Source organism: Lotus japonicus, chromosome 3, assembly GCF_012489685.1.
Source record: "Lotus japonicus ecotype B-129 chromosome 3, LjGifu_v1.2".
NCBI lineage: Eukaryota > Viridiplantae > Streptophyta > Magnoliopsida > Fabales > Fabaceae > Lotus > Lotus japonicus.
Genome location: NC_080043.1, coordinates 74,912,071 through 75,052,996, shown reverse-complemented (window position 1 = coordinate 75,052,996; position 140,926 = coordinate 74,912,071). Strand labels below are relative to the sequence as shown.

The window sequence follows — 140,926 nt, the reverse complement described above, 5'->3', positions numbered from 1 at the left end:
AAATCTTCTTGCGGACGCTGCCCATGGTCTCCAAGTACAGCTGTTACTAGTTCCATTGATATGCACATATGGTTTCTCTGTAAGAGAAGACAATAGATATGTTTATTTCTTGATCTTGAGCATGAACTTATACTTGAAAGTTAAGTGAACTAGCAATAGAATGCTACACCCATTCACAGCTACAGAAGGAATATAACTAATAGCCCTATTAAGTGAAAAGTGCATGTTGATAGGGGGAGAAATACATCAGTCAAAATGACAAACAAAATGCAAGTATGCCGAGTTCCATAAACAAGAAAAACAGAAAATCAAATGATCATAAATCACGTGCTGAAAGATTGACATTTTATTCACAAGCTAATTGTCCATACATTTCGATCATCAATCCTGAAAGTGATTTAAAAGAACAACCAAAAAAAAGTGGTAGAAATTTCAGCAAATAAAGATTAGCAATTAATAATAAATATTCAAATTAAGGAATTTTAAACCATTCTTCTAAAAACACTACAAATTGAACCAGACAACCAGGACATGCACCCGGAATTCTGCAGATAAAAAGAAAAGGTCTAAATATGCACATAGTGACCAAATGTTTGGGACAGAAAATATAACAATCTTTAACTAAATATATTAAGCAAGTCTGAGCATCTTAGTAGAACATTTTTAAACAAAATTTAAAACTTAGAAAAAATAGCCTGCACTCCCTTTTCTAATGCCATGCTCTAAATATAGTTATTGTTGCCAAACATATTTGTAGCTAAAACTGGTCCCATCATTGAAGATGTTTTTGCTCACATCACTGCAGAATCCTAGAGATGATATTGAATTTCATCCTTCTTTATATATAGTTTATATTTTTACCTCAAGAAAATTATTAAATTCAGCCTGTTTTTTCGAAGCTTCAGTTCCCCAAGCCTCACGAAACATCCGCCCAAGAACAAATACACCAACAGCAGTATATCTGTACAGAAAAAACGGTATGATAAATAAATAGCAAAAATTAGCCACACAATATGGGATAATAAAGTAAAAGTTGTTTGGAGAAAGGGGTGCACCACAACAATCATACTCCTAGAAAATCATTTATGTTAATTTCATGCTATTCACCATTTATATAATACTGCATGACCATTAGTCGTAACAAAGGAAAAACAAAGAAAACATCAAGCACAAAATAAATATAAAGGGAAAACATAAATAAAGAAATAATCTCTCATAAGAGCATACATATTTCCAAAACTGTTTTTTGCATAAGCTCCACCCTCATGGCCCGCATACATAAAAAGAGAACCAGAATGTTTAAGTGAAACCTGCACATGCAAGTCAATAAAATCAAGTCAACCACTGAAAATGAATAAAATCAAAGATTATCCAACTAGTCATTCACCAGAAGGAGAAAAAACTTTACATAAGGTCAACAACAATCACCATACCTCTAAGGTAGCCAAACCTTTTGATACCATCTCAATCATCCTTGTCCTGGTCTGTAGGCATATAGAAGACAGACAAGTAACAGTTTAAAAACAATAAATAGATAGGAAAATGCAGGTAAGAGAAAATTACCCTATCCATACAATCATCAATTATATAAGTTTGTAAAGAATAAAAAAAGAAGTATGGATTATCATGCATAACAACAAATCATGTGGCTGTTGGGACCATTCTCTTAGAGTCTAGTCTTAAAAACTGTGATTCTTTCATCCCTGAGAGAACTTAGGCTGCTAGCAAATGTGCAGGGATTTGGAGTGCTAGCACTGAGCAGAGTATTTTTAACTTTAAGAGACAAATTCCTTTATATTTTAGCTAACATCCTCCATATCAAACAGAAATCCTTCGAAGAGATAAGTGTATAATTCCCGAATCATTTATCCCATCCTCCCGACATCCTAACATCCTAAACTCCAGAAGGAAGAAATGTGCCACGTAAGGTTCCACAAGAATTATGTTTAATTGTCTAGACTAGTACTATCCCACTAGGCTGAAATTTAAACAAGCAATACATTTACAAAGAAAAAGCATATAAACTATGAAAATTCTTCAGAGTTTCACATAACACATTTCAAACATATAAGCTCAAATCAGAAAAACAAAACAGGAAAAAGAGCAATGGAAAGTTCATAATATACCTCTTGATCTGACTTTTCATTCTCAAATTTGGGGTAGAAAGTTGCTCTGATATGTGCTTGTGAGTAGGTAGAGTTGTCCACTTCGAATTTTTCCAACAGATTACCTTGAAATAACTTGCTCAAACCAGCACCACTAATACCACTCTTCTGAGTAGAAGCCACACCACCAGCATCAACCCTTGCACCATCAACCGCGACTTTACCCGCCGGTTTGTTGTCGACTTCAGGTGCAGCAGTAGTTCCATATGATTTATGTTTCCAAATTGCACCCTTATTAGCATGCCCTAACCCCGTTTGCTCACTGTTTTCACCAATATGCATTCCAGCAAGCTTGTTAGAAACAGTTTCAGCAGCAGTTGCAGAATCTCCCATAGCCGATGATAACGGCGCCTCATCCTTCGGTTTCTCCGTCCATTGCTGGCCACCGTGACCACCACTTCGCTGCAGCAAGATCACCATCAACCAATTAAACATCATCAACATCGCGTTTTCCACTAAAAAACTAGCACGATTCACAAAATTTCACAGTAAAACTAAGCAAATGCTATAATCGAAAATCAGTTATCGACGGTTATCTTGAACGCAACTAAAATCAGTTATCGGCGGTGATTTCTACGTGAAAAGCGAAAACCTAATTTGACGGTGCGGTGAGGGAATGGAGGGAGTACGTACCTGATTGCAAGGCATTGTTGAGGGAGGAAGGGTGCAGAAGAAGCGGTGGGAGGAGGGGAGGAAGAGGAAGGTTGTGGAAGTTGAGAGAGGAGGGAGGAGGAGGATGCGGTGTGAGAATGTGCAGAGAAACTTATGCGGTGCCGACATTCAAGAGAGAAACGACGAGTGAGTGAGTGAGTGAGCACTGACTCGGCGGTTTTTCCAGAAGCGGCGTTGCTGCGCCAGAGAGACCCGGCAAAAGGGTAGTAACTGTTTATTGGAGGTGATGGCAAACACAGAACACGTGTTTGCAGATTAATTACCCTGCACGCGCGATGTACATGATTATTATGAGACTGTAAAGTGATTATTAGGGATAGCAATTGGCCCGTGGTTAAAAGGACATAAAACCTTCTCTAAACACCGTGGTTAACAATGTTTCCGTAACAAAATCAACAAGGAAAACAACAAAAAAGTAAAATGTCATCTAACCCAAAAGAAAAAACACGAAATTCCTAGCTCTTCATGCGTGCTTAATCTTAAAAACCACATATATATATATATCACTCATCAGCAGGAAAATGAAAAGCTATCGCTGCACAAACATGTTGACCAAAAAGTACAAAGCAAAATTCAAACGTGCAACGCATGCAAAACTAACGAGCTGAAAAGCGAGTCATCGGAAATGATGATGAACAAGTGTTGACCAAACTTTGAAATTAGAGCAGGAATGATGATGATAAACCCTTTACCTTGATACTCGGTCCTGAATCCATGTCCTCCAACAATTCAGCACAAACAGAATAAGCAGCAGGTGGATAATGATAAATGATAATCAACGAGGGAAGAAGCTAGCTAGCACATGATAATCAGCGTGATCAGATCAGAAAAAGAAGAGAAATCAATCGAATTACGGAATTGGGAGTGAGGAGGAGAACCGTAATGAATTGATGTAGGGGAATTTGAGCTGGAATCAGGAATGAATCGAGAAGGTGGTGGTGATTAGGGTTAGAGGGCGGTGGAGGGTGGCGCACCGCCGATTGGGGGCGGAGGAGGAAGAAGAAGAAGAAATGGTTGCGTGTTGGTTTTGACCGAAAAGGCCCGAAACCAGAAACCAATCTCTCACTTTCTCCACTTGCAAAGTTCGGACCTGTCCACCATTATTCAATCCGGTTTTTCTGTGGCAACACGTCCGGGTTTGGTTTCGGTGCGCTCACGTGTAAAATACACGCTGCCATTTTTTTTATATATATGTTTGTCAATGTCAATTTTAGACAAACAAAATAAATAGGTTTTTTCAACCATGACGATGTCATGCTGTGTTTTTTTTTTATGGGGAGGGCTAGAAGCCCAAAAAACAACCTCAAGTGAGAAGAAAAAAGGAGGTCTATGAGACTAGCTTGCAAGATGATATGCGACTTGATTAGCTTCATTAGGGACTCAACGACATGCAATAATAACCTAAATTCTTCTGCAACCAAGGTTGAATATGATAAACCAAATAAGCAAAAGGATGATATTGCTCAGAGGTCACGTTCAAGAGCTTGATAGCTACTTGCATATCGCTCTCAAGAATAACGCGATGAAGGTCAATGTCCCAAGCCAAATCCGACATGGAGAGCATTGCCCAAAGTTCATATTAGAGAACATTACTTGCTCCAAGGTTGTGAGTGAACTTAAAGAGCCAATGATTGGATTCATGTCTATATACCCCACTGCCAAAACCTGCCAAATGCATAACGACTTTGATGAACCATCGACATTGCACTTTATCCAACCGGGAGGGGGGAAACCTCAACTGATTAGAATTTGCTTATAGATGGGAACCCAATTTGGTAACACCTTGCATAATCAAGAAGAATTGCTAGTAATCTCTGCCTTAATCTACGTTGTCCGGAATACAACACTTTGTAAATGGAAGGCTTGATGGTTAAATCACTCTGAGCCTTCCACACACCTCAGAGCATGGGGCCAAACAAGAAGGAGCTAAGGCCAACCAACACATCCGACAACTAGGCCATCGTGTCTTAGAGTGAAGAAATCAGTTGTACAACAATGGAAATCAATTGCAACCAAAACGAACTCACTTAGTGAGAACCGCGAAACAAGTGCAACACTAACTCTATTTGCAAATTTCACAAAGGGAACATGAGATTATTCGTAAATGCGGCTTCCCAACGACAGAGGTTGGTCAAGATATTGTTGTTGCGAATTCTCCAAAAAATGCTCGAATTGGTTGGGGTCCTAGCTATTGCCATAAACAAAGATTTGTTTTTACTAAGGTAGTAGTATATCATAGATACAACAAAGTTAAGTGTGTTTGGTTTGATTATAAACTTTGATATGGTTGAAGAGAATGTGAAAAAAAGAGAAAGTGAGAAATGAGAAGATGACTAGAGATAAATTAATGAGAAAAGAAGTAGATTTAGTAAGTTGTTTAGCATCATAGAAATATAGAAGAAAGAGGGGAGAAAGTATGAAGAATATATATTTTCTTTTATTTGGTTGAATAAAGAAAGAAAAAACGGTTTTTTTAAGTCAAATAACGATTTTACTCGATCATTAAAATTGTTTCATTGAACAAAGTAAATAAGACAAAGGGCATGCATGACAATTCTTTGAAAATTTGCCTCAAATTCATCACACCATTGACGAAACTCATAAAAGTTATGGGTCCCGCGTGTCAGAACGTGCGTCAACCTTCCGCACTCTGGCAACCAAATCTGGGTGGTATGGTTCTTGTCGCTAACTTTCTCGCATCTCATTATTTCTTCTCTGACTCTACACAAACAAACAGAGCACCAGAGTGTATTGAGATGCGAAATCTCACATTCCGATGATGAAAACCCAAGAAAAATAGAAGCTTTTACATTATATTCTAATACAACGTTAATTGAATTAGAGCCTAAATCTTTCATAGACTCGTAAGTACTTGGTTTTCTAAATGATGATACAAAATTATTTATTTTTTAAAAAAAATATATGTATTTTTCAAATTTTTAAATAAAGTAATAGAAATATTTTTATATTCCAATGAAGTTTTTTTTAAGAGACGTGTTTGGTTTGATTAAAAAACTTTATATGCTCTAAGAGAACATGAGAAAAGAGAAAAGAGAAGTTGGGTAGAGAGAAGTTAATAAAAACATAGTAGATTATTTTAGTATGGTAGAAATAGAGAAGAAAGAGGAGAAAAAGTATGAAGAATATTTCTTTTCTTTTTATTCGGTTAAATAAAGAAATAAAAGAGAAAGAGAAAATTGTTTTTTAAGTCAAATAACGCTTTCGCTCGATCATTAAAACGTTTTCATTGAACAAAAGAAATAAGACAGAGGGCATGCATGACAATCCTTTGAAAAATTGTCTCAATTTCATCACACCGTTGACGAAATTCATAAAATTTATGGGCCCTGCGTGTCAGAGCGTGCGGCATCCTTCCGCACCAGCAACCAAATCAGAGTGTCATGGTTCTCGTTGCTCGCCTCTCATTATATCTTCTATGACTCTACACAAGCAAACATAGCACCAAAGTGTATTGAGATGTCAAATCTCACATTCCGATGATATAAACGCAAGAAAAATGAAAGAGTTTACATTATATTCTAACACAACATCATTTAAATTAGAGCCTAAATCTTTCATAGACTCGTAAGTACTTGGTTTTTTAAATGATGATACAAAATTATTCAACAAATTTATTTATTTCAAAAAAAATATATGTATTTTTCAAATTTTTAAATAAAGTAATAGAATTTTTTTTATATTTCAATGAAGAATTTTTTTAAGAGATGTGTTTGGCTTGATTTAAAAACTTTGATATGCTCGAAGAGAAAATGGGAAAAGAGAAGTTGGGTAGAGAAAAGTTAATAAAAAAATAGTAGATTATTTTAGTATGATAGAAATAGAGAAGAAAGAGAAGAGAAAGTATGAGGAATATATCTTTTCTTTATATTTGGTTCAATAAATAAATAAAAGAGAAAGAGAAAGTTGTTTTTTTTTAAAGTCAAATAACACTTTTGCGCGATCATTAAAATTGTTGCAATGAACAAAGGAAATAAGACAAATGGCATGCATGGAAATTCTTGGAAAAATTGTCTTAATTTCATCACACCATTGACGAAACTCATAAAAGTTATGGGTCCCGCGTGTCAGAGCGTGCGTCATCTCTACGCACTGGCAACCAAATACGAGTGGCATGGTTCTCGTTGCTTGTCTCTCATTATTTCTTATTTGACTCTACACAAACAAACAGAGCACCATAGTGTATTGAGATGCCAAATCTCACAATCCAATGATGAAAACGCCAAAGAAAAAATAGAAGCGTTTACATTCTATTCTAACACAACGTTAATTGAATTAGATCATTTCCTAGACTCTTAAGTACTTGGTTTTTTAAATAATGATAAAAAATTATTCAAGCAAATTTATTTATTTTTAAATAATTATATGTATTTTTAAAAAAAATTAATTAAAGTAATAGAAATATTTTTATTTTCCAATGAAGAAAAAAAAAAGAGAGATGTGATCCTCTAATGTTCAATTTTTAGACATTTCACTCTTGTTAATATTCATAGAATCTCAAATATTTGATATATAAAAATGTTGGGGTTGATTGTCAATTCCCACATTGCCCAAGTTTCTAAAATAAAGAAGGAGGTTAAAAATTAGCTATTGGAGAAGTCCCACATCGCTTATTGTGGTGAAGCAAGGGGAAGACCAAGGCTATATATTGGACCTAGGTTCTTTGTTTTTAGATGCACCAGTCAGTAGCACTTTAAGCTTATATCTGACTTAGTTTAATATTTGCTTTGTGAGAGTGTGGTTGTACTGGGGCATTGGGGTGAGAGTGAGAGAAGTCTATGTGTTGTAACAATTTTCACATAGTGATATTTCTCTGGTTGTCGGTTTAGACAACGGTCGTGGTTTTTTCTCCGGTTTTGGAGTTTCCACGTAATTTTCTTGTGTTGTGATTGTGTTTTATTTTTCTTCAGCTGTGTTGTTTCCCAACAGTGGTATCAAGAGCTTCGGTTCGATGAGATATCACAATTCTTAGTATGCTCTGTGGTTGCAGAATTATCTGATCTTCCACACCAGAAAAGAAGTGTGATATTGTGGAGGTGCTGAAGAAGAAGTTTGCAGCTGCTATGTCTTACTCGAGCGCTATGAAGTTTGACATAGAGAAGTTTGATGGAAGAATCAACTTTGGCTTGTGGAAAGTACAAGTCAAGGATGTGCTGATACAATCAGGATTACACAAGGCGCTGAAAGGAAACACTTCCAACATGGAGGCCGACAAGTGGGAGGAACTAGATTTGAGGGCTGCAAGTGCAATTCGTCTGTGTTTGCAAAAGAATGTTCTTGCAAATGTGCAGAATTTGTCATCAGCCAAGGAGCTCTGGGAGAAGCTTGAAGGGTTATATCAAGCAAAGGGCATCTCAAATCGGTTGTTGCTGAAAGAGCAATTCCACAATCTACGCATGGATGAAGGTACGAAAATATCTGATCATCTGAGTACTTTGAATAATATTATCTCCGAGTTGGAATCTATCAAAGTAGAGATTGATGATGAAGATAAAGCGTTAAGGCTCATTTTGTCCCTTCCATCTTCCTATGTTCATCTTAAACCTGTTTTGATGTATGGGAGGAAAGTTTGAGTTTTGAAGAAGTTGCAACTAAAATTATTTCGGAAGAAAGGAGAATGAAAAATGATGAAAGCACTTCAACAAGCTCAATATTGCTAACTGGAGGTGGGGCTAATGGGAAGAAGATCCTTGCAAAGAATCTGGCCTGCTGGAAGTGTGGAAAGTCTGGGCATGTGAAGAGAAATTGTCCAGGTGGAGCAGTATCTGAAAAAGACTCTGAGGTAAGTGCTAGCACTGTCTCCCTTGTTTTGGGAGATGATGGTGATGATCTCATCTAGAAGATAAAGTTTGTCCTTATGGTATTTCCGCTATACCATGGAAAAGGACAAGTTATTGCTAGCGGATTCAGAAACAACACACAGGCATTGGTTGGCATTGATGCAAGGTGTGTGGTGAAAGGTGTCGATGGCTGAAGAACTTCCTAGAAGCCAACATGGGAGTTGCACCATAAAATTTCAGCAAGGTTTCGACATGTGGAAATTCTTGGAATGGTTTAGTTCCAAGTGAAGAAAATTCTTGGGATGGTTTGTTTCCAAGTAAAGTGTACTCTTTTATGGTGGAGTATGATTGTCGGTATAGACAATGCAAGCGGAAGATGTGTAACTCTTACAATCAAGGTGGAGATTGTTGGGGTTGATTGTCAAGTCCCACATTGCCCAAGTTTCTAAAATAAAGAAGGAGGTTAAAAATTAGCTATTGGAGAAGTCTCACATCGCTTATTGTGGTGAAGCAAGGGGAAGACCAAGGCTATATATTGGACCTAGGTTCTTTGTTTTTAGATGCACCAGTCAGTAGCACTTTAAGCTTATATCTGACTTAGTTTAATATTTGCTTTGTGAGAGTGTGGTTGTACTGGGGCATTGGGGTGAGAGTGAGAGAAGTCTATGTGTTGTAACAATTTTCACATAGTGATATTTCTCTGGTTGTCGGTTTAGACAACGGTCGTGGTTTTTTCTCCGGTTTTGGAGTTTCCACGTAATTTTCTTGTGTTGTGATTGTGTTTTATTTTTCTTCAGCTGTGTTGTTTCCCAACAAAAAAGACAAATTTTCAGGTTCAGCGGCACAACATCATATAAAATCTCAATCAGAGTATCCTCAGTCATATAAAATCTCAATCAGAGTATCCTCAGTCGATCTCTAAATATGTGTTTGATTATATAATTTCTCGAATTGAACTCAAAGACCTTAATTATTGCTTTAAAATTTCACGCTTTGGAAAACATGATTTGCCTCTGCAGAACATGTGAATGGAATGAAAATGGAAACATAAACATGTTATAAGAGGATACATTTGCATATATTAGCTAGTAGCTTGGTTGAAGCCATGAAGCTTGAATTAAATAATCATAGGGATGAGTAATTATTTGTTCCTAAAACTTCCTATATGTGTATGGTTATATGTTCTTGGAAGATAGGGATAATGAAAAGTGTGAAAGTTTTCATTTTTGGAAGGAGTAGAGAAAGTGGTTTTTGCGGTAGAACAACGTTGAGTGATGATGGACTACAGTACATAGTCTTGTATTATTTTGAAAAGTTTATTGGGTACATCCTACATAGTCTGTATTATTTCGAAAAGTATTTTTTTTTGTTTACCTAAAATTAATACAATGTTATTACAATTTATAGCTCATCCTCTTAAAATCAACTTGTTTTCAACAATCCTATCATTGAATTGCTTCATCATGAGATCATAACCCAAATCAGTGGGGGAAAGAGGAACAGGGGAAAGATATACTGGACTTTAATACAAAAAAATAAGCCAACGGGTAATGCTATTTTGAATATCCATTGACTTCATTGCAAACCAAACATCAACACTCACTTTGAGATAAAAAAGTGAACAGAAATCTCTATGAATTGGGAAAAATACTTTCGCTTTAGGTTTAACTAGTATCCAAATGCACTAAATCAGTGGAGAAAAACCAAAAAAAAAATCTTTCGAAATGTACTATTTGAAGACGGGTGCACAGTACTAGGCTACAATGCATTGGGTTTAGGAAGAGAGACAATAATCAAAAGAAAAATTAGGGGAAAGAAAATTAAAATCAATGACATTTTGCTTATCAATATCTAAATATGTAAATATTTACTGGTTGTAAATCCAGATAGTAGGTAAACCAGATCAAGTGTCCAGTTACTTAATAAAAATCATCAGGACTATCAGTGTATGAATCATCATCATCATCATCAACATCTTCATCTTCTTCCCACTCACTCTCATCGTCATCGGCCCAAAGTGGACAATCACATGTTGCTTTTTTGTCCTTCCACTCAGCTCCACACTGATAGCAAAATTCATTACCGCATCTGTAATCACAAGGAAAGCAAGTAATTAGCACGATAACTAGGATCAGAAGGGAAAGTAACAATGAGCCAAGATATCATTGCTTGCAGTTCCAACTAAAGATTGATGCGACTCAACATGTTGAGTTGTTTCTCCATACATGGATCTGTCAATACCCAAAATAATAATAAAAATTCAGAGTCACCCCAAGAATTATCTTCCAGTCTAATACGCCTATGTTAGGTTGGGCGTTTAAAGACCTCAAATGTGGATTTGAGAGTTGAGAACGGAAACCATGATTTTACACAAACATAAAAAAAAAGGTTTGGTTGTTTTAACTTTCTCAGTTTCTCCTAAAAGCAAATTTAACAAAACAAGATTTTTCTGAACATTTCCATTGATCAAGTGAATGTTAGTTCAACAAAGTATGGACATCTTTGAAACTGTGGGTGTATTTATATCCCGCAAGACTATCTCCGTGTTACCCATCCAACCTTTCTTTCTTCTAATATTATATGATTGGTGCAGAACAACTAGTTATCAATTATGTCCACTAAGAATTTATGCATGCTTACTGACTTTTTATAGCTAGTAAAAAAATTGAAAGGAATAATAGAAATGGTTAAGACAAAGCAAATGTTATTAGGGTACCTGCAAGTTATGTGATAGCAACCTTCAGCAAGTTCAATCATATGGTTACATTTCACACACTGCCGCCAAAAACTACTTGTTGCCAGAGACTTCAGCTTCAGGTCTTCAGCTGGAGGGTTAGGATTCAACATTTTGTACCTATAACATGACATATCAAAATGCCAAGGGACCTTGCACATGAAACAGAAAAAACGGCGACATTTTATACATCTCTTGCGTCCTGGTTCAGAACCAGTAAGATTTTTGGAGTACTCTAAAACCTCAGTTTTTGACATTAATGCAGAGCATCTAGGATAAGGACAATAAATTTTATCGGTAACGGGAATTGAAGCTTCCAATTTTCGTTGCTGCATGGTCTCAATTAGTTTATGAGGCAAGAATTTCCGGCAACTGTCAGCTAGAAGTTCATTATTACACCCCTCATGAGGGCATTTTGGTACCATTCCATGGAGTAGCTTCACTTCCACATGTCGTTTCATGCAAGAAAAGCAATACCGGTGCTGACATCCATCAACAGAAAAAAATTGATTGATATCAGAATCCTCCAAACAAATGACACAAGTTTGATTCAGACTCTTTGTACTACTGCCAGATTCTGCATGCCTTGTGGACTGAGAAACAATTGCATCTCTTGCCAGCTTAGATGCATACTTGAGATCATCTCTGGACACAAGCCTTGGATTGCAGTATGTAAATTCTCTTTGAAGTAGATGCACTTCATTAACTAGCATAGCAACCTTCTGGTGTTTCACAGGCCATTTTCCACTTACCTGACCAGCAAAACAAGATATTAAAAACCTCCATAAAAGTATGACATTGTCACATCCTCATCCATTCCCATCATCTTAATGTCATGCATCAAAACATTATTTAAGCCACATGGTGGACACACACACATAAACCTATAGATAGAGAGAATTTTGGCTGGAGAGGATCCAACTTGCACATAATCCTCGTTCAGTTGAAAAATTGAGTTTATTGTTAAGGTTTTTGTGTTTGGAAGAAGATTGATCTGTGAGTGTGCTGATAATTTATAATCCATAATTCAAACAGGTAACTATCACCAATATACCGGACAATTACTTCAATTAAATCCTAACTATCCATTATGATTGCACAACTAAGATTGACTAACTACTACTATCACTAAGAGGAGTCTGATACACTATATATAAATGTAGGATAAGGCTTAATTAACATGAGTTGGTTCTAAAATGAGCAAGTAAAAGATCCAACAATGATTTAATTTATCTTAACCCACAAAAATTTAAAGGATTGGTCATTTTAGAGGTAAGCATGCTTTTGACAAGCTTTTTCCTTTAACTGGGATGAACATACGGTTTTAACAACTTTTTCAGCACTCCTATATGTAGTACTGAGTACAAACCACTGAGTGCTCCATCTCTTTATATTTTCAGGAAAAACACTAATTATACACTTAGCAATATTATAAAGGGTGCAGTAATATCATTATAAGGGATTTAGCTCATCTAAAGTGAGAAAATCACTTCAGATGGTAAAGTAAGTTGTCATAAACTATGATTGGGATCATATACTTGTACTTGTATACCAAACTATGGTGTTATGTAAATCTCAACCATTCAGACTGTTTGGATATCTGTTGGCATCAGTGGAACTGCAAACAAACGTTAACCCTAACTTCGAGATAAAGAAGTGAATGAAACACTCATTTTAGATGAGGCAAAACCTATATAAGGGTGTGTGCTTCCTCAACAAGCAATAAAACAATGAGAGAGAGAGAGAGAGAAGGGACTCACAAATTGTAAGAGAGTGCAGTAATCACAAAAGTAGACGATACGCTTCAGCTCCAAAGAGTGGGCAGCATCTAAGGCTTCTATCAGAGCCTTAGCCTCTGCAATGACCCTACTGGTTTCAATTCCAAGGAGGAGGGGCTTGGATACCTCCAGCAACAAATTATCATCCTCATCGCAAACCGCAACACCAATCCCACCAAACACCACCTTCTGGCCCTTCACAATCTCCTCACTCACCAAACCCTTAAAATAAACCCTAAAAACCGAACCATCATCCCTAGAGCCGGAGCCGGAGGTGGAGCAACCCTCGCCCGACGCCACCTTCTCGAAACTCTTCAATTCAATGCGGGGCTCTTCCGGCCGCACTACGACCGAGGGCAATAATAGGTCCATGCCTTCATATTCAATTTTGTACCAATGATCCTGCAAACAGAAATTCTCTACCAATAGGAGACTAAGGTCTATCTCTACACAAACCCTAGCAACACAAACCCTACCCGAAAATCGACCATTAGTTATCCTAAGAGTGTTAGGGTCTACTTTAACAGGACAACCAGCACAAGAAGCCAGAGTAAAAAGAACACTCTCATCATGGAAAACGAAACTTAAACCCGGAAAACGAATCCAAATTAGGGTTCTATCAACCGCATTCTCCGACGACACAAACTCAGGACTCCATAACCTTACAGTCAAAAGCTGATTGAAAATAACCCATGGCCCATTTCCAATAACCTTATCTCGATCATCATCTTCATCGAATGTGATCGCGTAGAATCCATACCCAACATCAATCATCTCAAAACCAGCCCGGATTTTCCAAGTTTCTTTGAGTTTATCCTTCATCAAGAAATAACCAATCTCCTTCTCCTTCCCCTTCTTCTTCCCTAGTAATTTGAAAATCAGGGTTTTTCTCCAGGGTGCGCATAGCTTCTCGTAGAACTCGTCGCTGATGATGATTTTGGGTAAGAGCCTGTTACCGTTTTCGTACTCGATTGTGACGAAATTGTCCTTGAGAAGATCAATGTGCGAATGCGAATGCGAATTCGAATGAGTTGTGGTTGATTTCCCTTCAGCGGTATCAGGGGAACGTGAAGAGGATTCACCTTCCATTGCCAAGGTCCAGTGACTGCTGGAGCGGGAAGGGAACACACAGTGACACAGTTGAACGAACCCTTCTTCTTCTTCTCTTATATTGCTTCTGTTTCTGTCCCTAATTATAAAATTGCTTATTATAAAAACTTCTATCAGAAGTTTAATTAATTTATTGATTTTAAAATAGCTTATACAATCTTTCACATTTAGCATAAATTAATTAATTATTGACTTGTGAAGTTTCAGGAAGTAGCTAATTGGGAAGAATTTTTTTAGAGTTAAATAGGTTTTTACTCTCAAGAAAATTTTAAGAATTGGGAATTCGTCTTTATAAAATTTTGAAATTTTATAATTCAATTGTTAAAAGAAACATATATTCTAGTTATCAATGTTAATTAAATATGTGAAGTTAGTCTTTGTCATTAGGGTTTAGTAGTTAAGTTATGAGTTGACAACCTTTTCTAATCATGGCAAAGTGCAACTTGGCCTTTCCACCAAAACTACCTTATGTTGATAATTACTTTTGAAATTGCATTTTTAGGTGAATATTTTTTTGTTTGCATTATTTAAAAATATTAAACCCTAAGGTGGACTTCATTGTTTGTCAGGTAAGAAAAGAGAATAGAGAAAGGGAAATTACTAGACTCTTTATTTGACTGTTGAAGTAGGAGTGAAAATGAGAGAAAAGAATGTACTCCCTCCGTCTTTAATTATTAGCTAACATTGAGATCTATGTGGTGGTGTCACTAAATATAAACTACGATACAAAAACTAATATTTTTCCATATTTGTCCCTGCATTTATTGGTTTTTTAATTCCAAAATTTTGAAATTGAAACTCACTCTTATTATCTTTCCTCCTAATACTACCCACTTAAATATGGTAAATATGAAAGATTGTACCATATTTTAAAAAACCAATGCAATGAATTTTTAAGTTGTTTAGATTGAGGAAAAAGAGCATTTTACGATTTCTTTTTTTTCTTTTGAAAAGAGCAACTGAAATACGAATTATGATGAGGGAACATGGGATAATATGGTCCTTTTAACAAAATCATGTTTTCTATTCATGTTTCCTCGCTCGAATTAGGGGTGAACATGGACCGGGTCAATCCAATAAATCCATCCAACCCAATCTGATCCAATGGTAAAAATGCGGGTTGGATTGGGCCAACGGGTCCACCGGATGAATTTTATTACGATCCAATCATCTTTGGATCGGATATCGGATTCCATAATAATTAATCCAACCCAACCCGAAATCCAATCATGTAATAATAATATATTATTTAATATATTTTTTAATAATTTTAATTTTTACCTAACTTACTAATAGGGTATGTAATTTATGGAGACTTGGATCCTATTATTTGAGTGATTTTTAGGAGACTTGGAAACTAATTTATTTGTAATTACTTGTCATATTTAAAAACTTGAAGTACTTGTTTGGTTATGTGTTGTTGTATAGATGTGTGTAGACGGTAGTTATTAACTTATGATGTAATCGCATGTTAGAGACTTCAAATGCTTGTTTTTTAATATTTTTCAATATTTCAGATTTATTTTTATTTTAATATAGCGATCCAATCAAACCATCCAAACCAACCCGAAGATTGTCGGATTGGGTTGGTTCGGATTCGTTGGTGAAAATTCACAAAATCCAACCCAACCCAAACAGTTATGATCGGTTCGGGTCCTGATTAGTCAGAAAATCCATCCAACCCAACCCATGTGCAGCCCTAGCTTGGATGAGGGGAAAACTCAATTATTGAGTCCCACTAAAATTAATCTCCCCCCCCCCCCAAACATTTTCCTTGCTAACCAAACATAAGAGATTTGTTAACCCAAAAAATAAACCAATGGCCAAATCAGGGCGGGAAAGAAAACAAAAAACAATCACATTTTGCTTATCAATATGTGAATATTTACTGGTAGTAAATCCAGATTCCAGACAGTAGTAGCATCAAAAAACAGATTCCAGACAGTAGGTGAATCAGATCAGGTGGTCAGTTACTTAATAAAACTCATCATCATCTTCCTCCTCCCTTTCATGTCCCTCTAACCAAATATTCCTCGGCCCAAAGTGGACAAGAACATGTTGCTTTTTTGTCCTTCCACCCAGCTCCGCACTGATAGCAAAATTCATAACCGCATCTGTAATCACAAGGAAAGCAAGTAATTAGAGTTATGATATGTTGACACTCCCTTTTCTCTCCCAGCTCATTTTAACTTATTTTATCTTCTTGTGTCTCTTCTTTTGCTATCACATCACCTATCATATCTCTCAATTCTCTCTCTTCTCTTCCTTTCTCTCTCACCAAGTGGAGGTGGAGAGGTGTCAAAATAACATTTTTGATCAAAGATTGTTGAGACTCAACACTAATGACCTGTATCTCTATTCATGGATCTCTCAATACCAAACAGAATAATAAAAATTAAGTCACCCCCAGAATAATAATAAAACATATCTTCACGTCTAATAAGCCTATGTTTAGAACACGATTTTACACAAACAAACAAAAAAAGTTTGGTTGTTTCAACTTGCTCCTAAAAGCAAGTTTAACTAAAAAATAGAAAATTAACTTCTGCATTTGTTGGGTTAGATGTTGAGTTTAACTGCAAACTTGTATTTGAGATAAATATTTCCAAACAGAAAGCAATTTACTTTAACCCACATTTAATAAAGATCAATTTCATATAGTAAAGTTTGCAAGCACACACCCAAACATACACTAAATCTTTCTACCTTAACTTCCATTGGGCTCATATTGCACATATACATTTCAAAAGAAGATTTTTCTGAACATTGTCATAGTGAATGTTAATTCTACAAGTATGGACATCTTTAAAGACTATATGCGCGTGTGTATGTATATCCCCCATGACTATCTCCATTTTTCCATCCAACCTTTCCTCCTAATATTATATGACTCAGTGCCTAAGAACTTTTTAATAATTATGTCTACGAAGAATCATGAATGCTTACTGAGTTTTTTTGCTAGTGAAAAATTGAAAGAGATTATAGAAGGATGATGATAAATTGTTAAAACAAAGCAAGTGTTATTACTAGCGTACCTGCAAGTCATGTGATAGCAACCTTCAGCAAGTTCAATCATATGGTTACACTTCACACACTGCCGCCAAAGACTCCTTGTTGCCAGAGACTTCAGCTTCAGGTCTTCAGCAGGAGGGTTAGGATTCAACTTTTTATAAGCATGACATGTCATACCATTATGCCAAGGGACCTTGCAGATGAAACAGAAAAAACCACGACATTTTATACATTGCTTTTGAGCACCAATAACATTTTTGGAGTACTCTAAAACCTCAGTTTTTGACATTAATGCAGAGCATCTTGGATAAGGACAGTAGATTTTCTCAGTAACGGGAATTGAAGCTTCTACTTTTCGTTGCTGCATGGTCTCAATCAGTTTATGAGGCAAGAATTTCCGGCAGCTTTCAGCTAGAAGCTCATTTTTGCACCCCTCATGAGGGCATTTTGGCACCATTCCCTGGAGCAGCTTCACCTCCACATGTTGTTTCACACAAGAAAAGCAATACCGGTGTTGACATCCATCAACAGAAAAAAATTGATTGATATCAGTATCCTCCAAACAAATGACACAAGTTTCTTTCAGACTCTTTGTACTACTGCCAGCTTCTGCAGACCTTGTGGACTGAGAAACAATTGCATCTCTTGCCAGCTTAAATGCATACTTGAGATCATGTCTCGCCACAAGCCTTGGATTGCAGTATGTAAATTTTCTTTGAAGAAGATACACTTCATTAACTAGTCTAGCAAGCTTCTGCTGATTCACAGGCCACTTTCCACTTAACTGACCAGCAAAACAAGATATTAAAATCCTCCATAAAAGTGTGACATTATCATATCCTCATGCATCAAAACATAATTTAAGCCACATGGTGAACACACACATAAACCTATGGCTAGGATTTGGCATGAGATATATGGGGAGAATTTTGGCTGGAGAGGATCCAACTTGCACATAATCCTCGCTTGGCTATTGTGTTTGGATCTGGGAGAAGATTGTTCTGTGAGTGTGTCAATAATTTATAATGCATAATTCAAACCAGGTAAGTATCACATCAGACAGTAACTGTGAGTAGACCATACGATTACTTCAATTAAATCCTAACTATCCGTTATGATTGCACAACTAAGCTTGACTAACTAGTACTATCACAGAGAGGAGTCTGATTTTTTTTTGATACACTATATAAATGCAGGATAATGCTTATTTAACATGATTTGGTTCTAAAATGAGCAAGTAAAAGCATATCAAACAATGAATTAATTTATCTTAACCCACAAAAATCTAAAGGCTGATCATTTCAGAGATAAGCACACTTTTCACAAGCTTTTTCCTAATAACTGCTTTCACAGGAATGAACCTACTGTATTAACAACTTTTTCAGCACTCATGCATGCAGTACTAATCACTGAGTGCCCTATCTATTTTTTCAGCAAAAGAACTAATCATACGGTAACAATATTATAAAGGGTTCGAGAATCACGCAAGATACCATAACTTGTGATTGGGATCATATACTTGTACTTGTATCCCAAACTATAGTGTTGATTAAATCTCAACCATTCAGACTGTTCAGATATCGATTAGTATCAGCGCAAACGAACATTAGCCCTAACTATAAGGCAAAAGTTGAACAATCCTTGAATTGGGATGAAAGCTCAACCGCTATCTAAACACACACACACACACTCAACAGTTATGAACTTATGATAATCAACTTCACACTCTACAGTGACTATAAGGGTGTATGAAATGTATCACATGCATGCTCCCTAAAGCAGTGAAAGCGAGCGAGGGGACTCACATGTTGCAAGAGAGGGGGGTAATCACAATAGTAAACAACACGCTTCAGGTCCATGAAAATGGCAGCATTGAAAGCTTCAATCAGAGCCTTAGCCTCTGAAATTTTCTTACTGGTTTCAGTACCAAGAAGGGGCTTAGAAACTTCCAGCAACACATTATCAGCCTCATCACAAATCGCAATACCAATCCCACCCAAAACCACTCTCTCACTCTCACCATTCACAAAATCCTCACTCACCAAACCCTTGAAATAAACCCTAAACACCGCACCAGGGTCCCCGGAGGAGCAACCCTCGCCGAACGCCTTCTCGTAATTGTCACCCCACTCCTCCCAATCTCTCTCAGGGATCGCGAGAATCTCCGAGGCCATCTTCTGGTCGTGAATCCGACGGACGAGGTCTTCCCTCGCGTGCTGCATCTCCGCCTTGCTCTGCTCCAGGTCCTTCATCTCCTGCTCCATCCTCGCTAGCTCCTCTAACTGTAATGACGTGGCGTTCAGAACGGCGTCGTCGAAGGCGGGCTCTTCCGGGATGATGGCGGTGGAGGAGGAGGAAGAGGGGAGGGCGGCGACGGAGGCGGCGAGGGCTTCTTGTAACTGGATACGGTATGCAAAGTCGAGATCGGATTCCATGGCTTCCGCGGCGGTGAGTTCACGGCGGTGCTCCGATAGTAACCGCTGCAAGTCTTGGGTTTCGTCCATGTCGTCCATTTCACTGTAAGTCGTGAGAACTGAGAAGGCGCTTAAATAGGTTTGCTCAAATTTTCTCATTTTTCTAAATTTTATTCATTTTTTTTCTTTTTATCTTATTACATTACACATCATTTATTTGTTTCTATTCTTTCACTAATTAATGTAAATGAAGTGTTAAAAGATCTTTATCCAATGAGTTTATGGAAACGAGTTATTTTTGTAGAATTGGAATTTAAATATTAGCAAATGAATGAATTACTTGTGTTTTTAACTTATTTCAGTATGTCTCTGTGTGAGATTAATATGTGTGTGGTGTGTTGTCATTTTTGTACTTGAAAAAAATTATATAATTTAAAATCATCTTTATGATGTCATAAAGCTTATGTGATGGAAAATTTACTTGATCACTAATCCACATAGGTTTGCACATGTATTTTTGACTGTACCATCAAATTAATCATTTTTCCTTGTTCCTTTTTTTTCCCTTCAAAATTGACTAAATCCAACCAGCAAACATCATATGCATGTATTTGATGAGAAAATTGGATGGGCTTAAAAGTTCAAGTGCTATACTTACATGAGAGGAGTGAGAAAGTTAGTAAACCCTCTTTTATTAACACTCATTTTAACACTTTAATTAATGGGTCGAAATTCAAGAAGATTCCATTCAATTTGAAGTATGAACCATTTCTAGCGGATATCATATGATCTCATATGAATTTCAACTAATTAAATGTTAGAAAAAGTTAGGAAAAAAAAGTAAAGCCCTCTTTTGGACTTAGTAGTTAGTAGTTGGGGGCTGGTTTTTTTTTTTTTTTCAAAGGGGCTGGTTTGTTTTAAGCTTGCCTTGTGTTACTCTTTTTGGGCCTGGCCCGCATCAATGATATATTCTACTTTGACAAAAATAAAAGAATAAAATATACTTTTCAAAAAAGAAGTCAGGTTATAGGGTGGCTAACAATGCTGCGTCACAGTCCCTCATGGCCTCCTCTTCTTCTCACCCCTCCAAGTTCCTCTGGCAAACAATTTGGGGGGCAAGGATCCCACAAAAGATTAAGACTTTTGTATGGAAGACTTGTAGCGGAGCTCTCCCAGTGAAACTTAACCTGAAAAAACGAAATTTGGGTAGAGATGATTCTTGTTCAATTTGTGGGATTGGAATAGAAGACATAAACCATACCTTCTTAGGGTGTGATTGGACTAGGCCAGTTTGGTTTGGGAGTCCCCTATCTCTGATTTTTCAAAATTCACAAAATGTCCTCTTCTCTTCTTGGTTAGAGCAAAGTTTTAAAATTCTTTATGAACGTGATCCAGGAGCTGAACATTCTATTGCACTCTTGTGCATAATCCTTTGGGAAATATGGAAGATGAGGAATAAAGCTTGCTTTGAAGGGGTGAATCCCAATCCTGCAAGATGTCTACTCAATGCTTCTTCTCTTCACAGTGAATTTTTGACTGCATTCCACTCTGAAAACCACTCCCAACCGACTAATAGACAATCTGCAGCAGACAAAAATTGGAAAAAACCTCCACCACATTTTCTCAAATGCAATACTGATGCCGCTTTTTCACAACACACAAGGAAAGCTTTTGGAGCCTATGTTTTTAGAGATGAGCTTGGCTCAATTATTTGTGGTGCTTCAAAGAAATTGTATGCCAATAAACCCCTCTTGGCAGAAGCCATCATTTTAAGAGAGGCAGTCCAAATTGCACAAAATCTTGAGCTGCAAAAGGTCCATTTTGAATCTGATTGTTTATCCCTGATAGAAGCCTGCAATGGTCAAAGACAGATCAAAGAAATCTCAAATATTTTGCATGACATTTCTACTTGGAAGAGAAGATTTCCATTCTGGTTTTTTACCTGGACTCCCAGAGAGGGAAACGTTGTAGCCCACACTGTTGCCCAGCTTGCAGGATCTGCCAATCTCCCACCTTTATGGCTGTGGAATCCTCCTCCTGAATTACACCATTTGTTAAACAAGGATCAGAATTCTTAGTAGCTCTCTAGCCAAAGAACTGATTTTCCACTCAAGTTTATTTTCCCTCACGGGTTCTCCTTGAGTACCAGATGTTAGCTTTATGGATCTGGTTTCCTTGTGAACTTTCTTTGGTCTATTTCAAGAAAAGGAACACATGCTTTAGTTATTGTACTTAAGGTACCTGTCCCTAGAAACTATTAGGTGTTTCTCTCTTGCAGAGCCTTTTGCTTTTGACTCTATCTTTTGGCTTTTTACTCGGTGTATGTGTCTACCCGAGACAGCTAAGCGAGCTACGTGTTTTTTGTCATATTGTTTAGCTACGCCACATTAGCTGTTTGTTTTGGGCCTTGCCTTGTATTTGTTCTGGGTTCAACCCACATGGAATGAAAAATCTTCTATTGACCAAAAAAAAAAAAAAAAGAAAAAAAAACTTCGTAAGATTTTACTATATCTTGATTATTTTCATCAATAGTAATAACGTAATAATATTATTGATAATAATATTCTTCATTTTTAATATATTTTTTATGAGACGTGATCAAATAAATACTAAGTGTTACATTTTAAGTATAAACTTAGTTAAAAAAAAGTATAAACTTAATCAATCTAATTCTTTAACAAGATGATCATATTATCTTCATAATCATGTATATTAATTTTATACTATTGTAACACTCAAAATATCTTACATAATTAATAATATCAGATATTTACATTTTATTGACACGTTATTTGTTAAAATTATATAGTCTAAATGAAATATGACTTAGGTTTTTTTTAATAAATGACAGTGATTAATCTCTTCATTATGAGTGTTTGCACTAAGTAATAAATGATTGTTGGATACAAAATGTATTTCATCCGTTTGAGTAAAGGTTGGACCTGCACTTCATAGTTAAGAAACGTTGTAAGCTAATTATCACCATATATTATGGATTTGTGGTTAAATATGGCTTAGTTTTTTTTAACTTTTTATCATTTAGATGAAAATTTTCAATTTTTATCAAATTCATTTGAACTTTACCAACAACGGCAATAAGTTGTTGATCTAGTGAAAAAGAAATTAATCTCCCCGTCCCGTAAGGATAAAAACATAAGTTTGAATCTCGAGAAAAACATTTATTGTTAACCTTGTACTCGTGTGAACAAGTATTTAAAGGAAATTGTTATTCAGACCCCCAACAACTATTTAGACCCCTCAAAAAGTGCAAAAATACTAAACTACCCTTAATGAAAAAAAATATAAAAAAATTATAACCCCACTCTTCACATTCTCTCTCCTCTCTCCTTACCTCTTTCCTCTTTCTTTCACCAACCACCACCACCCACCACCTGCGCCCCCACCACCACCACCACCACCTCCACCGCCACCACCACCACCACCACAACCTTCATCTTATGTCATTTTTTACAATTTCAAACCTTAGGGAGTTGATTCTGTCGTTTTAAATTTTTTCTGCAATTAAACGCACTTTAGAAGTACCTGACTGCGTGACAAACTCACTTTTAAAGTGCGTGCACTTTTAAGGGGGGTTTGTCACGCACTTCTAAAGTGCGTTAACTACGCACTTCTAAAGTGCGTTTAATTGCAGAAAAAATTTAAAACGACAAAATCAACTTCATAATGTTTGAAATTTTAAAAAATGACATAAGATGGAGTTTGTGGTGGTGGTGGCGGCAGCGGTGGTGGCAGTGGTGGTGGTGTTGGTGGGTGGAAGAAATAGGAAAGAGGTAAGGAGGAGAGAGAATGTAAGGAGTGGGGTGATGATTTTTTTTATTAAGGATAGTTTAGTATTTTTGCACTTTTTGAGGGTCTAAATAGCTGTGATCCATTTCGTATTTAACAATTCCGTATTTAAATATGAGCCAAGATCCATTCACAGCTATTTATTTTCTATGATAAAAAGTTTGATGCACCGACGGTGTAAATTTTTTTTACACCGTCAACCAATCAGATTTCAAGGATGTGTCACGTCAATTAATGAAATTAAATAAAATTATATATTTTCTCACATCCTTGAAATCTGATTGATTGACAGTGTAAAAAAACTTTACACCATCGGTGCATAGAAATTAAACTCATTTTCTATTCCATTTCCATTTTTGCTTTCATTCTTTATCTATTTATGTTATTTCTTCGTTCAACTATATCACTCATCACATCTCAATTCTTTTTTTTTCTATAAAATGAAAATCTCTTTTCTTTCTTCTTATTTTTTCTCTCCATATATTTCAATTTTTAACAAGTGTAAATGAAACTTTATGCATCTAAATACAATCTTTATTTATTCAAAACACTACGAAGTAAGAACAAATCTGGCTTGGAGAATTATATTATATAATTATCTAGGCGAAAAGGCTGAAAAATTGATCATATTTTTTTCTAAGTTCCAGCTCAGATGAAGGCGCCAAATCATTATCGTGTCAAAACAAGTTACCTAACAGAATCATCATACATCTAACTAAATACAAAAATAATAGTAGAAAATAATGCACGAGGGAGTTTTGTTTTGATTATTTCACAATTTTAACAATTCTAAACTTTGATACCACAAATGACTAGTGTTTAGGTTGCTGCATGCATAATGCCTACTCACAATCTTACAAAAGTCATACAGACTAGGACTTTTTCACATTTTCATGATAATGATGTGTGGGTGGCTCAATTCGTTATATCAAGTACTTTTCTCTATTCTCTAATTTAATATAGTAATTGATGTAAAAGTGGATTATGTGCATGGTCACATATAGCTTAACACCACTTGTAATGTTACAAGTTTAAATTATGAAATTATCACTTAAAGAAGAAATTTACTTAATTAAATATGTTGTTGAATTTAAAAGTTATTAGGCGATTAAAACAGAAGAAGGTTTTCACTTCAGTGGGTTTTAAGTGCAGACATGTTCCCTTAAAAGAAGTACAGTTGTTTTCAATATGTTGCTTTAAATCATTAAGGAACGAGCTTTGCTTTCTAATCTCGGACAATATTGTTCAATCACATGGACTTTTGTATCTAAAAAATTAATAATTTGAAATATGAATTTCTTCAATCAGGCTTTTTATTCTATCTTTAATTGACTTTCAAACAAAGGGTTCTAATTCTAAGTTTTCCATGGAAATTTGAGAGACACTACCTATGTTTGACTCTGGAGTACTTCAAGACATTCTAGATGCGCAATGTTGTATGAAGAAAAGAAAAATACTGTGTTGACACTCATTTCACGTACCGACACATTTATAAATATATAAGAAGAGAAAATTGATAAATGAGAAATTTATTGAGTGATGCAATAAAAATAGAAGAAATAAATAAATAAAAAATATAATAAAAATGATTGTAAGAGAAGCTCAATGTGAATATATAAAAGTTGCTATCAGTATGAGAGATTTGCTCTTGGCCTTTGGATAAATATATCTTTTTACTTAAAAAAGAAATAAAGGTAGCAGAGAAAAGTAGAGTAGTCATTTGGACTTCGATTTAAAGAACCAAACTGATTAGTGAATCAATCGACACACCAATAGTTTAGTGCTAAGTTTAACGGTCCAATCAAGTGACTGAAATTACTAATTTTGCACCAAATTTTTAACCGTTCTGATCGATGCTCCAATTTTTTAAGTGACTGAATTGAATCGATCCTCAAACAAACAAGTTAAATCGATAAGTCTGATTTTCTAAACATTGGGTCGCCCTCGCTAGTTGATAGTGGTGACCAGTGAGGGAAACTTCGTCAATGGCTAATTAGTTATACTTATAATTTTTTTAAACCGATAACTTAATTATCTGGTTATCTCTTAATTGACGTTTTATTCCTTAATTCTTTGTTGTTGACAAGAACAAAATGACCACGACACTTTTTTTACAGAACAAGAATAAAGTACGTGTGGTTGGGTTGCTTGAGATCAAGTCACGTGGGAAGCACATGATTTGAAACGCGGAACCGCAAACGTGTTTGGTGTTGCTGGCTTGGAGTTTGAGGCGAGACACACGTGCCAGTGGTCCTTGTAATTCAGCAGAGGCACGTGCTTGGTTCCCCCTACATCATAATTTCCCATTGAGGAAGTGAGAAAGAGTGAAGAAAGCAAAAATTATAATAATTAATAAGCTTCTTTTAACTCCAAACTAGTTAAATGTGAAACTTAGAGCTGATTCGTTTACCATCTGAAAAATATAAAAATAGAAGAAAAATAACATATTTGAGAACTTTTTGTTGAAGTAATTTGTTGCTTGAAAAAAATGTATTAAATATACTTTAAATTTGTTCTTTTATATGTGAGTTTATTCCATTTTAGAAACATAAAAGTAATCTAAATTGAAATTATGTTAGTAATTTTTCTTAGAATGAACAAGTTAGTGAAATGAGTCTCGATATATCACTTGCATCATATACACAAGTGCCTTCTGAACCGTGCAATAAGATCACCATAACGTGGCTCTTCCACTTGAGTTATCTGAGCTCATACAAGCCATACTATTCAATGATATTGGAAAAAAGTAACTTACTTAATAGTATTATTGACTGATGGTCGCTTTTAGAGGGAGGGTAAAGTCTTTCAAGTTTCAATAGAAGCCTTATTACCCTCTTTGCGACTTTATCACTTCTAATACTACATTGCATGACATTTACATTTGTGGAAATTCATCTTCAATTTGGTTTTTTTTTTTTGCAAAATTTCATTCAAATGAAAAATTTGTAGGAAAATTTCTCAAAAATTTGTTCATAAAAATTCATAGAATAAGTCATAAGTAAGAATCACGAGAAAAGATTAACTTTTGTGATTATTTTTTACCATAATTAAGTTAACTGCCGCAAATATTTGTATTAGGTCATCTACGAAATATTTATATTGCGTGTTCAAAAATGTCCCAATTTTGGAGCTATTTTGTTATTTTCGCAGTTTAGGAAAACAATTTTTCTTTTGTAGTCCAACCATGGGTCCATGGCGCTGAACCACTAGGCACTATGGTGGACCAGGTCCATATTAGATCGCCTTACTTTTACACATCATTATTATATACTACAAATTTATATTTGAAATTCAATTATATCAAAATTAATTTTATCCAAATTTTATTAAAATAACAATTTTGTCCGACTATAAAACAAATCAGGTTGCCTAGTGCATTTAAAAAAAAAAAAGTTGCCTAGTGTTCCCTATTAATTGACAAGATATTCGGCTCATGGAATATTACGAATCCAAAGCCAAGAGATGGTCAAAAGCTAAAGCTAATACTTTGACAATGAAGTAGGCATTCAAAGAAAGGTTTTGTCTACCGTGCCTCATTTTCTAATTGAGGCACGGTGGTGCAGTTTAATTTCCACAATTGGATTTAATACTTAAATAATAAGTGGTCTAGATGTAATGTTAGGAATAATCGCAATAACTAAACTACCCTTCACTCACTTTCTTTCTTCTTGTTTCTCCCACTTCCGCCGGAGAACATAGCCACTGTAACACCAAACTCAGTACAGTCCAATTACAATATTATATGTGTGGGGTTTGGACCAATAAATTTCATCAAGAAATATGTGAACTCGTTTATGACTGTATATTCTTAAAGACAAAATTATAATTATTGTTTGTCTGAATTCAAATAGCAAACTCAGTAAAACAGGTCAGTAAACCTAGAAAGCTAAAGAGTATGAAAGTTTCCCAACATTCATCCATTACTGAAGCATTGAAAAAAACGGATTCATTGCGGTGTCCTTCAGAGGTGGTGATGGCGCGAACCCGGAAAGAAAGGAGATGGCGGCGACCGATTTGGGGCTAGGAAGGAGATGGTGGTGCGTGACAGATCTGAAGGGGAGCGTGGTGCTGCGCAACTAGGGAGTAAAAGGATAGCGGCAGCGTGGTTCTGGTTGAGGTCGGGAAGGAGATAGTGGTGCGATCATAAGGAAAACGAGATGGTGGCGGCGTGGCCATGGCAGCCATACGCAGGGATGTGTACTGTTTTCTCCTTGCTAATACCTATTGTCCTGTGGTTTTTTTTGCAGGTTTTGACACTACAAACGTTGCAGTGCTATAAGGTTTGTGCCATTTTAGGTTCTGGGACTGTTCTGGCATAATGGTTAAGGTAGGGAGGTGGTTTTTCCCTTATCCGAGTCTTCCTCTCTTGCCATGGAATGCTATTTTAATTGGCTCCTGAGATACTTTATTTCTGGTGCATATTTTATGCAGGTGCTGGTATGTGAGGACTTAATTGAAAGAGCAAAGTCAGTTTTCGTGGATGTCTCTCTCTGCCAACATTTGAAGGTGTTTTCTTGGATTAGTCCTATATTCTTACTTGGCTTATTTGGAAGGGCTCTGTTGCTTTGTGCTTTGAAAGTAGCAAATTGATACAAAGAGACCCCTCTATGTATAGTTTATGTAGTTAGCCTTTGGGCATTTGGTATTCCCTTATCTTTCTCTGTTCTGTTTTAGTCTTAGTTTAATCTTTCCTTCTCTTTCTCCTCTATTGTATTTCTCATCTATTTGGGTTGGGGCACCCCCTTTGCCCCTCTTAATACAACTCTTTGGCTCATAAAAAAAACTTTAATAATTACTTTGAAGAGCAAAAAGAGATGGAATGCAGGTTTTTCTCCTTTTATTAATGCTGTCATACTACTAAAGGAAAGGGAAATATTTTTCAGCAGTTGAATTTGTATTTTTATATTTTAAGTTATATTGTGTTTCCAACTATGTCACAAATAGAATAAGAAAGCCTTGGCAAGTAGAGAAATCTGATTTAGTATCAAAGAAGAAATATCTCATGTCATGTACCATTTAGTGTCATGTCTTTATGCAGGATTGTTAATTTAGAAAACTTAAGAAGCTATAACCAGATTAAGATATTGATTTCATTTGCTAAATATTCTGTTTAGCCTCGCTCATGTGGTTACTGAGGTGGACTTTAGGGAGGTTTGAAGGCTGAACTTTTATAGTAAAAAATATTAATTACAGAGTGAGAATAATGAAATGTTGGCAAAAATTCTGCACTTTCAGTTCCTTTCTGTTCCAAAACTGTCAAAGTAACTTTGGGGGTATGAACTTGAGCCCTTCATGTTGATTCTGCAAAAACTTTCTTTGTATCTGTTATTTCTTTCCATATTGTAGTTACTGAAATAAAAACTTTCTATAACTTTGCTTTCCTATATCATATAAGATTGATGTTTATGCTTTTGGATTGGTTTTAGTGGAACTCATTACTGGCTGAAAGCGAATTGAAGCGTGAAGGTCTCCAAGAAAGGAGAACTTGGTCTTATGGGTGAGTTAATGGCTTAATTATTGAGGAGTTACCTTAATTCCTGAGTATGAAATGGTAAAATTCATTACTTTTGTGTACTGTGGTTGAGAATAAACAGAACATTATTAGTATGAATCATAATCTACTCCTTTCTGATAGTGCAAAGCTTTGATGTCAATTTCACCTTAGCTTATTGCTTCTAGATCACAAAACTGTATGATGGCCTATTTGATTTCTCATGTTACAAGTTGCAAGGAAATTGAAAATTGTACATTTTATCTGGTTCAAAGATCATACTAGACTTAATAAAAAAAGATCAGACATAATCTAGCTTTAAAGTTTGACAGATGTTATCTTTCTTAGGTGTCTTATTGTGTTATAATAGTCTATTATATTGGTCAGATCTCTTAAATAGTAAAATTCTATGAAAATCAGTTTGAATAGGGAAGATTGAATTGTGTTTACCAATATTTTGAAATTAACCAAGTGCTTACTTTTTGAGTGGATAAATGTAAGTAATGCAAAGTTTTATTATGGCAATCATAAATGTAAGTAATGCAGAGTTTGAAATTACATTACTTTTATCTTGTGTGGTTTTGCGGGTGCATCGAATATGATATTCATTTGCACGCTAAACCTTTTATGAAGAAGGGGAAATGAGCGATTGATTAGTTGGTTGATCCTCAACTCAAGTGCAGTTTGAGATTCTCAAATTAAATGGGTAGAATGATTAAAGCAGCATGTGTTCCAAAGGAAGAATCTAGGAGCCATACAAGAGATTATTGAAAAACTAAGGTTAAGAAGAACCTACTCTCTGCAAAAGAAAGAACACCAGTTTTCTCGCCAAAGGCTGGTTGACTGATTGGTCATTGTGATGAAAAGTCACTTTGCTTTGGCAATGCGTGGAGTTTTAGAGTTAGAGGAGGGTTTATCTTCCTCATGTTCGTTGTTTAGAAAATCTTTACGATTGTTGTCAAAAGTTTCATACTTTTTTGTTTTACATTGGTCTTTTTTCAATCGTTATATTGGGATTGGATGCCCAAGTACTTATGTTGTCCTAGACCCAATTTTTAAAACTAAATTGAGACTTCCTTTTTTTTTGAAATTAAATTGAGACTTCCTTATCCTCAATGGATTTGTGTTTTTGGGCTCAATTATTAAACACTACAAAGGATACTTTCATTCCCAAAATTTTTTAAGATAGCAAAAATGAATTTGGCTCATCTCAAAAGAGAGACTCACTTTTTCAATAAGCTATCAAATGTTTATAAGAAATCAACGGCTGAGATTTAGAGTTGTTTGTTTCAGCTTTTGTCTTTTAAAAAAATCATATTTTAATTAATTAATTTTTTTTAACTTTTTAGGTGTTTGTTAAAGCTTTGAAAAAAATCATTATTTAAAAAAAATGAAATTAGATTATTTGGAAAGGCTATTTTTCGGTTATAAGAGGAAAATTGGAAAAACTACTTAGATTTTAATTATGCAAACAAATAAAAAATATATTAGAAATTAACTCACTTTAAATTTAACTTAACTACACAAATTAATTAGTTTAAGATGGTTTTTGACATTTGCTCAAATGTGATTTTTTTTCATCTATTTTAATTTTTTTCTCTTTAAATTTGACAAATGTACATAAATAAATTGTTGAGTAGAATAATATAGGTGGACTTCTAGAACTTCAGGTTTTAAAAGTGTAAAGTTATTACAGTTTATATGATTAAGTTCATGTTGTTCATAAGACAACCAATGTTGTTTATTCAAACAATTTATACGATCTATTAAAGTTATTATTATGATTAATTTAAACCTATATATTTGTAAAAACAACAATTAATAAAAGTATGATGTGTAACCCTATTAATGATTACTAAGATTTAACTTTAAATTATATTCCAACAATTTATATAATTAATTTGCAGGGTTAATGGTCGAATTAATCACTGATTTTGTAAGTGAGTTTAATTTTAGTCTTTTGATGAAAAAATGATGTTTAGTATGAGAGGAGTGTTCTCTCTCTAAATATACCACTTGACATGAATTTTTGTTTAAGTTTTACATGAAAGATTGCACTTGAGATCACATTTACATGCAAGATTGTGCCAAACAACACACACAGTGTGAAGCACAGTTGATCTTGGAAAACTATCCAATTAATCTCCACACTGAAAATGATATGTAAAAAACATCAATAGAAAATAATTACAATCAGTAAATACGCCATTGTAGTATTCCATATATATCAATACAGATCTATATTCTATCAAAATAATTAGTATGTTATTCGAATTAAAATCCCCCGTGCTATGCACGGGTAAACGGGCTAAATACTAGTATATGTAAACTAGTGGCTAGTAAGGAGTATTCATTGCAAGTTGCAACCCTATGAGTATGAGGCTTTCATCCACCGCCACCCTGAAAACCTTTCGCCAGATCTTCCGAAATGGCATGTCGCCGCCGAGCGTTAACATTTACAACTTCAGGATCCGCGGCTTCGCCGGCGCTGGAAACTTTGAATCAGAATCGGCATTGATAGTGGCGAGATGCAAGGAGAAGAAGGTGCGGGAAGCGTTTGGGTTGTGGAAAGCCATGACTGACAAGGGTGTGGAGCCAAATTTGGTTTCGTCCAATGCGGTTATTCAGGGGTTGTGCGAAGAAGAACGGATAGAAGAGGCTGAGGAGGTGGTTGAGGAGATGAATCGGAAGGGTTTGACCCCTGATGAGAACACTTACATGTCTCTGTTTCAGCTGCTCTGCGACCGGTGCGAAGCAGATAAGGCTTATAAGGTTTTGAGTGAAATGATTGTTAGAGGTTTGTCACCATCTGTCGTTATATACAACAAGCTTGTTAGTGCATATTGCGTCGGGGAGAGAGAGAGGGTTGAGAAGGCTGTGGGGATTTTGAGGGTCATGGCTAAGAGGGGTTTGTCCCCTGATGCTGTTAGTTATACCACTGTTATATCCGGGTTTTGTTATCTTGACGAGCCGGAGCTGCAGTGGCGGAGCTTGCAAGGGACTGGGAGAGGGCTCGGCCCTCCTATTGTTTTGAAATTTTTTTTTACCAGTACTACTATGTAATAGTATTATAATATGTTATGAAATGGAAAGTACATATAGGTAGCTAACTAGTAACTAGCCCCGTAGGATAGCTCAGGTGGTAGGAACTGAGGACATATGTGTTGGGTAGGGGGAGGTACATGGATCGATTCCTGACGGGTGCAATTTATCTTTTCGATTTACAAAAAAAAAGTAACTAGGTAATTGTGTGTGTCAAATATGTATGACTCTATAGGTGTATTTTAGGTCATTCAATTTAATTTCTTGTTATTCAACGGTTTGTACTTGTATAGGGGGACTGATTAATGCAATTTTAGCTGGCTGTAGTGGTTTGTTATTTCCATGGACTTGCTAGGTTTATACATATTAGATGCCTTCTCTTTTCAAAAAAATAAAAATCGGCCCTTCTATATATTTTGGTCAAGCTCCGCCACTGCGGAGCTGGACAAGGCGCTTGAAATGAAGGCGGAGATGCTTCACAAGGGCATCTTACCTGATGCTGTCACGTATGAGTTGCTTATACAGACCCTGTGCCTGGAGGGAAGCTTGTCCAAAGCATTTGATCTCTTCCTAGAGATGCTGCGCGGGGGTGTGTTGCCAGATAAGCTTACTTATTTTATATTGATGAATGCTTATTGTCTTGAAGGTAAATTCTGTAAGGCTTTTCATATGCATCATGAGATGACACACAAGGGTTTTTTGCCTGATTTTGTTTCTGGGTTTTCACCCTCTCTTGTTACATACAATGCGCTTATTCATGAACTTTGCCTTTTGGGGAGGGTTGAGGAGGCTTTGGGGATTTTGAGGGGCATGGCTGCGATGGGTTTGCCCCCTGATGCTGTATGTTATACCACTGTTATATCCGGGTTATGCAAAATCGGGGAGCCGAGGAAGGCATATGAATTGAAGTTGGAGATGGACGGAAAGAACTTCTGGTGGCTGGATCTAGACACATATGACTCGCTTATGGAAGACCTGTCGGATGAGGATATTTATTCTAATATGATGAATGATTATTTTGCTCAAGGTAACATGAAAAAGGTTTATAGATTGGATTATGATATGAAACACGATGGTTACTTAACTAGTGACGTTATCTTTCGTGTGTATCTGAATGCACTTAATAAGAAAGCCAGGACAATAGATGCTAAGAGGACCCTTCTGGATATGATTTATAAAAACTTGTGGACTAAGCCATCTTATTTTACATATGATACTCTGATAGAGAACTGCAGTAATAATGAATTTAAGAGTTTGGTAGGGCTTGTCAAAGATTTCAGCATGAGGGGTTTAGTGGGTGATGCCGGCAGAGCTCGTGACACAATGCTTCACGGGAATTATAAGCCAGAGGGATCAGTTTATAATTTATTAATATTTGATCATTGTAGATCTTATAATGTTAATAAGGCATATGATATGTACAAGGAGATGGTGCATTATGGCTTTGCTCCTCATATGTTCTCTATACTTGCTGTTATTAAGGCTCTACATTATGATAGAAGGTACAATGAGATGATGTGGGTAATTAAAAACACATTGAAGAGCTGCAATCTCAATGATTCTGAGCTACATAAAGTACTTAACAAAATTAATGTCAGGGAATGTGATATTGATGCTCTTTTGGATGTGCTAGCTGAAATAGCCATGGGTGGTCTGTTACTTGATGGTGGAAAGTGTTCATATGCTTCAGCAAGTACCTAATATCTTTGGTTCTGCTTGTTGAACTCTGTTATCATAAACCTTGAGTTGACCCTTCCACCTTGCATCTAGCATGATTTGGCTTGGAGGCTTGCAATATGGAAAGTTTTCCCTTGTTAGGAAAGCAATTTATCATCTTTTACTTGGAACTCTACAGCTATCAAAGACCTCCTTCTAGACCAGGTCGTTCAGATCTTTTTTTTTAATTGTCAAGTATGAAGTTACTTGCTTTCAGTCATAAGTAGAAATCAGTAGCTTGGTATTTTTTTAATCAAAAGGTCTTTCTAACTCTTGCTAAATTACTTTCAGGTTGGTGGGAATCATGTTTTATGATTTTATGAATTTCAATAATTTTGAATGAGGGTTGCTGAAATCAACAAAGTATTATCTGACATGATCTGTCATTTATTATTTCACATGAATGATAAAATTTAAATCTGTTCTCCCTAAACTCTCAAGGTCCCAAGCTCATAGGGTAAATCAGTAAGCTGGGGTCCGGGATTGAAGATGTTGGGGGGTTTCACTAACTCAAGTTCTTTCTGTCTTCTTGTAGACTCTTTCTTGTCCCTTGGTTTGTTGGGGGGTTTCACTAAAATTATGTGTCTTATTACATGTTAAATGCGGTAATAATTGCTCTTCAGAGGTTACGGGTGGCTATTTACCGTTGGGAGTTATTGCGCTCAGACCCTTGGGTTCCCAACGGTGAACCAACGGCTTCTAGGGCCAGAGTACTTCGAAGGATGGTTTTTAGGAGATGCTATGCATTTGGTCCCTTCTTTTCGACCGAATTGTCGCTATGCGAGAACTGGGGAGGGACACAACCCTCCAAGCCCTTAAGCGTGTGCGCTTAATGGACTTTAAGATAAGATTTCCTTTTTGATCCGGTTGTTTAGCTATCTGATAACTCGTGAGGGACACTGCTATCCAAGCCATTTAGCGTGTGCGCTTGATTGGCTTTAAGATAAAACTCATGCAAAAGCTAAAAACTTTATGACTGAACCACCAACTGTATAAAACTGACACCCAGATGGAGAACATTGCTCCAGAATCTGAGATAGTGCAGAGCTTGCTGCAGCTGAGAATTTGATGTTCATTGGTGTCATAGTTTTGTGATTTTCTAGAGTTTACTTCTCATCATATTATCAGTAATGTAATATCATCCTTTCCTTTTGTCCTTTGTTGAGATTTGACTGGTTATCATTACAGCTATAACATGTTTGGATGAGGTTCTCTTACCTGAATTAAGTCTGAAGTTTAGAGCTACTCACCCAGATTTGATTCTGACTACAAAATCAATTATGGAAGAGTTTCCAATCATGCACTTAGCACATAATCTGCTCATGTTTCTGTTTTTTAGGTATGTTGGTGATATGGTAGTAACAGTATACCTGTTGTGCGAGCGAGCTTGGTTTATGGCTGCTCCTCCATTTTGGGATTGTTGCATTACTTCCCTTCCTATTCCTTCTCCACCACTCTTAATTCAGCATGATATTGGGGCCTTGCTTGTTTCTTTTGGCCGGGGACATCATTAGGATGATGTGTGATCCGTTGAAATGAGAAGGTGGACACTGTCCCATGGTTGGTGGTGATTCATTAAAAGTGAGATGCCTTATAGTGTGTTTGGATTAATCACACACATGCTGTTGCAGAGAATGTACTTTTATGGTAAGGAAATTGTTCCTTTCATGGTTGCACACCTCTTAAATGTGCAAATTCATTGCTGCTGAGAATGTACTTTTGTTCACTCCGCTTCTTCATTGAAGGCTATCTAATCTAAATGTGTAGCCATATCAGGTTTCTAGGTTATAGTAATGCCCATGGTAGTGAGCTTTACATTTTATAGTGTTCATGGTAGATCACTAGATCTATCCACCTATCTTACCTTGATCTGATTCTTTACGTTGTTCATAAACTTCTCAGACTTATTTTTTCTTATAATGTGGTTCAATGAGTTTTTTTAAGGTCGATCTTTCATAAATCTTTAAAAGCATACAAATAGTACAACCTCATTTTGGTATCTGAAAGTTTAATTGCTTGATCCATTTAGTTCTTGAAAATATAAACATAAAGGTCCCGTTTGGAAGAGATTATTTGAGCTTATTTTATAGTATAAATGCTTGTGTTAATGTTTGGAAGAGCCTATACAAATAGCTTGTTGCAACACTAGGCCAACTCAAATCTTTTATTTCACTTGTTTGTAAAAGCACACTAACATTGATACTGATTTGTTGCATCTATTTTGTTATTCATTTCTTGTTTATCTTTCATTGAAACCTGATCACTGATTCTAACTAAGCACTCTGCCTCTGTCTTTTTGTAGTCATTCAATTCGGTCTCTATAGTCTATAAAAAGCTGCTTCATCGAGCCCCAAAGGCTTTGAATAGGTACAGCCTACCTTGGTTGCACCTGCAGGTGACCTTGAATTGTATATAACTTCATTCAATGTTAATGTGCATGTGAGAGATGTCTGCACAACCTAAGGTTGTTGTCAAAGTTGAAAGTGAAGAATATATGCTGGCTTTGCAAGTAAGTTTTGTTCAGGGAAATTTTATGGTACATTAGCTAAGTTCTTGTGGAATGTGTGTAATATCTGTATTGGATACTTGCTTGCTATAGAGGATGACTATTAGAGAAAAAGCTGGCATTCATAGAGCAATGTAAGGTAGGAAAGTTTTTAGTTGTTCTCAAAGAAATCTTGTGGCTAATTTTAATTGAACAGTGTGGAGAAGGCAAAGGAATGAGGTCATAGCTCTCTTGCATAGTAGTATTAATTTAGGTTATAAGTATTAATTTAGATTTAGGTGACTTTTTCCTTTTCTTTTTAATGGAAAATAGGAGGTTTTAAAAATCATTTAGTTATTACATTTTACTTAAAAAATAATTCAAAAGGTTGTTAAAAAAAATTAATTCAAAAAAGGTTGTACTGTTTTGCTTTTCCCTAATGCTATCTTTCTTTGTATGATCATACTAGTACTTTTTACCCGTGTTTTTATGTGATTTTTTGAAATTTGTGTTATTTTTTAAAGATATTTTATGGATTAAAAGAACAATATTTATTTGATATATAAGAAATCATGAGTTCGTAAGTTTATTTTTGTATTGAAGGTTTTTATTTTTATTTTTTAGTTGCCATTTTTTTTATCTTTTGTTGTTGTTTTCCTAAAGGCTCGATTGATGGTTTTTTATATCTATTGAATAGTTTATTATAGAGAGTTGAAATAACATGTATGTGCTAAAATAGACACTTAATTATTATTTTTTATTTTTTTACAATTGAAATAATTACATTGAGAATAAAACTGAGAACATATTGTTCCACATTTCCTGTAAAAAAGATCTTCATCATATGACATTGCGAAAAACTTTTTTATAAACTACATTTGAAGTACTATGGAAATTGTTGTCATAACTATCACAAATGAGAATTTTTAATCCTTTAGGATACGTGACTCTTCGGATTTTTAATTGTACCATGTATCTTCGAGTGTTGTTTTATTATTAGTGGGAGATTGAATGATTTATGACACTTAAGTATTAACTTTAATTATTTATTCAGTTACTCAAAATATATATATATATATATATATATATATATATATAAATAAAGGTATTTATCATTTCTTCCAGTTTTAATGAAATTGAATTTTTAACTGTTATGTTATTAATGACATTAAACATTAGTTATATATATATATATATATTAATTAAGGTACTTATCATTTCTTCAAGTTTTAATTTAATTGAATTTTAAACCGTTATGTGTATAATGACAATCTCCATGTCTGTTTTCTTTCTTGTTGGTTCAGACTATGATCTCACTTGAGAGAGTGTGTTCCCAAGCTTTCATTATTCATATGTATTGATTTCTGTTTTCAAAAAAAAATGCTCATGTAACCTCGACTTAGGTGTGATGAAGGCCAAAGATCTCTTCAAGAGTGCGCCTCTTAAGAATTGAACTTTCGATTAAGGGGTTCAAACAACTATTTTTTACTATGAAACCGACGTCTGTTGAGTTTGATTTTTTATTAAATGATATTAATTCATATTATGTAACCACTAACTTAGATACTAAACATATGTACTTGATTGACATGTAGTGGAAATTAAATGAGTTTTATGTCATTAAGTTAAGTGATTCATTATCAAGTAAGAGAGTTTAAGAGTATTATTATAACCATGACTTTGTGTGCCTATGTATCCTATTTTATTTCCTTGATGAATAAATTAATTATTTGTTTAATTTTTTTTAAAACTGTAAACTTTTATGTCTTAAAGATTTATATTCAAGTTAAACCGTTGTAGTGCTAGAGCCTTTTCACTAAATTAATTTTGTGTCCTTATAAGCCACCTTGAATAGGTATTCCATCATAAATGATCTTAATCTGATAACTGCTATATATCCTAAATGATATAAATTCATAGTATGTAACTTAATTTAATTTAATTCCATTAAGTTGATTGGTGTCTTATTAAGGAAGAGAATTCACCATGACTTTTATTATCATGAATGAGTGTGACATTTTGGCTTTTAGTATGGGCTAAAATGTAACTCATGGAATGGAAGTTTTTGCTGAATGACTCCTAATAAAGACTAATAACAGTAAACCTTGTAATTTTTTTTTGTAAGTCTAATAACATTAAATCTTGTAATTGAATCTTAAAGATAGTTTACTTTTTAACTGACCCTGAAAGACACTTCAACGCAGATTTAATTGTTACATCTTTACCTTAGCTACTGCAGCCAATGCATAAAAATAAACATCCATCATTCATGAGTGCCATCATTGTAAAGAAGAAAAACATATCTCAAACCATTCAAATACTTGTCAAAGTGGTTCTACATCAAGTTCTAATTCTAAGTGGTTCTACATCAAAGACAAAAGGGAAAGGAAGTCCACTTTAAGCTAGAGAAGTAAAGCTACCCAACCACAACCACTTTTTGATGAGCAAGCTGAGAAGCCACACTCTTTCTAATATGCAATCTTCACAGCTCAAAGCAGCCACAACATGCGAGGGACTGAGCAACAAACTCACCAAGAAAAAAGGTGCACTCTTGAAAGCATTGGTTTTCTACATCTTAAGGTATCTGCAACATGCATGAAAATTAATTAATTACAAAATGAAAATCATTGGTTATCAATCACTGCAAGAGAAAAACTCATGAAAAGAAACGAAAAAGTCGAATTTTTTTCTATTGATAAAGTACACAATCCCTAGAAAACACACAAAGAAGGATCAGACATCAAAACTCGTAGTGTATGAATGAGATCTTTTTATCTGATGATTGAAAGTGTTATATCAGGACATAAGCGTACTTGATATGGTAGAAAAAATTCCATAACTCATTTTAAATTTTATTCTTTAAGTTTCTGAGTTCTATGAATCCTTGGTTTTGGCACCAAAATCAGCAGCACATGTATTGGACTCAAAAGAGGAGGATGCAGGGTAGGGATTTTGACACCAACCTCAGTTCTACATATGACTTTCTTGGTGGGAAATGGGTTCCTTATGTTTAGAACTTCCACATTTTTGAACAATTCCTTGAGCCATACCAATCCAATAGTCCACAAAAACAATCAACATCGTGTTTACAAAAGGAAAATGGTCCAGTTTACATCATGCACTGCCTAAACACACATCAGTTGACCAAATCGTGAAACCATAAGCAATTCTACAAATCAGAATACAATGAAGCAGAAAGGTATACTATCAGTTGATCTATCTTACTTTCATCATTCAGCTTTAAAAGGTATATTATCAATCAAAACAAAAGAAAGAAATAGATAAGATTGTAGGTTACCTTCAAGTCCTTTCTCTCTGTCCACAGGAAAATCCATGAGCAGAAATCCCATTAGAAATCTCACCCTCTGCTGTAGGCTCATACCATCACTCTCTCTCTCTCTCTCTCTCTCTCTCTCTCAACCGCAGTTCATTGTAATGAAAGAGAAGCCCTATTTGGTTTAATTGTGTTGGCAGAGCAAGGTCGCAGAGAAGGAGTTAAGTCACTCAAAAGCTACAAACTCTCTCAGACTGTACAAAAAGAAGTAGTACACGAAGAGGAATATCTCACCTCTGAAATCAGCCAAATTTCCTATTCAATGTGTAGTACAAAAGAGCAGTTGTACCGGCTGCAGTGGCCATGGTTGCAGTTGCCATGATTTTCCTATCCCTATAACAGCAGCAAAAATTCCCATTTAAAAAAAAATTCAAAACAGAAAACTGTGATACAATTTCCCAATGTAAGGCAACTAAAAATCCTTGACTTTTCCATTGGTGACCAAATGAAACGAAACCAACCGAGATGGAATCTTTCCCCCATTGGGTATCAACTATCGAGCTCAAATTAAGAAGAGAAAAAAAAAAACTGGGCATAAAGTTTTCTAATTTGAACATAATGGAAACATTGGTGGTGGGTTAAATTTGCAATAGAACTTGAACTTTGACAATTCACTTGATCAATCAATAGAAAAAGAAAAGAAATTGAATGAGAAAATCAATTAAGCCAACGAAAATCAATAGCAGACAATTGTTCTACAATTAAGCTACTAAAGAACTAAGAGAATCAAATATCAGAGTTCAATTCTTTCTTTAAACCCTTGATCATTATGAGATAAATGTTTCTCTCGCAAATCATGGAACATATATGCAGTGGTCCAATCCTATGTCTTATTCAAAATGAAACCTCCAAGTAGTTCTATTTCAAAAAAAAAAATCATTTGTAAGTAGAAATAAAACAACAACTGATCATTAAAATGTTCCAAACACTGAATTTAACCTAAATTTGAGAAGGGAAGAACCTCCAACTATGCCAAAGCAGCCAATCCATTTTGCAGTAAAAGAAAAAAAAAAGTAGGAAGACTAAGCCTAACTCTTTGTAACTCCACCAATTATCAACTCCTAGTTCTAAAGAATATAACCAAGGGGCTGATAACTTAGAATCAAATAGAACAAAACCATAAAAGAAAACCTTGAAAGGACAAACACATAGATTCAACGATTTAACTGAAGACATATAGTAACATCCAGTGCATCCGTTCAAGCAACCGGTTGGAAACCAACACATGTGTGGTTTTGGGTAAAACCTTTATACTAAATGCTGTTGAGTGCAGATATTGTAGTGGCTTGGGTTGTTCTGGTCTAATCCAACTAAATAGAATGAAACTAAATCGGGAAGAAAAGAAAAGTTCCAAATAAGAAATGCAACTTGATAAGCACAAAAAACACAAAATGCTCAATTGATTTGAACATTAAAAAGATACCATAATTCAAAAGTATCCTGAAGCTGTACATCACCGAGAATACATACATAAGCCAGTGGCATGAAAGCATTTTCAGCCTTTTGCAAGTCTCAATGAACATCCTGCAAAAAAGTAAAATAGCAGATTAGAGTGAGAAGGTGGCACAAACAATAGAAAAGAATAGATACTCATGACGTTCTACCAAAGAATTAACAAATTTGAAGCCCTCATCGTGTCTGGAAGTTTGATGGAATCACACCACCGCATCAAAATTATGATCCTCAAGTCTCTGATTCCATTTCACTCTGTCGTTTGTGATGCTTGGGAGCCACAAAATTGGAATAGGTTGGAGAAGATGGAGCGTGGGTAACAGCAGAGGCGGCGTCGCATTCTGTCTTGCTCGGGGCTGAGGTCGGCGCTCTTGTGGCTGCCGCCTGGAACATGGCCGCCGAAATCCTAAATTGAGAAAGGAAGAAATGAAAATCATGGCGAAATTTTACGAAACAACAAAACCCTACTTCTAGAGAACATACCTTGCAAGTCGAGGGAAGAACACCTTCAAGCTGGAAGTTGAATCTCTTCCATGGTGGTGGAGGCAGCCTTGAGGTCGGGGTGAGTTCAAGAGAATCGCATACGAATGACAAATAAAACGTTTAAGGAAACCAACAGTGAAACGGTTGCACGGATCACGTTTCTGAAGGCAAAAAGACAACAACATTTGAGATGGAATCTACGGTTCTGATCAAATCTAAGAGAAATAATTTGCGTTTTTACAAAAATACCCATGCTTAATTTGATAGTGGTGTGGAATGAAATACTGAATGACTAAATTACCCTCCAAGCTGCAGAAACTCTGCTTTTATATATATTATAGATTATAGATAAATATAATTTTTTTAAAGGTTGTTACATTTGTTTTTTCTTTTCTTTCAAACCAAGTAAATTGACGTAAAGGTTCAGGCGTTCAGCACTTTATCTCATAAATGAGTGGTTGGGGGTTAAATTCCGACAATCTCTTGCCACTTAGTGGGTTGAGACAGGGAATTAGTCTCACGCCTATCACCTGTCACCAACACGAGTTGAGAATAAGTTATGAAGCTTGAGGAAGGGAGAAACTTGTTGTACTGCTGTGTGGTACATATCACGTGATCCTTTCTATTTTTATTTTTCCCATTAATTAGGTTGGATGTGAAAAATGGGTGTTAACAGATTTATTTCACTCTTAACATAACTTTAGAAAAAAAAAATGAATGTAAGTTTAGAATATTTAACGTGGACCAGCCCATAATAATACATAGGATCTTGCAGTGGCCGCTTTGAATGTCTTAGATTGAAGCGTGGAAGACGATAGCCCATTTTTTTATTCGTTTGGATCTCGACAAGTTGTGACAAGCCAAACAACTATAGTCCAAACAAGCATATCATTTTATTTCATTATACGGCTTATTAATAGTTGTAGTACTTGTGGGGCATGATTAATTTGAACGACATGCACAAAGTCAGTAAATAGTAATGCAACCACATGCTAAGCACCATGATCATATGGTCAAACTTTTATAAATTAGAGTATTATTCATCAAATAAGTGTTACAACATTTTTTTTTATAGAGGACAACACTTTCTTTTCTATACCTTTTTCAACCCTCTCTACTCTCTAGTTGGTTGAAAAAATTACTAAAGTTAAGTTCACTATAAAAACAACAATGATATATACACACCTCATATTTTAAACACTTCATTTTCACCTATTTTTATTTCTATCTCTTTCATCTTATCATCTGTCACATCTCATATTTTATCTTTCTTACTTTTTTCTTTTCTTCCTATCTCTCTCATCATCCACCTCTCTCCACCTCATCTTAGAGGTGTGAACATAACATTATTCTATTCCTATAAAAATAAGACACACATGAATTTCAACTAATTAATAATAGAGTGCCATGTTTATCATCTCATTATTAATTTTATTCTCATTTATTTATTTAATTACTTAAACATGCAATTATCAATGTGAGAGGATGAAACTTGATATCGATAATTGATTTTAATGTCATTTCTATAAATATTCATATTATCTCATTCTGCACTTTCAACATGCATTATATATAATTTGCATTGCGCAAGTATGTAATTGTGTCTCTCACACATAAGTGCGGTAAAATTGACCAGTAAAAAAGTAAAAAATGAAAAGTGTGACATTAAAACAACTTCGAAATCATTATTACTCCTAGAGAAATGTCATGTAAGAGCATCTCCAATGGTAGTATCTAATGGGAAGGTTGTGAGGATAATAGGAAGATATGTTGGGTCAAATGGGAGAATGTTTGTAGACCAAAGAATGAAGGGGGGTTGGGGGTGAAGGATTGGAAATTATTCAATTTGGCTCTTATTGGGAAATGGAGGTGGAGGATGATTAGAGAAGAAGGTAACTTATGGTGTCGAATTTTACAGTTTAAATATAAGGGGACAGTTAAACTCTTTGACTCATGTTGGTGGAAAGATCTCAATGCGTCTTGTTTCGGCAACAATTCTGGTGGCTGGTTCGATGAGGCTCTTTGCAGAAGGGTTGGCGATGGTGGAAAGTTTCTATTCTGGGAGGAAGATTGGTTGGGGGGGGGAGTATTTAAAGAGCTATTTCCTAGACTCTATCTGTTGTCTTCTCAACCAAAGGCAACAATAAAGGAGATGGGGAGGTGGAGGGAAGGTGTTTGACTTTGGGAGTTTAATTGGCTGAGACAATTACTTCAAAGGGAAACTGAAAGTGTTAATGAACTTTTGCAGCTGATTTCGTGCTTTTCTCCTGCAACTGTGAGATGTGATGAGTGGTGTTGGACTAAGGATGGTTCTGGAATTTATTATGTATGTTCTGCATATGAATTTTTGCAGGGTAGGGTCGAATCCTTAGCAGTGGACGAAAAAGTGTTTACCAAACTGTGGGCAACAAAAGCTCCTTCCAATGCGTTGGCTCTTTCATGGAAGATTTTGAATAACAGGATTCCAACCAAGGTGGAACTAGCAAGGCGTAACGCTTTACCAGAAGGATTGAATACAGCCTGTGTCTTGTGTGCTGACAGTGAGGAATCTATTGCTCATTTATTTCTGTCTTGCAATATATCTTGGAGGATTTGGATGCAAGTTTATAAGTGGTTGGGCATGTCAATGGTTCTCACTAATTCTGTAAGTCAACACTTTCTACATCATGTGATTCCGGGTATTAATGGTAGAGGAAGTAAGGCTGCCTCACTTATTTGGGTAGCCACTGTTGGTGTCATTTGGAATTTAAGAAATGGTGTGGTTTTTAGAGGGGTTTCAGTAGACACCGCAAGAATCCTAGACAGTATTCAATTCAGAACCTGGTTGTGGCTCAAGGCGAACAATTCATCATTTGGGGTGTCAGTTTATGAGTGGATTGAAAACCCAAGAGTATGTTTGGAGATGCTATAATTGGTATTTTTTTCGGTCTGTTGTTTTCTGTGTTCAACTCTTCTTTCAGGTCATGTTTATTGCAAGGAGGGATGTTATTGGAATTGTTAATTTACTCTTCGTGGGGGCAGCTAGCTTGGTGATTCCTGTCAGTACTTTGGCGTGGAACTTCTTTCATTCTTTGTGGAGCTATTTGATTTTATACTACCATTTGGAATTTTGCTGCATTGTGTCATGATTTCCTAAGCTGAGTGGCATTCGAAGATTATTCATACAGAGGGGCTTGCTTGATTGCTTTTGTATTTGGCAAGTTTATTTAGAGTGGGGGTTTTTGATTATCACTGGTTTATGGTAATTTGGGCTGGTTGTATGATCATATGACTTTGTATTTTTAGGCCCCTTGGAGATTAGTCTTTGATATTAGATCTTTGTACTCTTTTTCCTTGTCTAGGTTTTCCCAATGCGGTTTTTCCTAGAAAGGTTTTAACGAGGCAAATTTCATCTATCTCTCTCCTAGGGGTAGCGGGTTTAGTCTAGAAGTTGTTTCGGGGTTAATCTACTGTATCTCTACTGCTTATTGCTTCTGTAATTTTTTTTCTTTCTACTTGTATTGGGTTGAAGTACCCCTTGTACTTCTATTCAATATATTTTTCATGGCTTATAAAAAAAAATCTAATGTTAAATACATACTCATATGAGTATCTATTACCATTTGAGTACATATTCAATTTCAACATGACAAAGATGAGTATGTGGGAATGGATACTCTACACTAGACTTGAAAAATGAGCTTGTATTTATTACAAGCACTTATAAATAATTAAAATAGAGATAAATAATAAAATATACAAATGTGATGTTGATTGTGATATCCACTATAAAAACATTTAAGAGTTGTTGGGTTGGAGTAAAAAGTTAGTAAAGTGGTGTAGATGATGTGGCATTATGAGGAATCAACAATGATATATACACACCTCATTTTTTAAACACTTCATTTCCACCTATATTTGTTTCTATCTCTCTCCTCTTATCATCTATCACATCTCATACTTTCTCTCTCTTACTTTTTCTTTTCTTCCTATCTCTCTCCTCATTCCACCTCTTCCACCTCTATAAGAGGTATGTAAATAACATTATCCTATGAGGAATAGCAAAAAATGAAGTATAAATATTTTAGTGATTATGATAAATATAGATGCTCTAAGAGCAACTCCAACGCTGGTTTCTTAACCAGGTTGGAGGTGCTAAGAAACCAAGGGCCAGTTTCTTACCCATTGGAGCAGGGTTCCATCCGGTTTCTTAGCTAAGAAAAAGTGGGCAGAGTTGCTTGCAGAAGCAACTCTGCTTTATCAGTTTCTTAAATAAAATACTATACTTTCTCTCACATTCAGTTCCAACAGATTACAGAGGGAAGAAACAGGGTTAACAGATTGTATGAACTACTACAATTTTATTCAAACAATAATTACAAAGCATCAGAAAAATAAATTTTTACAAAGAAAAATGGAAAAAAAAAATTACAGAAGCTGAAGGGTGTAAGGAAAAAAATTACAGAAAAAAAATTACAATAAATTTTTGCTTGATCCGGTTGTTTTTCTCTGATCTGGTGGCGGTGGCAGAGGGTGGCCCTTGAGGAAGGCTTGCATGTCTCCGATCCAGTGCTTGAGGGGCGATTTGGGTCAAGATTGAAGCTTTGGTGGCGGCTGGGGTGTGTTTTGGTTGCGGTGAGGAGGTGATGAGGCGGTTTTGGTGGCGGTGAAGGTTGTTTGGTGGCGGGTCAGTGGCGGTGAGGTGGTTTTGGTTGTGGTTGTGGGTGTTTGGTGGCGGAGAGGTGGGTTTTGTTTGAGGTTGTGGGTGTTAGGTGGCGGTGAGGAGGGTGGTGAGGGTGAGGAGGCCGTGAGGTGGCGGTGGTGAGGGTGAGGAGGCCGTGAGGTGGCGGTGAGGAGGGTTTGGTGAGGAAGAAGAAGAGGACGAAGGAGAAGAGGACGAAGGAGAAGAAGAGGACGAAGGAGAAGAGGACGAAGGAGAAGAAGAGGACGAAGGAGAAGAGGACGCAGGTGATCGGTTGGTGATGTTTGGTGATCGGTTGCAAAAGAAGAGGACGAAGGAGAAGAGAGGTTGAAGAAGAAGCTGCGTGAGAGAAGAGAGGAAGAAGAGAGGAGCGGCTAGGGTTAGAATGGAGAGTGAGGGAGGAAAAGTAGATTATATAGTGGGTGACCGGCTGAGCCGGTCATCCCACCGGCTGGTGCCGGTTTTCTGCCCGTTTGGGCTTTTTTTTTTTGAATTTTTTTAAATTGACCGGTTTGACCGGTTTTTCTGCCCGTTTTCTGACCGTTTTTTCAAATCTCCGACCGTTTTTTCAATTCTCAGATTCTTTACCTTATATATAGTGCAGTAGACCATTTGAAACACCAACATTTACTCCCACAATTTCTCTCTTGTCCAAAAATTCTCAAATTTCTCACAATGTCTAATCCTTATGAGCAATATTATCCACTGCTCGACAATGAAACACCTCCTACAAGTGAAGGTTTGCAACCTTCGCCTATGTTTCCGGCACAAAACCAACCTCCGCAGATGATTCACCCGCAAAGCCAACCTATGATGGTGTTCCAACAACAAAACCAACATTCGCAGGTGATTCGCCCGCAAAGCCAACCTATGCCGATGTTCCAACAACAAAACCCACATCCGCAAATGTATCAACCACAAAGCCAACATCCGCAGATGTGTCACCCTCAAAACCAACCTCCTCACACCGGTGGTAATGTTCAAAATCCTTCGTATCAAATGTTTCCACAATCGTTCTACCATCAAAACCAACCTCAGGGTCAAATGGGACCATATCCACCACAAATGTCTTATCCAAACAATCCACAATATTGCATGTATCCACCACAATACCAAGCACCTCCTACTGGTAGCAGCAGTAGTTCAAAAGTCTCAAGTACACAATGTGAGGCTATGCCCGAGGAGCCTGAATTTTCTACTCAACGGGGTCTAGATGATATTGATCTTGAAGAATCCGGAAAGAAACGCACCAAATGGAGTGGTAAAGATAATATACTTCTTCTTCAGTCATGGCTCAACGTTTCTACCGATCGGGTCGTGGGAAATGAGCAAAAGTCAGATTTGTTATGGAATAAGATTCGAGCCCAATATGAGGAGTACCGCGACGATGCCTCTCCTTCGAGGACATGGTTATCCCTGAAATCTCATTTTAATAAATTGAATGCTGATCTTCAAAAATTTGTCGGTTGCCACACTAAAGCCGTCAATCATTGGAAAAGTGGACACTCAGATAAGGACATCATGGCTACGGCGCATCAATTATATCATGTAGATACGGGTAAAGATTTCAAACATGAGAATGAATGGCGGTTGGTGAAGGATGAACCAAAGTGGAAGGGAACATTTATGACAACCAGTTCAACGAGGCAGAAGAAGTCAGGAGATGGGGTGTATGCAACATCGTCTGACCGGAGTGCATCAATTGAGGGCGACGAATATGAGGCGACACAACCAGCTACCCGCCCGTTGGGAAAAAAGAACCAGAAAAGGAAGGCCAAAGTAGGAGACACAGCTTCAAGTGATCTCGATTATGTTCCTAACTCCGAGATGATAGCCATCGGGAAAGCTAAACTGGGATTCCTTGCGAGTTTTGAGAAGCTGAAGACTGAAGAACTGGAGGTGAAAAAGGAAAAAAACAAACTTCAAAAGACGCGGTTATTGAAGGAATACAAAGATATCCTTATGGAGGACACATCTGAAATGAACGAGGTGCAGTTAGCAACGCATCAGCGCCTAGTTGAATTCGCCATGAAAGAACTAGGAATGTCTTAATTCTTGTTGTTGTCTTTCTTAGCGTGTGCCAATGTTGTGATTTTAGCATTTCTACTTATTGATTCTGCATTAGTGTTGTAATTTTAGCATTTCTACTTATGTGTATTGCATCAGTGTTGTAATTTTAGCATTTCTACTTATGTATTCTACATTAATGTTGTAATTTCAGTATTCGAATTTTTCTTAATGTGTACTGCGTTTCTACTTATGTGTTCTATATAGTCGTTGGGGAATATAGTCGTTCGAGAATATAGCCGTTGGGGAATATAGTCGTTGGGGAATATAGCCGTTGGGGAATATAGTCGTTGGAGAATATAGCCGTTGGGGAATATAGCCGTTGGGGAATATAGCCGTTGTAGAATATAGCCGTTGGAGAATATAGCCGTTGTTGTTTCTCTTATTTATACATGTCATATTTCATTCATCTCAACATTCAAGAGTTGTTTTGTCCTCTCATATTGTCTTCCTCCTATCCAATTACACTGATAGTTTCTCATTGTGTCATAGAATGGATCCAAACAATATGGCCGACTTGGACATTTACGACGTTGTCATTGACGAACTTATCAATGACACGACTATAGAAGATATGATGCAGGAGGAGATGGAGTTTTATCAACGACGTGCCAACACCGTTAGGCCCAAGCGAACAAGAAAGGTGATAGAGAGAGATCGTGAAGCTGGGAACGAGCGGTTGTGGAATGACTACTTCTCCGAAAATCCTGTGTACACGAAAGAGCTTTTCCGACGAAGGTTTCGAATGCGAAAGCATGTGTTCCTCAGAATTGTAGGGGCCCTTGGGTCTCATGACCCGTACTTTTTAATGTCTGTCGATGCAGTTGGAAGACAAGGCCTGTCACCATTACAAAAGTGCACCGCCGCTATTCGTATGTTGGCGTACGGATCACCTGCTGACAGTGTTGACGAGTACGTTCGAATTGGTGAAAGTACTGCAATTGAGTGCTTAAAGAATTTTGTGGAAGGTGTGTGTGCAGTATTTGGTGAAACATACTTGAGGCGCCCGAACCAGGAAGACATTACCCGCTTACTTCAATGGGGCGAGTCTCGTGGATTTCCAGGTATGTTGGGTTCTATTGATTGTATGCATTGGGAATGGGAGAATTGTCCAGTTGCGTGGAAAGGTCAATTCACCCGAGGTGATCATGGAAAGCCCACAATCATGCTTGAAGCAGTGGCATCACAAGACTTGTGGATTTGGCATGCATTTTTTGGCATTGCAGGTTCTAACAATGACATTAATGTGCTAAATCAATCTCCGGTTTTCAATGAGGTTTTGAGTGGAAATGCTCCCATGGTGAACTTTAGCGTGAATGGAACAATGTATAACATGGGATACTATCTAGCAGACGGTATCTATCCCCCATGAGCTACATTTGTGAAGACCATCCCAATGCCGCAAGGAGAAAAAAGGCAAAAATTTGCGAAAAGACAAGAAGGAGCAAGAAAGGACGTTGAACGTGCATTCGGCGTTCTCCAATCTCGGTTTGCAATAGTTCGTGGTCCATCACGCTTTTGACATCCGAATGAGATGAAGTCAATAATGTATGCTTGCATCATATTGCACAACATGATTGTTGAAGATGAGCGCAACACGTACCGAGGTAATTTTGTTTATGATCAGGTCAATAATGACATATTGGATGTTGAAGTAGTAAGTGGTCCTATTCCCGCTTTTAGAAATATCTTGGAAAGAAGAGCACATCAAATTGATAGGTCAATTCATCACCAGCTTCAAGCAGACTTGGTGGAGCATATTTGGCAGCTTCCCGAAAACGAGAATAATGAAAATTAACCTTCAAGTGTTATTATGTATTTCATTTCAAATGTATTGTTGCTTATTTTTCATTGTCATGTATTTTCTTTCGTCTTTATTTCTATCATTCAATAAAATTGTTTTTGCTAGAAATAACACAATGTACTTTTTTATTTTTGTTTCAAGTTAACATGCCGATATTTAAATTTAATTGTTTTAAATATTAAGTAAAATTAAATTTAAATTAAATTCGTATTAATTTTAATTAAATTATTTTTAAGTTGAAGTATTGATTTAGTATTAAATTTTAAATCTAAATTGAGTGAAAATAAATATTATTAATTTATGTTGTATGGTGGGACACGGGTGGGACACGGGTGGGACCCTTTAAATAGTAATTTAAGAAACCACGGGTTGAAGCAAAATCTGCTTCAGTTTCTTAGGAGTTTTTTAAGTCTGATGTGGCAGACAGGACCCATAGAAATAGTGCTGAATAGTGTGTTAAGAAACCAGATAATAAATTGTGGTTTGGAGTTGCTCTAAGCCTCTAAGCCGGATAAAACGGGAAGAGTCAGCATACGATAGGTCATGACAAATCAAATACAGTATGCGGACGCAAACTCCTCCTTAAAACCAGTTTAATGTGCGTTCCTGAAACGACAAAACTGTACCCTTTGTTACTTACCCTTTCTCGGTTTCACTGCACACTATCCACTTCACTGAACACACCACAAAGCAGTGAAAACACATTCACACAACAGAGACACCATTCAAGAAAACACCATACAAAGATCCAACTTCTGTGTTCTGTCTGCACTTTCACAAGGTTAGAACTCATGAATAATGCATCTCTTTTTCTCACTTTGCATTTTGTGTTGCATGGTATTTGTTTCAATGCAAAATGCAGCATAAAGAGTGATAAAGAAAGAAAGAAAGAAAAAATGTCCACACACGTTGTTTTGTTGGTTCATTTTGCTACTTATTTTCCAGGTTAGCTAGCTATAGTAGTACCACATGGGAAGCAAATGCTTCATTTGAGGGTCCCTTTGACTTGAAGCCTTGAATTTCATCTTTTTCTTCTTCACATTTTGTTACTATACTAAGTTTTATTTTATTTTTTCCATTCTTTGAACCTGAATATAAATGATGCTTCTTTACAAGCTCTCTCTGCTTTTTCTTTTTGCAACCCACTTTTTGCAAAGAATTTGTTTGGATTATAAAGTTTTGCTGCCAAAAGAAACTGGCATTAATGCTGTTCTCTGTATTGGAAGCTCAGGAGCTGCAAGCTTTCTTAGGTTTCATGTATGATTATAGTCCTTTTTACATGTCTTTCTTTAAATGCAGAAGAAATATTTTTTTATTTTTTTAAAAAGAGGGTTTGGTTCTAAAATGTACTTACTTCTCTTGTCTTTTTGTTTCTGTTCTTCTTCCTCTTTTTATATATGCTGTAATAAATTAGGATCCCTCTAATAAATGATAGTTACTTCTCTCTCATTTTTAATCTCAAAAGACGTGCCTTTTGGTCTTCCATTATCTTCTTGTGTTGTGGAGTTCAATGAGTTTGCATGCTGTAGATCTGAGCCGTGTTTTTTTTTATCTGAAGTGACCTTTGAGGGGATTTTCCTTCTCCATTTTGGCGTTTCCTTGTTCAGCAACGCACATTTGTAGAAGCCTTGTTTGGTTAGAATAAAATATCTATTTTCTGCAAAACCCAATCTTGTTTGTTCCCTCTTGTGAAAATGTCAAATGGGTTAGAGCCAAGTTATCATTTTGCTTATAGTATTCAAAGGTTTGAGCGCTTTTAGGTAAACATACATACATGTCTTATTGTATCAAGTGACATGCTTAATTTCCTTTAAATATAGTATGGAGTTTGAGTTTTGTGTATGAAAAAAACAATAAACCCACTCCTAGAGCTAGTCCCACCAGTATGTGAATGTTCATAGCTTGAACAATTTGCCTCTTGTGGAAGAAAACAAAACTCTTGTTGGATGTGCCATGCCTTATTTCACGGCAAAATTGGAGGCTGAGACATTTTTATCTGTGGAGCACTAAAATGTCCATTTTGTATGTGTGAGGATGGGGTTTATTCAAGTAGATCATGTGGGTAAATGAGCATTTTCTCCATCTGAGATGTGGGGCATCTATGTAATTTCCTTATGTTCTGTTGCTGTAGTTGTAGGTCCCTCTTGCTCATAACTTGGTGCTGTTAGCATGAAAGACCTTATCATGGCTTCAGTTGGTAAAAAGAGAACATTTTTTCCTCATGTGTGGACCTATGGCTCATATATTATGGCCCAGTTTGGAAGAGTTTATTTGAGCATATCTGACAGCATAAGCTCTTATGCCAGTGTTTGGAAGGGCTTATGCAAACAGCTTATGACCTGCCATAAGCTATTTTCAGCTTATTTTCATAAGCTACTCAAGATAGCTTATGAAAAACAGTTTATGCTTATATACAGCTTATTTTTAATTTATTTCAATAAATTTTCAAAAATAGCTTATGAATAAACGCTTATGACCATAAGTGCTTAATTAAGCTGTTTTTCCAAACGGGGCCTATATTGTTACAAATCTGCTTGACTTTTATCTCACCATCCTTTTATAGTTATCTTTTGGCACAGTTTATAATTTTTTTAAGGTGTGAACTCTGGTAAAATCTAGTGAATATCTATATGGTTTTCTATATTAATTATTAAAAGAATAGTGATGCACTAATTCAAGGCCTCAAGGGGTATGGACCAACAATGTGTTGGTACGAGTGGAAGGGGCTCGAGTCTCTTAAGCACGTGATCCTGGATTCGTTCCATTGATCTATGTGTATGAAAAAAAAAATTAAGGGGTAGGGGAAGGGCTGGTCACTACTAGTGAGGTACTGTTTTTTAGCAGTACAGTGAAAATCACACATTGAGTAAATATTCTGCATTTATAGCTCAGGGGGAGAAGATGAGAGGATCATCCATTCTGCGTGAACTTATTTAATTTTTCTTCATATCATTGGATTCTCTTGTCTCAGATTGTGATATCTTTCTGAACTGTTACAGTCCTTGTGGGTCAGGGTGCATTCAAGCAGTGAGGTTCAAATTACTAACCCTTTTCACTTTCCCCGGACTGAAGGCAATTGAGTCATGCAGACCCCAAAGACAAAGACAAGGTAATCTTGAAATCCTTCTGCCATTGTTGTTTCCTGTTTTATTAATGTTGCTCCTGTACTTTGCTAATTCAAAAAGATTTTTCTGATTTTAAAATGTGATCTTAAAGCTAAATATGTGGTGTTTCACTATTTCTTGTATGTCATTTACTTCTCTCTCTAATACAGGTTTGCTTGATTCTCTTCTCAGTTTTCTGAATTTAAAAACTATTTTCAGAAACAATTTTTGAAACCTGTTTTTTCAGAAGAAGACAACAAAAAAGGAAACAGTTTGAACAATATGTTTTGCAAAGGTGAAAGACTTGAAAACTAAGAACATAAACCTTATCTCTGAAATGTTTTGAAATATTAACTTTTAAAAACTGAAAATAATAACATGTATTTAACAGCAGTTTGTGCATCAAATGTTTATTAAATCTTCAAGATTTTATCTTTTTTTTTTTGTATTTAACTCTATGAATGTCCAGTCTTCTCCACATGCTGCTGCCCCTTTGTTTTCTTTTGCTTTATCTTGTGCCAAAAAAATATACCACTGAGTTCATGCCACTTTCATATGAAGCTAGTAGGTACAGTATTTGAGTTGTTTCTATGTGTGCACATGTAATACCTAACTGCAAGTTGGTCCTGTTGTCCTTGTCCTGCAATGATAATTTTACTGGCCATTTCTTTTCTTTCATTTATTTGAAAAATAGTAGTTATCTTGAAGAAAGGAGAAAAGAAAAAATAAATGGATGGCTAAGCATGTTTGTCCCCATGCCTAAACGCCTAACATGTCTCATTATTATGTTTCCTTTTTGGTTCAACAAGGTCTCATTATATGGCTCCTACCTTTAGCTGCAGAATTTGAGATTGGGGACCCAGGGTAGTTATTACCAGTCCTACTCCTAATGAGCCAACAACAAAATTTGTATTTTTCTATGAACTCCCTTATTACTATTTTCTTTCCCAAATGAATGTCAACATTAAAAAAGTAATATAGTTTGAGTTTAATAACTATACACTTTGAAAATTTAAAAATCAGGATTCACCATTTTGCCACATTATAAATAAATTAAAATAAAAAATACTAGAATTGAAACTGGACAAAGTATGACTGGATGTATATGTAGAACTCTTTACAGTGTCACTGCATATAAGTTCAATCCATTTACTTTTTGGATTGAGCAATGGTGATAATATATCTGGTGATTGAATATGGTTTTCTGCCATTTACTAGAAAAAGCCTGTGATTGAAAAATCACTATGTATCACTATCATGTGCTTGGAAGACTCTTTTCATTTTCAACTTGAATTTGAGTTGGTGACATAAGTTATTTCAGCAGGGCTATATTGTAACTTTAGGGATCTTTCTGACATAGTTGCAGTACTCAATTGAACAATTTTGTATGTTAAATTTGGCTTCAACAATGGTTCACATATCTAAACATTTGAGTGTGAGGATAATGCTCTATTATATGGCATCAATGTATTTATTGTTAGAATGGAGAGATAGACATGATTTTCCATTCCTCACTAAGGGTTTCACTGGTTTACACATGTTTATTCTGATTTCAGAAGTGGCTCCTCCTCTGAAGTGCCTCAGAAGGTTTCTCCTCGCGGTTCACGCCTATTCAGGCCTACTGCTCTAGAAACAGAATCTCTAATTGTATCTTCTTCAAATCAAGCTAATAAAGTAACAAAGGAAAGAAGCCCCAAAATCACTGACCGAAGATCACCAAGAAGCCCAGTTCCTGAGGTAATCTCTTTTAGCAAGTAACTGTACCCAAAAAGATTAGTTTTTTCAATTCACGTTTTAAAAACGTAAATTTTTTGTTGGCAGCAAAAAAATGTAAACTTATATTAGAATAAATATGTTTCCAGAATTCCAATTTCTAGAATTAATTTTTTTTTGGAAGTACAATTATACTCCCGGAAGTTCAAACTATGGAGGAAAATGAAATTTTGAGATACACTTCAAGAACTTCAAGTTCAATAATTGAAATTTTATATAATGAGTATTTTCGGATGGGAAGTGTTCTGTACTAGGGAGATCTGACGTAGAAGACTGACAGAAAGTAAACCCTAGCAGAGTACTAAAAATATCACAAAAGGAATATTCTCATTAAATGTTCAAAAGGTGCTTTTTACAAGGGGTTGACCTCTCCTTTATAGAGGGAATGATCATAATGTGGACTTTTACTGTACTTGGGCCTGACAACCGGGGCCCAAGCCTCTATACATATAAGACAAAACTAAAGGAATCTTCCAGCTGGCGCGTGGACCCATCCAAAGGAAGGGCGGGCTTCAACGTTGTTCCACAAACCCCGCCATGGCTGCTTTCGTTCATCTAAATGTTCGATTTGGGCGGGAATAAGGGATACTTATATCCCGCCCAGTCCACATGCCCCCAAGACATGAGGCTTAAGTAAGTTGAGTCGAAATGTCTTTATACGCTGCTTCGTCGCCTGCCTTTATCATTTACTTCGTTCTTCTGATAATTGTGTCGCCGTTCCTTCATTGTTATTCTTTGTAGTCATGGGCCTGTCGTCGCATTCTTGCTTATGAATTCTCGCCATTTTCATGTTCCTTTATATGTCGCCATTTTTATCTTTGTTGATACATCGCCGTTATCACACCCGTCAATTACGTCTTTTCAACTGACGCACGTATCCTTCTTTTCCGGGATTTTGTTATCATTTGCCATAAATGCAGTTGTGCGTCTCGAGGAGTTATGTCTTTTCGTTTCATACCTTTTCAAATTTCAAATCCCACGATCCCACGACCCTTCACAATCTTTCCCACTCATTCTCTCTCTTCATTTTTCTTCTATAAATACCCTTTTCACCTTTCACTTTTCACTTTTCTGAAAACCTTTGCTCTGAAAACTTTTTCATCGCAGCTTTCACTCTCTTCTTTGTTCTCCGGTGAACCTTGCTCACTCCGGCGGTCGTCATTGCGCGGTGCTCCCCCATCGCCGACGTTCTCTTTACTCAATCCTCCACTTCTTCCTCCGGTGAGTCTTTCCCCTTTCTCTTTTCTTGACACTGTTTGACTTCTTCCTTTTTTGTGTTTGGACCTGTTCATCTTCTTTTTTATTTTTATGAAATTACCCAGTATGTCGACGCAAAATTTTAGCATTTCCTCTTTAGAACTCACTTCCCCTTCTACGGAGGGGGAAGTTTCTGCCCCCACCGTTATCGAAATACAATCCTCGCCTTCCACTCACGAGGATTCTGGTCCCGCCGGCTCCGTTGATTCTATTCTCTCCTCTAATGGAGATTTGTCCTCGCCCGAATGGCGTTCCAACGCATATTTAGTTGAAGATAAGTGTCTTTGGCGCTCCATCTGGGGTAGCATTGGAAGCATCAGTTCGCTTCGAATATCTTCTCAAGGGTTTACAAAGATAAATCCCGCCACCTCCAATAATGAAGATCACCTGTTGAATGTTCTCCCATGTGGCGAGGATGACTGTGTTCTTTTGCGTAAAGAACCAGCCGATGAATCGCCTGATTTCTTTTTTGTTTATGGTTATTTCTTCTTAGACTTGAACATCAAGCTTCCTTTCTCGCCTTTTATCTGTCATGTTCTTTCCTTTCTGAATGTAGCGCCTTGTCAACTCCAGCCCAACGCCTGGGGTTTTATTCGCTGCTTTGAAATTCTCTGTGAACATTTGAGTTGCACTCCCACCTATCCCTTGTTTTTCCTTTTCTATAAGACAGTCACCACAAAACCTACATCTGTCAAGTGGGTTCCCTTTTTGGCCCGCAAGAACATGAGCCGCTTCACCGCCCTTAAAAGTCATTACAAAGTGTGGCAGAAAAAATACTTCAAAGTCATGGAGTCACCTGAAATGAATAACTTATTTCGAGATTCCGATAATAACCCTCTCTTCCCTTTTTACTGGACAAAAAACCCTCGCCGAAAAATATCCGTTTCATACGACGCCTTGGATGAATCCGAGCAGGCCATCGCCGATTACCTCCGCACATTACCAGTAATCTCTGGTCATGACTTGATTGAAGCGTCGAAATCCGGCACTTTAAATCAATTTTTTAGTAAGTTTATAATTTTTGCACAACTTGTCTTTCTTTTTGCTCATGTACCTCGCCTAATTGATGCTTTCCATGCAGCCACGATGGGAAAAAGCAAGGTTGATGCCAACCCCATCAAGATGAAGGAATGCCTCGCCCAGTCGGCTGCGGCGGCGAAGAAAAGGGCCGCCGAGACTGAGCAGAAGAAAAAGAATGAAGGTACTTCGAGCTCTGATAACGTCAGGGACCCTAAGCGGCAAAAAACTTCGAGCGCTGCTGGTGGTAGACCTCTTCACCAATCAACTCAATCAACTCTCAATCCAAAAGGTCGTCTGGCTGAGAAAAAGAAGGGTCATGACAATGTCCCGCCAATTCAACCGGATTCGAGTGCACTAATCAACCGTCCGCCAACTCCATTTACCCAAGCTGGCACTAGCTCAGCTATTGATGGCGAGACTCCTCCCCCTTTCCTGAACTTATCTGATCCTCATTTCAACGGATTGGATTTTATGACCCGCACCTTTGATAACCGGCTTCACAAGGATGTTTCCGGTCAAGGTCCCCCCAACATTGCTTCTGTGGCGATTCATCACGCACTTTCTGCCGCCAGTACCGTGGCGGGAATGGCTCAGTGTGTGAAGGAATTGATATCGGCCAAGAATCGTCTTGAGAAGAAGGTAGCCGATTATAAAACTGCCTATGAACGAGCTAAGGCTGACGCTGAGGCCGCCAACAAGAAGCTGAAATCTGCTGAAGAAAAGTGCACTAAGTTAACTGCTGAATTGGCGGCTTCTGACCTGCTTCTTCAGAAGACCACGTCTCTAAAAGAAGCCATCAATGATAAACACACTGCCATTCAAGCCAAGTGCCAAAAACTGGAAAAGAAGTACGAACGTCTGAATGCTTCTATCTTAGGGCGTGCTTCTATCCAGTTTGCTCAAGGTTTTCTGGCGGCTAAAGAGCAGATTAGTGTGGTTGAGCAGGGCTTTGATCTTTCCCGCATCGGATGGCTGAAGGAGATCAAGGATGGTCAAGTGGTTGGCGATGATGACATAAGCCTCGATCTCCTTCCTCAATTCAATGATGAAAGTGAGTCTGAAGAAGAAGAAGATGATGGCGAAGATAAAAATGATCAGGACAAGGGTGATGATCAAGGAAAGGAAGACCCTCAAGTTGTTGCAGGTCAAGGGGACAGCGCCAACAACGAGAATCTGCCTTGAATTTGTTTTTATTTTATGAAGTCAACATTGTGCCCTGGGCGTTGCCCTGTTGTTTTTTATCGTTCTAAATCATGTACGGGCATCGCCCCTTTTTCTTACTTTTAATGAAGACAGTTTTAAGTTCATTCGTTGTTACCTTGCGTTGTTACCAACTTTTGTTGTTTTTTAGGTCTATATACCTTAGTCGATTTTTCGACGAGGCTTGGTTTCTAGTGGCCACTAGAATTGCCAAGGCTTTTAACATTTGATGGCGATACTCTCTTATTCCGAAAGGTTTACTCGCGGTATTGCATACCTTGATACGATTTGCATTGCATGAACTCGTAATATAAATTAAAAAATATATGCGATTCTGTTGAAATGATCTTTTCATTAATTTTCTTTCATATGGGAACAATTGTCCCTTCATTACATATGTCGCATCATTAAAAACCTTTCCAAAGAAAGGGAAAAAGAGTGCGACTTCATTCACCTTTGTTGTTTTGTCTTTTTAACTAAAATATTGCTTCAGATGTGAGGCGTTCCATGTCCGTGGGACCCTCTGACCATTAAGTTGTTCCAACTTATAAGCTCCTCCTCCAACATCGTCTATAATCCTATAAGGCCCGCCCCAATTGGGTGAAAGTTTGTTGTGTTTGTCGGGTATTGTATTTTTTCGGAGCACCAAGTCTCCTACCCTCATCTTTCTTGGCACTACTTTTGTTGTGAATTTTCTTGCAATCTTCACTTTTCCCGCCTCATTTCTTATGTGTGCCTCCCGTTGTTCTTCTGGCAACATAATTAGATTTGCTATCAGATTTTCCCCGTTGTCATTCTCATTGAACCGAGCCACTCGCCAACTCTGGTTTTCTATTTCCACTGGGAGCATGGCGTCAGTCCCATAAGTTAAACGATACGGGGTTTCCTTTGTGCTTGATTGTTCAGTAGTGTTATATGCCCAAAGAACGCCTGGTAACTCCTCCGCCCAAAGTCCTTTCGCTTCATCCAGCTTCTTTTTTAATCCTTTCAAAATGACTTTATTAGCTGACTCGGCCTGTCCATTAGTTTGTGGGTGTTCTACCGAGGCAAATCTCATTTCAATTCCCATTCCTGCACAAAATTCCCGGGTGACGTTACTCGTGAATTGGGTCCCATTGTCCATTACCAAAGCCATGGGGACCCCAAATCTGCACACAATTCTCCGCCACAGGAAGTTCCTGACCTTGACCGCCGTGATAGTTGCCACTGCTTCGGCTTCTATCCACTTAGTGAAGTAATCAACCGCCACGATGATATATTTCATTTGTGCCCTTGCTACCGGGAATGGTCCCAAGATATTAGTTCCCCACATGGCGAATGGCCAAGGCGCCATCATGGTTGTTAATTCTTCCGGTGGAGCCTTGTGTAAGTCAGAAAAGACTTGACATTTTTCACATTTCTTAACATATTCCAAACAGTCCCTCTTCATTGTTGGCCAATAAAATCCTGCTCTCAAAACTTTTACTGCCAAGGATCGCCCACCAATATGACTGGAACACACGCCTTCATGGACTTCCGCCATTATTCCGGGGGCGTCCTTGGTATCGACACATTTGAGCATAGGAGACATAATTCCCCGCCGATACAACTCACCATCCACCATTGTGTAAAAACTGGCTTCCCTGCGTTTTGCTCTAATGTTCAGATCATCATCCTTTGGAGGGTTTTCCAGGAAGATCTTGATTGACTCCATCCAAGAAGGCTCGCCCTCATTTACTGACTTTACTTCTTTCAACTTTATTTCTACCAAATCAATGCTCGGGCGAGGCAGGGTTTCCTGAATGACTGTTTGGTAATTGCCCAATCTCCCTGTGCTTGCCAATTTTGCTAACACATCTGCCCTCTCATTTTGTCCCCTCGGGACATGTTCTATTTTAATTTCTTTGACCTCCATCATCAATCTGCGCACCACTTCCAAGTATTTGGAAAGTTGCGGATCCTTTACTTGATACTCGCCTTTCACCTGTTTAACCACTAATTGCGAATCTCCCTTGATAAATAACTTTTGGACCCCCAACTCAATGGCTAGCCTTAAGCCGGCGATCAAAGCCTCATACTCAGATTGATTATTGCTCGCCTTGAACTCGAACTTTAGAGACTGTTCAATGATCATTTTGTCTGGACTTTCGATTGTTATCCCAGCCCCACTTCCAGTGTTATTAGAGGATCCATCCACAGATAGGACTCATTCTCCTTGAGTCTTCTCGCCTTCCGTGGGTGTTAATTCCGCCACGAAGTCGATCAAACTTTGGACTGTGACTTGACCCCTTGGCTCATATTGTATATCATATTCTGACAGTTCCACTGACCAGCTAACCAATCGCCCTGATAAATCAGGCTTCTGAAGTACTTGCCTTAAGGGGACATCAGTTTTAACTTTGATTTGGAAACTTTGGAAATAAGGCCTGAGGCGCCTCGCGGTTTTCAGAATTGCCAATGCAGCCTTTTCAATTTTTTGGTACCGCAACTCTGCCCCCTGTAAAGTATGGCTCACGAAATATATAACTTTCTGCTTTTTTTCCTCTTCCTGGAGCAACACTGTACTCACCGCCTTGTCAGTAACTGCTAGATAGAGCACTAACGGAACGCCTGGTGTTGGCTTGGAGAGTACTGGTAATGTGGCCAATGATTCTTTTAATTTGGTAAAAGCTTGTTCGCATTCCTCTATCCACTGAAACTGTGAATTCTTTTTTAAGCATGTGAAGAATGGGGCCGCTTTGTCACCCGCCATTGGCAAGAAACGTGACAAGGCGGCCATTCGTCCTGTCAAACGTTGAACTTCTTTGACACTTTTTGGGCTTTTCATCTCCAAGATCACCCTTCCCTTATCAGGATTCACTTCTATTCCTCTCGATGTTAACATAAATCCCAAGAACTTTCCTCCCTGGATCCCAAAAGAACACTTCTCAGGATTCAACTTCATTTGATATGTTCTTAATTGAGTAAATGCTTCCTTGAGATCGCCGCCATGAGTAAAGAGAACGTCGGCGATGGGAGAGCACCGCGCAATGACGACGGCCGGAGTGAGCAAGGTTCACCGGAGAACAAAGAAGAGAGTGAAAGCTGCGATGAAAAAGTTTTCAGAGCAAAGGTTTTCAGAAAAGTGAAAAGTGAAAGGTGAAAAGGGTATTTATAGAAGAAAAAGGAAGAGAGAGAATGAGTGGGAAAGATTGTGAAGGGTCGTGGGATCGTGGGATTTGAAAAGGTATGAAACGAAAAGACATAACTCCTCGAGACGCACAACTGCATTTATGGCAAATGATAACAAAATCCCGGAAAAGAAGGATACGTGCGTCAGCTGAAAAGACGTGATTGATGGGTGTGATAACGACGATGTATCAACAAAGATAAAAATGGCGACATATAAAGGAACATGAAAATGGCGAGAATTCATAAGCAAGAATGCGACGACAGGCCCATGATTACAAAGAATAACAATGAAGGAACGACGACACAATTATCAGAAGAACGAAGTAAATGATAAAGGCAGGCGACGAAGCAGCGTATAAAGACATTTCGACTCAACTTACTTAAGCCTCATGTCTTGGGGGCATGTGGACTGGGCGGGATATAAGTATCTCTTATTCCCGCCCAAATCGAACATTTAGATGAACGAAAGCAGCCATGGCGGGGTTTGTGGAACAACGTCGAAGCCCGCCCTTCCTTTGGATGGGTCCACGCGCCAGCTGGAAGATTCCTTTAGTTTTGTCTTATATGTATAGAGGCTTGGGCCCCGGTTGTCAGGCCCAAGTACAGTAAAAGTCCACATTATGATCATTCCCTCTATAAACGGAGAGGTCAACCCCTTGTAAAAAGCACCTTTTGAACATTTAATGAAAATATTCCTTTTGTGATATTTTTAGTACTCTGCTAGGGTTTACTTTCTGTCAGTCTTCTACGTCAGATCTCCCTAGTACAGAACAACTAGTACTGTTTTCCCTACATGAGAAAACAGGGATTACAGAGGAAAAGGCAAACAGATTAAGCATAACAAAGTACTAGTAAAAGCTACCTGACATAACAACTTGTGCAAACTAAAGCCTACACAGGATGTACTCTTTTAAACACTCTTTTGACCCAATAAAATAAATTAATGGGTTAAGTAAATAAAGTGTTTAAGAAGCATGTTAGTAACATTTCTAGCTATTTTGAGCATGAGCTATTCTGGATTACTAGGAGGAGGAGGAGGTTTCGGTATATATGGATTAAGAGGACTTCCGTGCTCAATAGGATGTGGACGGAAAGGCACATCCCTTGAACCTGGTGGTGGATGAGTTGGATGGTAATCATCCAAAGTCATGTAACCGGTATCAATCTTTTTGTTGCTTCTGATAAAATCTACAGGCTTAGGATTACTAGTAGTACTAGGACAAGGTTTTGGTATAAATGGATAAAGAGATCTTTCATAAGGAACATGATCTGTAGATGAACCTGGTGCTGGATCAAAATGTTGACGGTAATCATCCTGAGTCATGTGACCAGTATCAACCTTATTGTTGCTTTCAATACCACTTCCATTTTCCTGAAATTTCATGGAAAAGAACAACACTTAAGATACAATTTTAAACTGCAATAAACTGTCATCATGTAATGTGTTGAATTCCATGGACTTTATAAAGCACCATACCTTCAATTTCCTGCTTACTGCAATCAGTGTTGTTTTATCACCAGAGCTTGTGGTGGTAGCAACAAAACCTGGGAAGGCATTAAAATGGTAAACATTACATTGTTAGGAATCTAAACAACAAAGCATCCAGTAACATCTACTCTCCTTAGTCAAACACATTTGGAATGATCAACAAGAACGGATACAAGATATTTACCGGGAAACCTGGAGGCAACAATGGGACTTAAGATGTTAAAGAGCATCAAAGCTGTCCCAACAGCTAAGAACAAAGCACAAAATCCAGAAACCTTCATGATGTCAATTCTTGTTTATCACTTATGTGACAAAAGTTCAAGTGTTGCAGTGACTGTAGTAGTTTTATCACACTGCACTACAACTTGTAGATAATGACTTCCAAAACAAGTTAAAACAAGAAGCTGCTTCTATTGAGGGGTGACAGCAGATTCAAGAAACCAAAGTCTGCCTAAAAAGATGGAAAGCAGAAAGGTAATAAAGAAGTTGAAGAGGATGAGGAAGAAGATGAGCTTCCCAAACAAAACCCTTTGTTGGTCAGTGTTTTAATATTATTGTTGTTGCATTTCTGTCAGCAAATGTGCTTGAGGGCTCGCATTCCATTGCAATCTTAAGTTCCAGCATTAAATACTTGATCAGCCTCTTCATTCTCACTGCTCTGCAGCTCAAAATAAGCAATTAATGAGAACGAAACTCCCATGCTCCTCTTTAATATTTGTACTTACCACATTGACAATTACGAGTAGCTTTCTAGGAAAGAAATACTAGCAAGCAATCTTAGTGCATATTTTAAAAGTAGTATTAGGGCTCGTTTGACACGCCGTATTAGGCATGATAGTATAAGCTTATACAATACATTATGAGTTTATCCATTGTTTGGTGATGACATTGTATTGTATAAGCTTATCCATCAAAGTTCTCTTATACGTTAAAATGACGTATTATTTAATCCATCATGTGAGTGATGGATAAGGCATGATAAGGTTGTGACGTATAAGTCACCATCACCACCACCCTCAATTGCTGCCAAATTACACCACCATTGGCACCACCACCGCCACCGGTGTTGCCGCCACCACCCGATCACCATCGCCGCCACCACCACCACCGCCCTACCGCCACCACCACCATAATCGTCGCCACCACAACCCTATCGCCACCACCACCATAATCGCCGCCACCACTCTATTGCCACCACCGCCACCACCGACACCACAACTACCACCCCACCACCACCACCATTGCCTCCACCCTCCACCGTCGCCGCCACCGCCTTACCACCACCACCACCACCACCCTATCGTCGCCAACACCACAACCACCATCGCTGCCACCACCGCCACCACCACCGCCACTACCGGTGTTGCCGCCACCGCCACCACCACCACCGCCGCCACCACCGACACCACAACCACCACCCTATCTCCACCACTACCACCATTGCCTCCACCCTCCACCGTAGCCACCACCGCCTTACCACCACCACCACCACCCTATCATCGCCCCCACCACAACCACCATCGCTGCCACCACCACCACCAACCTATCTCCATTGTCACCACCACCGCCACCAACACCAACCTACCACCATTGCCACCACCACCACTAACCTACCACAACTTCCATCACGACCGCCACCACCGTTATAATCACCTCCATATTTGATTTTTATTATATATCTTTATTCAATACTTCATTAAACATAAAATTGCATTAATTTAAACGATATGGTAAATTATACAGAATATGGCCAAACGCTGGATAGTATAAGAAAGTTATCAGGGCTTATACTATCAGGCCTAATACTATCAGGTCTTATACTATCAGGCCTTATACTATACGTCGCACCAAACGGGCCCTTATTGTGGTTAGAGGTGTGAATTCATGCTGGTGAGGTTGCACCTGGACTGGACAAACATGCTTTTTCAGGTAAAATTTGAAGTGAACTACTAATTTACCAACTCAATTCAGATTGCCACAAATTACGGGCCATATAGCCCATGAGTCGTTGCTTTTTTTTTAATAAAAAAAATGAAAAAAAATTGGTACATCAAAAATATAAATTGCACCGTCCAGTGATTGATACAATTAAACTTTCACTTATCTAAAAATCCCTTAACTTGTTGACACATATGGATTTGGTCCCTCCAACCATTTTAGTGATTATGTGGCATGCTGACATGTAGATTTTTACTCGTGCATTTTTAATTTTCCTTAAATGGTTACGTGGAATATATAGAGGGCTGAAAAAAATATTAAAATTTTATCATCCTCATTTATCTTCATCTTCGTCTTTATCGATCTTCACCATGCTCATCATCTTCACCTTATGTTTCAAAAACCCATAAAATCAACAAGTCTCTATGACAAAGCAATTTCCATAAATTCGGAGTCAGAAAATAATGATTCATTTCCAACTAGCTTTATCTTTAATAACAAACAGTCTCTTTATAAATCCGGAGTCAGAAAATCATATCATTTTAGCTATTAGAAATATAAGTGACAATCATGGTGGCTCTACCGCATGGTTCGACGATCGTCGCCGCCACCTCCACCCCATGCGCCACCTCCACACCATGGTCCGATTTCAGCTTCTCCGATTTGAATTTCGGTCCCATCCCTCAATGGTGGTGAGAGGCAGAGTGGAGAGGAGAACGACGTTTTGGGCACAGAGGAGAAGTATTCAGAGATAACGGAAGGGTTAAACGGTGTTACGTTTTTTAAAATTGAATTTGGTGAGGGGTAATTAATAATCCATATGTCACATTCTGATTAGTGAACAGCACCAACAGTACCATTGGTATTGCACCTAAGTTTTTCCCTTAGTTCATAACATAGTATCAGAAACTTTGTATCCAAACGATCTAACAACTTAAGCTTGATTGATTCGTCACCTTAACTTTTCCGACCAACTCACATAGCCTATTAATAAAGACATCTCCACACTTTTTGAAAAAATTGATCGCAATATCTTTTGATGACTCTAAATTTGATGCCAACACATGTTTTTTTTTACAAGGAGGGGTTAAGCCCGGTGAAACTACGAACTAGCCATACTAACAGAGGGCGCAACCTCAACCAGATCAAGCCCAATTAGGCCAAGACATTCTCCAAAAGGGTAGTCCATAAAATGAGTACTGGAAGAGAAGCGACGACCAATCCAAGCCAAGTAATCGGCAAGAGAATTTGCCTCTCTAGGAGTATATTTCATGACAAATCGTTTATAACCTTTTGCGAGTACTATAGTAAAAGAATTAGTCACTACATCAGCGAGCAAATACTTATATTATTTTGGCTTAATACATCAGAAGGCCCATAGAATTGTAAAGGGAATTAAATTCAGGGCCTGAGAATTTTTTGCATCAAATTGGGTCCCTAGGAATTTTTTTTTTAATTCAATTAAGGACAAAGTGTGTCTGATGCTGAAGTGACTTCAATTTTAGCCTAGTCGGCTTTTCCACACGGCATTTTAAATTTTTTTAAATTGAAAAAATTCTAAAACTTAATCTTTTAAATCCAACTCATATATTAAAGCATAAATAAAAAATAGGCTTAAATATGTTGGAGGTACTCTAAAATAAGTTTTTTTTTAAACAGTACTAGGTTGATTAAATCAATAACCTAGAAAAATCTTATCCTTCATCGTCAACGGAACCCAGAAAAGTAAAGGAATCAGAAATAAAATCCCTCATTCAAAACTCTTCATCTTCTTCTCTAATCTTCTCTTCCTTTTCTTAAGCACAACAGCTTACCACCTCCCCTTTCTTTTCAAAACGACAACAGAACGCAGAGGCAAGATACTAGAGAGAGAGAGATGGCGCGAGCGACGAGTGGGAGAGAGAGGGGCGATAAGATCAGCGGTGGAGGAGCCGAATCTACGATTATTACAGCGGTGAATAAGGCTTGCAGAGGAAATATGGATGGAGACCGTAGGTGCTGTCCCCTGCTGCCAATGTAGATGCAGATCTAGCCGTTGAGTGGGTACATAACTTCTCTCCCCCACCGTGGTTGATTGGAGTGGAGATGACGATTTGGCTCTGATTATGGGTCTGAGATTTTTCAAGAAGGTGATTGCTGCGATGAACCCGTTGAGGTATAAGGGAAAACCCAGGTTGGGGACTGTGGTGGAGCTGCTGAGAATCACTGATGTGTTGAGCAAGAAGCTCTGTTCTTATTAGGGTTCAATTTGGGGATGAAGATTTGTAATTGAGTTTAATTTGGGGATGAAAGGGGATTGGTTATAATTAGATTATTAGATTGTTTAGTTAAGGATTATTAGATTAGGTTTTTTTTTTAAGTTTTAAAAAAAAATTCTGATTAAATAACTGAGTTGGAATTAAATTTTTTTTAAAATTATAAAAGTCACGTGTAATTGACGACTGGGACAAAATTGAGATCTGAAACACTTTGTCCTTAATTGAATTTAAAAAAAATTCCTAGGGACCCAATTTGATACAAAAAATTTCTAGGCCCTGAATTTGATTCCCTTTACAATTACAGGGGTCTTCTGATGTATTAAGCCTATTATTTTTAAGGGATAATCGTCTACTTGGTCCTTGTCTTTGTCTCGCCGTCTGAAATTAGTCTCTCCCCGAAAAAATTTGCAAATCTGGGTCCTCTCGTTTGCAATAAGTCTGGAGCAGGTCCTCGCCGGAACCCGGAGCTCCGGCGAGCGATGAATAGACATGCTGACTGGGTTTACTTATATGACGTGGCAAGGAAAAAAAATAAAAATAAAATAACACTTTAGAATATTGGATCCAATTAATGAAAATCAATTACCCAGATTAATTCCAACTAAACCAAATTTCCAATCAAATTAGAGTTAAAAAAAAACGTTTATGCAACCCAAATTCCTTCACCATCTCGACTTCAACTCCTTCATCTTCACCATTCTCATCTTCAACACCAACACCAATTCTCAACCCAGAACATCCACCCCTCCTACAAAACCAAAACACCACCCCCACCCTCAACCTTCACCCCCACCCCCAAACCAAAACACCACCCCAACCCCCAACCTGAACCCCAACCCCACCTGCAACCTCAATCTCCACCCCCACCTGCAACAAAACCCCCACCCCAACCATAACCCCAATCCTCCACCCCCAACCATAACCGCGGCTTCCTCCTCGAGCTCGACACACACCCACCTCTTACCTATCTTCTAACCTCACCCTCACCTGCAAAATCCCAAATCTGAATCGTTGGGCTGGTAGCGAGATTGGTGCCTTTTGTGAGGGGTGGGTTTCAGGGGTGGGTTGCGGGTGACGTTTGAGGGGTGGGTTGCGAGTGACGGTGGAGATGGGGTTGCGTTGCGGGTGAGGTGGGTGGGTTGCGATGGGTTTTGGGTGGGGATGGGTTTCAGGGGTGGGTTGCAGGTGAGAAAGGGGACGACAGAGACAGAGGGAGGAAGAGGGACAAGGAGCGGATAGAATCGATGGTGATGGGGCACTGAGTTGAAGGCAGGGGCAAGGAAGAAGAGCTCATGATCTGGAAAGAAAGGAAGAAGAGCTTCACCTTTCTTCTCCCTATTTGGTTCTGACTTCTGATTCTCTTACTCTATATATTGGATGATGTTGTTTTGAGTTTTGGGTTGATGTTGTTTGTTTCTAGTGTTCTAGTTTGTTTTGTTCAAGAAATTGGGTTGGAGAAATTGGGCTGGAGGAAGAAGATGATAGGTGTTGACATTCCCCTGATTCCCCACGCCAAGATGAATTCGGGTTCAATGTTTCTTTAGATCGAAAAGCTTCAAATGTGGATTCAGTGGGTAGTATTTGGATGGCTCTTCCACTTGTGAATTTCTGTAATTTTTTCCTTTTTGGAGGAAGAAGATAATGTTTTTCTCGAGTTTCTGGAGTTTTGTGGAGTTTCTGGAGTTTTGTGATAGTTTTCTTTTTCAATTGAGGATTAAGTGGTTGTAATTAATGCTTATTTGGATTTTTATTTTTAATTAATAATTAATAATAATTTTTATATTTTTCCTTGCCACGTCATATAAGTAAACCCAGTCAGCATGCCTATTCATCACTCGCCGGAGCTCCGGGCTCCGGCGAGGACCTGCTCCAAACTTATTGCAAACGAGAGGACCCAGATTTGCAAATTTTCCGGGGAGAGACTAATTTCAGACGGTGAGACAAAGACGATTAACCCTATTTTTAATAAATAGAAAACCTTAAGCCAGGCCCAAACTGTGAACCACAATAAGGGAGGTCGGTGCGGTGGCATATTCTTTCCGACATGGAATCGAACTTTCTACATCTCAGCACAGACTCACTCGAATTTTCTGGAAACCACACTCTAACATCAATTTCCTCCCTAATTTACTTACTTCCTACTTCCCACTAAACCAAACTACACACACACACACACACACCATTGACCATTGTTCATCTCTCTGAGGCATTTCCACAAACACTTGGCGACAATGGCTGAAGAAGACGGAGGAGCAGTCACCCTCTACAACACCACCGTCATCACCGATCCAAAACAGAACCCCTACTCCTTCAAACTCGGAGCCGTCCAGACACTCCGCGGCGGCGCCATTCTCCAAGTCTCCACCCCTCACCAAGCCAAGATCGCCGAACAAGCCGGCGCATGCGCCATCACCGTCTCCGACCCCCTCCGCCCCGCCATTTCCCGCATGACCGACCCTTCCCTCATCAAAGACATCAAACGCACCGTCTCGATCCCCATCCTCTCCCGCGCCCGCGTCGGCCACTTCGTCGAAGCCCAGATTCTCGAATCCACCGGCGTCGATTACATCGACGAGAGCGAGATTCTCTCCCCCGCCGACGACCACAACCACATCAACAAGCATAATTTCAGGTGCCCTTTTGTCTGCGGTGCCAGAACCCTCGGCGAGGCCCTCCGGAGGATCAGGGAAGGCGCGGCGATGGTAAGAATCCAAGGCGATTTGTCAGGTTCCGGCAACATTGCGGAAACTGTGAAGAATGTGAGGTCTGTGATGGGGGAATTGAGGGCTCTGAGCAACATGGATGAGGATGAGGTTTTCGCTTTCGCGAAGAAGATTGAAGCTCCTTATGATCTGGTTGCGCAGACGAAGCAGATGGGTAGGCTGCCCGTTGTGCATTTTGCCGCCGGAGGCATTGTGACGCCGGCGGATGCGGCGTTGATGATGCAGCTGGGTTGTCATGGTGTGTTTGTGGGATCTGAGGTTTTCAATTGTGAGGATCCATTCAAGCGTGTTAGGGGTATAATTCAAGCTGTTAGGAACTATAATGATCCTCATGTTTTGGTTGAATCTATGGCAAATCTTAATCTTGGCGATGACATGATTGAGATGGAGCCATTTGGTGCTGCAAATGTTGTCTAGTGTAATGGCTATGTATTCATGCCTTTTGTTGTGTATCTCTTTTCTGTTATACAATAGCAATACTAAATTTGTATCAATGAGTACTGTGTATGTGTTTAAGCTTATGAAATTGGTCTCTTTTCTTTTCTGATACTATGTGGAATTTGCATTGCATCTAGTTTTGGTGAAAGTGCTGAGATAAATTGATGGTTTCTTTTTGTGTGAAATTGTTCTATGTTAAGTTGATGACATTGTCATTAGCATGCAATGGCAAATTGTTGTTCTATTGGCCCCATTGCTACATATAGACTTCACAATCAATGAATATACATGGAATATCTGTTTGTTTTATAGTTAGGTAACTTCTTTTAAAACAAAATTCATCCATTAAGAAGAAGCATGCACCAAGGACAATACATCAGTTTGGACCACCTCCTTCTCCTTCGGAGAAAATTCTATTACCAGCATGATGAATAAAAGAAAAATCCATATAATCAAAATGAGAAGCTAAGTCATGACAGTCATGAAGCCTGAAGCAACATAGGATGTGTCACCGCATTAGCCCTTCCAAGTTTTAATCAATTGAATGATAGGTAAAAGTAATTTAATAAAAGTAAGTTTAGATAAATGAATTTGTGTTTGAGAATGATGTATAAAAGTAAATTTTTGAAGAACGAATGTTTGTTTGAAAGTGAACTTACTTTCAGATATTAAATTACTTAAATTAGCTTTAGATGATAGATATAATATAAAGTTAAATGTAATATAACACCTTAACTCAAGTTTATATAACTTCAAACCTAACTCTACAATCCTTTAAATTAGCTTAAGTTATTAGTCTCAATAACTTAGCTTGCTTTTATTTCAATGAGAAAAACCCAAACACAGGATTAAATCCTAATTTCGACCAAAAAAAAGGTTTAAATCCTAATACATCTTATCTTAACTTGCTTTTATTTGATGAAAACTGAAAACTTGAAGAAACCAATGAGTCTCAATGTTTTGTAATCAGATCATGTAATGTATATCAAGTCTGAAATACCTGTCAATTACATTTGGCAATACCTATTGAATATCAATTATGAAAGCTGAATTTTACTTGTTTATAGCATAGCTGCTACTTGAATGGTAATTCTCTTGGTGTGTGTTTGGCAGAGTTTGTGCTCAAATGTTAAGCACACGCTATTAAATTGTTTCCTGCATTTGAATATTTCCATTGTTAAACAGAAATCTTAATGTAATTTCATAAGCAGCAAATATGGCACCATTCACTACGAAAGCCCTTGCAACTGCAGTTCCTAAACCCCGCCATAACACCGAGTATCCTTCTGCACTAACGCTCTTTCTGAAGCAATCAACAACGCCTTTGTATCTCAGAGAAGAGGGTGTTTGAGCCTGTAGTCTTGTCTTCACAACATCAAAAGGGTAACAGCAAACCCAGCTCGCTACCCCGGCTGATCCTCCCGCTATTAGCATGGTATTCAAATTTTCTTGAGCGCCGTTTCTGCAACCTGGATGAAGCAGTTCTCTCATGTATTCATATGTCCAGAAGTACAATCCATGAGCAGGAACATCCCTCATCACGGTGATGCCGAGTCCTCGGTAGATTCCACGAAGTCCCTCCTTTTTCCATATGTTTTTGGCGACCGTTACGGGACCTTTTTCAGGTTGTGTTAACTTGCCTTTGTCCTGCAGCTGAAGGCGAATTTTGATCAGTTCAACAGGAGAAAGAAATAAGCTTTGGATGGCCCCGGTACCGATTCCTCCTAATGCAACACCCTTGTAGGAAGGAGGGTCTTTAGCAGAAACAGATGAGTCAAATGCCCTTGAGAGAACTGCATAAGTTTGGAAGACAATGGCATTCTGCAACGAAAAACAAAAGAAGAATCAATAAGTGAAATAATTAACTAAAATTGCACTTACATATAGGAGTGAAGAGTAACAGAATAAACAATGACATAACTTTTTCAAACATATAAGTGTGTTTGGATTTTGGAAGTCTTTGAAGGGCTATTTGTAAATCAGTGATCCATAGAGAGCAATAATGATTTTGTATGACTTTGTTGCGAGGCACTATAGTACAAGACATCTTGATTTCCTACCTAATAATGTGGGGCAGGCATTTCAATATAGGTACATGCATCACTATCTTAATGATTCTTCAACAATTCAAAAGCTAAAGCTAAAAAGGGCTTTCATGATTCTATTCCTATCAGAAAACAAAATTAATCAAAGCAAAAGCAGTGGGAAAGTGACTTTCAAAGGGTATTAAGCACTCCCATCAATGAGTATATTCCAAACACAGAACTGAGTCAGAATAATTTAATCTCCATGACCAGGTCTTCTCAGCTTTTTTTTCCCTTTCAATTGCATCTATCAGAGGAACATTCAGAATATACCAAACTCTTAAAAATGAGGATTTTTCTTGAAATTATTAAATTCAAGATCAGGATGAAATCTCCTTAACTAAATCTCGAGTTTGAGTTTTATGTGTGAAAAAATTCCTCAATAGAAAAGCTACCCTAGCCGGAAATGCATGTTCTGGCTCAAAATGTGGTGGACCATGGATTAAGATCATCTCATGTCACGTGATCATGTCAAGTGAAACATTGCGCCTATCTTTTTCTCATAAATATTTTAAGAGTCCCACTTATTTCCCCCAATTTAAAGCAAATGAAGAAAGAGATACACAAAATTTCAACACAGGAATCCTGATCCCCTGAATGATACTTGTGGACATAAAAGCTCTCATGTGATCCTATCCTATCCCTTTGAATTCCAGAGAGATTTGTGAGGTTTGTTGGGGATTTGGAGGAGGCACAAAGCAGGGGATCAAAACTACATGTTTACTTATAACTTCTCATCTAGTATAGAATGACTCTCTTATATGATCTTCATCTAACTCATTTTTAATCAATGCAAAACTCCTAATTCACACTTAAAAGCTCAAACAGTTGTACATGCACCTCAACTTAGAGACAGAAGAGAGTGAAAAAACATAAACACAATTAAGCAAAAGAGCAAAACTAACCTGAAAAGAAACAGAGGCCAATGGTGCAGCCATGCCACGGTAGAGAGAAGCTAGTCCTTCAGAAGCCACCGTATGTCTGAGAATGTTGAAAGCAGACCCATTTTTGGAGTTCTGAAGCCTGATACGAAGGGTGTCAAGTGGATAGCCAGAAATAATACCAGCAGTGCCTCCAAACCCTCCTGCCACAAACTCTCTACCTGAACTGCTTGCAAGAAACTCTGGCCAGAAATCCATTATCTTCAGCTCTCATTCCTCAAATCACCCTGTGGATCAGACTATCAGAGATTCACAACTTCCCAAAAGTTATTATACCAGGTCGTTGTATACACTTTGCTTGCACGGAAAAAAATGCATAAACATCACTAACATTAGGCACACTAGTGGCCTCAGATTACAAAAATTTCAATCAAATCTTGCAAACAGAAACAGATTTTCTTTTGTCCAAAAAACCAATCTTTTTCAGGTTTGGCTAATCCCCTTTATACTGTTATGCATTTTGAGATCAGAGCTTTTCACCTCCCATTTTGGAGAAACAAAGGAAGATAATAAAAAAAGTAAAAAACAACCTCACTTTTTGATGATTATTATAGACCAAAACAAAAGGCACCGGTGGCTATTTTGTTTTGTTTGCTATTATTTTGGTGGTGCAATGAAAAGGGCAGCCACCAAATATGTGATTATTAACCAATCTTCCCACGTTACCAATTCGTGGTTTCCACGTGGAAAAACTCAATCATGCTTCATGGTGTTTGTTGCTTCTAGCCTAGTGTTCACCAATTTTTTGGATGGAAAATTTGAGATTTGAGATGCCCTCCAATTGAAATTGGTTTCAATTTCTCACGTAATCAAAAGACGTGTAAAAATGAATTACTAGTGAGTGAGGTAGTAACTCAGTGCGAGGCTAAGATAATTTTGTTTACGAATTTCTGGAAAACCTCGTGACATGAAATGGGGTCCATGAAATGGTGGCGTTATGGAAAACTTTGTGGGTTGCAGAAATCTTTGGCTACTTGTGTCATGTTGGGCTTGATATTTCTAAGAAGTAACAATTCATAAATCACTTAATATTAATGGCACTTTTCACGCATCTCATTTTTCTCCTATGTTTTCTTATCACATCACTTATTTTTCATCTCTTACAATCTATCTCAAATAATGATCTACATTCATTGAATGACATTGGGTGAACACTGATTGATATCCAAGGAAGGCTGCAAGTTACAGGTTTGTTAGAGGTATATAGTGTGACATGTGACATCACCTAAGATGACAGTACAAACAGAAACAGGGGAACAGATCTGGTACAACTGCACATCCTCTTGCGATTACAGTTCAGAGGTTTTCAATTATATTTCATTTTCTTTTCCATTAAAATTTAAAGAAATAAGGTTGGGGTTAAGAAAATAATGAAGACACAATGTGAATTGTTACAGAGTTTAAGAATCCACCTGCAATGAAATATCATACCTAAGTGTTGATTAATATCTTTCTCTTCTTCTACCTATCTGCAGCTGAGCTCTGAATGAGAAGACTGCACAACTAAAGTTCAAGAGGAGAGGAGAGGGGATCAGACATTTATATAATAACATAAATCATACTTTGACCGTAATTTTTGTACACTTAACAATTGGGCTTAAGCCCAATCTATAATCTTAATGATGTATAAAACTCATCCACCAAGGTGGGTCATAGTGTAACTTAAATGTCACATGTTTTTCACATATTGGTTCTTACCATAATTTTCTACATGTTTGATAATCATTAGTCTATATTGTTGACTCAATAAATTATTAACATAATAAATTATAATTTGGAAGATTAGAATTTGGAGATATTATGAATAATTAATTACTGAATAATTTTATGGTAGAGAAAAGAGAAATGAATTAACTATAAAATGCAAATATAGAACATTTCTATATTTACATAAAATTAATTAGGCACCATTTAAATTTGTATCATTAATAAAAATCAAGATATTTGCAATTTCATTTAAGTGATTAATTTTATATAATAATTTGGAAGTTTTATAATAAAATATGAATATTGGCATTTTTCCGTCAAAAATCTATAACTTCATCATTTTTTAAAAAATTTCGAATGCTTAATTAAATTTGAATTCTTCGATTAAAAAAAACATCATTGAATAGATTAAGTGGTTTGTCATTATATTAATAATTAATATAAGAAGGATTTCAATTATTTTTATGTATCATATTTTCAAATTTGTGATAATTTTTTTAATATTTGAAAAAAATAATTTCAAGTAAATTTTATACTAAAAATTGAAAATAAGAAATTGTACAATAACGATTGATTATTCTTGAAATTTTTAAATCTAATATTTTGAAATACACAATCAGCTGAATTAAACAGGATAAGGAATTTTTAATAATGGATGAAATTAAAGATGTTCATGTTGAAACAAAAAATGTTGAATGATTTTTATTTTTTTTTTGTTTTGGAGGGAAAATGAATTACTTAGAGGGACATATATAAGTAAATTATATTATATGTTTTCACATATGTTAGTAAAAAAATGGAGAAAAGCTATTATTATATAGCATGAATGTTTATGCAAATATTGAAGAAATTTGACGTAAATAAATTTTTTTTTGTTACAAGAGGAAAATATTTTATGTAATTAGTTTATATTATATTATATATATGTATATATATGTGCATATATTGTTTTGAGCTTATTTTTATTTTTTATAAAAAAATCTTAATTATTAGTAAATTAGTCTCTTCTCAGAGTTCGAACCTTGGACCATTCACCCTCATCTCACCCAACCCTTATGTTCCCTAGCTTTTACTACCACTTAAACTTACCATTGGGGATTTGAACTTATTTTCATGATATACTGACTAACATTTTTTCAAACAAATTTAATATATTTTTTTCAAATTATCTCATAAATAAACACATAAATTAGAGAAATTTTTTTAGAGATTAATTTCTAGGCATTAACCGTATAAATAAGTTTTTATCGAAAATGGAGGAGCTAGCGAGGCACAAAACCGACTTAAATTATTATCGAAATAAATAAAACTGGAAGCAGAAGAAAGGGAAGGGATTAGGATTGGGTGTTCCGCAGCCGCAGCTATGGCCATGGCTTTGTTGAGCCTCAACCACACTCTCACCCCTTCTCTGTTTCCTTCTCCTTCCCCTAAACCTAAACCTGCTCCTTCTTCTCCCTTCCTCGTCTCTCTCCGCCCCCTACCACGCTTCCCGAGGCACGCCGTTCGTATGGCTCCCGAGGAGGAGAAGATGACTCGCCGTTCCCCTCTCGATTTTCCAATCGTAAGCTGCTGCCCCTTATCTCTTTCCCCCTCAATTAATGGATTTAATTTTCTGAATTAGTTTATGGGTTTGGTGGTTCAGTGGAATAGGGATAGGGTTGCTGAAGATTTTTGTTATTGAAATTGTTAATTAGTGATGACTGATATTAAGCTTTGAAATTGGACATGGGTTTTGTTTCAATAGATGCTCTATGCTATGTATGTAAGCATGGTTGAAGGATGAAATCACTTATTCACTCTTGTTTAATGCATTTGCTAGCTTCTGAGTTCTAAGTAAAATCACAATTGCCTTCATTAGATGCAATTCTTGTTTCTTGAATATTGTCATTATCCTATTAGTTTATTTGGAAAGTATGATAAACTTGTATGTTCGGTACAAATGTTAGTTGTTAGTAATGTTAGTAAATTTGTTCGTTCACCGGGGTTTGAACCCCTGACCACTTTACCCTTCATTCCCCCACCCTTAGGTCCCCTAGCTCTTACTGTTTGAGCTAACCCTCGAGGACCTGTAATTTAAACATTGTGTGGGGTTTTTGTTGAGTTAAGGCTACTTTGATAAGTTCCACAGTACAGTATCCTTATGCATTGTTGAAGCAAATAATGAATGGTGTTTCACAGAAAACTAGCATTTCCCTTCCCTCACCTCTTGGATTTTCAATTCTATCTGTTGGTGTTAGGGGGGTTTATCTTTGATAGGCGACAGTTAGTTGGACTAATCTTTCTGGAACTTTAGTTTAACTTTGGGCATAAACTGGTGGCTCTGATAGTAATGTTCAAATTCGGGTTTGGGTAATGTTGCTATTTGTGAGATTGTGAACTCTTTTCTACTCAAGCTGATAGATTCTTGAATGCATATACTGACAGGAGTGGGAAAGGCCTAAGCCAGGACGAAGACCAGATATATTCCCTCAATTTAGTCCAATGAAGACACCTTTGCCACCTCCAATAGCGGATCCTCCGGAAGAGGATGAAGAGGAGGAAGAAAAGAAAGAGGAGGAAGAAGAGGAAGATCCTGATAAGGAGGAGTCAGATAAGCCAGAACAATAGTTTAGTAAATAAATGTTCTTGGTTTCTCCAGCTATTTTGATATGTTGTGAAACTGCTACTTGCTATACTTAATGTTAGGGTACTACAAGAGCAGCATGCTATTGCATCAGAAAGTTTGAGCTTTCTTCAAGTTTTTGTAGCCACCACTGGCACTGTATGCCCTTATATTAGTTGTTGATTGGATTATTCTTGGTGAATTGACAAAGAGATGAACCTACCTTGAGAGGGTAACGGTAAATTATATTGTTTTCTTGGTGGGTTAATTAGTTGGTTAAATGGCAAGTTAGTTTGTAGTTAATTATATGGTAATAAGTGGTTAAATTAATTTGATTTTGATTAAAACTGTATGCACTTGAAGGGGTACTGCGATGGTGCAACCATTATCTTTAAGTTCATTGTATATTTAGCAAGAACTCTAAATAGGTCTTTGCTTTTTTTTTTTGAGATCAAATATGGAACAATTTCACTAACCAGAATCAACAATTACAAAAGGGGGTCTGCACTATCAGACACAGCATTGTTCCCCCACCACACCATTTCCATGAAGGTGGACTTAGCTGCCAGTGAATAACTTTCAAACTGTTTTTCCTACTTGTAAAAGTGAAATTAAATTTAGAGAAGCTTTATACAATAGCTTTACACTCCAGAATTATGGGCAAAATATCTGGATATCTGTTGTCTTTCTTCCAAGGCCTGTACCAGTTGCAAGGCATCTGTGTCCACCTCCAACTGCCAGTGAATGACTTTCAACTTTGTTTTTCATACTTGTAAAAGAGAAATTAAGGACTTTGTATAATAGCTTTATAATCCAGAATTATGTGCAAAATATCTGGATATCTGTTGTCTTCTTTCAAAGCCTATACCAGTTGCAAGGCTTTTGTCTCCACCTCCAACTGCTCAATTTCCCATTCTTGTGCCAACTGAAGTGGTCATCTCAGTGCTAGACACTCTGCCAGTCTCGAGCTGAATCTGCCACGGTTATATTGTATATTTGGCAAAAACTATTATACTGGTTGGTCTGGATTCAAGTGTCGCTTGCTTCAATCAATGTTGAAGTCAATATGTTAAAATCTTACTTCTTCTTTGTTGCGTTAGGATGTGTGTTGATGCAAATGGGAAATTGAATGGTCACTTAGTACTGTACACTTTTTTTTTCTTGCAACTGTAGTTTACATGTAATTGCAGCCAACGAGAATGGGAAGAGTATAATTAAATTTAAGACGAATATACTCAACAGAAAGAATGAGAGAGAAGCAAAGTTCCGAGACGTGGTTGATCAGGAGAATGCCGAAGTGGAAATTAAAGAGATAGGTGAGGCAAGACCAAAATCAAAATAATGAAGATTGAAATTTGGAGGAACGAGTGAGATGCACGTTATGAGATTGGGAACAAGAGAGGGGTAAACACATTATACACGGAGAGATTTTGAGAAATCAGAATCTCTGATAAGACTATAAGTAGATTTCTAAATTGTGTATGTTTGGTTGGAGAGGTGAGAAGACATGGTCTATCTAACCTTCACTGTCAACGTTTGCTTGGTCATCCTTGACGAGTGGTCTGGCTATGGAATTTTATCATGGCCACAAATGTATCAAGGAAAAGGCAAACAAAGGGATACCAATTTCAAAACATAATGTGGTGAATTGGGTATTAGGAGGTTGAAATTTCTACTAGACTGTGATCGTGATGGAGAGAGTCAGCATTAAGGTAGCCTATATATAGGAGTGTCAAGGAATTAAAAGATAGTGCCTCAGTGGAAGTGAGGCTATGTACTTACTAGTAATAGGATGGTTGTGATTTTGACAACAATTATGGGCAGCATAACTAGTGAATAGGTTAGGGATGACATAGTATACTTATTTCAAAATTGCAATATCGGAATAACCTGGTGAAAAGACGAATATAATATAGCAGGTAAGATCATTTGTGTATCAATACACATATTATAAATAGAAGGACCGTTAAGCACTAAATACCGCATCAGATTTGGATCCCCTCATGTGTTAATCTCACATGACGCATATCCCCTTTGTTGGTCACCAACTCAACTCAAGTTCTGCTGTTAGCATTGATTACATGGTACATATTTGGATACACAAACACACAAGTCAGAATCACAGTGGACAACCCAAAAGGCTAAGAGGGTTGCTTCTATACTCTCTGATTTTGACTTGGTTTTCAACCGTGTATCTAAACATGCTAAGAGGTTCATCAGCAAGGCAAAAGACTGAAGCAATGGCACACATTAAAAACACAAAGCAATAGCTAAATCAAAATAAATGGAGTTGACAGGGGATCTTGTCTCAATCACGGACAATGTTAAGTTGTTGCCACGAGGTGGAAGCATAATCAAATTAGATAATTGAAATTTGCAAGGCAAGCATTAGTTGAACAAGTATATGCAAAAGCAACAAGCCAACACTAAAGAGATGTTATTATCAGAACCCCAAAGTCAACACACAATAAAGCTACAAACATGTAACTTATTGCACTAATCTCATGACATGACTCAGGTTAACTACTAGAACCAGCAATTAAGTAGACAAAGTACTCATAGTAATTACAGAGCTCAATAATAGATGTATACAGTCATGATATAGAGCCCTTATTTCTTTCCACTTTTCTTGAGGCCAGAACCTCCAAAGCTTCCCTTCTGTGATGCCTTGGCTTTCAACTCTTTTAGAGCCTGTTCAGCACATGAGATAGGGTTAGATGTAAATAGGATCTTTAGTCTAACAGATCAACTCAATGTACTATATGCTAAATTATATCTCACCTTCTCCTCTTCTTTTTTCTTCTGAATGTTAGCCATGTCAACCTACAAAATACCGACACAAATGAGTTAAAAGTTAAAACCCTATAAATACACATACGCTCACACACCAATCAATCGTGTTGCAATATAACTCCACAGCAAACAATACATAAAACTAAACAAAAAGTATAAAACATAAAAGTGATATAGCAGAACAAATAAGACTGGTCCAGGTTCGTGTTTACCACTCCCCTCTGTTAACAACCCGTTTTTCAGTAAGCCAATTCCCCAACCCCCCAAAATCAACCACTTGCCACTCAAAATCACACACAGCATTTCACAAACTTTTCCATACTCCACCCCTTACCGTTTCCAATATAGACCTATTTAATTGGGTGTTAATTATTATAAGCGGGCATATAAACAAAACAGTTGAATGATGTGATGTCAAACTGAAAGAAAATGCAAGAAGAAACATAAGTTAGGTCTCCATTTACTTCCTAATTCAACAAAAAGATGTAACTCATAGAGCAAACCAGTTGCTGAACTCTGTTAACTTCTGAATGATGCAACAAACAAACAAACAATAAAACAAATGGATACAGAGGATAAAGAGAAGACTACTGTTGCCATAAACATTGAATTCTATGACAATATGGCTATTATTTTAGACTAATCCAAATAAATTTATGATTCACCAATTTATTAAAAAAAAAGAATGGATTTGTACTAAACCTGTTATAATCTAAGACACCCAATAACCCAACCAATCCAAGACCCCAGTTCCCTTTATTCCCTCTTCCCTAAACTTACTAGTAATTCTCAAACCAAAACGCATCAATCAACCTTGAAAATTATATTCTTTCTTCTTTTATGTAACAAATTAAATTAAATATAATAATCTAAAGAAGAAAAAAAGCATAATTCGAAAAGGGATTTGAAGTTTGAACGACATACCTCATCGTAATCCTTCTTATCGGACTTGGGTTTCTTCAAAGGCTTAGCTTTTCCACCTAAACAAGTCCAAAACGACGAGACAAAAATCAATTAGATAAGTTCGCAAAATCAACATCCCTAATCCTAATTAACAGATCTGAACATAAAATTGGGGAAACAAAAAACAACAAGTTTAAGGGGAATCAATGGATCTTAGAAATCAGGAGATTTGGAAGAATCACGGTACCTTGCTTGGAAGACATGGTTGCGATGTAGAGCTAGGGTTCGGTCCTGAATACAGAAACGACAAAGAAAGCAATAGCACGCAACACGATACGACCTTACCCTCGACTCAGTTTTTCTTCAGCGTATTCAATTCATTTATATATAGTGCCAAACCACGGGTCTTTCTTCAATCTTCTTTTTTTGAAAAAGATATTTTTTTAAAGGATAAAATCTAAACAAATATACATATTAAAGGAGAAATCTTTATATATTTATATCTTAATTTCATATTAAAAGAAAAAAATGATTTACCTTTGTTTTCATATAAGAATAAAAAAAATTGATTCACCTTTTATTGTAACCAAATAATGGGTAACTATCTTTGAGATCTTTACGCTTTTATTTAGGAGTTAACATCTACCGACCTCTCCAGCATATTATTGGCAACTTATCCAGTAGTCTAATTATCATATTTTAAAAAAAAAAGATGATTTCAAAAAGAAAACTACAACATAATCATAAAGGTGATTTAAAACGGAATAATGTACTCTAATGTCTCAACTAATCCGAAAAAAATATATGTATAAAGATATTTTTTAATTTCAAAGATAAAGATAATGAGAGAATAATTTTCTTACTTAATTTAATTGATTGATTTGAATATCTTTATAATCTCTAAGTGCGTTTGTTATAAGTTTTAGAAAATTAGAAAATGATACTCAAAAATTTTATTCTTATAAATATCATGATGGGAATGTTATTCTAGGGCATCTTTTAAAAAAGTGTTTGGTTAATAAATTCAATTCCTAGATATGCCCTAAAAATTATTTAATTCAAATATATAAAGTATAAAATTTTAAGTAAAAAAAACAATAGAATAAAATTTGTAGAAGATAATGTAAATTGCATGCTTGGGAGTACGGGTGTAAATAAGTCAAACCAAGCCTAGCATGCATTTTTTTTTTTTTGCGACCCAAGCCTGACATGCAACCTTTCAACAAGCCGAATTTTAAGACATGTCTTGACCTGTTATAAGGTCTGGTCTGGCCTACAAGCCTACTTTAAAGCCTATTTAACAAACAATTTCAAATAATGAAGACCAATAGGCCGGTAGACTAATAGGTCATGGGCAAGTAGACCAGCGGACTAATATGTTTTTTAATATATCATTGCATTTCCTTATCAAATAATAAAACATGTATATGCATTGATAAAAATAATATTACATAAACAAGTCGGCTTATCAAGCCAAATAGGTTTTTTTGATTGTCTGGGCTTGGATTTTTTAGTTAATCAAGCATTTTAAAAAGCCTAGACTGTTGAAAGGTTTTTACCACACGTACTCTTGAATCCCTTTCAAGATTCAATTGTAGTATAACAAAGGGTTATATCGTATCCACAGATAATTGGAAACACAAAGTCGTTCTTTAGCTAAATCACGTAAGCAATGAGAGTTTCAAAATGATTGATTGTTTCGGTTACCAAAAGAACATGTAAGTTAACAATACGATATAAAGGAGGTTTGAAATCAAGAGGAGACAATTGTTGAAATTGGAATTCACCGATTGACTTTACGCACTCTAATACTTCATACATAAATCTTGTCCTATGATTGGTTTTATCACACCATATCTTATCTTACTACACGGTTTTCCTGTGCGAAGATTATCGTCTTACTAAATTAACTCTCAATCTCTTGATTGATTAACAAAGCAAGAAGCATTAAGCATTAAGCATAAATGTTAGTTTGACTAATGATCCAATCATATCTCCAAATCTTAGATTCATTAGATGATATTTACCTAGATCATATTCAATTAGCTAGTTCTCACTAAAACCAAGTTTCTCCCTCCTTATTCTTCTTTCTATTTGTATTGGCTTGAAGTATCCCTTGTACTTCTATTCAATATAATTCTTATTGCCTATAAAAAAAAATCAAATCGATTTTTATGTCTTAGGCGATCAAGGCAAAACAAGCATTAAGAACAAAGTAAAATCATTGAAACTATTCATAGAAACAGAGATTCATATCTACATAGATTTAAGTGAGTGCATAAAGGCCAAAAGGCTACAACCAATCCCAACAAAAAGAGCTTAGGTATCCATTTTCATGGATCCTACAAAAAGCTTACAAGAGAACTAAGATGTAAGTGACGATCTGTGCCATCGCTGGCATAGCTCCAGCTCGATGGAATGCTTACCCAATCTCGTAGTTCCTTTCTTTTCTCTTCTCTATTGAAATCTCTCTCTAAAACCAAGTTTCTCCCTCCAAAATTCTGATGTAGCAGCAAAAGATCTGATCCATCTTATTTAAAGAGATTTTGGCCGCCCCATTCTGGCTTAGCATTGCAGTTGATTGGTTTTCTTCTTATGGCTTAGCAACAACACTTGTGCTAAGCCAGTTGCCTTCAATTTCGTTCAAAATTCACTGCCTGTTTTGGCTTAGCATCAGATGCAATGCTAAGCCAAAACCTTCTCTTTTTCAATTCAAATTATCTGCCTTGTTTTGGCTTAGCATAAGCTGCAATGCTAAGCCAAAACCTTCTTTTTTTTCCCTATAATTCTTTCCTCTTAGTTTTTTCTTCTTCCCTACATCATCAAACAAACTTAACATTAAACATATTCTAGTTAGAGTTGAACATATTATAACTAAATATATATATTTACAAATTCTAAACAAGGATAGTAAATTTGATTAAAAATCCACATAATTCACAAAAGGTAAGTGCCAAAATTAATAATTGAAATTAGGTAAAATTGACACTTATCAACTCCCCCAAACTTGAAACTTGGTTTGTCCTCAAATAAAAGGTATTGGTTATCAAAAAACATATTCACAAAGGTTCTTGAACAAGCATGACTCATGAACTACCACTTTCAAACCCTTTACACATTGCATGATTCTCATTTTCAAAACAACATTTTCAATTAAGATCATGTGAGCCTAAAACATTTTACCAAAGTCATAATACAAGAACGCACTCAATATGAGATTCTAAGTACACATTAACTTTCCAATCAGGGATTCACTCAAATCCTCATCAAAATTATTATCCATGAGATAAAAGGGCAAAGTGTTTAATCAATCATTGAACTACATAATCAATCTTGCTACCTGACTCAGTAATCATCAAATTGCATGTTTAATCCTAAATCACAAATGTTTTTCTAGGGTTGTAATGGGGTATGGTTTCAAAAGGCAATTGGTTTTTCTGGATATTCAAAGTACTTTCAAATCAAGAGATCAAACAATGATATGTATAACACCCATGAACTCTTCACTCTCACCTTAACCAATTCTTTTGCTGTGTGACCATTTTCACATCATTTACACCCCAACCTTTACATTTATTTTCAACTTCACAAGCTTCTTCCTCTATTTTTTTTTCCTTTTTTTTTCACCTTTCTCAATAAAATATTTACACAAAATTCAGAAATTGCAAAACTTTATATCTAAAAGCATCAATAACCTCCACTCCCCCAAACTTAGCATGTTTGCATACAATCCTCTCATCAATGCTCTCTTGACTTAAAAGTATGTGCCTATAAAAAAAAGGGAGAAACATTGTTTTTTAGGCTTGGGTCAAACACAAAAACATGATTTCAATTTCAAGCTCAAAAGGGGTGCAATTGGAATTCATAATCAAAGGTGGGCTTATTTGGCTAAGTAGATATTTACACTAAAGAACAAAATGCCTTGATCCGTTTCCTTCATTCCCATACAATTAAAATCAATCAGAGTCTCAAGCAAGCTCAATTATGAAAAACAACGACGATTCTCTCTTTCTCTCATCTGACCAGTGTTTGGCTACACTGCCTCACCCAGCTTAGGGGTCCCTGTTGTCAAGCAATTTTCAAATGATCTCATGTAAATTATGCAATCATATCATAACATGGCATCAAGTGAGTGCAAAACACAATGATCTAAAATTTAAAAGCACACATCATGCTTAGTTTGGCATTTCATGGTTCATGCTTACTTTAAAACCAACCAATTTCAAGAGAAGTTTAGAAGATGAGTCAAACAAAGCTCTGAAACAAAGCTCTGAATCTAACCGCATGTCAAAATAACACAAAGTACTAAATTCATCCTAACAAGTATTATAAAGTAATAAAAGTACTAAGGCTAGTAAATTAAATGACAGAAAATAAAAGTGAACTTGGGTGAGTGGTTGTAGCCATCAATCCTCAGCTCCATTAGCTCCATCAATCATGTGGTCATCAGTAGCAAGTCAGCTTCTGCATAAGTAGTAGCTCCATCTCCATCTCCATCTCCATGAACAGCTCTCTCCTCCTCCCTGGAATTTGGCCTGTACCCATGCCATTTGAGCATAGCTCAAGAACTGATCATCGGTAGGCCACACAAAAAGCTCAGGCCCGTGATGCTGAAAACAACGCCTGATATGGTTATACATAGAAGTAGTAGCCATGTATGTGGCTCTTTGCTGACGAGAAACAGGCTCCAAATAGGTTCGTTGTGTTGCTTGCTCTATCCGGAAAGCATCCTGTTGTGCAAGGATCAATTGAATCTGCTGTTGAATGGTGGGACTATCTGGACATGACTGTGTTTGAATCGGTGGTGGTTCTTGCTCCTATTGTGGTTTTGGTTGGATTATTTTTCTTCCTCCAATTCTGCAGTTTCTATTGATGTATTGCACAGTGATTGGTCTCTCAATTGCTTATGTATTGCCTTAGATATCAAGCGAGCCAAATTCACTTTCCATTTACTCATAATTGAATAAATGATTTAGGCAGTATCCATAGTGATGAAAGTGGTATGAGAAATTGGGCATACATTGTTTAGCAGAAATGTCGCCCAAGTTTGTGCTAGTGGCTTCATGTTAGATTTCCTGAATCTCTTCGTATTTCTCTTTGAAGTTTCATAAGTTGCACCAAGTTCACACAACAACTCAGCCACTTTATCATCGTCAAAAGAATGCACAAGCCTCTTTTCACTCTCCTGTAGGTACAAACTTCATTCTCGCCTAAACCAAGAGGATTATCCAATAGATCATTAATTGTGTCCCTGTCATAAAAAATATGTCTTCCCTTCACGTAAGACTCTTTTCTCTTCTTTCTTTTGTCACCGGGTCTTGGAATTGCATTTGCATAAAAGAGCTTGACCACCTCTTGATTAAACATTTGAGGAAATTTTGCTAGTTTGTCCCACTTTCTTCTTCTCAGCTCATCTCTGATGTGCCTCTTTGGAAACAAAATCACCAGGATCATACCCTAGTGAAGAAGTGTCTTGTTGAGGTGACTGGTCATTTTTCTTCCTCTTTAAGTGGTTACGTGTCTTAAGTCTTGTCATCCTGAAAAACATAAGAAGAGTAATTTTCAAAAATTAGAATTCATAATCAAAGAACATATCCAAGAGTTACTTTTGACTTCATCATGAGTTCAAGAATCATTATTTCAACGCTTTATGGTCCCCAACTTTTTTTTTCACATTTATTCACTTCTCAACAATTCAGATTTGTTACCCTTTTCGAAAAATTTAGCATTGTGAACTCCATGGGTACCAATGAATCAACAGGTCAAGAATTATCATGGCTTACTATTCCCAAAAATTCAAAGCTTGTCAAAATTTAACGCATCTTCCCAAACAAGCATATAAACAAGCCATATATAATACAATTCAAAGCACATAAACTTTAGGCTTAATATATCAGAAGGCCCCTAAAATTGTAAAGGGAATCAGTTTCAGGGCCTGTAAAATTTTCGCATCAAATTGGGTCCCTAAGAAAGTTTTTTTAATTCAATTAAGGTCAAATGCTGTCAAACCTCAATTTTGTCCTACTAAGCAATTCCACATGGCTTTTTAATTTTTTTTAAATAGAAAAATTGTGAAACTTTATTTTTTATTTCCAACTCATACATTAAAGCATAAATAAAAAAAATAAAAACTTAATAAAATCCCTAATCTAAATAAAAACCTAATCTAATACCTAACCTAATCTAATACCTAACCTAGTCTATATTAATATTAATCCATAATCCCTAATTAATAAAACATCATGAACAAACCCAGAAATAATCATTTTCTTCCTAATCTGATTCATCAACTCCCTAAGGACCCAAAACCCTATATGTAGAAAAGTGCTGGTGTTGGGGTGGAGGAGGAGGGAGTGAAGGAAGAGGCGCGGTCGGAGGAGATGAAAGAGGGTGGATCTAGGGTGCGCGGTGGTGGTGCGATTGGCGGATCTGGGATATGGGGTGCGTGGATCTTGGGTGGTGGTGGTGCGTGGATCTGGGATGCGCTTCCTCTTCCATTTCTCAGGGACCAGTATAAGGAAGAGGAGGAATTCGAAGAAGAAGGGGAAGGAAGAACCAGAACGACAACGACAACGACCCAATGTCGTTTCGGTGTGCTCAGGCCGCGATTTGGACTCACAGGGGAAGAAGAGCTCAGGCCGCGATTTCCAAGGTGCAAAAACAACCATGGATGGCCAGGGTGGTGAGTGGGAAATTTAAGTTCTCAACCGTGTTTTAGAAGGTTGTTTTGTGTCTGGTTCTTGAGCAGTGGGTTTAAAGTTCAGTGTAGAAAAGTTTCTGCTACCTTCCCCTGTGTTCTCTATTCAATTTTCTTTTGGTTGGGTTCCTAGTCTTGGGCTTGCGGGTTCTGTCCAGTGGTTGGCTGCTAGAAAAATTGTGAAACTTTATTTTTTATTTCCAACTCATACATTAAAGCATAAATAAAAAAAATAAAAACTTAATAAAATCCCTAATCTAAATAAAAACCTAATCTAATACCTAACCTAATCTAATACCTAACCTAGTCTATATTAATATTAATCCCTAATCCCTAATTAATAAAACATCATGAACAAACTCAGAAATAATCATTTTCTTCCTAATCTGATTCATCAACTCCCTAAGGACCCAAAACCCTATATGTAGAAAAGTGCTGGTGTTGGGGTGGAGAAGGAGGGAGTGAAGGAAGAGGCGCGGTCGGAGGAGATGAAAGAGGGTGGATCTAGGGTGCGCGGTGGTGGTGCGATTGGCGGATCTGGGATATGGGGTGCGTGGATCTTGGGTGGTGGTGGTGCGTGGATCTGGGATGCGCTTCCTCTTCCATTTCTCAGGGACCAGTATAAGGAAGAGGAGGAATTCGAAGAAGAAGGGGAAGGAAGAACCAGAACGACAACGACAACGACCCAATGTCGTTTCGGTGTGCTCAGGCCGCGATTTGGACTCACAGGGGAAGAAGAGCTCAGGCCGCGATTTCCAAGGTGCAAAAACAACCATGGATGGCCAGGGTGGTGAGTGGGAAATTTAAGTTCTCAACCGTGTTTTAGAAGGTTGTTTTGTGTCTGGTTCTTGAGCAGTGGGTTTAAAGTTCAGTGTAGAAAAGTTTCTGCTACCTTCCCCTGTGTTCTCTGTTCAATTTTCTTTTGGTTGGGTTCCTAGTCTTGGGCTTGCGGGTTCTGTCCAGTGGTTGGCTGCTAGTCTTGTTTTTATATCTCCTGGACATATCTCTGTTTCTTTCTTTCTTCGTTTTGTTGTTCCTTTGTTTTGAAGCACTGTTGGTGCTTTGTAAGATTGTGAGAGGGGAGGTGTTTTGGTTAAAAAATGGGGACTTTGTTGTGCCGTTATGGTTGATGGTATAGTGGGTGGTGGTGGGTTAGAGGAGGAGGAGGAGGAAGAGAGATGAGGTGGTGGTGGTTGTAGACTGCTGGGTTTGATGGAAGAAGGGGAAGTGGAAGAAGATAAAGAGGATGAAGATGAAGAGGTAAATGGAAAAATGTGAGAGGGATAGTTAGATTAGGTTAGATTATTAGTTTAGTTTATTAGTTAGATTATTAGATTGTTTAGTTAAGGGATTATTATATTATTCTGATTAAATAATTGACTTGGATTTAAAATTTTCTTTTTAATTTTTTAATTAAAAAATAATTATAAAAGCCACGTGTAATTGATGACTAGGATAAAATTGAGATCTGACAGCATTTAACCTTAATTGAATTAAAAAAAATTTCTTAGGGACCCAATTTGATGCGAAAATTTTACAGACCCTGGAACTGATTCTCTTTACAAATTCAGGGGCCTTCTGATGTATTAAGCCTAAACTTTATACATTTCTTTCAACAACTACCATCACGTGCTAATTTGATTATGTATAATACAATTTAAGCATTTCCAATCATTTAGCCAAAGAAATTTCAAATTGCCTTCTAAGTTTGGTTTTGTTCTATAAAGTATTGAAGGTTTGTATTACGTATTTAAGGTTTGTACTCTATATGTTTGATATTTGGTTTGAGTAAAACTTAAGAGCCATATCAACAATAGTCATATTAATTACTTCCCAATCAGAACACTTCAATTCAATTTCAACTTAACTGCAGAATCCACACCACCATACATGACATTGTCACTTCAATTCAGTTATGAATCTAAGTGTCTAAAATAGACAGAACTCAAGAGCCCAAATTCACCCAAAATTGATGAACTCAAAGTACAAATTTGAGGGACCAATGATCCCTCAACCTGGAATTTTGAAATTTCCCCAAATTAAAACCCTAAATCATGAAATTAAAAACAGAGGGAAGGAAACTTACCTGGAATGAGCGAGAAGAGTGATTGTGGGCGAGAGAAGAAGAGTAGAACGACAGAGATGTAGGACGAGGGACGAGTGAGAGGGACGAATAATGGGAAAGTGAGAGATGAGCAAGAATGAGTGAGAGAGATAATGTGCAAGTCGTGTTTTATGTTTCTGAACATGACTTTTAAAAAAGCTTGTGCTTAGCATTAGAACCTATGCTAAGGCAGAATGTTACAGATTATAAGCCCCCCCCCCCCTTTTTTTTTTCTTTTGTGTCGCTTAGCCTGAGTTATAATGCTAAGCGAAATCATCCAATAGAAACTTCTCTTTTTCTCTCTCTCTCTTGCTTAGCATGAGTTGTAATGCTAAGCTAAAATCATGTTGTAATGCTAAGCCAAAATCATGCAGTGCTCTGTAAAATTTTGCAGAAACTTTGAAACTTTAAGCTCATCAAATTTGATCAAAACTCACCCTTAATACACAAGTCTCATGCCTAGAGTTTGTGTAAATACGGTTCTCGCACAGGACAGATGTCGAACGCGATGCTGGGACAACCGGTTCGACAACTGACTAACAGTAACAAAACCAGAAAAATAATAAAGTAGAACACAGAAGATTGGTAACCCAGTTCGGTGAAACTTCACCTACGTCTGGAGGGTTTGCACCCAAAGAAAGGAAATCCACTATCTCAAGATTCAGGAATTACAGACACTCATGAACACCACAGTTCATAGTTCACTTCCTAATCTACCCAAGTGTATTTCTACTTAGTATCTCAACCTAAGTATGAGAGCCCTCTCTCCCTTTCTCTCAATCACTGCCAACAGTGATTGGTAACAAACAATCAACAATCAGAATTTGAAGAATTAAAGAACACAGAACACAACTTTGCTTTATAGAATCAGGGAGCAAAGTTTGTTCACAAGAAACAAGGATAAAGAACAATGAACAACCCTAAAATACTTGATCTCTCTCTATTAGCTTCAGTGGTCTTCAAGCTTTAGGTCTTCATCCTTTTTATAGACTTCAGCAGCAGCAGCAGGTAGGCACTAGGGTTTGCTTGGGCTGAAGTAACAGATTGCAACAACAGATCTAAACTGAATCTCCAAGATATTGTTGCAAAATTCAAACGTAAAGATAGAAACCAATCTTTTAATAAAGATTGTTTCAAGTTTCAACAAATAACAACCCACAAATCAAAACCCTTCTGGAACAGCTACTTGATCCTCAAGTAACTATAAAAACATATCTTCATAAAATCTTCAAGGGCCCACAAAATCAAACTTAAGCAAAGGACTGATGTCCTAGCTTCACGAAATCAGATGCCACGGCATCTGCTTCGACAATCAGTTGTTTTTGACAAAATGCATGACAAAATGTAACAACAATCTCCCCCTTTGTCAAATTTTGTCTAAAACAACTCACAGATCAGAGAGGGTAAACATAGAGAACCAAAGCTCCCGCTTAGCAGCAGAACTCCCCCTCAAATGATGCATCCATACCAACAACTTGCATAGTTGGAATATAGAACATAGCAGCAGAACATACTAACTGCAACAGAAACAACACAGATTCTTCACCAAACTACTCCCCCTTTTTAACAAAAAATTGGCAAAGGTAGCACAGCATAAACAAACCATCACTTCTAAGACCAGAATGACAACAATTCATGAACACTTTCAATAACTGACTTCTTACAAACGGTAGATGGTTTAGAACCCAAGGCAGATTGATGGATTTGGAGATCAAGTTCAGATGTGTCAACAATGGGGTTTGGATTTCCAGCAGAAGGTTCCATATTCACATCTGAAGTAGTCTCAACTAATGTCTCAACATGAGGTTCGACATTGGGAACAGAAACAGATTCAACTGATATCTCATGAATCACATTAGGCACAATAGCATTAGGATCTACACTTACAGATTCACCTATGCTTGCATGAACAGTTGCTGGTGCATTTGAGACTTCAAGAGAACTTGCAGCAACAAATTTCTTCCTCCATTCCTTCATAACATCTACACCAGAACTCGGAGATTTAAGAAGAGCAACATCCTTTGAATATGATCTATTCACCCTAGATGGCTGTGGAGACATCTCTTTCTCGCCGAAGAACTTGACTCTAACTCCTTCTTTAGGTTTCCATTCTTTCCTTGATGAAGCTACTTGTGGATTAGTCCTTGGTTGATCATGAGACTGAGGATATCCATATAGCTTGTAACAGTAAGGCTTTATATGACCAAGTTTGCCACAGTGATGACATCTCCAAGTAGATTTCTTGGATTTTCTGAACTGAGGGTACACATGTCGTACAGAATGATGTGACATTGGGTCTGACATTGGTTGCTTAGTTTGCTTTTCAGATGAAGCAGACTTATTTGCACTCTTGTAGCTGAAGCATATCCCCTCCATATCTCCAACTGTTTTCCCAACTTCCAGAATCTCCTCTAACACATTAGTACTTTTATTCATCATATGAATAGACTTTTTCATACCTTCAAGCTTTGAGTTCAGTAATGTTACCTCCTCCTGCAGTTTTGCATTAGTGATCTGAAGTTTCTCATTCTCCTCACGCAACTTGCTGATGGTCTTTACTTCTTCTTGCAAACTGGAGTTATTACTCTGAAGTTGCTTCTTCTCAGCAATCAAATCCTTGACTTCTTTTCTCATTTTCTCACAATACGTACATGATTCCTCCCACTTAGCCAGCAACAATTTGTAGGTTTCAACTAGTTCTTCCTCATCACCATCACTTGACTCAGCATCAGAATAGCACTTCCCAATGAGAGCCTTTACATGAATAGCCTTGGTTGTATCATTCTCATGTTTGCCTTTGAGTTGAAATTCAGTATTCTTCACATTGTCCGACACATTGTCCAGGACATTTGTATTTGACATTCTGCCCAAACTCTTCAACGCTTTGTTAAGTAATGATACAACTTCTGCAATGTTTGCATCAGTATCCTTCTCCCTCTGATCTTCATCTTCTTCAGTGTTGGACACAAAAGTTATACTCTTCGCCTTCTTCTCAGATCTACCATTAAGAGACATCTCAAAGGTTTGTAAGGAACCAATGAGTTCATCAACCTTGATGTTACTGATGTCTTGGGCTTCTTCAATGGCAGTTACCTTCATATCAAACCTCTTGGGGAGAGACCTGAGAATCTTTCTTGCTAACTTTTCTTCAGACATGGATTCCCCTAGGGCAAAAGAAGAGTTGGCTAGATCCCTTATACGCATGTGAAACTCATATATGGATTCATCCTCATTCATCTTCATAGTCTCAAACTGAGTTGTAAGAAGCTGAAGCTTTGACATACGAACTCTTGATGTTCCTTCATGGGCAGTCTTGAGAATCTCCCATGCTTCTTTAGCCACAGTACATGTGTTGATTAACCTGAACATATTTTTGTCAACTCCATTAAAAATAGCATTCAAGGCTTTGGAGTTTCCAAGAGCTTCGTCATCTTCTTTCTTTGTCCACTTATCTTCAGGCTTCAATTCAGTTGTGGATGCTATCACAGGATGTTTCCACCCCTTGACTATTGCCTTCCATGTTATATTGTCCATAGATTTGAGAAAAACCACCATTCGAGCCTTCCAGTAGTCATAATTGGTACCATCCAAAATTGGTGGCATATAGATTGATCTTCTTCCATCCATAATGTTGTCCTTGAGAACAGTATATATTCCCTGGAGCTTACCCAACAGAATAGGGTGTCTGCTCTGATGCCAATTGTAAATACGGTTCTCGCACAGGACAGATGTCGAACGCGATGCTGGGACAACCGGTTCGACAACTGACTAACAGTAACAAAACCAGAAAAATAATAAAGTAGAACACAGAAGATTGGTAACCCAGTTCGGTGAAACTTCACCTACGTCTGGAGGGTTTGCACCCAAAGAAAGGAAATCCACTATCTCAAGATTCAGGAATTACAGACACTCATGAACACCACAGTTCATAGTTCACTTCCTAATCTACCCAAGTGTATTTCTACTTAGTATCTCAACCTAAGTATGAGAGCCCTCTCTCCCTTTCTCTCAATCACTGCCACAGTGATTGGTAACAAACAATCAACAATCAGAATTTGAAGAATTAAAGAACACAGAACACAACTTTACTTTATAGAATCAGGGAGCAAAGTTAGTTCACAAGAAACAAGGATAAAGAACAATGAACAACCCTAAAATACTTGATCTCTCTCTATTAGCTTCAGTGGTCTTCAAGCTTTAGGTCTTCATCCTTTTTATAGACTTCAGCAGCAGCAGCAGGTAGGCACTAGGGTTTGCTTGGGCTGAAGTAACAGATTGCAACAACAAATCTAAACTGAATCTCCAAGATATTGTTGCAAAATTCAAACGTAAAGATAGAAACCAATCTTTTAATAAAGACTGTTTCAACAAATAACAACCCATAAATCAAAACCCTTCTGGAACAGCTACTTGATCCTCAAGTAACTATAAAAACATATCTTCATAAAATCTTCAAGGGCCCACAAAATCAAACTTAAGCAAAGGACTGATGTCCTAGCTTCACGAAATCAGATGCCACGGCATCTGCTTCGACAATCAGTTGTTTTTGACAAAATGCATGACAAAATGTACCAACAATTTGGAATACTCATCACTCTTACCTCCATGCCTTGTTAATGTGTTCCTAAGAACAATTTAACATTGTTAATCACTTTGAATAGACAAATTAAACTCAAATTCCACACAGTTCACATTTTCACAAGTGCATGAGTCAATGTTTGAGTTTGGTACTTTCAAAGCATGTCAATAGATCCATTGACATTCATTCGTCATTTAAAACATGTCCAGGCCCTTAAATGCAACACCCAAGCACAATTTATTAAAGACTCATGATTCTTAGATCCCAAAATGAGTTTCATGCTTTTTCATAACTCACTAGGCCAAATTTTGACATTCTCAATTCTAGTACATGCAAATTATGTCAAACACATCTAAATGTCCTATGAAACTTTTGCAAAGCTTAAAGTTGACCATTCACACACATTTAGCACGAAAGTCACTTGAGGTTGCATTTAAGAGCAAAACTTCATTATTTTACAACTCAACATGTCAATTCTTGCCATTCTCATTCTCCTCTCAAGTTAGGCCTCAAGAGCATCCACAAATATCATTAAAAACTTGTTAAGAACTTTAACACACTCATTTATGCACAAATTCTCCAAATCAATTATTGAGTTCCAACAAGTGCTAAATTATGAACTGGAGACCAAATTGAGTTCAAAACTCACCCAATGCAACTTGAAACTATTCTAACACATATATATTAATACTAAAACACATGATTGAGCTTATCTAAAGGATTGGAAGTCACTTTTCACTGTTTATGCAGAAAAAAGGTGAGATAGATTAGTTTTTCACTCGGAACTCAAAACCGCAAACCCCAATTTTTGCGAAACACACAATTCATGCAAACTAATCACCCATATTCATAACATAACCTTATTTGGATTTGCTGCAACACTCAAATGCAGATTTTTCACAAATCTTTTTTTTGCAAAGTCACAATTTCACTCAAGTTCTCAAGCAAAACACAAGTCATGACCTTATTTTTGCAAATTCATGAAACCATTGACTCCTAAGCCTTTAGACACGCTCAATAAGGCAGTCAAAAACTGGAAAGCACATAAAAATACACATTTAGCTCAAACTTCACAAAATCATCATGTCACTTACTAAAACTAGTTAAAAACTGTAAAATCTAACTGAACACTGGGTTGCCTCCCAGGAAGCGCTTGTTTAACGTCGTTAGCTCGACGCCTGCATGTTGTTTACGCTAGGAGTAATTTTTTCTGTAACTTGCACCAAACATGGAAAATAGCTACCAAAGGCACGAGTCTTCTTAAAGTATGAAAAGTTTCAAGGGCAGTGCTATAAGTGTGAGGTTAGTGGGCATGAGCTGAAAGAATGCAAGGCTAATCATGTTATGGGAAGCCAACAACCCGGTTTTACCCAGATACACCCACGCTTCGGGGGGTTCCCCATTTTACAATTGTCCTATATAGCAGTAGAAAGTGGTATGGGAGATAGAAGAAATGTGGAGAAAAAGAGAGAAACAATTTGGGAGCCAATTCAATAGTATTATCAACAAAAGACACTTGCATTCTAGACAAAAATTGGGCCTAGCCTATCAAGTTTGCCATGGAAAAGAGAAGGGATACAGAGGAATTTATGAACACCTCAACTCCAAGTTTATGAACTACCAAGCTCCTCGCATCTCTCACCTAGCCTTAGCCAAAAAATTAGTCACTGCATTACCTTCCTACAATATGTGTTGCAAGGACACATATCAATCATTCATAACATGCCTGCAAATTAAAGCAAGGATAGAAGCATACCGATGAAATTTAGGCACACTCCCCTTAAGGAGGAAAAGAACTAAGATGGAGTATATCAACAACTACACGATGAAACCCCCACTTCCAACAAAGATGCAACCCATGAAGGACTTCAAGGAGCTTCGTTTTGAGGATTTCTGAAACCCTAATGAAGCCATAATAACCAAGAACTCAAGCTCCAATATCACTCATTTTGACTTTAACCTTTATGGTTCAATCATAGCAAAAAAAAAAATACAGTCTATCATCCTTACGAATTATGTGAAAAGAGAATAATATATTAATGATAGATAGCATGAGAACAACCCTCTCATGTAGGGAAAAAGGGCTAAATAGCCAAAAAAACTACAGACATATAGAGAACTACAAGCAAGAAAAAACAAAACTGAGCAAGAATAAAAGAAAAAACCAGGACTGGTAACAGTGCAGGCACAAAGAAAAGACCAGCCAAGGCTCTCAAAATAAATAACATCAGGAGCAAACTTTAGCTCTAAACTCAAGGCCAAAACGAATGAGATGAAGCATGTCCTTTTAGCCAAGGAGAAATCAGCAAACCCCCCCAATGAATATCAGTAGCATCACGCAACATCAGCAAGGAGAGTAATATAAATTTTCCTCAGCTTTTAGACCTTTAATACCGTGTGCCTTTGCAGTTGTCAATGACCAAACTAGCCACTTGGTAAAGACATTACCTTGGGATATTTTCAGAGCACCACCAGAGAGGTTTGCCTCTATTACAACCTATTTTTGCCAGATTGTCAGCTGAAGTGTTTGCTTCCCTATAGATATGGGCCACGCATAGGCAATTGACTTCAAGCATTAGGTGGTCAATTTGGTTCAACTCATTGAGTAGCTTCCAGGGACGGTTCCTTTTAGAGTTTATCCATCCCACTGATAGTGCAGAATCACTTTCCAAGATGATATTCTTTAGCGGAAAATTTTGACAGAAAATCAGAGCTTTTAGGATAGCTTTGGTTTCTGCCTCTAAGGCCCAACCAAAGCCAATATTCAAAGAGAAAAAACCCAGAATATGGTTCCTTGAGTCGCGAATAACACCCCCAATACCACTAGGCCCCGGGTTGCCTTGAGACGCACCGTCAACGTTGAATTTAGAACACTGGTTGAAGGAGGAGACCAGGTTGCTAGTCTAGAGCGTGGATTCTCTGTTCTGACTTTAATGCTGCAAAAATTCCTTGAGAATTGTTCTATGTTGTAAGGGCAGTCCTTCCAATATCCTTTGATCCACCAGATGATTCTTAGTATATGGAGATCCCATGCCTCTTGTGCATCAAAGGATTTGCCCTTGAAAACAACATTATTACGACCAAACCACAATGACCAGATCCACAAGCTAAATATTGATTCGAGCGGATAAAGAGATGTTTGATAAAATATGTTTTTGTGATTTTAATATAAAAGAAACATTAAAATAATGTCTACAGAGATAACAAAGAAATAAGCATATGCAAAATGCAATTTAATCATTGCTTGTTTTCAACTCAAACACTTACATAAAAGTTTGTTTCACTTATGATGCTGATAATTATTCACCTAACTATCCATAGTCTAGGTAATTCTATAAATTTGAATTCCTAGACATAATCCCTAACCAGCTAAAAAACCCAAAAGGATTAATCCAACTCGAATTTTCTCTCAAAGACATTTTCAATGACCAATCTTATTAGAATTTAGAGCCCCAAATGACATGTGGAAATCCAATATTGTTCTTATCCAAGAATATTCTATCACGATGATAATTGTTTTTAAATAGTTATTAAATTTAAAAAATATATATATTTTAATTAAAATTAAAATTTTATATCTAAACTTAGGCCCCCCGTTTTTTTTGGTCGAAAACTTAGGGCCCCTAAACTTACTGTTATATTTTTGTCAAAGTCAATGAACTTCATTAGAAAGTTGGGTCAAGCCCAAATAAAGGGGACAAAGCCCAAATACAAGAATCTACGATATCTGTTTCAAGAGTGAACCAAGCCCACTAAAAAAAAGAATTATCATAAGCACATGGATGAAAAGAGCACATGGAATGAAAAAAAAACAAAGAGCAGATCAATATATATATATATATATATATATATATATATATATATATATTAGAAAATAGGCTTAAAGGGTCCAAAGGCCCCTGAGATTACAAAGGGAATTAAATCCAGGACCTGGAAAATTTTCGCATCAAATTGAATCCCTAAGAATTTTTTTTTAATTCAATTAAGGACAAAGTGTGTCTGATGCTGAAGTGACTTCAATTTTAGCCTACTCAGCTTTTTCACGTGGCATTTTAAATTTTTTTTAATTGAAAAAATTCCTAAAACTTAATTTTTTAAATCCAACTCATATATTAAAGCATAAATAAAAAATAAAAAACTTAATAAAATCTCTAATGTAAATAAAAACCTAAATCTAAAAATAAAACAAAACACTCCCTGCAACCTTCCTCACCTCTTCAACCTCCACCATTGAAAACCCATAACCACACCAAAAATTCAGAATCCAGAAATAAGAACCCAACCCACCTCAACACCTCCAAACCCACGCACCACCACTATCTACCCACCCCAAATTTCATCTTCTTTAGCTAGCAACCAACAAAACTGAAACCCACCCCAACCACCACACCCAACACTTTTTTGCTGCCATTGCCAAACCCAAGCTCTCCTTGCTGCACCTTTACCATCTCCTTGCATCAATTTGTCTGGATATGCTTCGATCTGGGTTGGATCTAGGTTGGTGAGGTGAGACTGAACTCGGATTTGCATGTGGATTGAGGGTGGTGGGGTTCTGGTTGTCTGAGTTTGTTGGGTGGGTGAGGGTGGGGAAGAAGAAGAAGAATGAGTTTTTTTGGAGTTGAGGAAGAAGATAACAGTTGTTGAGGTTGAGGATGGAGATTTGGGTTTGTTGGGTGGGTGGGGGTGGGGAAGAAGAGGAAGAAGAAGAAGAAGAATGGGTTTTTTTGGAGTTGAGGAAGAAGATAACATTTGTTGGGGTTGAGGATGAAGATTTGGGTTTGTTGGGTGGGTGGGGGTGGGGAAGAAGAAGAAGAAGAATGAGTTTTTTGGGAGTTGAGGAAGAAGATAACAGTTGTTGGGGTTGAGGATGAAGATTTGTGAATTGTTAGTGAAACCCTAGATCTGTGTTGTTTGATGTTGAAGGGATTGTTAATTTCTTGTTGGGTTTCATGTTTTTTGTTATTATTAGATTAGATTATTATTTAGGTAATTATTTAGTTAAGAGATTTTATTTACATTAGGGATTTATTAAGTTTTTTAATTTTTTTCTACTTAAATAAATGAGTTGGAATTAAAAAAATAATTTTTTTAATTAAAAAATAATTATAAAAGCCACGTGGTAAAAGTGACTAGGACAAAATTGAGCTGTGGCAACATTTGGCCTTAATTGAATTAAAAAATTTTTCTTAGGGACTCAATTTGATGCGAAAATTTTTCAGGTCCTGAATTTGATTCCTTTTGTAATCTCAGGGGCCTTTAGACCCTTTAAGCCTAGAAAATAAGAACTTCTATAAGACTAATTTGGTGAGGTGGCAGCTCCTGATTCAATCTCATAAGAAAAATTTCACATGTCAATTTGTTAGATAGCAAATTCCACGTGTCAATTTGTTAGATAGTTTCCTGATTTTAGTACTCCCTCCGTTCCAAAACTATTGTAGTTTTAACTATTTTGTTTTGTTCCAAAACCATTGTTGTTTTACATATCCAAAGCACTTTATCTCATTCTCTTCCATTCATGCCCTTATTTAATATTGTATCTCCCAAGCACCACATCTTATTTCTACCAATCACAATTCTCATCAATTAGTTGACCAATTAATGATTTTCATTATCTCTCTTTCATATAACTCATATTAAATAAGGGTTTTTCAGTCAAGTTATAACATTAATTAATGAACTCTTAAACTTTGTGAAAAAAACTAAAACTACAATAGTTTTGGAGCGGAGGGAGTAGTTTTTATGTTGGGTTTGCTGGTACTATTTTTAATTCTCAAAATCCTTTTATTCTCATCGGTTTTGGGTTTGCATAGATGACCATGTTCTGTGTATATTCATAGAATTGAAGTGCTTGAGCTTTGGTTTTGAATACTGGTTTTATTACTTAATTTTCTCATCTCCATTACTGACCGAGAAAATTTTGGGTGACAATCAATAATTGAATCTGTTTAGTTTTTTTTGTTAAATCATGTCCCACTTATATAACACATATCAACATGATTGGTTCAATTTATAAAAGATGAGAAATATGTTGACTATTTTGTAAATAGAGTGTATGTGAGTGTGTTAATAGCACTCTTCCAGGAGACAAATATGAGTTTATATCAAGTTTATCAAAACTTAATTTGTTTAGGAAGAAAAAAAGTTAGTTATAAAACTAAATCACACAATTGGTTTTAAAATGAATTTAGGTTGGTTTTTCAAAATGCCAAATCATGCACACCCCTTGGTGTGGCCAGCAAGAAAAATCCAGAGTCATACTTCATTAGCTTAGGAATAATACCACAGAAATTTGATTTGTAATCTAACTTGATGCTAGCCTCGAGATCCAAACTTTTGAGGCTATCAAAAAGCTTTGTTACAAAAACAGTTACATACTAATAACTAACATTACTAACAACTACTTTTTTTTAGCTAAAGTGGTATGAGTTAGGGGACATAAGAGTTGGGTGTGATGAAGGGTGAAGAGTCCAAGGTTTGAATCCTAAGGAGGGACTAATTTACTAACTACTAACAATAAGCTTTAGGTTTAGAACTCAAGGATGCCAAGCTAGGTTTAAAACTCCTATTTCATTTTTTACTGGGTACACCTAATATGTACCTAATTTTCTGGTTATTGCATGGAAATAAGATTCACACTACCATCAAGAAGACCTTAATGTATAAATTTGAGAGTTTCTTACTGATTGTCATGTTTTTAGTATTTTTTGTTTTCTAATGTTTTGACAATACCGGTAATTATAAGACCGATAGGAATGCGTATAAAGTGAGATTTTTTCATCTTCTTAAAGGAACAATGACAAGTTCAGGTCAAATCTCACCCATTAAAATAACCATCTATTTACAAAACTCTATAATCTGCATAATCCAAACAACACTCTAGCTGACTGATATTGTTTTCAAAACTACATAATCTGCTTTTCTTCTATATTTGTTTACCTAATTATCTTTGCCATTGCCAATGCTACAATTAAGGGTGGATTCATGTTGAGATTTTATATATTTCATTTTTCTCATTGCTTTCTATTTGTAATCTTTTAGTAAATGCTTCATGTCCACCCCTTGACATGACCCTTTGTTTATAACTATTTTTTCTCTGTTATTGCAGATTCGCCTCTCTAATTTCTGTAAGGATTGGGAATACTCGATGAACCCTTTGTTCAGAGTCCAGTTAATGCTGCTGATGTTGGACATGCTGTGTGTCTCACCTCTAAAGAGGTTATTTGATTGAGCAATTGAAGAAATCCACACACTGTATTAAGTTCATACACATGGTTGTATTGCTTCTACTGTTTATGTGACAAAAAAATTCAAGACCTGAATAAACTTGCCTGATCCACAAAAGAATAGAGTTGTAATTAAGCGAGTTGAGGAGCAATGTTTGAGCTGTCTTAATTAAGTGTCTGCTTTTGTATGTCACTTTCTCGAACTATGCATACTAAGCTTTGGTATAATTTATTTATTTTATCATTGGCAAATCACAAATTCACTGCACACGCCACATCACAACAGCTATGAATATGATGCCTTATGCATGTGCTAAATTTTAAACTATTCAAAGTATTTTGGGTTAAAAACTATAATTGTTCCTGAACTTTGAGTTTTGAAAACCGTCCTCTCGCCGGAAAATTATCTGAAAACCATTCTCAGACTTTTGAAAATAATAACAACCCGTCCCTTCGGCCACCATAGCTCCGACAACCACCTTATGTGGCATTTCACGTCAATTTTTTTATTAAAATTTAAAAAAATTCCTAATTACCCAACACTAAATCTAAACCTTAATCCCTAAACATAAATCCTTAAATCTACACAAAATCAAAATACCCAAATTTGATCCCCTTTTCCCCAATATACACTAACATAATCAACATAAAATAATCATCTGCAGTACCTCAAACCCAGAACTTCTTCTCTACCTCTTCATATGCAAGACCCATTGCCCCCAACACCCAGAAATCACCCCCCAACCTCTTCATCTGCAATACCCACTGCCCCCAACACCCAGAGATCGCCCCCCACCACTGAAACAACCCCAACCCACACTGCCCCCACCTAGAAAACCAACCATAAACCATCATCCAAATCAGAAACAACATCCTCATCATCTTCTTTAGCATTCTTATCACCATCTCATCAACATCTACCCAAAATTGGGGGAAAGGGGCCATGAAGAAGAATGAGGTTTTTGGGTTTCTAAAGGAGGAGGGATCGGGTTTTTGGGCTTCAGACGCTTGAATCGACTATGTATTCGAGGTGGGGGTTGTGTTGAAGAGAGAAGTTGCTCGCCTCTGATTTATGTTGATGGAAGAAAACAACTTCTAACCTTGATTTTGATCCGTTCCTCCTCTTAGGTGGTGATGGTGCATTTCTGGTCACAGTGGTAGTCCTTGAACAGAAGATCTGCAACAACAAAAAAATAGAAGATCTTGGTGGGTGGCGGATTTGCGATGGGGGTGAGGTGGGTGGGTGGAGGATGGTGGGTGAAGGAGATGAAGTGAGAAGCGTGAAAATTGTTAATTAGATTTAATTTGGTTACAAAAATAGTTTTAAATTTGTTTGATTGAAATTTATATAATTTAATTAGGATAATTTAAATCAAAATAAAAATTTCCAACTAGATTCATTTATTGATGTGGCGGTGCCACATAGGATCAGAGGCTCCACGTAAGCACTCTGGCCGGAGCTATGGTGGCCGGAGGGACGGGTTGATTTTGTTTTTAAAAGTTTGAGGACGGTTCTTAGATAATTTTCCAGCGAGGAACGGTTTTCAAAACTCGCTCAAAATTTAACCTTTTTTTTTTTGAAATGAACAATAACTAAACCTAATCTTAATTTATAAGATTTGATTTTTTTTTGACGTGAAAGATTTGATTAAATAATAGGAAGAGAGTTGTAATAAATAATAAATAATAAATAGCCGTTAAACCAAGAAAGCAAAATAGATTTTGAGACTGAGTGGGTCCTGAAACCCAAACCCTCTCTCTCTCGTTTTCATCTTCTTTGTTACTGCATCGCTTGGCCATCTCTCACACTCGTCTCTCACTCTTGCTGAAATGCAGGTATGGCTCTCCACACCGAACCCTTGCGCTCCACTTTCCTTTCTTCTTCTTTTTCTTTCAATCGAATAGCATAGCATCGCATCGCATCGCATCTCTCAACAAATTGAATTCTGGGTTTCGAATGGAGTGACATGAGATGAATTAGATTTTCTGCCCCCTTTTCGAAACCCTAATTTACTTACCGCACGCTTCTTTATCTCCTTCATTTGATTTTGTTTTGGCATATGGGTTGTAAACATGTGAATTTCATAAATTTGATGGACCAGATTTCAGTTTATGTGAATTTGATTGATTGATTGTCTCCTCTCTTAATGAATTTTCTACTGCTTCCTTCCTTTATCTCTGTGTTTTGCACTTTAGTAAATTGCAACAGGTAGTAGTGATCCCATTACCTTCCATAAATAACTAGACTCTCAATTTGGTCACTAACGAATAAGGATTCATGGTTTTACTTTAGAACATGTTAAATTTTGTTTGCACAAACTCCATCTGTGCTGGTTAGTACTTGAAATTTGAAATCAAAGTATGAACAATTAAACATAGGATATTGCTGAATCATGCTAATAAATATTGCATATATAGAATCCTAATTGTATGGTTCTTATCAGGCTTGTTAACGCGCTATAGAGACTCAATAGCCTATAGCGTAGCGCCCTGGGGGTTCACCGCTACTCCACTATTCACCGCTATTTGCCGCTATAGCGCCGCAATAGCGCTCGAAATAGCGTTTTTTGGGCTTGCCGCTACACTACACTATCCGCCATTAACAACTCTGGTTATTATTACCCCATTCATTCTCAGTTTGCTATTAAGTTTGTTAACTTATCATTCAGTTTGGTTACTTATTGTAGCCTGTAGGTTGTAGTTTTGTGCTTAAAACACTATTAACTATTCTCTTAGAAACCCTTATGTTCCTAATTACTATGCTATCAATATAATTAATGGTCATATGAGTTGGTTTCCATGCAATAATCATTGATTTTATTTGGTTATGTCTGCTTTCGTGACTTTCACGTTATTTGTGTTGTGGAAACATGCAGGTGAGCAGGAATACCACGAAGAGAAAAGACAAGGATAAGGAAAAGAACAGGGCCTCTGTCACACTCATCTCATGCTGGGTTGCAGGTAACCCACCCATCTTTGTTTCGTTCTGGATTGTGCTTCATATGAGATGCAAAATTATAAAGTAAGTTTTTTACCCCGATTCTGTATTAGTAATAGTCATTGCTGGTTTCAAACGGAGTGACATGACATGAATTTGATTTTGTGCTTTTAGAATCCCTTATTTACTGCACATGTTTGTTTACTTCTTTTTATTTCTGATTTTTCCTCTTTTTTGTTTGTTTTCAAATATGGGTTTGTTGTATTTTCATGTGCTCTGTAGATTATAGTGATATTATAAACATGTGAATTCGATAGATTTCATAAATTTGAAGTAGCACTGTAGCAGATTTCATAGCAGTATCAGTTCATGTGAATTTGATTGATTGTCTCCTCTCTTCATGGATTTTCTACTGCTTTCTTTATCTCAGACATTAGGAAATTACAACAGGTAGACCTTCCATGAATAAGTAGACTCTGAATATGGTCACTAACGAATAAAGATTGATATTTTTTGTTTAGAAGCGGTTAAACTCTGTTTGCACAAACTCCATCCATACTGGTTATTACTTGAATTTTGAAATGAAAGTATAAACATGAAGTGTTGCTGATATATAAGCCAGTGTGCTAATCTTATTAAGTTCAAATATGGCAATATGGCATCCTAATTGTATGGTTACTATTAACCATTGATTCCCAGTTTGTCATCGAGGGCTGAACCTTTCGACGAAAATCATCGATGCGAGTCCCTAAAACGAGATGCTTAATCATGTGAACGATGACCCTAAAGTCACGAGAATGCTAATTCCGATTATGGACCCTTGTTGCCTTGACGCTTATTATCTTATCGGATAAAGATGATTTGACGGCTGACCCTTTTGACGGAAATCATTGTTGCGAGACCCTAAAATGAGATGCTTAATCATGTGAACGATGACCCTAAAGTCGCGAGAATGCTAATTCCGATTATGGACCCTTGTTGCCTTGATGCTTATTATCTTATCGGATAAAGATAATTTGACGGCTGACCCTTTTGATGGAAATCATTGTTGCGAGTCCCTAAAATGAGATGCTTAATCATGTGAATGATGACCATAAAGTCGCGAAAATGCTAGTTCCGATTATGGACCCTTATTGCCTTGATGCTTATTATCTATTTAGATAAAGATAATTTGACGGCTGACCCTTTTGACGAAAATCATTGTTGCGAGTCCCTAAAATGAGATGCTTAATCATGTGAATGATGAACCTAAAGTCGCAAAAATGCTAGTTCCAATTATGGACTCTTGTTGCCTTGATGCTTATTATCTATTTAGATAAAGATAGTTTGACGGCTGACACTTTTGACGGAAATCATTGTTGCGAGTCCCTAAAATGAGATGCTTAATCATGTGAATGATGACCCTAAAGTCGCGAAAATGCTAGTTCCGATTATGGACCCTTGTTGCCTTGATGGTTATTATCTATTTAGATAAAGATAATTTGACGACTGACCCTTTTGATGGAAATCATTGTTGCGAGTCCCTAAAACGAGATGTTTAATCATGTGAACGATGACCCTAAAGTCGCGAGAATGTTAATTCCGATTATGGATCCTTGTTGCCTAAATGCTTATTATCTTTTTAGATAATGATAATTTGACGGCTGGCCCTTGTGACGGAAATCTATGAAGCGAGTCCCTAAAATGAGATGCTTAATCAGGTGAACGATGACCCTAAAGTCGTTGGAATGCTAATTCTGATTATGGACCCTTGTTGCCTTGATGCTTATTATCTTTTTAGATAATGATAATTTGAGGGCTGACCCTTTTGACGGAATCTATGATGCGAGTCCCTAAAATGAGATGCTTAATGATGGGAGCGATGACCCTAAAGTCACGAGAATGCTAATTCTGATTATGGACCATTGTTGCTTTGATGCTTATTATCTTCTCGAATAAAGATAATTTGACGGTTGGCCCTTTTGACGGAAATCATTGTTGCGAGTCCCTAAAATGAGATGCTTAATCATGTGAGTGATGACCCTAAAGTCGCGAGAATGCTAATTTCGATTTTGAACCCTTGTTGCCTTGATGCTTATTATCTTATCGGATAAAGATAATTTGACAGCTGACCCTTTTGACGGAAATCATTGTTGCGAGTCCCTAAAATGAGATGCTTAATCATGTGAACGATAACCCTAAAGTCGCGAGAATGCTAATTCCGATTATGGACCCTTGTTGCCTTGATGCTTATTATCTTATCGGATAAAGATAATTTGACGGCTGACCCTTTTGATGGAAATCATTGTTGCGAGTCCCTAAAATGAGATGCTTAATCATGTGAATGATGACCATAAAGTCGCGAAAATGCTAGTTCCGATTATGGACCCTTATTGCCTTGATGCTTATTATCTATTTAGATAAAGATAATTTGACGGCTGACCCTTTTGACGAAAATCATTGTTGCGAGTCCCTAAAATGAGATGCTTAATCATGTGAATGATGAACCTAAAGTCGCAAAAATGCTAGTTCCAATTATGGACTCTTGTTGCCTTGATGCTTATTATCTATTTAGATAAAGATAGTTTGACGGCTGACACTTTTGACGGAAATCATTGTTGCGAGTCCCTAAAATGAGATGCTTAATCATGTGAATGATGACCCTAAAGTCGCGAAAATGCTAGTTCCGATTATGGACCCTTGTTGCCTTGATGGTTATTATCTATTTAGATAAAGATAATTTGACGACTGACCCTTTTGATGGAAATCATTGTTGCGAGTCCCTAAAACGAGATGTTTAATCATGTGAACGATGACCCTAAAGTCGCGAGAATGTTAATTCCGATTATGGATCCTTGTTGCCTAAATGCTTATTATCTTTTTAGATAATGATAATTTGACGGCTGGCCCTTGTGACGGAAATCTATGAAGCGAGTCCCTAAAATGAGATGCTTAATCAGGTGAACGATGACCCTAAAGTCGTTGGAATGCTAATTCTGATTATGGACCCTTGTTGCCTTGATGCTTATTATCTTATCGGATAAAGATAATTTGACAGCTGACCCTTTTGACGGAAATCATTGTTGCGAGTCCCTAAAATGAGATGCTTAATCATGTGAACGATAACCCTAAAGTCGCGAGAATGCTAATTCCGATTATGGACCCTTGTTGCCTTGATGCTTATTATCTTATCGGATAAAGATAATTCGACGGCTGACCCTTTCGAAGGAAATCATTGTTGCGAGTCCCTAAAATGAGATGCTTATTCATCTGAACGATGAACCCAATGTCACGAGAATGCTAATTCCGATTATGGAACCTTGTTTCCGTTATTCTTTTTATCTTTATAGATAAAGATAATTTGACGGCTGACGCTTTTGACGAAAATCATTGTTGCAAGTCCCTAAAATGAGATGCTTAATCATGTGAACGATGATGACCCTAAAGTCGCGAGAATACTAATTTCGATTTTGGACCCTTGTTTCCTTGATGCTTATTATGTTATCGGATAAAAATAATTTGACGGCTGACCCTTTTGACGGAAAACATTGTTGCGAGTCCCTAAAATGAGATGCTTAATCATGTGAACGAATACGATGACCCTAAAGTTGCGAGAATGCTAATTCCGATTATGGACCCTTGTTGCCTTAATGCTTACTCTCTTGTCGGATAAAGATAATTTGACGGCTGATCCTTTTGACGGAAATCTATGATGCGAGTCCCTAAAATGAGATGCTTAATCATGTGAATGATGACCCTAAAATCGCTAGAATGCTAATTTCGATTATGGACCCTTGTTGCCTTAATGCTTATTATCTTTATAGATAATGATAATTTAAGGGCTGACCCTTTTGACGGAAATCTATGATGCGAGTTGCTTAAATGAGATGCTTAATGATGTGAACAATGACCCTAAAGTCACGAGAATGCTAATTCAGATGTTTATTATCTTATCGGATAAAGATAATTTGACGGCTGACGCTTTTGACGGAAATCATTGTTGCGAGTCCCTAAAATTGACTGCTTAATCATGTGAACGATGACCCTAAAGTCGCGAGAACGGTACATCATGAACGGTACATCATGAGCATGCAAATCCCATCAGCTTCAGTTGCAAAACTGCACTGCCCCCAGTCTCATGGCCAGGTGAAACATTTCTTATGAATGATCCATGGCTTTCGAAGATAAATAGCTTCCTTTATCTTCCAAAATATTTCCTTATGTTACTTATCATGGTTTTCTTGTTTCAAACAACTGATTTTGCTTGACATATTTGATATCTATATTGCTGGACTGCTGGTCTAATTTCTCTTCAAATGGTGAGTATCAAAAAGTGAAGAAAATGATGGCTAGCTTTGGAACTAATTGGTCAATTTCCATAATAAGTTTCACATGATATTGCGTAAATTAATAATATAAACCATCTCATCAAAGAAGAATGCACATTAGTAATTTTGAAGTTAAAATGAGTTTGGCAATGTATTTTGATTGGGTTGATCTATTCAGATCTTTTATTTACTGAAAACTTTTCTAGATGCACTTCTTCAACCCTACTGACTTTGAACTTTATCAACTCCTGAGTTTCTTTTCTTAAATGCAAATGGTGTGTGTCTATGTAATGTATCTATCTTTACATTCATGGTCTGTGATTCTCATACCTTTGCGGTTTCAACAGGTTTTTTTTTTGGTTTAGCAGGCTTGGCTGTTGTGATTCTTTGGTTTTTGGTGGTTCAGTGGTTTGATTCTGTTGATCTCATGTCTTGGTAATTGGAAATTGATTTTCTTTGTCTATCCTGATATGCTTCTCGTTAGTTTGCTATTTGCTTACTAATATTCGATTTATGTGCATCAACTTAGCATCTTCGGTAAGGCGGTAACCCTCCAGACTTCATTTTCTATTCATTTTTGGTAAGCTCTTCACTTCTTGCACTTGTTTCCATGCTCTGATCACACACGCAAGGGAGAGTTCAAGTTCTTCCTATTGAGAACCAGGTTTAGAGAGGAAAAAAAAAGTAAACTGAATTGAATTTTGTTATTGATATTCTAACCGAATACAAGAGGTGCTATCTTAATATATGGAGTGAGAGAAGCTTGCTGAATTCAGGAACTAATTCTAACTAATAGAGCAGTTACCAAGAGTAAACTGACTCAACAACTAACAACATCTAGTAACATCCAGTTGGCACTATAACTAACTAACTTTATTCTCTAATAGTCCCCCTCAAACTCAAGGTGGAGAGAAAGAGTAATCTTGTCGATCGCATTGAGTTTGTCCCTTACAGCCTCAAACCGAGTTGGAGATAGTGCCTTAGTGAAATATATGTTGGAGATGGTGCCTTAGTGAAAATATATGTCCAGGGTATGTGATACACAAACATTGCCTTGTTGAGAACCTTTTCTGAAACGGGAAAATAATTGTCTAACTCCATGTGTGTTTTTCTTTGTTGGCTTCTTGGTAGTCCTTATTCCTTGTTGAGCTTTTCTTGATTGTCTTTGTGCTATCCATTGTTTTGTCATTGGTTTATTTTCCGTTTGACCTCTGAAGTTTGTAGAGTGTTTGAAGAGACTCCACAAGACCACCTTTAATCTCACACTTAGTTACATCTTCTAGTGTGGTTTTTCTTGAGAAAAAGGTGGAAAAGTTAAGAGTGGAAGAAAAGAGTGCTCAATAGAGAAAAAATCATAAAAAGTATGACACATGAATGAGTGTGAGTGGCGCATGAGTGAGAAAATTAAAAAGAAAAAGTAAGATTCTCATGTTGACTATTCACTAGCTTTCCATTTTTACCATTTAGTTAGTTTTTCTTTCTTATTTTCTCCTTTTACAATTGTATTGTTTGTTATAGTGTGTTTGTATTAGGAATTCTCATTGTAACTTTTCTTTTTAGATTGTATCTAGGATCAAATCTTTGTACTTTGTAGTAGTTCCGTTGTATTAGGATATAGTTTTGTACTTTTTTTTCTCTTGTAAGTGGACTGTGGACATTCTTTTGAGATCCTTTGGTTGATCCCTACATGTTTGCTGTGCTTGTTTGTGCATCATTATAAATAGGATCTTTTGGATGATCCTCTAGGCTAGAAATAGGATCCTTTGAAGTGGTTCTTTAGGGGTGTTTTTTATTGCTTTTGTTTTTTGCGTTTTCTTTTGGTTTTTTGCATCGTATCTTCTTGTGATGGCTATTGTATAGGAGCAATTCTTCTCTTTCTCCTAGGTCTTGCATATTCATGGACTTGTAACATTTAAATCCAAAAGTTGACCATGCAATTAGATACAAAAGAAAAGCGTGACAAAGGAAAAAATAAGAGATGAAAAATAATAGAGTGTGCTAAAAGAAGATAGATGGTGATTTTTTTATAGTTCTTAGTGAGAAAAAAGAGAAAAAAGCTGAAAAAGATAGTGAACTAAAATTTCCATTTCATGGTTAAAGCGGTGTAGAAGCCTACTTAGAGTAGGAACATAAAGTAGAACAACTCAAAAGTTGCCATAAAATTAGAACAACCCAAGTTTTCATTACTGCATAATATTGGAGGGATAGACTAGTTAAAGAGAAGAGTTACGAAGCACATATCTCTTCTTCAAAGAAGCTCAAATGTCTCAAAAATGTGTACTTTCTTTCTGCCATATGGTGCTCCTTCAAAAGCTCAAACGGTTCATCCAAGGGCCCATGCTTGTATATGGGTGCCATTGGGAATGCTCTTGATCAGAGATAATCTACATTAAAATGAGGATGCACTCATTGTGCGCTTTCTCAATGGGTTACACATAGAAATAAGAGGTGTGTTGAGCTCCACAACTATCTTGACCTTCAAGAGCTTGTCCATCAAGTTATCAAGGTGGAACAATTCAAAAGATATAAGAAGTTTTCTACTTTGAAGGATAAATTTTTGAAAATCCTCTACTTCCAAGTAGAAACATTTCAACGAGGGATGAGAGATTGTTAGAGGGAGATCATAAGGCTCTTAGGAGACTATTACCTAGTATAGATGGTGAGGTAACCAAATAGAGAACATCTTTCGTAAAAGATGCCTAGTTTTCACCAATGTGGCTAGCTCTAGGCTAGTGAATAAGCTAGGATTTGCTGCAAATCCTCATCCAAAGCCACATAATCTTCAATGGCTTCTTGACCAAGAGGACATGGTTGTAATTTGTAAATATGCAAGTCCTACTTTCCTTGTTCAGAGGAAAGAGTCATGACGGGGGCGGGAAAGCTTACATGACTCTATCCACATCATTTTTAGTTAAATTTTTAATAACTGGTATTTAATTATTAATTAATAAAATTATGGAGGTATAAAGATATAGTGTTCACTCTATGCCGTATTTATAGTTGAGTTCTCGAACTTATATTATGGAGGTATAACCATATTTTAGGTGGATTAATGATATTATTTACACAAATTCAAGAAAAATGTGTACTTATAATTCAGTTATTGTTATTATATAATTATTTGTACTTATAAATACTATATTCATGCAAAGATAATTTACAAAATAAATTGTATGTGAGTTCGGTTAAATAATACTCCGTAAACAATTTAAATTTGTTGATATTACTCATATTAAAATTATAAAGGGTGGATTAAACAAAATGTATTGGTTTATATTGTTTTTTTACTGCGAGGTAGCAAACAGTTTTGTCATTCTCAGCCAACCATACTTTTAGCCTTTTGCTTCTTTATCTGAGTGTTACTTTCCCTATGTACCCACAGATTTCTACGGTAGTTCTCCTCTCTTAGAGTTTGCTACCAACAAATATACTAGTAAACCATTATAAATTTTATTAATCGTAGGTACGTACTAACTACAGATTAATTAAGATCCATAATGATGGGGACTGTTTTCCTCTTCTTTTGTTTATAGTACAAAGTGCATGCTGTACTACTGGATTTGCCAAGAAACAAGCAAATAGAATTAAAACAATTGGCGGAGATGGACAACAGTTTCATCACTTCATGCTTTGGTTCTCGCTTCAACTCTCAATTCGGAGTACTCGAGGACATTTTTTAAAAATAAAATAAATATATGAAGAGAATTTATTATTATATACACACTTGTTAAAGAATTCCATCCTGGGGTGAACATGGCCGGTAGATCCAATGAACCCGTCCAACCTAATCCGATCCAATAGAAAAAATGCGGGTTGGATCGGGTAATCGGGTTAATCAGATGGATTTTACTACAACCCAACCAAGTTCGGATCAGATTTCGGATTCAGTTCAAATCCATCCAACCCAACCCAGAATCCATACATATAATAATAATTTTTTTTATAATTTTACTCATACTTGAAGTGCTAGTGTCGGAGTAATGACTTTTTGAAACTTTGAGACTTAAGTATTTAAAGTTATTTGTCATATTTGAACTTAGAGTATTTGTTCGTAGTTATTTGTTACATGTCTATATATATTATTTGGCATGTTGGAGACATCTAAGTTCAAGGTGTAATGACATGACATTTAGTGTTGCTTTTCACTTTTTAGGTACTATTTATGTTAGATTGTTTCATGTCATTTGATAATGAAGTTTTATGTTTTCATGATATTATATGTCATTTATGTGGTATTATTTCATGCTATTTGGTATAATTTTTTGTGTCATTTTCATGCTATTGAGTATTATAACATATTTAGTATTTTTTATAACTTTTTCTGAATTTATAATAATATTTGCAAGATTTTTTAATATTTCAGATATATTATTATTTTAATATAGTGACCCAATCAATCCATCCAACCCAATCCGAACTTCGTCGGGTTGGTTCGGATCGGGTCCGAAGAAGAAATTCGTAAAATTCAACCTAACTCAACCCATACAATTTTGATCGGTTCGGATTTTATTTTGACCAAAACCCATCCAACCCAACCCATGTACATCCCTTCAATTCCACACCAGACATTAAATCATATATTTATTTTAATTTTTATATGATTCAAATGAAGTTTATATCAAAGTTGATAAAGAATTTATAAAGATAAAATCTATGCAAATACTCCTTACATTTTATTTCCTTATGTTTTGTTGATTGCATTTTTTTCTTCGAAAAGAAAAAGGTTGATAGCCACTCATGTTGGTGGAGACATATAGGGACAAGATATGCAACTATACTAGACGGCCCATCAGGGTTTTTTGGCATATGACCTAACATATTTATTGAAAATGTCATACTTAGACCTTTAAAAAAACCTGACTAGTTAAAAATGTTAGATTCAGATTATAAAAAAAGTATGTTTAACATGATAGATTAGTTAGTTTATATAATATTTCTTTTTTGATAATATAAATAAATAAAAATGGAATGATAGGTAGGAAGTCTTATTCTACCGTTGATCTATTATCTGCGGCCTATTAGCCCGTTAGTTTATTTAAGAGGATGTTTTCTATTAATTATGCTTATAAACAGGCTAATAGACCGTTTAAAAACTTAGGTTGGATCTTAAAATTTGATCTATAAACTACAAGACATACTTGGACTGTAAAATTAAAATAAAGGTTAGACTTGTGCCAGACAAAACCTAACCTATTTTCACTCTTAGTAGGGACTTTTAGGTTGGACCATTTTTTAAGATAGGTGTTGTCATTCGAAAGCAATCCTATGGATTGGACATGTTTGATTATATAGTTTTTGAAAACTGTATGAAAGATTTTAAAACTTGATTTTTATAACCTGTTTTCAAAAATTAAAATACCAGAACAACTAAAATATGTTTTAAAAACTAAAATACCAGAACAACTAAAATATATTTTCTGGTTACATTTCATTCAAATAGTTCTATTTTTTCTTCTTAAAAACAGTTTCTAAAAACAATTTAAATACAGAAAACTAAAACTGCAATCAAAATAATTTCTAGTCAATGTGAAACATTCACTAAACATTTTTTTTTCCCTATAATTTATCAAATTCATGTTTGTCTCTTGTATTTGTTAAAAACCAAAGTGAGGCAGTGAGGCGTCGATAAGCCCGATGCTAGCAGCAACAAAGCCCAATAGCTGGTAGCACTTATTTCACTGTAGAGGCCATTTGTTTTTATATATGTAATGTTGGTATTCATCTGAGCCACATTAAGCATTTTGCAGTTTTTACAGCACACATACTGATTCTAGAGACAGCTTTGAAGGGTAGGTACGATCAGAAAAGTTCGCTGCATTTGAATCTATTCCTCTCTACCAAACACACCCCAACTCCTTTTGCTGTCACAAAAAAGCCACTCCCTCATCACCAACATGAATCCTCTCTTGCAATTTCCCTCACCAACACGACACTAATCATGGTATGCTACCTCCCCCTCTTATTGTGACACATAGCTTTGTGTTTGAGAAATCAAAGTCCTACACTATCTAAACATGAGTTATTTTAGACGAAACTCAATTTCTTAAGACTTCGGTAAACGTGTTGAGTGTTTGTAGTTAGTTCTTTGGGCATGTTTCTATGTTTATGAGCCCATTTGGATGGTTATTTAGTAGGAGTACCTATTTTAGTGAGTAGATAAACTCCAATAAGTGTTCTTTTATCTGTGAACTCTGATAATTTAATGTTAGCACAATGTCAAAGAGAATGTTTCAATGGCAAAGAAACTAGAATATATATAATTTGGTTTGATGTTGTTGCTTTTTACATTTGCAGATTGTGATGCCCCTGATGCTGCGTTCACTAGTGAAGCTGGCAACATCACTAGTGTGTGAACCTGCAGCAACACTGACAACAATTCTCTACTACGGAAATTTGCTTCCCCGCAACCTCGACTTGGACCGATTAGTGAGACGCGATTTTCTTCACCGAGAAAACCATTTCTTCCATTTTCTCATCACCATGTTGAGGTGTGTCTGGTAGTTAATTAGTTAGCATGTTGGGTTTCAGGTGTTTCTTCATAAAGTTAGTTAATTCAGGACATGAGTTTGTTGAGTGAAGAAGCATAATTGCGGATATTGATGAGTGCAGGGAATCGATTAATGAATGTGCTTTTTGAGGCATACCATGTGGTAACACAGTGATAGTTGTTTGGAACTTGAAAGGGCATTTTCCCGTGCCTTAAGCGGAGATGTTTGATGTTTCAGTAGACACATTATCTGCTGTTGTTCCCTGTCATCATTTTAGTTTTATCCGTCAGGTTACTTAACTTATTTATCAATCCACATGCATTGTGGATTTCATCAACCAAAGGGATATATTTATCTTTTCTGCATTTTTTTTTATATTTTTTAAAAAAATCTCGTTTCGATGTGTATAATGATAGAAAAAAAAAACTATGCGCCCTTAAAACGATTGAGTTTCTTCCATGCCATCACATTTTAGATAGTATGAGTGTCAATTTCGCTTTTTCAGCCATTTTAATGACAGACATTTGTTTCATTCTTTTTTAAATAAAATTTTGTTTACTTAAAAAAATTAGGATGTTTATTACCACTTTTTAAGAAATTTATTATTTTAAAAAAATTATTTGAAAAAAACAATTTTTATTAAATTATCAAAAGAATATGTTATAATAAATAAGTAAGAGAGAAGATAAAAATTGATTTTAATTAGTGCAATGAAACACAAATTAATTAAAATTTTCTTAATATTTCTGCAAAATAATCTCTTTTTTTTTAAAATGGTTAAAAATCATTACTGAATAAATATACTCTTGTTTTCCAATGTATAAAAAAAAAACGCACTATCAACTTTTACATCTTCCAAGTTTTGTCCAAGAACTGAGTAAGCCCAACAAATTTTTGTGGCATATGGGCTGATTTACGCGCGGCATTAGCCCCTGTGAGTCTAGCTAAGATTTGCACGAAGCACTCACTTCTCTAGTCAAGGTAGGAGGTTTTATTTTTCTTCATGTGCAATTTTGTTATGTGAAGTTGTTGACCAAAGTAAAAAAAGTTATGTGAAGTTAATTAGCCAATTAGAGGAAGTTAGCAATTTCGTTCTGCACTAACAAATATATAGATAAATTTACTCATTCATAAGTTTTTTTTATAGGTCAATGTTAAGTTTTTTTTATAGGTCAAGTTAATAATGTTAGTAAATTAGTTCATTCACCAGGGTTTGAACTCTGACCCCTTCACGCTTCAATCCCTCTCAACCCTTATGTCACTAGCTCTTACCACGCAAGCTAACCCTCAGAGACTATTCATTAATACGTACCTCAAGATGAATAAACAAATTTTTAGATCCTTTATTTTTTCCTTCTGCTCTACTACATTTCCTCTCTCCGAACTCTTTTCTTCTTATAAAATCATGTGACACATATAATTTCATAAGTCATCATTTAGTATTGTTGTTACATTAGGAAGAATGACCTGAAGGGGATGTATCGAGTGTTCAGTACTACTGCAGTACTGAAAATATGCTCATGTTAGGGATGCATTAGTCAACCGACCGTCGATTGAGTATTCGCAGTATGAATTGAATGCTCCATTAAGACAATGAATAAATGTAGCAAGTAATTATTGTAGACTTGTTGACGACGAGCGGTAGAGCCGATTACTCCTCGAATCAAGGGGTTGAGAATAAATGCCGAAATTAGGAGTTATAAAAGGTACAATTTTATATCCACTTTATTATGTAATCAATGACTCATATTATAAGAGGAGGCATAGGAAAATGAAAGTAGTATGCTCTCACTCTTTGTACTATAGAGCAGCCGAGTTAGGGTTCGTTTGACCTAGCTTATGCCTAAGGTCCAGTGGCTCAACAAGTATATTCACCCTTAAGTCCTTAACATAACCTTATAACGTGCAGGTGAATTAAAAATTGTATCCAAAAGTTTCCACGCTTTAGAACATTGCATTTGGTTATGGGCCTCATTGTGGCAGCCAGAGCTTACTTGACATCTAAGTAAAGTGATTAGGTGAACATTATGAATAAAGCAGGAAGAAGTCAAGGGTCACGCAGCTGTGAGGCTAGTTTACAGCTGTGTCTGTGTTGTAGAAAACTAGTAAGCATTTTTTCAAGCAATTTGACTCTGCTTTCTCCATCACTAGAAGAAGAAACTTGAGACTTTTCCTTATTTTCCGAGTATTATATATGGGATTGATTACTGAAAGAAAATAAATAAGAATATTTGAATTGAATAGGCCCCATAATTTTGCAATTGCATGTGAAGCTAATTAGGACCACATTTCCTTTTATGATTCCCTCCCAAGAAACAGCCATCAATCATGTAAACAATTAATTAAAGTGCCCTTTTTAATCAAAACATCCTGATATACAATGAAAATTTAAATGGATTTATTCCATCTATCACGTGATTTATTCCATCTATCATAGTACATCCTTAACCGTCAAGCTTCTAGTTAAAACCGTTTCAGGTACATGAACATCTTGTGTGTGTGCCATAAATTTCCTCTATTCTCCACTTTTTTCTTCTTCTTTTATACAGGTTATAATAATATAATTATGTCTTTCGATATAAGGAGATTTTATTGCATCAAATCCTCATTTGGAATTATAATGCAAATTCTCACTTTAAATCATCTATCTGATAATGATTCTCAGTGAGAATTTGATGCAATAAAATCTTCTCTAATTGGAAAAATACGATTTCTTTCTATTATAAGTGTAACATAATAACTTACACTCTTTCTCTCTGTTCCATTATAAATACATTGCATTGTCGCTTGCTTTGGTTGCAAATTTCAGAGACACCCTTTAATGCAATTTTCTCTGTGACTTTGATTCCCTTTTCTCCTGCTAAAATTATCTTCCTTTTTAGCCTCTCAGCTCTCCGGGTTACCTCCTTGGTAATCTTTTTCACTTGGTGAGTTCTCCATTTCTTTTCTTTGAGGAATCCTAAATGCTGATTCTTGGAGTAACTTGATGTTCATTCTGAATTTACAGCAATATTTAAACACAACATAGCCTCCAAGATATCCAACACAAAAAGCCACTTCCCTTTTCAGCCAATTTGATCTCTTCATATTCTCGGATGAAAATGTTTCGTTGGCTATTGAAACCAAAATTCTATTCAAAATGGTATATCACTAACCCTGAAACTTTTACTCTTCTTCTTACATGGAAGCATTGATGCTTTGGTTCTCTGCCTTTTCTTTTTGGAATGTTTTTTTATTTTTCATTCTGATTCTTTTGTTTTGGACTTTGGAACAAAAATAGCATATCATATGTGAAGGTTATAAAGACGCGTCTGGATATAGCAGAGAAGAAGATGAGTGCCCGTGTGAAGTTTATGAAGAGTGACATTGCTGAGCTTCTTAGGATTGGCTTTGATTTCGATGCATACAAAAGGGTACTTCTGATTTTACAGATGTTTACTCATTTAGTTTCTTAAATCACTCAACTTAGATTATTTCTTCTATTTGTGGTCTAAACCCTATAGATTAGAGTTCTCTCTATTCTATATGAGAAGATTGAGTAATGTATCTTGAAAATTTTAAACTTTTTTTTCAAAAGAATGCTGGAATGGAAGCTTGTCCTAAGTTTTTTAGGAAATTGCAAGCATCAAGTCTTAAATCTTTGTACTTGAATCAGGTTGAAGAGCTTGTGTTGGAGCAAAATAAGTTATCCTGCTATGAGCTCATTGCAAAGTTTATTGAAAGTATATCAGATCATCTTGAAGACCTAACTAAGCAGAGGTATGCTTCTTTACACATGCACTAACATATTCTGCTGTACTGTTTTTAATTTTTTATATTTATAGCTGAGTTTCTCATTTAATAATGTCTCATCCACTACATAAAATGGCATGACTTTCTCTGTTTTGAATGCTTATCTATTATTCTGAGTGGTTTATTAATTGAATATTGGGCCTTCAATTCAATTGTCTGTAATTTCTACTGTACACTTCTAACAGGCATGTTAACAAGAGCATCTTGATCATGTTTGCATATTCTTATACAGGATTTGCCCTGATGAATGCAAGGAAGCTGTACCATCATTGATGTATGCCGCAGCAAGATTCGCTGATCTGCCGGAGTTGCGAGACCTCAGAGCTTTGTTTGCTGAGAAATTTGAGAATTCCCTTGAACCTTTTCTAAGTAAAGAGGTAAAACAATGTGCATAAACCATAACTCTTGTTGAATGCATTTATTTGGGAGCATATCTTTGTGTTCAATACTTACTTAAGGAATTGTTTCTCCTCAGTTGGTTGAGAAATTGAGAAGAGATCCACCTGCAAGGGAAACGAAGATTGGAATCTTACATGATATAGCACAAGAGTTCTCTGTAAAGTGGGATGACAAGACTCTGAAGCAAAGACTTTATAATACACAACCTTCATTACATGAAGTAAGTGTTCGAATTCAGTTATTTATCATCAAATGGATCATTTGTTTCAACTGAAATTTGATTAGACTTCGCAATTTGACTTGGTTGCAGGAGAGGCCTAAGCCTGCTAAACAATTTCAGAGAAGAAAGGATCGAAGCGATGACTCGGTGATGTACCGTAGCAGCAGCGATGATGAAACAAGTACCGACACGTCATCTCACGATGGCCAAAAGGCTAGTTCAAGTTCATTCGGAAGTGTATCTGAGGATGAAGTACTGGAAATTAAGAGGCCAATTTCCCCTTGGCTCTTTCCTCCACCTTACCTCAAACAAGGTGAACCAAGTTCAAAGAAAACAATAACAGATTCTGAAGCTGTACCAAAAAAGGAATCAAGCAAGCATCTTCATGAACCGGTTGTCAAAGAAAAGAAAACCCTGATTTCAACAAGGAGGAGAAATCACCAATCAATATCTGATCCTAAAGCTTATCCTTCTGAAGTAGATTCAGGGCAAAAAAGAAGTGGTACTTCATCACATGTCAGAGGAAAATCTCTTCCTAATGTTCATACAAATGTAGAAGCAGTAAAATCAAAGGATTATACACGAGCAACTTCATTAGATTCAGGAAGTGCAAGGCATGTGCATCCTAATCTACCTGACTATGATGATTTGGTAGCTCGTCTGGCATCTGTTACTCGAAGATCATAAGAACATCTAGCTCAATATTTAGTTACTAGATAAAATTACTATCCATGTTGATTTCTATTTTCTATCTCAAGTTTAGGATTTAAATTTAAACACAGTATTGTAAATTTATAATGATGGTTAGTTAGTTCCAATTTATTCTGTGATTGAATTTGCTGTGTTGTCTCTGATTTACCTATCCGTCACAAATCATATCCCTAAAGCATAAGTATACCACAAGGTAAGACGAGTCACTTCCTGTCATAATATTGTGTGTTTGATTCTCGTTGTTATATGAGAGTCGTGTTAATGAGTAATGTAAGTATATGGTCCTGGATGCATGCACTCATGGTAGTGGCCGGAGTCGAATCCACTCAAACTTTTATCGATCGAAAAGGGGTAAATACAGAAAACGCTGCCGTTTAGTTGCCTTAACCGTCACGTTATTCCGCTCTTTCTTTACCGCTTTTCTTCTCTTTGGTGCTCCAAAAAAGTGAGATTCTCTCTAGCAATGGCATTTTCTTTTTCGTTTGCAATTCTCTCGAAGCATCGAATCATTAGAAATACCATACCAACACTGTGATTGATCATTCAGAAAAATGGGTTGCTCCCAATCGAAAATGGAGAAGGAGGAAGCAGTGGCGCGCTGCAAAGACCGCCACCACTTCATGAAGGAGGCGGTTTCCGCCCGTAACGCCTTCGCCGCCGCACACTCTTCCTACGCCACCTACCTCAACAACACCGGCGCCGCCCTCACTGACTTCGCCGCCCAGTTCCCAGCCTCAGTCGCCGCCCCCGCTGCCGCAGCCATAGCCACCAACAAATCATCTTACGAGATTCCCCTGCCTCCTCCTCCGCTCCCTGAATTCTCCGCCCCGCTCCACCGTTCTTCCACCATGCCTGAAATCACGTGGACCCGACACAAACCCGACCCGGTTGAAACCATCACCGAGGATGAGGAAGATGTTGAAGAAGAAACTGGGCCTCCTTATCAGCCATCAAGTTATCCAGTGCCGCAGGAACAGGACGCTGCTTGGGAGTGTTTGTTTCCGCCGGTGGAGAACATTCCCGGAAGAGTTGAACGACGCCGTGCGAAGAAGGAGGTTGCTGCTTTGAAGAAGGGGAAGCAGGCAGTGGAAGGGAAGAGTAGTGTGAAAGTGAAACAGAGTGTGAATCTCGTTGAGGTGTTCACTGATTTGGATGATCATTTTCTAAAGGCTTCTGAGGCTGCTCATGAGGTTTCAAAGCTGCTTGAGGCCACTCGCCTCCACTATCAATCCAATTTTGTTGATAAGAGAGGTAACTATATTTTTTTCGGTTGAGTCTAGGGTATCCACTATCGAGAGTGATTAATTCACTCTATGCGGGTGCTCGCACTAAACATAATCACGACATGCTAAGTGTCGGATGGTGATTACGAATAGGTTTCATGCTAATGGTTGCTATTGGTTGTTAGTTTTTTGTTGAATGATAGTTTTTTTAGGAAAAATGTGTAATTCATTAATCCGAAAAGAGAAAAAAGATGATGCAACGACGGTGTAAAGTTTTTTTACACCTTCAACCAATTATATTTCAATGACGTTTCACGTTAATTAATAAAATTAAATAAAAAGATAGATTTTCTCACATCCTTAAAATCTGAATAGTTGACGGTTACTCTGTTAGTGCATAGAAATTAAACTCATCTGAAAAAGCAGTGTCTGCAAAAATTGCATGAGCAACATCATGATTCATGAGGGGATCATCCCACCACACAACCACATAGAAGGAAAATCATAAGCAAGTGAAGCAAGTGTCTAAGTTACAATTAGCCCTTGAATGATAGTTAAGAAACCTGCATATTGGTGGTATGCAATTTATTTTATTTATTTTTATGGATGTATATATATCCTTTGTTTTGAATCATATTGGTTACCCTTTTATCAGGGCACATTGATTACTCTGCCAGGGTGATACGAGTAGTTACATGGAATCGGTCCTTTATAGGAACACCCAATAATAATGATGTAAAAGATGGTTTTAACTCGGAGGAGCATGAAACTCTTGCTATGGTCTTGGACAAGTTGCTAGTATGGGAGAAAAAACTTCATAATGAAGTTAAGGTGAGTGGATTATGGCATAAGTAGGAGCCTTATTTGCTATATTTTCTTTCATAGAAGTTAATTAGTTGCAAGTGGTTCCACATATTTTGTGTTATGTCCTGAGTTTCACAGCTAAATTTGGTTTGATAGGCTGCTGAGTCAAAGAAATTTGAGTATCGAAGAAAGGTTACCGAGCTTAACAAGCTAAAGAAAAGAGGCACAAACTCTGAAGTATTGGAGAGAGCAAAAGCAATTATCAATCATTTGCATACAAGGTGCATTGTAGATATGCAGTCTCTCGAATCAACAATCTCAGAGATTAACCGTTTGCGTGATCAGTTGTTGTACCCAAGACTTGTTCAAATTGTTCACGAGTGAGTTAACTATGAGTTAATTATAATTTAGAACTTATTCTTTTTAGTTATATGTGACTTGATCATGAAGAATGTTTGATATAAATGTGGGTTTTTTTTATGGAATGCAGGATGGCCACTATGTGGGGAGTAATGCAGGTCCATCATGAGGAACAATTAAACATTGTGATGTTATTGGGATCTCTGGATATTTCCCAGTCTCCAACAGAAACAAGTGAACACCACCATGATAGAACATACCAGTTAATGATTGTTGTGCAAGAGTGGCAGTCACAATTTGACAAGTTAGTAAACAATCAAAAGGAGTTCATAAAGGCCCTAAACAATTGGTTAGAACTGAATCTTGTCCTCATTGAGAGTAATGATATGGGGGAAAAGCTTTCTTCATCACCAAATGTTAAAAGCCCTCCCATACAAATCATTCTTCATGCTTGGCATGATCATCTAGAGAAACTTCCTGAAGAGCTTGCTAGGACAGCCATAGCCAACTTTGCTGCTGCCATAGATACTATTCTCCACGAGCAAGAAGAAGAAATGGTTATAAAGAGAAAGTGTGAGGAGACAAGAAAGGAATATGCACGCAAAAGTAGGCAATTTAACGAGTGGGAGTACAAGTATAATCAAAAGAAAAGACCAGGTGAGTTAGGTCCAGATCAGGCAGAAAATAATAATGATTCTGATGAGATTGTTAGAGAGAAACGACTTTTAGTTGAACTTCTGAAGAAGAGGTTGGATGAGGAGGAAGAAGATTATGAGAGGCAGTGCCTACATGTGAGGCAAAAATCTTTGAGGAGTCTCCAAAATCACTTGCCAAAGCTCTTTAAGGCTATGTCAGATTTTTCTCTTGAGTGTTCCAAGATGTATAGTGAATTAAGTCTATATCGTATAACTTAAATGGTAATGCCAAAACTTAAGCAAAACCATTAACGTATATAATGATATCAAAAGTCAATTTTCCAGAAACAAGGTAAAATGGATTTGTACAGCTAAATTCTTCACAACTTTTCTCATGCATGTGTTATAGAGCATTGCTCTACTCCTGCTAAGCAGGGTCGTGCGCAATGTCGCAGCCCACTCATTCGAAACTCATTTTAGAGACAGATTGGAGATCTTTTAAAGGGTGCTTCAAAGAGCTTTAGGCTTCTACAGACAGAAATAAGAATCCTAATACAAGTTTTTCAGCTAGGAGTCTGTAGATCATTGACTTGTGAAAACAGAGATGTTAGTGATGTTAGTAAATTAGTCTTCCTCAGGGTTCGAATCCTGGACCCTTCACCCTTTACCCTCCCAAACCCTTATGTCCCCTAGCCATGATTGTGATATTATTGTTTTTCATGTATATGATGAGTGATTGGAAAATGTGTTGTTGTGTACTTCTATGACATCTTGGTTTATTCAAAGTCTCATGAAGAGCACTTAGATCATTTGAGAGTCATAACTCTTAGAGAACAAGAGCTTTATACAAACTTAGAGAAGTATTCCATTTTCTTAGACTATGTAGTCTTTCATGGCTATGTGATTAGTTCTAAGGGAATTCAACACCTGGGAATGTGAGTGAGCTTCTATAGGAGATTTTTCAAAGACTTTAGTACCATAGCATCCCTTTACTTTAGTACACAACATGGTCTCTATTATAATTGTTAGCTTATTGGTACAAGTTATCTAAGTTACCATACCACAACTTAACTTAATGTACCTAAGATCACACACCCAGTGCATATACACAATACTTGTTCCCCCACGAAACCAATGCACCAGGGCAGCACAGATGTCCAAAATTCTTGTATGTATGTATAGGCTATAGCTCACTTTATGCATATTAGCATGATTATGCATATTTCACCCCAGAACAAGACACCAGTACATGTATAAGTATACAAAATAGGAAGCCACCACCACAATTTCCTACACAAAAGTGAGGAACCCAATTCATCTACGTTGTAGTACGAATCCTTTTCAACACACACTACAATACAATGCTCATGAAAAACATTGAGAAACTATTAAACCTTTTAATCCCTTCCCCCAAACTGAAAATCAAGGGTTGCAAGTTCAAGCGATGGGAAAGGCTGTTTCATTACGGGGTTGCTGCTGCAAGTTCACGGTGGTGGTGGCGTTGTGCCTGGCGGGGGCGGTGTTCTTTTGGCCGTGGAGTCCGCAGGTGAGGATGTCGAAGGTGACGGTGAGGCAGGTGAAGGTGCACCCACTGCCGCCGGTGAGGGCGGACGTGTGGATTTCGGTGGCGGTGAGGGTGCAGAACAGGGATGTGTACTGGATGGATCTGGAGGAGGTTGACGTCGGGGTGAAGTATAGAGGGAAGAAGCTGGGTCACGTGGAGTCGAAGAGGTGGCACGTGAGGAGGTGGGGCACAATCCACGCGTTTGGTGAGCTGGAATCTAGTGCGCTCCCTTCTGCTGACGTGGCTCATCTTCTGCAGGATCTTTCCAAGGGGAAGGTGTTCTTTCACACTGTTACTGAAGTCACCGGCTATGTTGGCTTTCTCTCCTTCCCCCTCCCCATCGAGTTCAAGGTATTTTTTATATCATCTAATTTTCCTATTCCTCATGACATTTAATTACTTTCTCTTTAATATAATTTTAATTAACATTTTCTAACAATTTGTTTAAATACACTTGGATTAAATCACCAAAGTCTCATGTAGATTAATAATATTTAAGAGAGTCAAACTATATGTACTTAAACGAAACTCATGAACCTTTATAATGGTTTATGTTTTTTTTACAAAAAAATCAAATTAGTTAAAACACAGTGAGGCACTCACGGACAAGCTACATAAGTTGTTCTTGAATTTCTTGTTTAGATTCTTCGTAATTGATCAACCAGAGCCGAGAGGATGGCCAAGTCGGATCAAACTCTCTTCGTTAACAAGGTGAGACGATGAGGGACCGGGGTGGATGGAAGTGGGGATCTTGATCAGAAATATGCGTGTCTCATCGGAGGCACCTACAAGGACTCTGATGCTTAAGTTAGTTAGAGAGGAATGGAGGAGAAAAGGAATGAAAGCTTTGAATCTAAAGAACGTACCGGGTATTTATAGTGGATGTTGGGCTAGGCCCAAGGGGCGATCGCTGTCGCAACCACTACCTAAAGCATCAGGGACCATTGGATCTTTGCCTGTTGATCGTGACCCTACGGTTGATGATGGTGCGACAGGTCTAGCAGGATCAACGGGGGAAGCTGTGAACCTCGTCCTTTCTAGGTATCTCAGCAACTTGACGGGGTTGGTTTGGATTATCAACCTTTCCGGCCGAGCCGAGATGGATGATGCCAAGATCTCGTAGTAATTGTCCCTCAGTTCTAGCATCGAGCTTGTCGATGCTGAGCTAATATTTGATGTTTGTAAATGTCTGTAACATTAACAAAAAGCAAATTTCTATTTAAGATAAGTGGACTACGATATTTAACCTTTAGAGTTTATACAAAGCCTTTTTATTAAACTTTTTTAAGTTTATGTATTTTAGAATTGAGAAAAGGTTTCTTCTTTTTGCAAACCCCGTTTTATTATCCACACACCCTTTCCTTTTTTCTTTTTTATTTTTGTTCAAACACACCCTTTCCTTTTAGGCTTAAAAGCACTTTTGGTCCCCCACGAATTCGAATTGTTCAAAATGAGTCCCTAAATTATTTTTTTAGCATTCTCAGTCCCCCCACGTTTTCCTCCGTTATCACCCTTGGTCCTTCTGTTAAATTTTAAACGTTTTCCTCCTCCGTGGCTATTTTTAATTGACGTGGAGGCTTACAAGGAGAGAGAAGAAGATTAACATGAGAGAGATCAGGCTTAGTAGGAGAGAGATAAAACATATTTTTCATTATTAAAAAATAAAAATTATCAATCAAAATAGATAATAATAATAAACCCTTAATCACCATCAATCATTCTAATTTTCATCCTCATCTTCAACATCCTGTTCATCTTCTTCTTCGTTCCTTCAGCTTTTTTTTTCATCCCACCTTTTATCTTCTTCAACATAAAACTCCATAACCCCCCACAAACATACACCAACTCAGGAACTATTATCACTCCTCTCCATCAACCCAGATCTCGCCACCATTCTTCCCTTCCCGAACTCCAAATCGCGCCGCTCCTACCACCGATCTGCCATCAAACCACCAATCTGGCCAAATCACCGCCATCCTCTCCCTCTTGAAGCTTCAGACCGACGTAGAAGTTGGTGGTTGTTGTGATGGGTTCCAGATAGAGAAGAGGCTCGATCTGTGAAGAAGGTGGGTTTTATGCCTCTCTAGAAGCTTTTACCTTGGAGAGAAAAAGGTTTTGAAGAGAAAAGGTGAGAGCTTGGTGTTGGATTATGCGGTTGTTATACAGAGATTAGAAGATTGAGTTGAAATGTGGTGAGGTGGAGTTGAAATGGAAAATTGAGTGTTCCCTGCACCCTCTCTGATCTTGTGTTTACAATTTTTTTTTTTCTAAATTTTGGGAGTTTTGAGGTTTAGACACCTTGACCCAGTTCTTATTTTCTGGGTTTCGTTCATCCTTACTGGGAAAATGAAGAAAGACAAGATTTTAATCTGGGTCTTGTCTCTTTTTTATGTTTTTTTTCTTCCTTCCTCCCTCAATCTTTTTGGTGGGATGATGAAGAATAAGGAGTAGATTAGTAGAAGAAAAAGGAGAAGAACGTGAAATCAAATCTGGGTAGAAAAATGTGAATCTAAGAAGAATATGAATAGAGATTAGGAAGACGATCACGTGCCTCTCACATGTTCCTTTTCTCACTCTACTAAGTGTCCATGTCATTAGAAATGTGCCATGTAGGAAAGATCCGTTTGATTTTTGACGGAAAGTAGCTGAGGGACTAAATGTAGTAACGGAGGAAAACGTGGGGACTGAGAATGCTAAAAAAATAGTTTAGGGACTCATTTTGCACAATTTGAATTCGTGGGAGACCAAAAGCGCTTTTAAGCCTTCCTTTTAATATAAAAAGATGAAGCTATAGAATGTGTAGATGGTGAAAAAGAGACGTGTAAAATTCAATCCGGTTGAGAAAATGATCTGTTAAAACTTTAATTTTTTTTAATTCATTATAGCTCACTCATCTTACAAAAAGAATTTGGCCCAGCTTTTTGGGCTATTTTGGATTACTTATTTTAAAAAGTAATCCAAAATAAGATCCATTTGAGAGAATAAAAAAAACCTTCATCAAAGATTTGGTTGGACTAGCGAGTTCAATCTTATTATCATTTGACCAAAAACAAAATCTTATTATCATTGACAAAAACAAGGACAAGTTTATCTTCAATCTATTATTCATTATTATAACATATAATTTCTGAGACATGAAATATAAGATGAGTACTCATTCATTTGTCTTATTTCTACCACCTCATAATTATAATTTTATTTTATTTTTGAAAGGGAAATGATTATATAATGCTCAGTTCTTTTTTTTAAGAAATGGTAAGTGAGAGATATAATATTAAATAATAATATAAATTGAAGAAAATGTGAAAAATAGTTTGAAATTCTTAATCAATGAACATTTTAGTCTTGGTCTTCTTTTTTATTATTTTACCTTAAATAACTAATTCATTTTTACAAACACATTTCATATGGTGAATTTTGGATCGCACCCTGAACTCAGCAGCTGAATAATTCTTTTTCTTAGTTCCGGCGCCCCTCCTTCCTCTATCACATATTTCAAACACTTTGAATTTGCTATTGATGCTCTCTATCCTGTAACATTCTAACAGGCAGTACTGGCATGTGATGTTCTGGTCAATACAAAGAACCATACAATTATTCACCAACATTGTGTTCGTAAGGTAAGCTAGCTAATTACTCTGTTATAGAGTTGGCTTTAGTGGATCTATTGCCTGCTTCTGTTGTACTGACTCTGTTTATGATTCCAATGATGGATTGAAGGACTAACCACAAAGGCTCTGCAACCATGGGGCGAAGGCTAAAAAGATGCTTGTCTCTCTCCACATGTATACATATAATGTAAGTTTGGATGATGCCATGATGGATCAATCTGAACTGCCGCGTATTCTAAGATGGTATATGACAGAATTGCAATTCGCAAATGCTTGTAAGATCATGATCATTATCTTTACGTTGGGTAAAATTCCAGTGAAATCAAGACCCTAAATTGGGCAATCCTCCCAGGGAAATGGTAGCATGCCAATTGGATACATAAGGCTTAGTACACTCATGTTTAGTTGCTCATTTTAGAATGTTATCATGTTATTTCTTTTGTTTTAATTCTAGAACTAGAATGTCCATATGATTAGGCCACATGTTAGGCCCACCTAATTCTAGGCTCATCTTATGTTAGTCTGATAGTATAAGTTTGTATTTCCATATTGCATAATGAAATCAACAAGAAAATAGATCAAGTCTTTCTTTTCTATCATTTTCTTATCTTTTTTTAGTTTAGATTTTAGAATTCTTAATGTTCTTCTTTCATAGGAGTTAACTTCCTATCCGGAAATCTTCGTGGTTAAGAGTAAATTGTCATCTCTGGCATATAATGTATCTAACAATCTAATTGAAATAAACTTTTATAACTCATTGGATAAGAACATCTACTCAGAGCGAGATAATAAGTAAATGACTCACCCATAATGAGTTATTCACAACAAAATCTAATTATAATTTCCATCAATGAATTAAATATTGCAATTAATTATATTTTTATTAATTAATATATTAAAAATTAAAAATCTCATATTCAAATTAATTAATTAATGTTAATTCACATCATATAAGTAAATAATATAAGAGCACTCTCTTTATCCTTAGTTATATCATAATATATCCTCAAAATGTTGATGTCATAAAAAAGCCATAAGGGTGACAAGAGAATTTGAAGAAGAGATAAGAGATGAGACATCAACCTTGCACAAACAATGTTTTTCATAAAGCTCATAAAATTCGTCAGTACATTCTTTTTTCTTTTCTCTCTGTTTACCTCTTTTTATCCAAATTAATGGCCCACCAAACTTTAAAAGCTCTTTGAGATAACTTTTATTTTTCAGTTTTTTTGTGAAAGAACAATATCACTTTTACATTCTTCATCGTCGACTACATTTTCACCCACCATACATGTCCAAACAATGCTTATAACTCTCCCTTGAGAAAGGGTGGTCAAGGCCGAGGAATCAGCTATGACGACGTGGGGGGATAGAATCATAGAAAGTGAACGGAAACTTTAGCCTTTATTAGGTGACGACGGAAGAGAGTTGGCCGACAGATTATGTGACACAAAGCTTGCTTTAATGCATATCTGACTTCAAAAGCATGTCAACTTGAAACCATTGCTAGCTAGCTAGCATGGATGAAATCAGCAAATGGTTTGTACATGTAGGTAATATACTAATATTTTTAAGTCATAACTAATTATAGGAAAATTTGTCTAAGAGATTGGCATCTATAGCTAGGACAAACACCATTTGAATGAGGGTAGCCCGCCCAACCTACAATAGTCATACTTGTATGAGAATTGTTTCGGTCCATCTTAAAAGGCTTAATAGCATCTTAGTTGGCTCAAATTTCTCGCAACTAAATGAGAACTTTAGAGGTATATGAAATAGCGAAGTAATGAGTATCTCATCCCGGTTAAGGCTAAGCAGCAAGCAGAGAGATGCTGACTCAATAATTAATGATTATACAAGGTTGCATAGGAGCAGTTAAGAATTCATAAAACCTAAAAACTTTGACATACCTGTCATACCACTATGATGGACACAGGACCTACAAATATTACAGATGTAGTCCTTCATTTATGTACATATTATTCATTGTGCAAACTTAAAGTTCTTCTTACATTCTCATCATTAACATCTTTGAATGAGAAAATTCGCCCAACCAAGTTTGATTGGGTTACAAACATTTGCGGCTTTTAAGTGTAAGTCCTCGTAGGATAGCTCAAGTGGTAGGAGCTATGAGACATGAGTTGAGTAGGGGAGGTCCATGGATCGATTCCTGGCGGGTACAATTATCTTTCCGATGTACCAAAAAAAAAACTTTTAAGTGCAAAAATTGATTATTAAAAAAAAAAAACTGATGCAAACATATTGCAACTTTGCAAGTAATTTTGAAATTTGAAATCATGTCCTCAAATGGCACGCTTAAGCACCGGCCAATGCTTATACATGCATGGTGGCCTTACACTGAACCGAAAAACTTGTGCCCCTAAAAACAAATAAAAACTCCTCAACTTGCTGCTTATTTGATGGGTTATCATCCTTTGTATCGAACCCCGTTATGAACCGAAGATGCAAAAACTGTTAAACTTGCTAAATAATTTGTTTATAGTATCCTGGCACATCAAATACATAAAACACCATGTGAAACATCAATTTATTTATCTAGGGTAGGACTTAGACATAGTGTATTCTTAGGAATATGAAACAGCAATTTATTTATCTACATGATGCATAAGCACCTGTGCAAACAGCATATCCATTATTCCCCCTTCTCCAATGTAACTTAGTGAACAAGCCATGCCCCATATGCATGACTAGATAATAAATTACAATTTCAAATGCTGATTCATGTCTTTTTTCCTGGGCCCCATCTTGTTCAAAGTACGTGCTTTGCTGATGTGTTGCTGATGAGTTGGAAAAAAAAGTTAATTTTTTTAGAGGCCTATATAAACAGAGTTAGTGCATGCACTTTCAAACACCTTGGTCTCCTTAAAGCCATTCTAAACTCTCTAGCTTCTCTACTCTATAGTCTCTATAACATGAATCTTGAGAATTGCCAGTGTCTAGGCTCCATGAACAGCAGAACTTGGTCTGGTTATGAGAGAGTGAGCTACGATCCTCTTGTGTGTGTCAACGAATGTGTGAAGAAATTGAAGAAAACTTTGTGGAGGAAGATCAAGAGAGAAAAGAGGAGAATTTTCAGATCTTCACCAGTGTTTCATGTCCCATATGATACTTGCTCCTACTTGCAGAACTTTGATGATGGCTACGACTCCACTGACCCTGATAATGTTTCTCGCTCGTTCTCAGCTCGATTTGCAGTGCCTTCCAAGAGTTTTGAGAAGAATGAAGTGATGTGTAGTTGAGAATTGGAGATCAATTGAGATAATCTGGACTCCAATTTTTTTATTTTTCTGATGAATTATGATGTAGATTAATGTAGTTGTACAAAGGTTTAGTAATCTTGTTAGTCCATGTTTGGAAATTCTTCAACAGTTGATTCTGAATTCAGAATCAATTTTGTCAAGAAGCTGCTTTGCTTACATAATTGATTCTGAGGAAAGAGAAGTCGATCCAAACTTGATATTTATCTCTTCGACTATTAGATGTTTATAAAAGTGATATTCTCTCTATGTTTCCATTTCTTCTTTTTCCCTCATTCACTTTTTCTTCCTTTTCCTTTATGGATGTCATTGACATGATGGATTTCTTTTCATTGGTAAGTTGGGCCCTTTGACTCATCAACTAAAACTTTTGAGTCAGGATCAAACCAAAATTATAGAACATTGATAAAAACATTCAAAAAGCATCTTAAAGCAGAGCTGCAGCATATTTTCCTACTTGCTTAAGATGCCAATGGTTCTAACTTCTAAGCCAAAAGCATATTGTACCTTCAAATGGAATTGTGTTTCTCAGTTGAAGCTTAAAAGTAAACCTGATAGCTGAGAATAAATTGTGTTTTTCCCCTCCTTGTAAGGATTTGATGTGATCAAGGTTGAAACTTGAGAAATGTTGTCTTTATTAGTCCCCTTTGTTCTAACATTGCAAGGTACAAGAGAGGATATCAATATTTCCCTTCCATTAAATTCCCCCACCGTTGATCAACCAACAAAATCATTAAAAGAACTTGAAAGAAAGAAAGAAAACAGAGAGAAAAGAAAGATACGATTAAAGAAAATAGATAGATTGAAGGAAAAAAGAGACGGGATTGAGTTGAAAAAGAACGTGAGTGTGAATGTATCAAAGTTGACTTAAGATTAGGACATTGCTACATTACCAACATTTATAATTGAAAAGCACATTTGTAGCAGTTTCGATAAGTTTTTTTCTCTTCAGAATCAATTTCAACACTCACAAGCTGCTCACTCACAAATGAATTGATTTTGGCTTTAGAATAAAGTTTTCCATACATGAACTTAACCTTCATATGTAGTTCAGTTGTAGCTTGGAACTAGAACTAAGAGCTGAGAATAAATTGGGTTATGTCCTCCTTGTAAGGATTTTGATATGGTAACCGTTGAGCACTGTTGTCTTTATTTTCCGAGTAAACAGCCATTTTGGTCCCTGATTGTGTTCACTTATGATGGACTGGTCCTCATACTTTGGAAATGGTTGTTTTTCATCCCTGAATGTGTTGCCGTCGGTCAAGTTAGTCCTTGGTTCAGTTTTCCGTTAGTCCTTGAGACGGAAAAATCCAAATGACAAGTTTTTTTTCCACACAAGCGTCCTACGTGGCACATTTTCATTTTCCCTCCTAAAAAATAATGTCAAACTCGTCCCTAACTTATGCTTCTTCCTCTAGCTCTTCTTCATCATCATCATCATCATGTTCATCTTCATCATCCTTCATCTTCTTTTTCTTATTAAACCCAGATTTTCTTATTCTTCATCCCTACATCTTCATTTTCTTCATAAACCCCAGATTTTCTTTATTATCATCTTCATAAAAAATCTCACATCGAAAACTCCTATCAAAAAGAAGATAAATCCATAAATCCACAAAAATCAGCCACCCACAACCCATAGTAATCATCAGATACAGAATACATAAAACGCAACAAATGACATTTTAATCAAACACATTGCTAGACACAAAAGAAATAAATTGATATATTGCATATACCCCCATATACCCAGCACCCAAAAATGTGCAGCAAACAAATTGATTGAAAGAAGGCAAAAACCATTGCTTACACAATTACAGCAACAGACGCAAGAAAGCTTCTTCCAGCAAGTACTGTAACACACTATAGTCAAGCTCAAAGCATATTACTTTGCTTTGTCAGTTAAGGCTACAAGTGATTTGAGCTATATATATATTTTGCAAAAGAAACTGATATCATATATTAAGAGTTAGAGGAAAAAATTCCTCCCAAATTACACAGCAATGGAACAACAAAATGACAGAGCAAAATTACTGGTAGATGAAATTGAAGGGGAAAAACGAAATCTGGGAAAAGGATGCAAGGATTACTGGTAGATGAAATTGAAGGCTTCTTCAACGAGGTGTAAGCACGATGGTTTCAGAAAATCACACTTTGGTTTGTCAAAATCAAAACCCCCTTCTTCTTCTTCATCCTCTACCGTCTCTGCAACTTTGCTTCTTCTTCACCCAACCACTGTTCATTTCAAAACCAAGCAAAAACCACCAGATCCAAGCCTCATTGGATGTAAAGATGCATTGTTGACCCAAAAGATGCAAAATTTGGAGGCATGGGTCGCGATCTGGTCCTGATTGCGCGGTGCATGTTACAGTGGTGCGGATCTGAGTTGAGGCAGGTTTGGAGGAAGGAGGAGAAAAGAGGATGAACGTAGGGTGAAGGGAGAAGAATGATACAGAGGGTGAAGGAGAGCATGAGAGGCAAGGGGCGTGATTGAAATGAAGAAGATAATGAATTGATGATGATGAAGTCTGGAGAAGATGATGAAGATGAACATGATGATGATGAAGAAGAGCAGGAGGAAGGAGAGAGAGAGAGAGTGTGTGTGGAAGCTTGAGGGACCGGTTTGACATTGTTTTTACTTTTTAGGGAGGAGAAATGAAAATGTGCCACGTAGGACGCTTGTGTGGAAAAAAAAACATGCCATTTGGATTTTTCCGTCTCAAGGACTAACGGAAAACTGAACCAAGGACTAACTTGACCGACGGCAACACATTCAGGGATGAAAAACAACAATTTCCAAAGTATGAGGACCAATCCGTCATAAGTGAACACAATCAGGGACCAAAATGGCTGTTTACTCTTATTTTCCTCTATGTTCTAATATTACAAGGTAGTGACAAGATAGGATATCATTATTTCCCTTCCACTAAATTCTTGTACTGTTTATCAACCAACAAAATCATTTAACAACTTGTACTGAACTTCTGATATTCGGGGACCCCCCTATCCAGGAAAAAGCAGTCACTGCAAACAGCCATGTGCTATGTGGACAAGATATGCTAGTGCTATCCAGTGCAGCACTTCTTCACTTGTCTCTCTCAGAATTTATTTCCCCTTTTTTTTCCACCTATCTGCTATGTTTTCTTTTATCTTTGGCTTCTTTTTCTACGGTATCTGAGTCAGCTATTTAATGTTAGAAAACAATCCAAACAGAAACATGGCAAAGTTGAAATAGTAAAAGCTATAGGAGCCATTTTCTTGCATCCTAATTCATTAACCATTTTACCCCACCTACCAGTGACCAGTGCTGTGGGGCTCATGAAATTTAATGGTTGTCTTTTTGCAACCATACCTTCCTATATCCTTTGTACCAAGCTGTCTAACTATAAATGTCTGATGTAAATAAGAGACTTCCATTAGAGACAAAGCCTCACTTGGGCCATCCACCAATTCCCAACACAATTAAGAATCAGGTCAGAATTTCAAGAGATCAAAACCCAGTTGTCTGTACTATGTGTCAGTTATGCCTCTAAAATTTGGTGCGAAAGGAAATATACACAACCGAATCACTGTTCTAATAAATGAACCACAAAACCAACAATTTTGGCTCACTTCACATTTTCTCATTTCCACTAATTTTCTCTTCATATTTCTTTTTCCTTTTCATATCACATCTCACATCATGATCGGAGAAATCCAACCAATCACCTTAGACAAGGTGTTAACTTTGGGAACAACGGCAAACGAGTGCTCTGAACATGGAGAGGTGAATGCTCTTCTAGTGCTCCTCCGGAGCGTGGTTTCTCCATCGCGGTTCTCCTTCTTCGTGATGCTGGGTCCTCTGTCAATGGTACATACGAAGACACTTCAACGCTCAAGTCACTAAGAGTTTTAGTGGTAAGCTAGGGATAGGATCATTTGTGCCTTAATTTGTTTCGCTTCCTTTATATAGCGAAGGTTGAAGCGTCCCAGGTCTTGTCAACGTCGTCCCAATCCCTAGGAGCGACATGGATCACGATGAGTCTTTGGATTTTCTGTGTCGAATGTCCTTCCTACATGTGGATGGATTTGGGCTCTGTTGTCTACTTTGCTTATCATTGGGCAGTGGGTCATTGACCCAACTAAATTCGAGCAGGAAAGACGTTGGCGGGAATGATTTGGAGGTTTCCTCAGCGTAAGCAGGGACAAGTCGGTCACAACATATATGTAAGTCGGTAACAATCATGACTTGGTGACAAGTTGTTTAAGTAGCAGTGGTGGCAAGGGGTAACTCATCCTAGTTGTATAGGTCATCTAGGATGCATGGTACTTGGTAACTCGGCTACATGTTGTATAGGCCATGGTAGTTGCGTGGGGTAACTCGTCCTGGTTTTATAGGTCGTCTGGGATGTATGGTGTAACTCGACTATTGTGTAAGTCAGAAATGATGGAGGTCGTAACTCGGCCACTGTGTAAGTCGGCAAGGATGGAGGTCGTAAGTCGGTATTGGTGGAAGTTGTTACTCGACCACGATGTATAAAACTGAACCGCACACTAAAACAATAGTCCCCTAGTTCTAACCTTCACTATGAGTGATGGCTTAAGGTACAAGGTATGTTGGCTGAGGCGCGATGTGTTGATTCGCATACCAGAACAATAGTCCCCTAGCGTTGGCCTTTACTGTGAGTTGTCTGAGGTACTAGGTATGTTGGTTGAGGCGCGAGGTGTTGAACCGCACACCGGGACATCTCATATCTCTCTACAATAATGTTATCTTCACACCTCTCTTTGAGGTGGAGAGAGGTGGAATGAAGAGAGAGATAGGAAGAAAAGAAAAAGTAAGAGAGAGAAAGCATTCGATGTGATAGATGATAAGAGGAGAGAGATAGAAATAAAAAGAGGTGGAAATGAAGTGTTTCAAAGATGAGGTGTGTATATATCATTACTCATCTCTCTATTCTATTCTTATCTCTTTCACGAGAGTGCTGGGTGGAAGTGAAGTGTGAACAAACTATTTTCCGTACAAATGCAATTACCCTATAATATATGCAGTTCAGAAGCACCATTGCAAGTGTCCAAATTGGATAAACTTTGAGCACTGCTCTATCAGCAAATAATTTGATAGAAAGATAACAATCATGATATGCCTAATTCAACTTAAACTGTGGTCCTCAGGGATACAAAAACGAATAAAGAATTTACAACAAAATTATTTGGGAGCATATAGATACTTGCCCAAAAGGGTACTGAGGATATATTGCAATAGTAGAACTCAACTTGCTAGAGCTACATCAAGGTGACGCAACATATGACAACCACTAGATAAATACTGCAATCAATAAAAACACCTCGAATGGCCTGGTATGCAACCAGACCTCTCTCCAAGAGTTTCACTGCATCTCCCCAGCTATGTCCATCTCCATGAGCCTCAACGAGTTCTTCCTCCATTTCTTTCAAGACCCTTGCCTTTTCCCGATACACGCGACCAATCACAATTGTAACACTAGTCAACAAGACCACGCAAAGAGGCCTTGAGGCCAAAACACTCCCTGAAATCATGTAATAGAAAACTACCAGCAATGCTATTATCAGAGAACTAAGTGCGCGTGTGCTCTCAGAAGCTAGGATGGAGGCATTCAGCTCTCTGGAAGAGAAAAATGTATGCCTCTGCAGCCATTGTTTATTTAGATGCTTTGTATTTGTGCCTCTTGACATGACTGAAGATGGATCTGTTTTGCCCTCTGAAATATATTCAGAATCCTCCATTAGAGGCTCCACTTCACTGTTGTTGCCAAAATTGTCAAACTTTGGGTACTTAAATCCGCCCTGATGTTTTAACCTTGTGGAAGAAATAGATGCATTATGTTTATCTTCAGCCCCGCCTGAAAACCCCAACAAGCCAAATTAAACACAATTCAGCTACGTTCAGATTCCAGCATGAATCAATTAAGTCACTGCAGACATAGTAGTGTCAAAACTACACATGCTACTGTAAACATATATTTTAAGTGCATGTTTGGATACACGTTGGAAAACCATAGTGAAGGTAAAATCACAATAGAAATGCTACGGAAAGTTGTTTCTATCCACCTTAATTTTGACTCACCGTGATTTTTCACCGTGTATCCAAACATGCATTATCTTAATAAAGCAGCTAGGAGATGCTAAAAGGAGCACAGAAAAACAATATTTCATCTCATAGAAATACTAGTTTGAAGAGATTTAATTGTTCAGAATTGGATTCTTTGAAGATGCTTTTAAGATCTTCTCAATTGTAAACTCTCTTAAGTTTGCTCAAGTTAAAATTATGTGTCAATCTATCTCTTCATATGTATTAAATAGATAGGCTCTATGAATTTATGAGACAAATAAGCAATGTTTCAATTGACATTGTCAATTCACTTAAGATGATATTAATCCTTAATCCTTGTTAGAATCACTCTACAATCAAAGTGTATGTAATTTTTGTAAATACACATAACCATAAATTGACCTTTCGTTTTTTCTTCAAGTTTTCCATTCATTCAAATCTTCCTTCTATTTTCTGTAATTATTTTACCTCTTTCATTTCATTCTCGAGTATGCAACGAATGCAAATCAAATTAAGGGAATCTTACCATTAGGAAATAACAGAGTAATGCATCAATCAATATAATCAGTGCACACTTGCAATTTTGCATAGTAAAAATGTAACGTGTAATCATATTTATAAATCCAAACATGTCAATCAATTCAACAAACAAAGATTAAAAAATGGGAGTTTAGGTAGGAGCACGAACCAGTTTGATCTTCCTGGTATTCGACATTGAATGCAGAGGAGGACAATGAATGAGGGCGCACAAGGCGAGGGGGAAGATCATGATTGTCTGAATGGGAATCAAACGCAGAAACTGACATGGATTGTGCATGACGAGCAGGGTGGTGGGACGACGTCGTAGTGGGTGGTGTTGGTGGAAGTGCATTGATCCGACCCGTGATTAAGGCCATGCGATCTGATCCTCTCTCTGCAATTCTTCTTCTTCTCTCTTCCTTTCCTCCTCCTCCATTGTTGCTTGCCATTTTCTTTCTCTGTTTCTGTGTGTCTCTGATCCTCTTTTTCTTTTGCGCCTTATCTTTTGTTCTGAAAATGTCTTTCTAGTTTCTGGTATTACCGTTACGTGAATCTCTTACCATGTCCCCGGGAAAACCGCTCTTTGACAAGGCCTTTTCTCAATTTTATCCAACAATGGCCACATCTTAATACAAGATGTTTTTCTAAATTAACCAGCGGGATTATCCGTGCCCTGCACGAGTGACTTTTGTTATTTACAATTTAAATTTCATGTAATATTATGTTTTGTATCTTTTTAGTAAATATATTTTAACAATTGTTTCAACTATATGTTCTTAATAGTGAAAATTATGTATTAATCTACCACAACTTTTTACTTATAAATTTTTAATATGAAAAAAATTAAATATTTTAAATTATAAGACTTAAATTCACTCAAATTTTTATATATGCATTAAATCAGTATTTTAATTTTTTTATACATGTTTAATTATTAATATTTGATTGATTATTTTTCATATCAATGTTTCTATTTATAACAGCAATAACACTAATAATAATATATATATTTTGATTCAAAATGTTTGGTGAATGTGCATTTCCTTAAGGGATTTCGCCTAGGCTTCTGGTCCGGGTTCGATCCCCTCTATGGGAAAATATAATACATTTGTGGTCAGGGACATTACTACGGTATCCCGAGCCAGATTAGTCACGTGGGGCTCTTTTCCCCCGTGGTGACTGGTGGCTAAAGGACAAAAAAAAAAACATGTAACAACAAAATGAAACCCCACTTCTAATAAAACTCAAATCAAATCATAGGAGAAAATCGCCAGATTAAATAAACCAAAATAATAGATAATTTACGAAAATTATTTAGATCCAGAGGCTTCTCTTATTTTTGAATAAACTCTCATGTGACTATTACTTTTAAGTTTGAACTCGTTCCTCTTTTTTGTCCTTGGCTCTTTGATCATACCTTTGGTAACCACCGCCTACCAGGGACGATGGAGGAAAAATTCATTTTATCAATCCAAGCAGATAAATTGAAGGATGTTCGTCTTTCCCCTTCATGATTTAAAAAAGGGGTGAAACAATATATGATGGTGAATAAAAAATGGATGAATAAGTAAATAATAGATCATGAAATAGGGGTGTTCATAACCGAACCAAACCAATTAAAACCGCTCAAATCGATCCAAAAAACCAAAAACTGAAAAACCGAAAATAGGAAAAACCAATATTTACGCTAATGGATCGGATTGGTTTTCAGTTCCCATGTTCTAAATCGTACCGATCCAAACCAAACCGAAAGTATTTATTTATTTAAATTTTGACATACATAATTACCCATTTAACCATACTTATAATATTTTATTCCATGTATACCCAAACCTTTACAGTAATGTGTTTAACATTTTCCAAGTTAGGAGACATATGTCTTCTTTTCATTCAGCGAAAGTGAAACATATCAGTGCGTAGATAATTCATTTCTTACAGTATTGATGCTAGTGTTAAGCATGATATCTTGTCTCTGTAAC

General features: G+C 36.8%; 15 protein-coding genes and 2 long non-coding RNA genes across 40 annotated transcripts in view; 9 read left to right on the top strand and 8 right to left on the bottom strand.

Moving 5' to 3' along the window:
* LOC130745887 (tRNA ligase 1-like) overlaps positions 1 to 3,984 on the bottom strand; it is an 18,363-nt gene extending 14,379 nt beyond the window's left edge. For 2 of the 8 annotated variants that reach the window (XR_009021937.1, XM_057598305.1), the window contains exons 1-7: positions 3,530 to 3,982; positions 2,799 to 3,101; positions 2,127 to 2,567; positions 1,434 to 1,484; positions 1,228 to 1,310; positions 862 to 961; positions 1 to 77 (exon numbers count right to left, since the gene is read on the bottom strand). The exon at positions 1 to 77 is cut by the window's left edge and continues 2 nt beyond it. Coding sequence is in view for 7 of the 8 variants with exons in the window: in XM_057598305.1 (XP_057454288.1) it covers positions 1 to 77; positions 862 to 961; positions 1,228 to 1,310; positions 1,434 to 1,484; positions 2,127 to 2,567; positions 2,799 to 2,945 (899 nt within the window). In the remaining variant the exon portion in view is untranslated. Of the gene's footprint in view, positions 78 to 861; positions 962 to 1,227; positions 1,311 to 1,433; positions 1,485 to 2,126; positions 2,568 to 2,798; positions 3,102 to 3,529 lie in introns of those variants that run through there. The other 6 variants (XM_057598308.1, XM_057598307.1, XM_057598302.1 and 3 more) reach the window with 6 other exon arrangements.
* A 6,357-nt stretch (positions 3,985 to 10,341) lies between these two features.
* LOC130745886 (uncharacterized) lies at positions 10,342 to 14,319 on the bottom strand. Its single transcript, XM_057598301.1, has 3 exons — positions 13,130 to 14,319; positions 11,352 to 12,121; positions 10,342 to 10,723 (listed from the first exon to the last, which is right to left on the bottom strand). Exons 1-3 carry the CDS (start codon positions 14,234 to 14,236, stop codon positions 10,555 to 10,557), a joined length of 2,046 nt encoding a protein of 681 aa, XP_057454284.1. The 5' UTR covers positions 14,237 to 14,319; the 3' UTR covers positions 10,342 to 10,554.
* A 1,779-nt stretch (positions 14,320 to 16,098) lies between these two features.
* On the bottom strand, positions 16,099 to 19,808 carry LOC130745885 (E3 ubiquitin-protein ligase RSL1-like). The gene is made up of 3 exons (XM_057598300.1): positions 19,075 to 19,808; positions 17,293 to 18,053; positions 16,099 to 16,371 (listed from the first exon to the last, which is right to left on the bottom strand). Exons 1-3 carry the CDS (start codon positions 19,780 to 19,782, stop codon positions 16,266 to 16,268), a joined length of 1,575 nt encoding a protein of 524 aa, XP_057454283.1. The 5' UTR covers positions 19,783 to 19,808; the 3' UTR covers positions 16,099 to 16,265.
* Positions 19,809 to 27,342: 7,534 nt separating this feature from the next.
* LOC130745884 (pentatricopeptide repeat-containing protein At5g39710-like) lies at positions 27,343 to 36,606 on the top strand. Of its 5 annotated transcripts, XM_057598299.1 has the most exons (5): positions 27,343 to 27,817; positions 27,922 to 27,996; positions 28,917 to 28,987; positions 35,079 to 35,386; positions 36,042 to 36,600. In XM_057598299.1, exons 1-4 carry the CDS (start codon positions 27,809 to 27,811, stop codon positions 35,251 to 35,253), a joined length of 330 nt encoding a protein of 109 aa, XP_057454282.1. In that variant the 5' UTR covers positions 27,343 to 27,808; the 3' UTR covers positions 35,254 to 35,386; positions 36,042 to 36,600. The 5 variants fall into 5 exon arrangements, with proteins under 5 accessions (XP_057454282.1, XP_057454278.1, XP_057454280.1 ...); XM_057598295.1 differs by lacking the exons at positions 27,343 to 27,817; positions 27,922 to 27,996; positions 28,917 to 28,987 and adding an exon at positions 31,316 to 33,904 and having other exon boundaries at positions 36,042 to 36,606; XM_057598297.1 differs by lacking the exons at positions 27,343 to 27,817; positions 27,922 to 27,996; positions 28,917 to 28,987 and adding an exon at positions 31,316 to 33,050 and having other exon boundaries at positions 36,042 to 36,603.
* A 1,900-nt stretch (positions 36,607 to 38,506) lies between these two features.
* Positions 38,507 to 41,802, bottom strand: LOC130745883 (uncharacterized). 5 transcript variants are annotated; one of them, XR_009021935.1, is made up of 7 exons: positions 41,494 to 41,802; positions 41,163 to 41,416; positions 40,982 to 41,082; positions 39,793 to 39,891; positions 39,523 to 39,673; positions 39,188 to 39,393; positions 38,507 to 38,808 (listed from the first exon to the last, which is right to left on the bottom strand). It is a non-coding gene; the product is annotated as an uncharacterized LOC130745883 (long non-coding RNA). The 5 variants fall into 5 exon arrangements; XR_009021936.1 differs by having other exon boundaries at positions 41,029 to 41,082; positions 41,494 to 41,801; XR_009021934.1 differs by having other exon boundaries at positions 39,188 to 39,349; positions 39,523 to 39,891.
* A 1,415-nt stretch (positions 41,803 to 43,217) lies between these two features.
* On the top strand, positions 43,218 to 49,613 carry LOC130744725 (uncharacterized). Its single transcript, XM_057596885.1, has 4 exons — positions 43,218 to 43,238; positions 43,847 to 44,383; positions 44,454 to 44,535; positions 49,468 to 49,613. The coding sequence occupies exons 1-4, from the start codon at positions 43,218 to 43,220 to the stop codon at positions 49,611 to 49,613; spliced, it is 786 nt and encodes a 261-aa protein (XP_057452868.1).
* Positions 49,614 to 50,568: 955 nt separating this feature from the next.
* LOC130745880 (uncharacterized) lies at positions 50,569 to 63,939 on the top strand. 9 transcript variants are annotated; one of them, XM_057598287.1, is made up of 5 exons: positions 50,569 to 50,826; positions 52,177 to 52,242; positions 53,045 to 53,154; positions 54,706 to 54,886; positions 57,261 to 62,568. In XM_057598287.1, the coding sequence occupies exon 5, from the start codon at positions 57,266 to 57,268 to the stop codon at positions 58,379 to 58,381; it is 1,116 nt and encodes a 371-aa protein (XP_057454270.1). In that variant the 5' UTR covers positions 50,569 to 50,826; positions 52,177 to 52,242; positions 53,045 to 53,154; positions 54,706 to 54,886; positions 57,261 to 57,265; the 3' UTR covers positions 58,382 to 62,568. The 9 variants fall into 9 exon arrangements, 8 of the variants coding, with proteins under 8 accessions (XP_057454270.1, XP_057454269.1, XP_057454268.1 ...); XM_057598286.1 differs by lacking the exon at positions 52,177 to 52,242 and having other exon boundaries at positions 50,571 to 50,826; positions 53,059 to 53,154; XM_057598285.1 differs by lacking the exon at positions 52,177 to 52,242 and having other exon boundaries at positions 50,574 to 50,826.
* A 5,322-nt stretch (positions 63,940 to 69,261) lies between these two features.
* LOC130745881 (pyridoxal 5'-phosphate synthase-like subunit PDX1.2) lies at positions 69,262 to 70,506 on the top strand. The gene has a single exon (XM_057598293.1). The coding sequence runs from the start codon at positions 69,466 to 69,468 to the stop codon at positions 70,372 to 70,374; it is 909 nt and encodes a 302-aa protein (XP_057454276.1). The 5' UTR covers positions 69,262 to 69,465; the 3' UTR covers positions 70,375 to 70,506.
* Positions 70,507 to 71,290: 784 nt separating this feature from the next.
* Positions 71,291 to 73,945, bottom strand: LOC130745879 (mitochondrial arginine transporter BAC2-like). Its single transcript, XM_057598284.1, has 2 exons — positions 73,385 to 73,945; positions 71,291 to 72,216 (listed from the first exon to the last, which is right to left on the bottom strand). Exons 1-2 carry the CDS (start codon positions 73,616 to 73,618, stop codon positions 71,539 to 71,541), a joined length of 912 nt encoding a protein of 303 aa, XP_057454267.1. The 5' UTR covers positions 73,619 to 73,945; the 3' UTR covers positions 71,291 to 71,538.
* A 2,467-nt stretch (positions 73,946 to 76,412) lies between these two features.
* On the top strand, positions 76,413 to 77,920 carry LOC130745878 (uncharacterized). Its single transcript, XM_057598283.1, has 2 exons — positions 76,413 to 76,688; positions 77,552 to 77,920. Exons 1-2 carry the CDS (start codon positions 76,491 to 76,493, stop codon positions 77,732 to 77,734), a joined length of 381 nt encoding a protein of 126 aa, XP_057454266.1. The 5' UTR covers positions 76,413 to 76,490; the 3' UTR covers positions 77,735 to 77,920.
* A 13,917-nt stretch (positions 77,921 to 91,837) lies between these two features.
* LOC130749105 (uncharacterized) lies at positions 91,838 to 92,203 on the bottom strand. Its single transcript, XM_057602393.1, has one exon. The coding sequence runs from the start codon at positions 92,201 to 92,203 to the stop codon at positions 91,838 to 91,840; it is 366 nt and encodes a 121-aa protein (XP_057458376.1).
* A 22,790-nt stretch (positions 92,204 to 114,993) lies between these two features.
* LOC130745876 (uncharacterized) lies at positions 114,994 to 121,009 on the top strand. The gene is made up of 9 exons (XM_057598281.1): positions 114,994 to 115,214; positions 115,568 to 115,761; positions 118,644 to 118,688; positions 118,769 to 118,903; positions 119,042 to 119,174; positions 119,417 to 119,520; positions 119,786 to 119,930; positions 120,029 to 120,172; positions 120,263 to 121,009. The coding sequence occupies exons 4-9, from the start codon at positions 118,857 to 118,859 to the stop codon at positions 120,857 to 120,859; spliced, it is 1,170 nt and encodes a 389-aa protein (XP_057454264.1). The 5' UTR covers positions 114,994 to 115,214; positions 115,568 to 115,761; positions 118,644 to 118,688; positions 118,769 to 118,856; the 3' UTR covers positions 120,860 to 121,009.
* A 286-nt stretch (positions 121,010 to 121,295) lies between these two features.
* LOC130745875 (protein ROLLING AND ERECT LEAF 2-like) lies at positions 121,296 to 125,146 on the top strand. The gene is made up of 4 exons (XM_057598280.1): positions 121,296 to 122,134; positions 122,762 to 122,937; positions 123,067 to 123,290; positions 123,401 to 125,146. Exons 1-4 carry the CDS (start codon positions 121,435 to 121,437, stop codon positions 124,182 to 124,184), a joined length of 1,884 nt encoding a protein of 627 aa, XP_057454263.1. The 5' UTR covers positions 121,296 to 121,434; the 3' UTR covers positions 124,185 to 125,146.
* A 203-nt stretch (positions 125,147 to 125,349) lies between these two features.
* LOC130744724 (uncharacterized) lies at positions 125,350 to 129,579 on the top strand. Its single transcript, XM_057596883.1, has 3 exons — positions 125,350 to 125,820; positions 129,018 to 129,089; positions 129,190 to 129,579. Exons 1-3 carry the CDS (start codon positions 125,350 to 125,352, stop codon positions 129,193 to 129,195), a joined length of 549 nt encoding a protein of 182 aa, XP_057452866.1. The 3' UTR covers positions 129,196 to 129,579.
* A 2,434-nt stretch (positions 129,580 to 132,013) lies between these two features.
* Positions 132,014 to 132,340, top strand: LOC130744723 (uncharacterized). The gene has a single exon (XM_057596882.1). It carries the CDS (start codon positions 132,014 to 132,016, stop codon positions 132,338 to 132,340), a length of 327 nt encoding a protein of 108 aa, XP_057452865.1.
* Positions 132,341 to 133,285: 945 nt separating this feature from the next.
* On the bottom strand, positions 133,286 to 135,473 carry LOC130745874 (uncharacterized). The gene is made up of 2 exons (XR_009021930.1): positions 134,169 to 135,473; positions 133,286 to 133,942 (listed from the first exon to the last, which is right to left on the bottom strand). It is a non-coding gene; the product is annotated as an uncharacterized LOC130745874 (long non-coding RNA).
* A 1,916-nt stretch (positions 135,474 to 137,389) lies between these two features.
* On the bottom strand, positions 137,390 to 139,546 carry LOC130745873 (uncharacterized). The gene is made up of 2 exons (XM_057598278.1): positions 139,117 to 139,546; positions 137,390 to 138,219 (listed from the first exon to the last, which is right to left on the bottom strand). The coding sequence occupies exons 1-2, from the start codon at positions 139,394 to 139,396 to the stop codon at positions 137,624 to 137,626; spliced, it is 876 nt and encodes a 291-aa protein (XP_057454261.1). The 5' UTR covers positions 139,397 to 139,546; the 3' UTR covers positions 137,390 to 137,623.
* Positions 139,547 to 140,926: the final 1,380 nt, after the last annotated feature.

Excerpts from the sequence above, each read along its gene's own strand:
- LOC130745879 (XM_057598284.1), bottom strand. The coding sequence starts at position 73,618 with ATGGATTTCTGGCCAGAGTTTCTTGCAAGCAGTTCAGGTAGAGAGTTT. Across the intron at positions 72,217-73,384 it reads TGGCCTCTGTTTCTTTTCAG|AATGCCATTGTCTTCCAAAC; the intron begins GTTAGTTTTGCT and ends TTTTCGTTGCAG.
- LOC130745878 (XM_057598283.1), top strand. The coding sequence starts at position 76,491 with ATGGCCATGGCTTTGTTGAGCCTCAACCACACTCTCACCCCTTCTCTG. Across the intron at positions 76,689-77,551 it reads CCCCTCTCGATTTTCCAATC|GAGTGGGAAAGGCCTAAGCC; the intron begins GTAAGCTGCTGC and ends ATATACTGACAG.
- LOC130745875 (XM_057598280.1), top strand. The coding sequence starts at position 121,435 with ATGGGTTGCTCCCAATCGAAAATGGAGAAGGAGGAAGCAGTGGCGCGC. Across the intron at positions 122,135-122,761 it reads CAATTTTGTTGATAAGAGAG|GGCACATTGATTACTCTGCC; the intron begins GTAACTATATTT and ends CCCTTTTATCAG. Across the intron at positions 122,938-123,066 it reads AACTTCATAATGAAGTTAAG|GCTGCTGAGTCAAAGAAATT; the intron begins GTGAGTGGATTA and ends TTGGTTTGATAG.
- LOC130745880 (XM_057598287.1), top strand. The coding sequence starts at position 57,266 with ATGGGAAAAAGCAAGGTTGATGCCAACCCCATCAAGATGAAGGAATGC.
- LOC130745886 (XM_057598301.1), bottom strand. The coding sequence starts at position 14,236 with ATGGAAGGTGAATCCTCTTCACGTTCCCCTGATACCGCTGAAGGGAAA. Across the intron at positions 12,122-13,129 it reads ACTGCACTCTCTTACAATTT|GTAAGTGGAAAATGGCCTGT; the intron begins GTGAGTCCCTTC and ends TTTGCTGGTCAG. Across the intron at positions 10,724-11,351 it reads TGCTATCACATAACTTGCAG|ATGCGGTAATGAATTTTGCT; the intron begins GTACCCTAATAA and ends TTGTGATTACAG.
- LOC130744724 (XM_057596883.1), top strand. The coding sequence starts at position 125,350 with ATGGGAAAGGCTGTTTCATTACGGGGTTGCTGCTGCAAGTTCACGGTG. Across the intron at positions 125,821-129,017 it reads CCCTCCCCATCGAGTTCAAG|GCAGTACTGGCATGTGATGT; the intron begins GTATTTTTTATA and ends ACATTCTAACAG.
- LOC130749105 (XM_057602393.1), bottom strand. The coding sequence starts at position 92,203 with ATGAAGGAATGGAGGAAGAAATTTGTTGCTGCAAGTTCTCTTGAAGTC.
- LOC130745884 (XM_057598295.1), top strand. The coding sequence starts at position 32,366 with ATGGACTTGCTAGGTTTATACATATTAGATGCCTTCTCTTTTCAAAAA.
- LOC130744723 (XM_057596882.1), top strand. The coding sequence starts at position 132,014 with ATGAATCTTGAGAATTGCCAGTGTCTAGGCTCCATGAACAGCAGAACT.
- LOC130744725 (XM_057596885.1), top strand. The coding sequence starts at position 43,218 with ATGGTAGTATCTAATGGGAAG. Across the intron at positions 44,384-44,453 it reads AGTGGATTGAAAACCCAAGA|GTCATGTTTATTGCAAGGAG; the intron begins GTATGTTTGGAG and ends CTCTTCTTTCAG. Across the intron at positions 44,536-49,467 it reads TAGCTTGGTGATTCCTGTCA|GTTCTAACAATGACATTAAT; the intron begins GTACTTTGGCGT and ends TTGGCATTGCAG.
- LOC130745885 (XM_057598300.1), bottom strand. The coding sequence starts at position 19,782 with ATGGACGACATGGACGAAACCCAAGACTTGCAGCGGTTACTATCGGAG. Across the intron at positions 18,054-19,074 it reads ACCCCCCTCTCTTGCAACAT|TTAAGTGGAAAGTGGCCTGT; the intron begins GTGAGTCCCCTC and ends TTTGCTGGTCAG. Across the intron at positions 16,372-17,292 it reads TGCTATCACATGACTTGCAG|ATGCGGTTATGAATTTTGCT; the intron begins GTACGCTAGTAA and ends TTGTGATTACAG.
- LOC130745876 (XM_057598281.1), top strand. The coding sequence starts at position 118,857 with ATGAAAATGTTTCGTTGGCTATTGAAACCAAAATTCTATTCAAAATG. Across the intron at positions 119,175-119,416 it reads ATTTCGATGCATACAAAAGG|GTTGAAGAGCTTGTGTTGGA; the intron begins GTACTTCTGATT and ends TACTTGAATCAG. Across the intron at positions 120,173-120,262 it reads CACAACCTTCATTACATGAA|GAGAGGCCTAAGCCTGCTAA; the intron begins GTAAGTGTTCGA and ends ACTTGGTTGCAG.
- LOC130745873 (XM_057598278.1), bottom strand. The coding sequence starts at position 139,396 with ATGGCAAGCAACAATGGAGGAGGAGGAAAGGAAGAGAGAAGAAGAAGA. Across the intron at positions 138,220-139,116 it reads ATACCAGGAAGATCAAACTG|GCGGGGCTGAAGATAAACAT; the intron begins GTTCGTGCTCCT and ends TGGGGTTTTCAG.
- LOC130745881 (XM_057598293.1), top strand. The coding sequence starts at position 69,466 with ATGGCTGAAGAAGACGGAGGAGCAGTCACCCTCTACAACACCACCGTC.